This window comes from Ylistrum balloti, unplaced genomic scaffold (genome assembly GCF_031769215.1).
Source record: "Ylistrum balloti isolate Yb309-2 unplaced genomic scaffold, AGI_CSIRO_Ybal_v1 Utg371740, whole genome shotgun sequence".
In the NCBI taxonomy this organism is placed as follows: Eukaryota; Metazoa; Mollusca; class Bivalvia; order Pectinida; family Pectinidae; genus Ylistrum; species Ylistrum balloti.
This window is the reverse complement of record NW_026782874.1, coordinates 1-144179: the sequence shown is the minus strand read 5'-3', so window position 1 is coordinate 144179 and position 144179 is coordinate 1. Positions and strand designations below refer to the sequence as shown.

The window sequence follows — 144179 nt, the reverse complement described above, 5'->3', positions numbered from 1 at the left end:
ACATACTCGTAATATATATTGTAGGTAGAGTACGAGTTTGCATACTCGTAATATATATTGTAGGTAGAGTACGAGTCTGCATACTCGTAACATATATCGTAGGTAGAGTACGAGTTTGCATACTCCTAATATATATTGTAGGTAGAGTACGAGTTTGCATACTCCTAATATATATTGTAGGTAGAGTACGAGTCTGCATACTCGTAATATATATCGTAGGTAGAGTACGAGTTTGCATACTCGTAACATATATCGTAGGTAGAGTACGAGTTTGCATACTCCTAATATATATTGTAGGTAGAGTACGAGTTTGCATACTCCTAATATATATTGTAGGTAGAGTACGAGTCTGCATACTCGTAATATATATCGTAGGTAGAGTACGAGTTTGCATACTCGTAACATATATCGTAGGTAGAGTACGAGTTTGCATACTCGTAACATATATCGTAGGTAGAGTACGAGTTTGCATACTCGTAACATTTATCGCAGGGAGAGTACGAGTTTGCATACTCGTAACATTTATCGCAGGGAGAGTACGAGTTTGCATACTCGTAATATATATCGTAGGTAGAGTACGAGTTTGCATACTCGTAACATTTATCGTAGGTAGAGTACGAGTTTGCATACTCCTAATATATATTGTAGGTAGAGTACGAGTTTGCATACTCGTAATATATATCGTAGGGAGAGTACGAGTGCTGGGGACTGGCACCGAGGGACGAGTCGGCATACTCGTACTGTATATAATGGGAGTGCTTGGGGCTGTCACGGGCAGACTGGTCAGCAAACTTGTATCATAATACTGCAAGGAAGATGTGGGTACCGGGAGCTCCCACCGAAAGAAGAGTGGGCATACTCGTAATCAGTGTGGAGAGAGTACGAGAAATGTATCTTAGGCAGTCATCAACAAACGAGTCGGCATACTCGTACCATATAATGTAGAAAGATAGCAAGTACCAGGGCCCGTCGCCTTCAGACAAGTGTAATTAGTTCTGTTGAATGGACGAGCTCTTCCCATTGACGTTCATAAAACCCACGGATACCAATAGACATTTCCACAACAAAAACTAGGGTAGGCAAAAATACACGAAATATTGCAAAGTAGAAGTATACTTTGGCCAAGTAAAACAAAGCGCAGAATTCTTTTACACAAGAGATGAAATATATTACCCGCCCACTGTCCTACATCTATCCATTCATGTCCCTAGCCCTATGTCGTCTCAATGTCCCTAGCCCTATGTCGTCTCTATGTCCCTAGCCCTATGTCGTCTCAATGTCCCTAGCTCTATGTCGTCCCAATGTCCCTAGCACTATGTCGTCTCATGTCCCTAGCCTTATGTCGTCTCAATGTCCCTAGATCTATGTCGTCTCAATGTCCCTAGCACTATGTCGTCTCCATGTCCCTAGCCTTACGTCGTCTCAATGTCCCTAGCTCTACGTCGTATCAATGTCCCTAGCCCTATGTCGTCTCCATGTCCCTAGTTCTATGTCGTCTCAATGTCCCTAGCCCTATGTCGTCTCCATGTCCCTAGTCCTATGTCGCCTCCATGTCCCTTGCACTATGTCGTCTCCATGTCCCTAGCTCTATGTCGTCTCAATGTCCCTAGCCCTATGTCGTCTCCATGTCCCTAGTCCTATGTCGTCTCCATGTCCCTTGCACTATGACGTCTCCATGTTCCTTGCCCTATGTCGTCTCCATGTTCCTTGCCCTATGTCGTCTCAATGTCCCTAGCCCTATGTCGTCTCCATGTCCCTAGTCCTATGTCGTCTCCATGTTCCTTGCCCTATGTCGTCTCCATGTCCCTAGCTCTATGTCGTCTCCATGTCCCTAGTCCTATGTCGTCTCCATGTTCCTTGCTCTATGCCGTCTCCATATCCCTAGTCCTATGTCGTCTCCATGTTCCTTGCCCTATGTCGTCTCAATGTTCCTTGCCCTATGTCGTCTCCATGTTCCTTGCCCTATGTCGTCTCCATGTTCCTTGCACTATATCGTCTCCATGTTCCTTGCTCTATGTCGTCTTCATGTTCCTTTCACTATGTCGTCTCCATGTTCCTTGCCCTATGTCGTGTCCATGTCCCTAGATCTATGTCGTCTCCATGTCCCTAGCCCTATGTCGTCTCAATGTCCCTAGTTCTATGTCGTCTCCATGTGCCTGGCCCTATGTCGTCTTAATGTCCATTCCATCTATGCACCTATATCTACCCTCATACATTTCCTTTCCCTTCCCTAGCTATCCACGTCCACTTACACCCTTTGGCCGGATCACCAGCTCTCTAAATGACCAGTCTCTTCTTTGACTGGGAAGTTAAAACTTAAAACAGGTCATGTCATACGTTACCATTATATTATTAAAATCGGACACATAAAATACAGTTCTATGAAATAAACTGAAAAAACTAACTTTAAATCAAAGTTTAAGAATTTTTCTCGAATGTTTTAATACATCATGTACAGGACATTTTTGTAAATCAGAGAATAACTGTACTGCTTTGCTGACTCTAAATTAAGCGCCCATTCAAGATGAATTTATCAGCAAATTACGATATTCCATCAAACCTGTTTTCATACTGGTGAAATAGATATATTCTGATTCTGAAATAGCAAAATAACAAGTTCACGAATAAACTCGCAAAATAAAAAGCACACAAAATATTTTATTACAAGAATACAGCTGATAATGCACAACACCAATAAGTATGTGAGAAAATACTGCGTGCGATTGAAATAAGATTCTTTCGTTTACCTCACTGTAATATCATACAAGTTACAGCTGTTTGTTCGGTTTGTTTCAGGAGATCAATGAAAGGATATCATAAATTAATGTGCCGGGTTGGTTGATTTGGCAGAAAGTCGCGAACATTTACATCAGCCATATCGTGTCAATATGACATTGTATCTCATAGAAGGAGCGTTGATGTCGGGAATATTTCTGATATCAAACCGCTCGATTGGTATTAGTTATAGTATCCATTGTCCTTAAGGGAGTATGCTACATCATTGAGAGATGGGAGTTCTGACTTCAGAAAAAAATATAAAATGCATTATCTTTGCTGAATGAATGAACGAATGAATGAATGAATGAATGGATTAATGAATGAATGAATGAATGAATGAATGAATGAATGAATGAATGAATGAATGAATGAATGAATGAATGAATGAATCAATCAATCAATCAATCAATCAATGACAACAAATTCGATTACAGTACTGTATCAACGGATTATGAAATATTTCCATGGTTTGATTTGCTTGCATCTTTCAGCCTTACTGTTACCGTTGAATTATAAACAATTCGTCGTGGTTTAAATATATTAAAGTTATTTAGCCTTGCACGAAGCATTTTGAACAAAACAAAGGTCTTTGGATCTCTGTTGGATTTTGAATGATATTTAAAAGTAAATGCTTGTTTTATATTGAAAAAAAGGAATGAGATTAATTTTTTATCAATGTTTGAAAGTAAGAAAAGGTTTATTTCTTCAGTTATACATGTTGTTCTATTAGCAACTAATATATCTTTTTTTCCCACTTTGAACAGCTAACTCCCGGCTACGGTACAAATCCCGCACCATGATCGGGGCTACCGGAAGTCGACACATGTCCCAGCGCCGCCGCGCGTCCCTCGCTGCCTCAACTACCTCGCCGTCCATGTTTTCACCTTTAGAACAACTGTCAGAAAGGGACGAGAACTCTCCGGTACGTCCGCCAATGCGGCGCCGGGCCGTAGACACGTCCGATTACCGGACATGCGCAATACTGCAGACAAGACTGAAGGAAGTGAAACACTATCCAGAGTAAGTTGATATTTCATTAGTAACCTTGTTTTATATCGATGTTGTATATATATATATATATCTTTCAATCCTATCAATTACACAACCATTGTGTTCTTTCCAGGGATTTTATAGATTTGATGACAGTTTTCTAATATATATATATACATACAAGGTTTTAGGATAACGAGGTTTTGAACAAATTGGCCGACATGGAGTGTGGTTAGTGGTTATTCAAGGGATTTACGCTTTCAACGATGCTAACGACGAAACAGTGCATGGAGTTTTTTCTGATGGATTACATGTTCAAACCTTTGTTAACTTAAAACCTTGTCATAAATCAATGGCATACGCCGCTTCCAAATTCAAACGATTCCATCGTGTTTATCATAGATTTATTTGCTGTTTCTGACATATTTTCGAAAAATATATTACGTTTACATTTAAATCAACAATAAACAGTATGTAATGTGTGTGGTATCTTACCCACTGTGTTATCAAAAGAACAGTACAACGACGTCAAAGATTTCCGGGAAGCGACACCAATGGGAGTATTGTCCTCCGATTTTTCTCTTCTGAAATATTCAATGTCTTATAGAAATATCAGATATAAATTCACATTAAAATATACATGTATATATATTCCCAATCTGGTTTTTGACGACACCCGTTATATAGGTCTTATAGGTCTCACATGTGGCTAAACCGTGCTAAAACCTAACACGAAAACCTCGATCATCTTTCAGACCATGTAAAACAGTGATTGCACCAGATATTTATCCAGCTATCCTCAACATGTTGAATGTGAAATATAAATTTTGAAACACGAGAGCGTTAGCCTATCTATAAATACTTATAAAGGCAATTTTAAAAAATATTAACGAAATTTGATGTTAAGTTTTGGTTTCCTGTTTCTGTAGGTTAAGAATTAATTTGAAGACAATTGCATTTTGTCCACTCTTAAATTCATAATGTAGATAGTCTTACTATTTCTGTGACGTCACGCTCTGCCAAAATACGAAGTTTATTTTGCTTTCGTTCAATTGATATCGACATTTCTGATATTGTAGTATCTGTTAATTACATATCTCTTTAACATTAATATTTTACAAACTCTGATTTTTATATTGTTTACTTCTAATCACTCATATTTTTTACAATCCAAAAATGTAGACTTTTGATTTACTGCTATTGCGAAACAATATCGGTCTGGTTGAAACATGCGAGCGGCCTTAGGTGGAGAGAAAAGAAAATAGATTACCCTGACACTCACGTGGTCTGGCAGGTGGCCCCGTATGGCCTTTACTTTTTTGGTTTACTCTTGAAATAAAACCCTGTAATTGTATGTATATATATATATACATGTAGGTGAAAGGCGAGTGCGTTTCCACTGAGCCATCCTAGCAACATAATTATTTTCGTGCAATTCTGTCATCCAGTGCCACGTAAAATATACTGTGTATCTCTGTATGGTGCCTCCGTTCGTTTTCTTGTCGTCTTTGTCCAGTAAACAATTGTACGATTTTTTTTGTTGAACTACCTCACTCTATCATGATAGTTGTATATCATGAAACTGCTGATCAGTGAATGAACAGAACTAAGTCCGTTATTATCAGTGAAAATATGAAGATGTTAAGAGTTTTTTTTTCTGAATATTGTATATTGATGTGAATATGATTGCCTTACAAACCTACAAAACTAAGACATACCCTATCGATCGTGTTGGGTCTGGGTCTTCTTTAGCCTAGATTAGATGGTATCGTCCTGTACATCAGTCCTGTTTGCACTTAAAGCTTTGTCTACAAACCCCACATTTCGTCCTGTACAGCCCGACCTCACACCATGCCCTTTACACACTGACTTTGCACATAGCCTCTACACCTCGTCCTTTACAATCAAATTCTATCTGACGACCAGACACCTATTCATGTACAGTCTTCCTTTGTCTGCAGACTCGTCGTTTCGTCCTTTAAAGTCTGATTTTGTCAACATACCCGACACGTTGTTATTTACAGTCTGTTTTTGGCTACTGACCCGACACCTCACCCTTTACAATCATATGTTGTCAACAGACCCGACACCTCACCCTTTACAATCATATGTTGTTAACAGACCCGACACCTCATCCTTTACAATCATATGTTGTCAACAGACCCGACACCTCATCCTTTACAATCATATGTTGTCAACAGACCCGACACCTCATCCTTTACAATCATATGTTGACAACAGACCCGACACCTCATCCTTTACAATCATATTTTGACAACAGACTCGACACATCGTCCTTTACTGTCCGATTTTGACAACATATCCGACATCTCGTCCTTTACTGTCAACGATCTGACATCTCGTCCTTTACTGTCCGATTTTGACAACAGATCCGACATCTCGTCCTTTACAATCATATGTTGACAACAGACCCGACAACTCATCCTTTACAATCATATGTTGACAACAGACCCGACACATCATCCTTAACAATCATATGTTGACAACAGACCCGACACCTAATTCTTACAATCATATTTTGACAGCAGACTCGACACATCGTCCTTTACTGTCCGATTTTGACAACAGATCCGACATCTCGTCCTTTACAGTCCGATTTTGACAACAGATCCGACATCTCGTCCTTTACTGTCCGATTTTGACAACAGATCCGACATCTCGTCCTTAACAGTCCGATTCTGACAACAGATCCGACATCTCGTCCTTAACAGTCCGATTCTGACAACAGATCCGACATCTCGTCCTTTATAGTCCGATTTTGACAACAGATCCGACATCTTGTCCTTTACAGCTTGCCTATGTTTCAAGACCCCACACAATGACACGTGTACAGCCTTTCACACCCCATTCTGATTTTGTCTACAGACCTCACATCTAGGCCTTTATAGTTTGATTGTCTACAGACCTCACACGTCGCCTACAGACTCCTCGAATTGTCCTGTACAGTTTGGCTTTGTCTCGAAACCCCTTACCTTGTCCGGAACAGCTTTGCTTTGTCTACAGACCTCATACCACAATTGTAGCAGTCTGATATTTACTATAGACCCACCACAAACCGCGTACTTTACAATTTGACTTTTTGGTTTACATTCTCGTCCTGTACTGTGTGTCTTTGTCTACAGATCCCACACCTCGTCCTGTACTGTGTGACTTTGTCTAGTCCCCACACCTCGTATTCTAATGTGTGACTTTGTCTTGTCGAAACATCTCTTACTGTACTGTGTGATTTTGTCTAGTCCCAACACCTCGTCCTGTACTGTGTGTCTTTGTCTACAGATCCAACACCTCGTCCTGTACTGTGTGACTTTGTCTAGTCCCCACACCTCGTCCTGTACTGTGTGTCTTTGTCTACAGATCCCACATCTCGTACTGTACTTTGAGACTTTGTCTAGTCCCCACATTTCGTAATGTACAGTGTGACTTTGTCTTGTCCAAACATCTCGTCCTGTACTGCGTGTCTTTGTCTGCAGATCCCACACCTCGTCCTTAACTGTGTGACTTTGTCTAGTCCCCATACCTCATACTGTACTGTGTGACTTTGTATAGTCCTCACACCTCGTCCTGTACTGTGTGACTTTGTCTAGTCCCCAAAACTCGCACTGTACTATGTGACTTTGTCTAGTCCCCACATCTCGTCCTGTACTGTGTGACTTTGTATAGTCCCCAACTCTCGTACTGTACTGTGTGTCTTTGTCTACAGATACCACACCTCGTGCTGTACTGTGTGACTTTGTCTAGTCCCAACATCTCGTCCTGTACAGTGTGACGTTGTCTACAGCTCCCACATCTCGCACTGTACTGTGTGACTTTGTCTAGTCCCCACACCTCGTAATGTACTGTGTGACTTTGTCTACAGATCTCACACCTCGTCCTGTACTGTTTGACTTTGTTTAGTCTCCACATCTCATACTGTACTGTGTGACTTTGTATAGTCCTCACACCTCGTCCTGTACTGTGTGATTTTGTCCACAGACCCCACACCTCGTCCTGTACTGTGTGTCTTTGTCTACAGATCCCACACCTCGTGCTGTACTTTGAGACTTTGTCTAGTCCCCACATCTCGTCATGTACTGTGCGACTTTGTCTACAGCTCCCACATCTCGTATTATACCGTGTGACTTTGTCCACAGTCCCCACATCTCGCACTGTACTGTATGATTTTGTCTACAGTCCCCATGTCTCGTACTGTACTGTGTGATTTTGTCTACAGTCCCCACATCTCGTCCTGTACTGTGTGACTTTGTCTACAGTCCCCACATCTCGTCCTGTACTGTGTGATTTTGTCTACAGTCCCCACATCTCGTACTGTACTGTGTGATTTTGTCTACAGTCCCCACATCTCGTACTGTACTGTGTGACTTTGTCTACAGTCCCCACATCTCGTCCTGTACTGTGTGATTTTGTCTACAGTCCCCACATCTCGTACTGTACTGTGTGATTTTGTCTACAGTCCCCACATCTCGTCCTGTACTGTGTGATTTTGTCTACAGACCCCACATCTCATCCTGTACTGTGTGACTTTGTCTACAGTCCCCACATCTCGTCCTGTACTGTGTGATTTTGTGTACAGTGCCCACATCTCGTACTGTACTGTGTGAATTTGTCTACAGTCCCCACATCTCGTACTATAATGTGTGGTTTTGTCTACAGTCCCCATGTCTCGTACTGTACTGTGTGATTTTGTGCAGTCCCCACATCTCGTACTGTAATGTGTGACTTTGTTTACAGTCCCCACATCATGTCCTGTACTGTGTGACTTTGTCTACTCCCGACACCTCGTACTGTACTGTGTGACTTTGTCTACAAACCCCACACCTCGTACAGTACTGTGTGACTTTGTCTACAGACCCCACACCTCGTACTGTACTGTGTGACTTTGTCTACAGTCCCCACACCTCGTCCTGTACTTTGTGACTTTGTCTACAGTCCCCACATCTCGTCCTGCACTGTGTGATTTTGTGTACAGTCCCCACATCTCGTTCTGTAATGTGTGATTTTGTCTACAGTCCCCACATCTCGTCCTGTACTGTGTGACTTTGTTTATGTGTGATTTTGTCTACAGTCCCCACATCTCGTCCTGTACTGTGTGACTTTGTTTACAGTCCTCACATCTCGTACTGTACAGTGTGACTTTGTCTAGTCCCCACATCTCGTCCTGTACTGTGTGACTTTGTCTACAGTCCCCATGTCTCGTACTGTACTGTGTGAATTTGTCTACAGTGTGGTCTTTGTCTAGTCCCCACATCTCGTCATGTACTCTGCGACTTTGTCTAGTCCAAACATCTCGTCCTGTACTGTGTGACTTTGTCTACAGACCCCACACCTCGTCCTGTACTGTGTGACTTTGTCTACAGACCCCACACCTCGTGTACTGTACTGTGTTTGACTTTGTCTACAGTCCCCACACCTCGTCCTGTACTGTGTGACTTTGTCTACAGTCCCTTTGTCACACCTCGTCCTGTACTGTGTGACTTTGTCTACAGTCCCCACACCTCGTCCTGTACCTTTGTCTACAGTCCCACACGTCCTGTACTGTACTGTGTGACTGTGTGTCTTTGTCTACAGTCTACCCCACACCTCGTCCTGTACTGTGTGACTTTGTCTAGTCCCCAAAACTCTCACTGTACTATGTGACTTTGTCTACAGACCCCATGTCTCGTACTGTACTGTGTGATTTTGTCTACAGACCCCACACCTCGTCCTGTACTGTGTGACTTTGTCTACAGACCCCACACCTCGTCCTGTACTGTGTGACTTTATCTACAGACCCCACAACTCGTCCTGTACTGTGTGACTTTGTCTACAGACCCCACACCTCGTCCTGTACTGTGTGACTTTGTCTACAGACCCCACACCTCGTCCTGTACTGTGTGACTTTATCTACAGACCCCACATCTCTTCCTGTACTGTGTGACTTTGTCTACAGACCCTACACCTCGTCCTGTACAGTGTGACTTTGTCTACAGACCCCACACCTCGTCCTGTACTGTGTGACTTTGTCTACAGACCCCACATCTCGTCCTGTACTTCGTTACTTTGTCTACAGACCCCACACCTCGTCCTGTACTTTGTGACCCACACCTCGTCCTGTACTGTGTGACTTTGTCTAGTCCCCACACCTCGTCCTGTACTGTACTGTGTGACTTTGTCTACAGACCCCACATCTCGTACTGTACTGTGTGACTTTGTCTACAGACCCCACACCTCGTCCTGTACTGTGTGACTTTGTCTACAGACCCCACACCTCGTCCTGTACTGTGTGACTTTGTCTACAGACCCCACACCTCGTCCTGTACTGTGTGACTTTGTCTACAGACCCCACACCTCGTCCTGTACTGTGTGACTTTGTCTACAGACCCCACACCTCGTACTGTACTGTGTGACTTTGTCTACAGACCCCACACCTCGTCCTGTACTGTGTGACTTTGTCTACAGACCCCACACCTCGTACTGTATTGTGTGACTTTGTCTACAGACCCCACATCTCGTACTGTACTGTGTGACTTTGTCTAGTCCCCACACCTGGTCCTGTACTGTGTGACTTTGTCTATTCCCCACACCTCGTCCTGTTCTGTGTGACTTTGTGTGACTACTTGTGACTTTGTCTACAGTCCCCACACCTCGTACTGTACTGTGTGACTTTGTCTACAGACCCCACACCTCGAACTGTACTGTGTGACTTTATCTACAGACCCCACATCTCTCCATGTACTGTGTGACTTTGTTTACAGACCCCACACCTCGTCCTGTACAATGTGACTTTGTCTAGTCCCCACACCTCGTACTGTACTGTGTGACTTTGTCTACAGACCCCACACCTCGTCCTGTACTGTGTGACTTTGTCTACCGACCCCACACCTCGTCCTGTACTGTGTGACTTTGTCTACAGACCCCACACCTCGTCCTGTACTGAGTGACTTTGTCTACAGACCCCACACCTCGTCCTGTACTTTGTGACTTTGTCTAGTCCCCACACCTCGTACTGTACTGTGTGACTTTGTCTACAGACCCCACACCTCGTCCTGTACTGTGTGACTTTGTCTACAGACCCCACACCTCGTCCTGTACTGTGTGACTTTGTCTACAGACCCCACACCTCGTCCTGTACTGTGTGATTTTGTCTACAGACCCCACACCTCGTCCTGTACTGTGTGACTTTGTCTACAGACCCCACACCTCGTCCTGTACTGTGTGACTTTGTCTACAGACCACACACCTCCCCTTTGTCTAGTCCCCACACCTCGTATTGTACTTTGATACTTTGTCTAGTCCCCACATCTCGTACTGTACTTTGAGACTTTGTCTACAGACCCCACATCTCGTCATGTACTGTGCGACTTTGTCTACAGACCCCAGACCTCGTCCTGTACTGTGTGATTTTGTCTACAGACCCCAAACCTCGTCCTTAACTGTGTGACTTTGTCTAATCCCCAAACCTCGTCCTGTACTGTGTGACTTTGTCTAGTCCCCACACCTCGTCCTGTACTATGTGACTTTGTCTAGTCCCCACACCTCGTCCTGTACTGTGTGACTTTGTCTACAGACCCCACACCTCGTCCTGTACTGTGTGACTTTGTCTACAGACCCCACACCTCGTCCTGTACTGTGTGACTTTGTCTACAGACCCCACACCTCGTCCTGTACTGTGTGACTTTGTCTACAGACCCCACACCTCGTCCTGTACTGTGTGACTTTGTCTAGTCCCCACACCTCGTCCTGTACTGTGTGACTTTGTCTACAGACCCCACACCTCGTCCTGTACTGTGTGACTTTGTCTACTTTGTATACTTTGTCTACAGACCCCACACCTTCTGCTGTATTGTGTGACTTTGTCTACAGACCCCACATCCACGTCCAGTTCAGAGCGTGTTTGTGTAGAGACGCCCCTCGTCGTCCTGTTCTGTGTGACTTTGTCTACAGACCCCACACCTCGTCCTGTACTGTGTGACTTTGTCTACAGACCCCACACCTCGTCCTGTACTGTGTGACTTTGTCTACAGACCCCACACCTCGTCCTGTACTGTGTGACTTTGTCTACAGACCCCACACCTCGTCCTTAACTGTGTGACTTTGTCTAGTCCCCACACCTCGTCCTGTACTGTGTGACTTTGTCTACAGACCCCACACCTCGTCCTGTACTGTGTGACTTTGTCTAGTCCCCACACCTCGTCCTGTACTGTGTGACTTTGTCTACAGACCCCACACCTCGTCCTGTACTGTGTGACTTTGTCTACAGACCCACACCTCGTCCTGTACTGTGTGATTTTGTCCACAGACCCCACACCTCGTCCTGTACTGTGTCTAGTCCCACACCTCGTACTGTAGTCCCCACACCTCTGTGTGTGACTTTGTCTACCTCGTGTGTGACTTTGTCTACAGTCCCCACACCTCGTCCTGTACTGTGTGACTTTGTCTAGTCCCCACACCTCGTACTGTACTGTGTGACTTTGTCTACAGACCCCACACCTCGTCCTGTACTGTGTGACTTTGTCTAGTCCCCACACCTCGTCCTGTACTGTGTGACTTTGTCTACAGTCCCCACATCTCGTCCTGTACTGTGTGACTTTGTCTAGTCCCCACACCTCGTCCTGTACTGTGTGACTTTGTCTACAGACCCCACACCTCGTCCTGTACTGTGTGACTTTGTCTACAGACCCCACACCTCGTCCTGTACTTCAATACTTTGTCTAGTCCCCACACCTCGTACTGTACGTTGTGACTTTGTCTACAGACCCCACACCTCGTCCTGTACTGTGTGACTTTGTCTAGTCCCCACACCTGGTCCTGTACTGTGTGACTTTGTCTATTCCCCACACCACGTTATGTACTGTGTGACTTTGTCTAGTCCCCACACCTCGTCCTGTTCTGTGTGACTTTGTCCAGTCCCGACATCCCGTACTGTACTTCGTGACTTTGTGCAGTCCCCACACCTCGTCCTGTACTGTGTGACTTTGTCTTCAGACCCCACACCTCGTACTGTACTGTGTGACTTTGTCTACAGACCCCACACCTCGTCCTGTACTGTGTGACTTTGTCTACAGTCCCCACATCTCGTCCTGTACTGTGTGACTTTGTCTACAGACCCCACACCTCGTCCTGTACTGTGTGACTTTGTCTACAGACCCCACACCTCGTCCTGTACTGTGTGACTTTGTCTACAGACCCCACACCTCGTACTGTACTGTGTGACTTTGTCTACAGACCCCACACCTCGTCCTGTACTGAGTGACTTTGTCTACCGACCCCACACCTCGTCCTGTACTGTGTGACTTTGTCTAGTCCCCACACCTCGTACTGTACTGTGTGACTTTGTCTACAGACCCCACACCTCGTACTGTACTGTGTGACTTTGTCTACAGACACCTACTGTCCTGTGCGACTTTGTCTACAGACCCCAGACCTCGTCCTGTACTGTGTGATTTTGTCTACAGACCCCACACCTCGTCCTGTACTGTGTGACTTTGTCTACTGCGTACTGTGTGACTTTGTCTACAGACCCCACACCTCGTCCTGTACTGAGTGACTTTGTCTACCGACCCCACACCTCGTCCTGTACTGTGTGACTTTGTCTACAGACCCCACACCTCGTCCTGTACTGTGTGACTTTGTCTACAGACCCCACACCTCGTCCTGTACTGTGTGACTTTATCTACAGACCCCACATCTCTTCCTGTACTGTGTGACTTTGTCTACAGACCCTACACCTCGTCCTGTACAGTGTGACTAAGTAAACACCTCGTCCTGTACTGTGTGACTTTGTCTAGTCCCCACACCTCGTCCTGTACTGTGTGACTTTGTCTAGTCCCGACACCTCGTACTGTACTGTGTGACTTTGTCTACAGACCCCACACCTCGTACTGTACTGTGTGACTTTGTCTACAGACCCCACACCTCGTCCTGTACTGTGTGACTTTGTCTACAGACCCCACACCTCCTACTGTATTGTGTGACTTTGTCTACAGACCCCACACCTTCTACTGTATTGTGTGACTTTGTCTACAGACCCCACATCTCGTACTGTACTGTGTGACTTTGTCTAGTCCCCACACCTCGTCCTGTACTGTGTGACTTTGTCTACAGACCCCACACCTCGTCCTGTACTGTGTGACTTTGTCTACAGACCCCACACCTCGTCCTGTACTGTGTGACTTTGTCTAGTCCCCACACCTCGTCCTGTACTAGTCTAGTCCCCACACCTCGTACTGTACTTTGTGACTTTGTCTACAGACCCCACACCTCGTCCTGTACTTTGTGACTTTGTCTTCAGACCCCACACCTCGTACTGTACTGTGTGACTTTGTCTACAGACCCCACACCTCGTACTGTACTGTGTGACTTTGTCTAGTCCCCACACCTCGTCCTGTACTGTGTGACTTTGTCTACAGACCCCACACCTCGTCCTGTACTGTGTGACTTTGTCTACAGACCCCACACCTCGTCCTGTACTGTGTGACTTTGTCTAGTCCCCACACCTCGTCCTGTACTGTGTGACTTTGTCTACAGACCCCACACCTCGTCCTGTACTGTGTGACTTTGTCTAGTCCCCACACCTCGTCCTGTACTGTGTGACTTTGTCTACAGACCCACACCTCGTCCTGTACTGTGTGATTTTGTCCACACCACTGTGTGACTTTGTCTACAGTCCCCACATCGTCCTGTACTGTGTGACTTTGTATGTGTGACTTTGTCTACAGACCCCACACCTCGTCCTGTACTGTGTGACTTTGTCTACAGACCCCACACCTCGTCCTGTACTGTGTGACTTTGTCTAGTCCCCACACCTCGTCCTGTACTTTGTGACTTTGTCTAGTCCCCACACCTCGTCCTGTACTGTGTGACTTTGTTGTCCTGTACTTGTGACTGTCTAGTCTCGTCCTGTACTGTGTGACTTTGTCTAGACCCCACACCTCGTCCTGTACTGTGTGACTTTGTCTAGACCCCACACCTCGTCCTGTACCGTGTGTCTTTGTCTACAGATCCCCCACATCTCGTACTGTAATGTGTGACATTGTTTACAGTCCCCACATCATGTCCTGTACTGTGTGACTTTGTCTACAGACCCCACACCTCGTCCTTAACTGTGTGACTTTGTCTAGTCCCCACACCTCGTCCTGTACTTTGTGACTTTGTCTAGTCCCCACACCTCGTCCTGTACTGTGTGACTTTGTCTAGTCCCCATACCTCGTCCTGTATTTCGTTACTTTGTATAGTCTCCACACCTCGTCCTGTACTGTGTGACTTTGTCTACAGACCCCACACCTCGTACTGTACTGTGTGACTTTGTCTACAGACCCCACACCTCGTCCTGTACAATGTGACTTTGTCTAGTCCCACACCTCGTACTGTACTGTGTGACTTTGTCTACAGACCCCACACCTCGTCCTGTACTGAGTGACTTTGTCTACAAAACCCACACCTCGTCTTGTACTGTGTGACTTTGTCTACAGACCCCACACCTCGTACTGTACTGTGTGACTTTGTCTACAGACCCCACACCTCGTACTGTACTGTGTGACTTTGTCTACAGACCCCACACCTCGTCCTGTACTTTGTTACTTTGTCTACAGACCCCACACCTCGTCCTGTACTTCGTTACTTTGTCTACAGACCCCACACCTCGTCCTGTACCGTGTGGCTTTGTCTACAAACCCCACACCTCGTCCTGTACAACTTGATTTGTAAGGTCAAGTTCAAACTTGACATCGTTTTACTGATCAGTATTTAGTTATGACATCATGAATTAGGATGGATTGAGAACAAATATGATATAAGGTCTAGGTCAGTATTATGAGTAATTATATGATATAAGGTCAAGGTCAGTATTAGTATAAGATAAGTGACAGATAAACATCAGTAAAAAATTGGGGTAACATTTCAATGTCAAGTTATCAATTTATTAGCGAATAAAATTTTGTCAGAGAATTTATGTTCTTTGCAGATTAGGAGAGGAATAATTTTTACTGTTTTTGTTCAAAACAGCAATTTTGGCGTTTAAATGAAAATTTTCAGACCAGCATTTGCCCTCATGCCATGTAAAAGATCCCATTTGGCAAAGGACATTCGTTTTCATTGTCTTTACCAGCATATTTCATGTTGAGCTGTCTTAGACACTATACGGGAATGTGTTCAATTAGGTTTTCTTTAAAAAAAAAACTTTAACCCCAGTTCTAAAACATATTAAAAGTTTACTAAAGATTTCCAAGAAGAATGGCGACGGCTTTGAACTTTCGATTATGGGTCGCCAATTAATTTGAGAGAATATGTATGATGTTTTCTTCAAATTTTGCATATTTGTCAAAGTCTTGTTACTGTAGAGATAATTGATTTAAAGAAAACTATGCCAGAAAGTCTTATTTAAATCGCTTTCATTGTATTTAAATGATCTGGAAATGTTGCGATTTTAACAGCAGCTGTATTCACTTAATTATTTTAATAAGCCTGAGATAGGATGGTACAGAACGGTACATCAGTAAAATACATTAGCTAACTCGTTCTCTAGAACCATCAATTGTCCGTGAGAAATCGAAAACGGTACCCTAATGTTTACTTTCAAAGTTAAGAGTATGATGTAGTGGCTGCTGTGATTGTAGGTTTGTCTTCAAATAAACTTGCGTGAGATATTGCTAATGTTTGGCGAGACAGTTGAACTGTTTCTGTCGTGGGAAACCCGTGTTTATGTGGTCGAACCGTTCACTGTGACAAATGGCTGGTGGTTGGTTCAGTACAGTACATAACATACATTGTAAAATATAATGTTGGAGGTTTGCTTGGTAGGTTTCAAAGTTTAGACGCTTAACATCACTGACGAGTCCTGGAAGAAAGAAACAGCTTTGTGGTGCAGTTTAATTAATTCAATGGCTGTTTTCTATGTTATTCTAAATTTTTGGTAAAAGGTGTTATTCAGTTGTGTCGTTTGTAAAATTCCTGATACGGTTTGTTTAGTAGAGGATACCACGTGATATATAGCTCGGTACAGCACACATCGTGATATATAAGTAGTGGTTTGTTTGGTACATGGTACCACGTGATATATAGCTCGGTACAGCACACATCGTGATCTATAAGTAGTAGTATGCTGGGTCTGGATACCACGTGATATATAGCTCGGTACAGCACACACTGTGATATATAAGTAGTAGTATGCTGGGTACAGAATACCACGTGATACAGTTTTGTTAGTAAGTCCAGTTTACTGCGTCACGTGTTGCTGGTTATTTCTATGTACGGTAAACCACGTAACCGCTTTGATGACAATGTATTTATTGCTTTAGGTCAAGTCAAGGAAACCTGATTTTTTGTGACATTGATTGTGTGCTTATTTTAGTAGAAAGTCAGGTTTCGTTCCAAGGACAATTCAGTTTTTATTTTCTTTAGATAATCACCCTTGCATTCGCTTGATATGACTAATGCTGAGGTCGTGTAACGCCGTTGATGTCAAGGAAACAGAATCATATTTCCTTTGAATATCGTAAAAAACTAAACAATCACCCCAGAACGAAATAGAAGAAAAAGAAGATTATTCAACTGTCGTTCATTCGGTCCAATAGGAGGTATTTCTTTGTTTTTAGTTCGCCTGTCCGAATAACGAACGAGCTTTACCCGTTGCACGATGTCCTTCAAATGACTTCTTCTCAATAACCAAAACGTCGAGGGTGCTGATATTAGGCTTGAAGCATGCTCAATTAAAGGGCTACCAAATATCGTTCAAATTACTGATTTTGACCTACTTTCAATGTCACAGAAGAGACAACAATGTTGAAATTAAAAGAAAAAATTATCGATTACCTAGTACCTGTGAATTACGGTATGTATATGGTAGCATGGTTGGTTAATCGACTTAATGCTTATAAATGAGACTTAGGTGTCTTAGTCTTTTTTAAGCTAAAGAATATGTGATCAATGCAATGGTAATTCTTTACTAAAAGGATCCTTATAGGATAGTTATAGTAATAAAGGATTGATTGTTATCGTATATACATTACTCGGAATTCTTTGGATAACGCAATAAAATTTCCGAGAAATGGGATTACTAAATGTCTGGGACAAAGGAAAAAATGTAGTTTCTGCTGATAATCTTCCTGATGAATTATGAAAGAACATTTTATCTAAGATCCATATTCAGCATCCATTTTTACCTTCCGGTAAAGTCGAAGATCGAGACATGTTTAGGATGGGGAAAGATAACATTATTAGCAATATAGTGCTGTATTGGTTATAGCTCGCGTGCTGTATCTCGGGAAAGACTCGTTGTACGTGCATGCGCTGACATTCCTGTTCTGTCTGGAGTGGTATAACCTTGTCTAAGTGTTGAATTAATTTTAATTCTCTGACAAATTCTACACCAGACAATCGTTGTTAATACCGAGAGAAGGTCATATATTTGTGTTATAAGAACGGGTTAAGCAGCATTGCAGCTTCACACTTAGCGATATCTAAAGTGTTCTTGGAAGGTCAAAAGAGACTTCAATTTTCCGTTAGAGACCGAACCATGTACAGTGTTAAAATCACGTTTTATACATTTTGATTCACGACACACGATATAAAACTTTAAAGAACTTTACATTTTGGTACGACATTTGAACAGTCTTGCAATATATAACCTTACATATAGCTTGGGGTATTGTTAACGAAAATACTAAAAAGAAGGATAGGCGAGATAGAATAGCATTCACAAAGAAAAAAAAAACTCATAGATCTAGCTACGGATCCTCATGATATTAGTCTGTCGGAATCTTTTGAATATAGAATATTTTGGGGCGGGGTGGGGCGGGGTGGGGCGGGGTGGGGCGGGTTGGGGTGGGGTGGTTGAGGTTGGCCGTCTATATAGAATAGTTTTCTAAAAAATATATACAGAAATTTATATAGAATAGTTCTATAGAAATATATACAGGGGTTTATATAGAATAGTTCTCTAAAATACATACAGGAGTTTATATAGAATAGGTCTCTAAAAATACATACTGAAGTTTATATAGAATAGCTCTCTAAAATACATACAGGACTTCATATAGGATAGCTCTCTAAAAATACATACAGGAGTTTATATAGAATAGTTATCTAAAATACATACAGGAGTTTATATAGAATAGTTTTCTAAAATACATGCGCGTGTTTATATAGAATAGTTCTTAAAAAATATAACAGGAGTCTATATAGAATAGTCCTCTAAAAATATATACAGGAGTTTATATAGAATAGTTTTCTAAAATACATGCGCGTGTTTATATAGAATAGTTCTTAAAAAATATATACAGGAGTTTATATAGAATAGTCCTCTATATAGAATAGTCCTCTAAAAATATATACAGGAGTTTATATAGAATAGTTCTCTATAAAAATACTTACGTGTGGTATCCGGTAGTCGACGCATTCGTCTTAATGTTATGTTTATAATTACTATTAAATATGTTTTGTTTCATTGATTATTTCTTGACAGGATCTATAGATAACATTTTCACAACGATTTGACAAGTAGCCAATAATTTTGTTATCTGATTTGAATTTTATGATGAAAGGTTTTAGTTTAAATAAAAAATCTGCTGTTTAATATATAAAAGACCGATATCTTCTACGATGCATTTTATCGATACTTTTACATGTATGTCTTCCAATGGTTCTGACGATGGTGTGATACAAACAATCGGGTAACTTAATTATATAGAGTTCCTTAGATATCTCAAATCCTGCATTAGGATTCGAAGTCGGGACCCCTGGCTTACTAGTCTGACGCTCAACCGATCAAGCTAAAGAGTGGTAGTCTCGGCTTAATTCAACGTGTCATTCTAGTGGAGTACGCAGTAGCAGTACTATAAATAGCAGATTTTAAACTTCCGCGAGTTCCTGCGAGAACTGCAGGAATGAGGAGGCCCTCTCGTTTCTGACTGTTAACGGATCCAGAAGACAATGACCGGGAGTATACAAGTTAACCTATTATCACTCACAGAGGGGAAAAGGCCAGACATTTCATTCTTGTGTAAATCAGCTTATTACACATCCATAGAACTCCGAACGTCTTAGTCCACGAGAAAGCCAAATACCTCCCGATTTCTTTCTTATTGTATGAAAATTTGTCACCTGCTCCAAATTTAAAACTCCATAGGAGGCACGATATTAGAGGAATCAAATTTTAGATATAATAGATACCTTGGGAAACGTTCATTGGCTGATTTTGTGGCACTGTGATGTGATGTAATAACGGACATTGTAGCTAGAGCGTACAACTTGGTAATGTGTATCTTACAAAACTATAATTAAAACGTGGCGAGTTATTGATTTTGTTAGAAGTGTCCTGCAGTTCTAGCTCTACATAAAATGTATATATAACCTATTGTGTTACGTGTGTGGTATATAATGTATATCCCCTGTGTGCGTTGCTGCTGTTTCATCTACTCGCGTAACTTATCTAATTGAAACGAGAAAAGGTTTTATAACCAGTTTTAATTAACTGAATATTTGATTGCAATACTCATTATTTTTAAACATTTATATCTTCCAGTAGTCAATATTTATTTTAATTGAAGTATCATTTCTTTCATCCAAAATAATTTCATGTAGATGCGGCTTCGCTTGAAGTTTTAGATAATCTAGTTAAGAGTTTGATATGTATTCTTTTATTTTTTTTAAAACTTAGTGTGTGTTTATTTTCTTATTACTTCTTCTTTTCATTTATCTTTTTTCTTTGTTTTCCCCCTGGAACTCTTCAATGAACATAATATACCCAGTAACAGTGTTTGGATTTCATCAAAATAAATTGTACGAAATATTTTTTTGGTCTGATTTACCGCAAATACATTGTACATAAAATACTGTCAATTTTCGATTTCTATAAACAGCTTTGCAAATTTATACAAATCGTACACATCTTTGTTTACATATAGATATTTCAGATGGCGATTACTCTGCTTCCTTTTGATTTTATGACTTAAAATAAATGTACACACAATGTATTATTCAAAGATATGATACTGCAGATTTCAATATTTCCCTTTAGTCCGTGATGTTGCCATAGTGACTGTGTCCTTGGACACTTTACCCTAATTGCTCTGACCGCCATGTGGAGGGCCTCCCGTATGTCGCTTAGTGAGTTAGATACTGGCTACTCTAAGGAGTCTCCGCCTAAAAATGACATTTGCTGTTCATGGGACGATAAAACCGGTGAACAAACGCGAGCAAACAATCCATGGTATTGTTGTGATTTACATACTTGCCATATTTATTGGGTTCAGGTTGACCTTTATTAAGCAGCTGAACATTCGTTTAATGTGCTCATAAACTCACTATAATCTGATGAGACTATTTCGTGCTTAACGCCCGTTATTGTCAAGACCCGGATGTTACACTATTTATATATGTGTAATTACCGTACGAAACGATTGAGGATATGGTCTTGTCTAATTTGATGCAGGCAATTTGATTTCCCATGATTCCCTGCCAAATCCCGCGTGATCCCGCGATATTGCCTGAGATGTGTCGGTGTACATTGTCTGTACTGCACCCATGTGTAATATAATTCTAACACCGCTACACGAAACTGTTGGTCTGGAGGGGAGAGGCACTAACTTGTTTGGGACGTGTTACCATTGTAAAACCGATGTATATGTCCTAATTAATCTTCTTTCTAAAATATCTAAACCATTACAAACTTTCAACATAAAGAAATAGCTTCATCAGTTCGATATTAACATTTCTAAGGTCCATTTTAAACTTCAGAATGGACATTGGTCATATCGTACTGATCGTTTCCTTTAAAACAAGTAGATAATTTTTATTGTTTTCACACTTTACAAACCTTTAAGTATCATAGTATCATAAGCTCACAACAAAAGTTTCGAGAGATGCGGGTTGATGTAAATTATGGAAACATTATACGGTTGTCATAGTGATTTCGTCTGTTTTCTTGTGCTGAAGCTGAACCTGTTTCATGTTCGTCAGTTTGCTTGTTAGTTTCGTTGTTGTAACCTTGTTCTCATTTGAGAACGTGACATTACTTACTTAGATTGACCAAGATTTTCATGGCCATGAGGCAGACGACGCTTACTCTTCCGAAACATCTGGTCTTATTCTAGCACTTTTTCTTGATACTTCGTGCAAATCTTTCTTTTGTTCTTATTTAACATAATAGGTTTTAGGTTTCTGAGATCAAACCATTCATGATACACCTAGAAATAAGTCCATCCCTTTATTTTAAAAATCGATAGCATGTTTCTCCAACATATTTCCCCCGTTTTCTTATATTTAGCATTTTCCAATTTGGGTTCGAAACATGGTCTCAGAAATAGAGGTTGTTGTTTTGTAAACAGGATGCCTGTGATTAATCTTTAACTATACTGACTTCCTGTTCGGAACCTCTCTAGAACCTCACAGCCTGCTATCCTAGGTATAGCTCTCTTATCTATAAGCAGAATTATGACTTCTTTATAACCGCACCGAAATATTTGGATCGTTGTAAATATTGCCTAATATCATGCATATGCATGATAAAAAATCAATTTTATCGAGTTATTTTTGCAAGTGACATGACTGAATGCGACGGGTGAACACTCCTTGTTTCCTTGCATATGTCCTCGTGAAGGAATAAAAATGAATATAGCAAGATATTGGAAAATACATTTGTGTGTACAATGTATTAAGTGTAGACGACAATACATTTTTATCACATACATGTGCTTTGGTTTATTATCATGACAAGTTATCAAAAAGAATGAAATAACGGGTAAAAAATCCTACCGGGTGGTGGAATATTTCGCAATCATAAGATAGGCTATTTTTTAAGCCTTGTCAAATGACAGATGAAAACAAAAAATCGGAGATTTCGTTTCTTTCTTCCGACCATTTTGAATAAAAAAAACTCAAACCGTACAGTTAAGGTGGTGGCCCGCCTCTGAAATATATAGGTCATGGGGAAAATTTTGATTGAAATTCTAGAGCTTTGTCTCATTTCACATTAACACGGGTATGTAAATAGGCTATATATATCTAGTATTTATACTCTCTTTACAGTCATTAGGTAAGGTAAAAATCTAGCTCGTGTAGTAAATGTCATCGACCGAATAACCGATATTTCTTTTCCCGCGTTTAGTGTCAACCTTAAGCTTCTATATACAGTCTCTAGTTGTTATCCACATAACTTATTCTCCTCATTTTAACTATATATAGTCTCGTTACCATTGTCATTAACTATATATAGCATCTATGTCATTGTCCACATAACTATATATAGCCTCTAGTCATTGTCCAATATATATATATAGCCTAGTCATTGTCCACATAACTATATATAGCCTCGTTACCTGTCTATATACAGTCTCACCTAACTATATATAGTCTCTAGTCTCGTTACATACATATACATTGTCCACACAACTATATCCAGTCTCTAGTCATTGTCCACATAACTATATATAGCATCCATTCACTGTCCACATAACTATATATAACCTCTAGTCATTGTCCTCATAACTATATATAGCCTCTAGTCATTGTCCACATAACTATATATAGCCTTTAGTCATTGTCCACATAACTATATATAGCCTCTAGTCATTGTCCACATAACTATATATAGCCTCTAGTCATTGTCCACATAACTATATATAGCCTCTAGTCATTGTCCACATAACTATATACAGTCTCTAGTCATTGTCCACATAACTATATATAGTCTCCAGTCATAGTCCAGATAACTATATATAGCCTCTAGTCATTGTCCACATAACTATATATAGCGTCTAGTCATTGTCTACATAACTATATGTAGCCTCTAGTCATTGTCCACATAACTATATATAGCCTCTAGTCATTATCCACATAACTGTATATAGCCTCTAGTCATTGTCCACATAACTATATACAGTCTCTAGTCATTGTCCACATAACTATATATAGCCTCTAGTCATTGTCCACATAACTATATACAGTCTCTAGTCATTGTCCACATAACTGTTGATAGCCTCTAGTCATTGTCCACATAACTATATATAGCCTCTAGTCATTGTCCACATAACTATATGTAGCCTTTAGTCATTGTCTACATAACTATATATAGCCTCTAGTCATTGTCCACATAACTATATATAGCCTCTAGTCATTGTCCACATAACTATATATAGCCTCTAGTCATTGTCCACATAACTACATATACCCTCTAGTCATTATCCACATAACTATAGGTAGCCTCTAGTCTTGATCAACATAACTATAGGTAGCCTCTAGTCATTGTCCACATAACTATATATAGCCTCTAGTCATTGTCCACATAACTATATATAGCCTCTAGTCATTGTCCACATAACTAAAGATAGCCTCTAATCATTGTCCACATAACTATATGTAACCTCTAGTCATTGTCCACATAACTATATATAGCCTCTAGTCATTGTCCACATAACTATATGTAGCCTCTAGTCATTGTCCACATAACTATATATACCCTCTAGTCATTGTCCACATAACTATATATAGCCTCTAGTCATTGTCCACACAACTATATACAGTCTCTAGTCATTGTCCATATAACTATATATAGCATCCAGTCATTGTCCACATAACTATATATAGCCTCTAGTCATTGTCTTCATAACTATATATATCCTCTAGTCATTGTCCACATAACTATATATAGCCTCTAGTCATTGTCCACATAACTATATATAGCCTCAAGTCATTCTCCACAAAACTATAGATAGCCTCTATTCATTGTCCACACAACTATATACAGTCTCTAGTCATTGTCCACATAACTATATATAGCCTCTAGTCATTGTCCACATAACTATATATAGCCTCTAGTCATTGTCCACATAACTATATATAGCCTCTAGTCATTGTCCACATAACTATATATAGCCTCTAGTCATTGTCCACATAACTATATATAGCCTCTAGTCATTGTCCACATAACTATATATAGCCTCTAGTCATAGTCCACATAACTATATATAGCCTCTAGTCATAGTCCACATAACTACAGAAAGCCTCTAGTCATTGTCCACATAACTATATATAGCCTCTAGTCATTGTCCACATAACTATATATAGCCTCTAGTCATTGTCTACATAACTATATATAGCCTCTAGTCATTGTCCACATAACTATATATAGCCTCTAGTCATTGTCCACATAACTATATATAGCCTCTAGTCATTGTCCACATAACTATATATAGCCTCTATTCATTGTCCACATCAGTATATATAGCCTCTAGTCATTGTCCACATAACTATATATAGCCTCTAGTCATTGTCTAAATAACTATATATAGCCTCTAGTCATTGTCCACATAACTATATATAGTACTCTATCATTGTCCACATAACTATATATATATCTAGTCTCGTCCACATAACTGTATATATATACATTGTCCACATAACTATATATAGTCTCTAGTCATTGTCCATATATATAGCCTCTTAGTCATTGTCCATAACTATATATAGCCTCTAGTATACAGTCTCGTTACCTGTACTATAACTATATATACCTCTAGTCTACAGTCCACATAACTATATACAGTCTCGTTACATGTAACTATATATAGCCTCGTTACCTGTCCACATATATATATATAGCCTCGTTACCTGTAACTATATATAGCCTCTAGTCACCACATAACTATATATAGTCTCGTTACCTGTACTATATACAGTCTCGTTACCTGTACTATATACAGTCTCGGTACCTGTACTGTTAATAGTCTCGTTACCTGTACTATATACAGTCTCGTTACCTGTACTATATACAGTCTCGTTACCTGTACTATATACAGTCTCGTTACCTGTACTATATACAGTCTCGTTACCTGTACTATATACAGTCTCAACAGTTTAATTCATCACGTGAGGATTAGGTCTGCCTAAGAGTAGGCGGTCTTGCCATTGCTTGTACTGTACAATGTATGTTAAATTTTGTATAAAAGTGGTTTGAAAGTCAAGAAACTTGTAGGACACTTTCTGATGTAATATAACATGAAATATTCATATTTGATAAACATCAATCTGATCATTTGCCCTTGGATCTATTTAGTTGTTGTTCGCGTTGTCAATGACATCACATGATGTCACCTACTGCCCCTGGTATAATAGGACGCTGCTGTTCTTAAGATGTAGTTTGTATTAAAATGTTTTGTTAAAACCCGTAGTTATCAAATGCTAAGAAAACGATTGTTATTTGTGTTTTGTACATATAAATATATTAACACTGCAAAACAAACAAACAAGCAACATATTTACCTATACTTTATATATAACACAAGAAATGGATCAGCCTGTACTGATGTGGTTGTGTTCTTATGTAAGAAACTTTGCTTTAGTTAATCTGTATGCAATAGGACGGGCCTCCCGTACCTTCAGCTACTACAAGGATACTCCCTTTCAAATGACCCTGGCTATTCCTGGGGCGATAAATCCACACTCACTAATTGTACGTCCTAACTACCTGCATTTTTGACATATATAACAAGTGTTGGCAATCTGTATTGACCAATGAATATGGTATAGTAGAGAAATATTCCAGAATTATCTTACAAATTTCTTCAAGTCAGCAGTTCTGTCCTGCTAACAGATATATGCATATTGTTCAGTTCGAACGAACATGTATGTTTATGCTGTTTAATATGATTACTGATCAATCAAAAATCGTGTTTTAAATGATCGATGTCTTTACGAAAACCTTAATGATTATAGCACCTGTTAATTACCGTAACTAAACATAATTTTCTAAGGACCTTTTACATCGATATATATATATATTGGAGTTCCTCATCTGTTTATGTAGAATGATAAAGATGTATTTGTTAATACTAAATTACGATGCATTTCATAATTGGTTCAACCTATATCCCTTTCAGTTTAAAAAAAAACAATTAAGATATTCTCTATAATTTAAACATTGTTTGGAATTCTCCGTTCGTTTACCTACATCTTTTCATGGACCACGTTCTGGTTAAAAGAGCCCAGATAATTTGAGATGATAATTAAGTAATTTTAGCTATAAAACCCTGCCCCCATGCGATTGGTCAAACTGTTCCTAGAGGGGAACACTTCCTTGAACGTACATAGTACTAAGTTCCACTTGGTGGAGTTGAAACCATCAATAATCTATGGTGCGACGGTATACTCGTGGCCTTACCAATGACTCCGACAGAGCTTCCCAAAAATCGATTTCGCTGTTAGATGCTGCTGGTTTGAATTTCATCATGGCTGACAGACTACTCCAAGCGATGAACCGACACGGCGTTCTGAGTGTGATATTATCTCTCAACGTCGTTTGATACTGGTGTAAAACTGTACGGAGCATTATTATAACAAAACGTGTGTATGTGTGTGTTTAGAACTAGTCTGAAACTGTTCGTTGTGGTGGTGTAATATTTTGTACATAGACTGCTATTCCACTGGTTTGGAGTACGATGTCGTTTCGTTGCCGCAAGATCCATGTCGACGCGGTATAGGGCTTTTTCATAGAGAACTGTTTTGTGCGGAGTTTCCGTAGCGGACCGCCGTTGAAGAGTTTACGGCGTCAAACATCATGCTTTTTTTGTCAATTTTACTGATTTAGCTTCTTAACCAACCAGAACAGGTATGTGATCAATGTGTGTGTCTGTATTCCTATTGCAAGAATACCTTTTATTTTCGAAAATCCAGTTCCGTGTTCAAATCTGTTAGTATGCAGTGCGTTTCCGTTTTTAATTGTTAAAGTCTTATTTTTTTAATTATTTTTTTTCTTATCTGAAGAAATACAAAACGTTTCTAAATCATCGTTATACAATTTATCCGCATAACTATTCCGGAATCCATATTCCCATTCAACTTCGTACTAAATTGAAGTTTCTAGCGTTCTATTGGTCGTTTCAAATTCCGATATGTTTTTCATATTATTAAGTTCTAGAATTTTCAATTCTTGCGTGAGTTTAATTCAATTGCATGTACTAACGTCTGGAACCTGTTTTTTTTATTGATGTCGATCAAGCTTTAACGATCGATTTTGTTGATGTAAGTAAATGAAGATATTCATTTGATAACAAGTTGAACGTAAATGACTAAGAAGGTACGTACTTGCACGTCTACGTGCTAAACTGTTGCTAGGCATTCTGTGTGATATGTGTTTGCGTTTTCAATATTGGAATATGTTGGCTTATGGTTTTGCGTGACAGTCTCAAGTATCAAATGGAGTTGAAAGGAAAGCAAATATACTTTTCAACACCAAGATAAAGTTTGATGAATCTCTAGGCAATCATGATTTTAATTAATGTACAACTACATGAGAATGGAGGTTGATCGAACTAAAACGCCAGTAACTATGATATTTTACAAGGAAGAAGCCGGTCAGATACTTGACCATTAGATGTAAACTCTTTCTCCATTGTCGAAATTTGACGTTTTATATCTTTAACTTGTAGAAGAAAATACACAGCACTTTGATAAAAATTGATGTGAAAACCCTTGGTTATAAATTAATTAAAATGTTATTGATCTTGTATTTTTTCTTGTATTGTGCCATCAAATCGTTAAAAGCATTTGGCAGAAGATATAAACCGTTTCACGATTGATCTGAACAAATCTTAAACTATGGTTTCCGGTTATCGCCTCCCTGTCATGCATGGTAGTATGGCGTATTTTATAGGCTTTATTAGTAGCCAGAACTAAATGCATGGACTGCATCAAAACCTAGTATTGCAAATCATATTTGTATTTATAGTATAAACGTTACAGGAACGTTAAACACAAATCCTAGTCCATATTCGCACACCACCTGGTCTTACATATTAATAGTTAATTGTCAGATGGTTGGCTTACCCCGGTTTCTGTGGTAGACATATTGGAACACGCCAATCAAGGCTAAATACGTTGTATGTGGATATAAGTGGATTTGTAAATCAATAATGATTCTGATACGGCGTGTACTTGTTTTGTGTACGGGAGTATGCTTATGACCGCCTTGTTATTGAGTGTAGCTCTGTTAGTATAATTGGCTCACATAATACTGGAAATGTATCTGAGTATGATATAACCCCGTGTCGCTAGGAACTCCCAGGTTGTAGAGGCGTTTACGTATTTACAGTCGTATCATGTAAAGCGTTCTGTGGATTTCGATTTGAGAAGTGTCCATCTCCTTCCGGTTACAAGGATCAAATATATTTACTAAGCAGGTGGATTTATTTAACTGATTAACTAATTTTGAATTTGACATGGTCTTTGCATAGACAGATATTTTTTCCATAAAGAACCTGAAAAAATGAAGTTACATGTGTTGTCAGTTGAATTTTTACCTTTAACCATTGAAATGTAAAATATTCAACAAAAAATAGCTAAATTCAATACATTGATCGCTCTCACACACAGTATTGATGTCCCTCACGTGATCTGTTTTATTTCCATCTCGTTCAAGCAAATCACAGACTCGTGTCAAAATAACGTGACACACGCCTTATTTCAAAATTATCCTCGGGGGCTGAGGTTGGTAATGTAATACTAAGAGTCAGATTTATCTTACGCTTTGCTTTCTAGATGATGTTGACTTGGAATTTGGGCTCAGCCAACATCTGTGTTAATTGTAGCGGCTATTACATAAAATCTCACAAGGAGTAACACTCGCACGTCAGACATAATTTTCATATCAACCGATTCATCTGATGGATCAGTATTTCCGTCCCACAAAACAGTTATACCGAGCCTCGTAGCTGGTGCTATTCTCATGGTTTGCTGTGCAAACGACAGGTCACGTCTGGATCAAATGGGCACTGGCTACTGATAAAGTTCCCCGAAGGTTATTTGTGTATAGAGAAATATAAAGAAATCTAATGAAAGCTTGTGAAACACAGGTACTCTTGCAGAGAGACATTTTAGAAAGTTTCCTTCAACGATTCGTCGATTTTGCAAAAAGACAAAAAAAACAAACAAAAAAAAAAAAAAAAAACCAAAAACAAAAACAAAAAATGTCAAAATCTGGAAGTCTCTTTGTTGATTGTTCGAAAAATTTGTCTATTTTGATACAGTTTTCTATATCATCTTAGGAAAATGAGAACACAGACCATCCCATGTTCTATTGATTGTGTCCTTAGAAAAGACGTTTCAAAATTACTGCTTTAGAAAGCTTGCAACGGGCCGTCCACATACTGTTTTGCAAAGTAGTAAACAGCCTCTGCAAGGACATCTCGCCTCAATCAAATGAGAACTTTTTTTCGTAAGGGCTGACGTTGATCGATGTGCGATATAGGACTGATGTATGAAGAAAATACACTATTATATTAATGTATACGTATTTTCGATAACAAATATTCTGCATTGAGTTATTTAGTTTTACAAAAAATCACAGCCTACGTCTTGCATATTCAATAAATAAGTTGAACGTGGAAATAAACCACAACATGGTAACATGCGCCGCCATACAACATTGATTAATTTGATCAATGAAAAACAAAAAAAAGAAATAAATAAAAAAAAACCTTTGTTGACATACGTACGGATGAGAAATATGGCATCAAACGCTTAATTTCTACCTCATACATATAGACAAAACAAAGTTCCAATCAAAACGTCAAAACCCGAGGAGAGGTACAATAAACCAGGGATTCAAGTGGCATGATTATTAAAAATTGATATGTGATTAACGATTGAATGGCAGGGTGGTGTCAGGTAGTGATATATTACAACTGTTCGAGGCTCATCGTAATTATTCCCGAAAACAAGACACTCTTGCACGATCGACACATTTCAAACAAGCCATTAAAACAATCAATGTGAACCAAATTCTATGTGAGCATATTTTCAATTTCTGCTCTGTTTGAGCTCAACGAAACTATCATAATTGTTCATTAAATAGAGCAGATACAATTGCCAGTGCGCACGAATGTAACTTAATTATGCAACACGCTGAACTGCATCGCAGCAATGCTTGAAATGATGAAATATTGACAAATAAATTATGTAACATTGTTGTGAAAATTTTACATGTAGGATTTATAAACTAATTTCTGATATGTCCAAGAATACATTACTTTGACGAACTTTTTTCGCGCAGATTTGTGTAAATGTCTTTGTAAATAAGTCTGCTTTTAACATGAATTAACTTGTACCTGTTTTCCAGCTTATAATCTAGGTATGACTTTCGGTATTGTTAAATACATAAATTTAACGTGTGTTTATCAATAAATATGACCATCTATTGTAATATAAAATATTGCCAGACGGACATTTTCATCACCCCGAGAACATATGCTGTTTGAACTATCGTCCGAATCCTACTTCATGAACGTAAGTTTTGGGTCGGAGTTGTTCAAGATAGCCATTGTGGCGTCTCTGTTGTGTTTATATATATTACGGATCGGGTATATGCAAAATTCAGATCGATAAGCAACACATTTAAGCTTATACATGGTCAACACGTCTGACTAACGAAGCACATGTGGTAATTTCTTGTTGATTTGCATGGCAAAATCATCGAAAGGACTGCATAATAGTGGTATAATTACTCGCCAATGGGACGGAAAATTCTACTAACTTGGCATAATGTTTTCTCTGTGGACTCCAACGGCACGGAGACCGCCACAGAAGATCAATTTATACTCACATAATTTCTGCGTCACATAATCTCCCGGCTACTGCTTGTATCACTACTTGATAAAACCCTTTATGAGGAGCATGCTCACAAATTCCCCCATTGAAAAAAATATAGATGATAAGATACACAAACTTGTGTCGTTATATATTTATAAAATCATCTGTTATTAACGAAAAAAATATTGATTGGAAATAATATACATCCTATCATTTACAATGAAACTTTAGAAAGCATTGGCCTGTTGTGGGAGACAAGTTATTTTCCTTAAAAAAAGGATGTCTCCAGAATACAACAAAAACTAGCAAGAACGATAAATGTTTATTTGTAGTGGAACGATAATAACTGATTGGTAGCCATTTTTGTCTAGACATTCACTTGCATCATTTCCTGGACAGGAGAAAAGTTTTATTAATAACTTCCTTTCCAAACTTTATTGTTGGCTCGGCATGTTTCTAGGCTGTACAGCTGGACAATATGCTTCCTGCAAGTATACCAGAAACTGCATTGTAAGAACCTCAGATCCGTCATTACCTCAAATACCGCTCCGAGATCATTTGGTAGACGGCTGAAATTGTGATTGAGTCTTCTCTTCGGTAGTTATTTTAAAATATCAACAAGTTTTATATTCTAATCGGTCCTATTCTAGGTTTAAATACTCCCCAGGTTTCGGAGCAGCGGATGCGTTTCATGAAGCCCCGAAAACCCCTCTAGACGTGCCACTGTAGGTCACATATCGATTGATACCTGATCCAATATGACAGTGCGATGTACGACGAAAATCAAGTTATGTCCATACATTAACTAGATCATCGAGACATATGGACATAATGGACCAACAGCTGGAGATAACGACCCGATACTTACAGATGTAACGTAACCAGTTATGACATGGTCAAACGAGTACCACCATGTTTAGCGTGGTTACCACATCAGGTGATATAAAACAAAATGAGTTCCATCATCAGTCCTGAAAAACAATGCTCTCAGTTAATCATCTTGTAGCTACTCGTTGAAATATCCATGGATATATATTGCAATCAGCCAAGTGGAACTGTGTGTAAATTTGCATTACAAGCAATCACGTGGAACGTTGTGTTACTATTTTTACACTGTAAGCACTCACGTGGAAATGTTTGTAGATGTACATTGTAATCACTCATGGGGAAAAGTGGGGGATGACACATTGCATTTTAACATTGAAATCAATCGAGTAGAATTGTATACATTTCAGTCGTACGTTAAATTATCAGTAAATCTTACGGCGAACGTATGTATAACTGTATACACGTAATAGGTGATGGTGAACTGGTTATTAGGAAGTATACCTCTACCATGTGTCGTTCCTCTTGGTTGAAATGCAAATATATACGTCCCGGTTGCTCAATGCTTAGCAAGAGTTAAGCAGCGGTTAATAAAATATCTGAAATTGTTGCCCGAGAAAAATATGGACATACAAAGCAAGCTCGTAACTTGATCAAGATGACTTGTTTCAACAAATCTACTGTTGTGAAATGACGAAGAATGTTCTCAATATTGTTCAATTTATATTTGAAAATTTTCATTCACCACTCGTTAAATCTAACCAAGAGCATCTGAGGCCAGATGGTCAAACTGATATTGATTTAACATCGACAGAAATACATGAAAGGCTGACCTAGGTGCTCATGTACATATTTGACATGACATTGTGGAATACAGTATGACCATAGCTCTACCACCCTGGACAGGCGTGAGACGATCTCATCTACTGACTCACACATACGAGAGTGTGGTACAGTATGACCATGTCACCCTGGACAGGCGTGAGACGATCTCATCTACTGTCTCACACATACGAGAGTGTGGTACAGTATGACCATGTCACCCTGGACAGGCGTGAGACGATCTCATCTACTGACTCACACATACGAGAGTGTGGTACAGTATGACCATGTCACCCTGGACAGGCGTGGGACGATCTCATCTACTGACTCACACATACGAGAGTGTAGTACAGTATGACCATGTCACCCTGGACAGGCGTGGGACGATCTCATCTACTGACTCACACATACGAGAGTGTAGTACAGTATGACCATGTCACCCTGGACAGGCGTGAGACGATCTCATCTACTGACTCACACATACGAGAGTGTAGTACAGTATGACCATGTCACCCTGGACAGGCGTGAGACGATCTAATCTACTGACTCACACATACGAGAGTGTAGTACAGTATGACCATGTCACCCTGGACAGGCGTGGGACGATCTCATCTACTGACTCGCACATACGAGAGTGTAGTACAGTATGACCATGTCACCCTGGACAGGCGTGAGACGATCTCATCTACTGACTCACACATACGAGAGTGTGGTACAGTATGACCATGTCACCCTGGACAGGCGTGGGACGATCTCATCTACTGACTCACACATACGAGACGTATCCAGAACCCGATTTTCTGAGTATGTATGGTACCGTTATTGCTTTAAGTTGTTATGTCATGCGCATTACTAACCTCGTCATCTTGTGTCAAAATTGATTCCCCTGTCTTGCTGGTTTCTGCCATCAGGGAACCCTATAATCTGACGATCTTAGAACATCTCTCAAAATTGGTATCTACATTAACCCTAGTCGAAACTGTCTGATCCTATACCATCAGAAGCCCGGTAGGTGTCCGCGGGGACCGAAAGTTTTGATTTTATGTCAAAACATATCTACTTAGGTTTCCAGGAATAATTCTCTTATTCTACTTAGTTAAGCAAGCTTGCTGTAATTATTGTTTGCGTACAGCACAGTATAAGTACAATTAATTGCTTGAGATTGTTTTCTTTAAAAATTGTAAATAACTTCATACTTATTGAATATCGGTTAGTACGAATTAATTACAATACATCTTTATTTGCATTAAACATTCACTGAAAAAGCTCACGAAGCCAAATGATATTTAAGAAAGCACAAGAGGAAGTAATTTGGATTAAGGAATTTTATATCTGATACGACTAATTCACATTTATTCCGGCAGGGATTTCCCTCACACTCTAGGGAGAGATTTAACATAATTCTAAGTTGTGTGTGCCATGTCGTCTCGGCCTGAATGGAAAACGGCTGATCATTTTCGAATTTGACATTTCTCAAATAGTTATTGCTACTTTACAAGAACGAGATCGAAGAAATCTCTTTTGAACTGAAAGAATTTGATCAGCATATCCTCTTAGTACCTACCATTGTTAATCTCCATTTTTTGTAACAAAATGATTACTTCTTAGACTTTTTGTAATCTCTCTATCAGAAGAAAAAAATTTCTATCATCTTCTTTGTTACAATGATCTTTTAGAAACTTACAACAGTTGTTCAGTTTGGGTCTCAGTAGTCAAAACGTTGTTCAGAATGGATTTCGACATTGGGAACCTGTTTACAGTATTTGGGATATTTTGAAGGGACTTTTATAAATCTTCAGTGATGTACTAGGTATAACCTTGTGTGCCATTAAAGATGCTAGGAACGATTGTTAGCATAATTTCTCAAAAATTACAAACGAATCTTAATAAAGCTTTAGAACAATGGGGTTGTCTGTAGATAAACATTAATACCGCAATCGGAGATTGGTAAGACCTTCGTTTTCGTCACATGTGCTTTGGTAGGTGAAATATGTTGTTTTACCATATGTATTAGATCTCTAGAAATGTCAATGTAACTGAAAAACAAAGCTGTAGGATATTGCCCACCTTTTGTACTTAATGCAGGATAAAGATGATTGTCTTCGAGGTACGCACTGCTGCAAAAGGTGTCTGGTTTAGAGAGAACCCGGTTTATTGGTAATCACGGATCAACATTCTTTACAAGATGAAAGTAAACCTAGTATCAGAAACGGTCCCGGAATTCCAACACATTTACTGACCATCTGTGATTTGCGTGACACCATATAATCCATAGGATTATGATATAATATGATATAAATTAACAGAGTTATGGACCTTTGTTCATTTGAATGATTTCCGCAGTTTACTTGAATGAAGCAAAATCTATAAACGGTATATGATACAATTATCTTTTAGACAAATCCGAGAGAACAATCATATATAACTAACTTGGCAGTTGGGATATGCCTCGTAAAAATCTACCACTGTACACTCGAGGGAAACGGTTAATTTATGTACGTTGTGTAAATATATGACTAGTTTCCGTCTGTATCACGCTCTTTTGTTCCATTTGCTGTCATTGTTTAAGAAATATCAATATTTTTCATATTTTATCATGTAAAAATATCACATATTGGTATAGCAACGCAAGCGCTATGATCGAAATTGGCCATTGTCAGCAAAATAGCCAATGAATGTTTTTTCTGATATCCTTTTAAAGTAACGGCACGCGCATACCGACGTGTTTTATATGCACTCGACATGGGAGACTCACAAACATTGACAAGTGGTTCCAGATGGTTCGACTACTTCTAACGAATTCCTATCTTCATATAGAACGTGTCAGATTAATGACTTGTATAGCGTTGACTTGAATACTTTAAATAAAGATTATATAAAATGCACACACAGGTAACATGTAACCCTAAATATGAAATGAATGATGGGTACATTATTTACATAATGATTAATAAAACTCCAGCATGCGCTGTTGCTTTGTCCCAGAGGCGAACCTCATTGTTTTGGATACTTAATTATATTACAGGGACATGAACATCCATGACATATTTGTATCAGAGCTTTGAAAGTTTTAAAAATCTGACAATTTTTACTTTAAATATATTTAGTCTTCAGTGTTCAAAAAGGACAGTAAGGCGATGGCTTTTGATGTTAGATATTGCTCGATTAGACGATGTTTGAGGAGAAGGGGGAACTCTTTCCCAAAAATTCCATTGTAATTTACTCTTCCATTGGATATAATTGAAATCAGATACAGATAAACAAATTTTCCTCTCAAGCACTACATATGATACGAAGATTATGAGCGATGTCTCTGCAGCCATGTCGGTTGAGCTTTGCCCTACGTATCCTCATTTGAACCCTTTCTCTGGCAGTTTGTGTGTTGATCAGGAAGCTGAGAATCGAACTGGACCCGTATAAACTTAAGCTTTGACAGTTTAGGCTCCTGTAACTACTGACGAGACATAGAAAGACAAAACTGCTGTTTAGCTCATTATTTAACTATGCTGCATCCGATTCCAAATAAGTATTAATTGACCTGTGTTATTTGCTTGTTTTTTGTACAATCCATTAGAAAATATTTACTATGTCTACTTCTTAAATTTCACCACAATGAAAATAAAGACGTTTAGAAAGAAAGACGAGGGCTTCACAATTAATATATATATGTATTAAGCTCTCCTCATTTTCAAGCCAGAGCAAGTGGTTAGTTGTATATACGTAATTTCAGTCCAGACACAATACGGGTTTTTCCTATACATGACACTAGCTCGCGTTTCACTCCAGATTGTTATAAGCCTGCTGGTAACGGGATGTCAGCTCTTAGGCGATGTCGGGGAACCTGATCAATACTGATCTTTAAACATAGCAGGAAAACGCAGAGTATTCAAACATGGAAAAGACAACGCTGCTTAATCAAGCACGGCCAAAATGCAGCCAATATAGCGAGCTTACTGATTAAAGTCTATACAAGGCAAAACACAAACACAGCAGGGTGTGGTCTGGCACCACGTCAACAGATAGGCGTGGATTACATACTGATCATTGTCTGATCGGGGTGGGAGGTGAAAACACTCGAGAAATCAAGAATTGTAGTACAAACATTTTTTTTGTATTTAACATTAAATAAACAAATCCATTTGTGTATATGTAAAACAGAGACAGAAACTAAATATTTGTGTATTTAAAACATGGCATGTTGTTGCTAATCCCAAATTCTAAGGCTTTGCGCGTTCATGGTAACAAAAGTGTTATTGTTCAAAAGATTACACGTGAAGAGTACCTTATTTTGAAACAGTTATAGGAATCAGTTTAATGATATATTTGCGATGCTGTAGTAAGTCGACCAACTTTTCGGCTGTACTATAATCCTATGTTCTATAAGTGTGACAAGGTGGTAAACAGATTATAGACTAAAACGCACAAGATGGTAACAATGTACTCGAGTCATTTGGGGTACGCTTTGTTTAACACTCAGTCACAGACATTACCATCCTGAATAAAATCTCCCGACTGTTTCGTCCTTCTAGAATTCATTAGTGATGACAGGGACCTTAAGTGTGTAAACTTAAAAAGAGATGTAGGAATATCGAAACTTTTCGTTAAAATGTCAAATAGACTTGAATGAAATTATTTCTGTCTTGCAGAATTTCAAAAAAGTCAAGTGTATTTGTGGATTGTGAAGAATACCACTATTGAGTGAGCAAGTAAAAGTCTGTTTAAATATCGAACATTCTGAAACTTATTTCATTGGTCTAGACTGTAACATTGATCACTCATTCCATGTCATGGTAACTACGATATATTTGCATCTCGATCACTCTGAGGCTTTAAACATTAATGCAAACCTAAATCTGTATCACTCCGAGGCTTTACGTGTCACGTCAGAATAGTATTGTAATGACGTGTGCCGATCTTTGATAACTCTGCAACATTACAAATTGATGTTAGTGTAATCAATTTTACATTGTTAAGTTACTGTAAAACTATACATATTCCAGAGACTCAAATTTCTATTTTTCTGACATTGAATTTATTGAATAAAATGTACCCAAAACCTCTACTAATTCTTACATTATTTAGTAAACTGATTGATTCGAGAAAATATGAATTCCTGGATTAGAACATTCGAGAGACCAACGAATATAAATCTTCCGCTAAAATCAATGTCTTTACAGTATATGATTTTGAAACGAGGAGCCAAACACAAATATTTGTGTTGTGCTTGTCGAAACATTGCGACCATTTTTCTGCTGAGGAAATCTTTTTAGTATCCTTACATAAAACCAGCTACTGATTACTAAATGCTAACATAGTAATTCTATTTAACACGCTTAAGTAGGGTCTTTTACTTAAACGGCATATAAATCGACACGTCCAAACATATATTTATACCGGGAGAGTGTAACGCAGCTTTCAAGTCACGTCAAATAACCACGGCATTTTTCAGTTACATATGAAGCTGGCGGTACAACTATTTACTGTAGTATTTAAACATGGAACAGATTATTCAGCGAAGCATAACACAAATCAAAATCATTGTAATGCCTTTTTGTATCTAGATAGGTAAAGATATGTCTATCTAGATAATATGGCATTATAGAAGATCGATTTGTCACAAGATAGGTATTTTGTGATTTTCAAGGACATTTTAAATTAGGGCCAATCAAGAAATGTAAAGGAAAACAAAAAAATGTAAATTTAGAGCAGGAATGAAATTTCTTACAAGAGGAGGATCAAACGCAGAAGAAATTCCGCGATTCAGACTTCTGTTTTGAATTTCGAATTGAGGACTTTTATTTTAAAAGTATGGACAGTCGGAAGGAAAATTGAGTTAGTTACAGGGAATTATGGGAATATATTGAGATATAATAGCATTGTCGTGCAGCTGACTTATGGAATTTGTGACATGGCCTTGTAAACGCTGAAAAGTTTTATTAATGGGAATTTTAAAGATTGGAAACTACCAACACTGATTCATAAAACATCAGTTTCAATCAGTAATCATTCGAAGAGAAACATTCACAGCTGAATGATATCCCCAAACTACAGTTAACAACAGTTAACAACAGCGGGCAATGAGATAATTAGGAGTATCATCTGCCAATCTCTCTGTGAAACACGGAATCAACCGAGATTATATCAACTTCCGATATGAAACGACACGTCATGGTACCGTCAGCGAAGCGTCATGATATGCGTTGAGGAGGCCAAGGAATGTGTTCCGCCATTGTTGGCTAAGGATCGAGTGCGGTAACTGTGATCACCCATTATTACACAACCGCCACGCTTAACAGAGCCAATCGATGAACACAAAGTAATATCGGCAAAAGGTGTAGAAAGAAACCAATAAACGAGATTTAACACCGCAATCCAACCATAGTTCCACACAGTCCTGTCGTTTCACAGCCTGTACGCCATTTTTTGCTAAGCACTTCAACGATTTCTATTTTGATTTGAAGCTTGTTGTTATCACTCTCTTCAAATTGTGCTTTAGTATTTTGGCTCACCAATTCCGCAGATCACTGGTAGAATGTAACGCAAATGCGAAATGTTCGACTATTGTTCAAGTTGACCGTGCGTTGAACAGTTTTTGCTACAATCAGAACTTCCGGTGGGGTGATTACAGTATCCGGTTCCTCGCGATGCACGCTAACTGCCATGATGTTGACCGATATTTGTAAATAATGCATACATCCCCGAGAAGAGTCATTACTCTCTTGTAGATGTTTCATTCTAAGAGAAGCATTATGCAAATAAGTAGCAAACGAATCATGCGCAGAAACCTTAAAACAATCCTTAAATTTGGATGTTTTCCGTATACGTCATGTTTCACTGATTTTTTTTTGTATGAAATTACGACCTCCACGATATGGAATGAATTCTTTCTGATATATGTATTTAGGTTTTTTCCCCTTTTTCGTTGGCACGAGGGACTGGAAACAATGGGGAAAGGCAATTCACAGTGAAAAAAGTGGTTTGTGTCCTGTGGGGAGTGGTTTGTGTCCTGTGGGGAGTGGAGGGGGGTATTTATTAACTACATATGATGACTGGTTTTCCTACCCAAGACACATGGAAAGAAGCCTAATATGTACTGTGGAAACAGTCGCGAACATTGTGTGGTTTTCGTCCTATGGACTTTTGTATCGTTGTGGAAAGTCAATACACAGTGTACTGGGAACAGTACAAATGAGATAATGGGTAAATATGGTCTACACTGGGTTGATCCCGTTATTGAAAACCATGCAGTTCCTATACTACAAGACGGGAAACATTGCAAGTCACGCTCAGGACGAAATCATTCTAAATTATACATCATCCACAATGGTGTCGCATAAAATACAGATCAATACGCGCACAGCCACTCCACCGCTTTTGATTAATGTCCTTCCGCTGTTTGGAACTCATTCGTTCCAAGGTCTGACTCGTGTCACTCAGTCTGGTCAGTTACGGCCACACATTATACATGTAATATGGTCACACTGGGTATTTCGGGAGCGGCGAGTTCAGATATACCCAGTAGAAATTACTGGAAAGAATATCGATTTTTGTACCTTATTGTACATACTTTTATGATTCATGGAAGAAATGACTCAATATATATGATAGCTGGTATATAGATTATCACACGCTCTGTTTCTCTTTACTTTGTACACACCCTAATATACATATATATATATATTGTATATTGCACAATATACAAAGATGATACATCACACGTGCACTCAATCCCCTATTTTATACTCGGGTCTGAAAACACTTTATTTATTACATATATGAACATTATCCGATATGTTAAAGACTAAATATAACAAGGGGCATATCAATATCATATCGAAGATATATATGTTCACCAAATATTATTTATAAGGGTGTATGTAATTCTGAGACGGGATTTTCGGGCTCAAACTCAAAGATTTTTGCCCTGGAATTTGTGTTTAAAAATCTGTTATTTTTCCCCAACATTTTCCATTTTCTTTGACCAAACCCTTTCATCCTATTTTTTTAAAATTGGACTGCTGTGATGTAATTGTAACGTCTACCTTTTTATAGCTGGCCATGTATTACCCATGGGAATATCTTTAGGAATTTCGGTATCTTGAATAAACAAAGCACGAGTTTGTGTCTGTACCATGCCCGTTTCAAACAAAAAAGTGCTCGGAATACAGTCTTGTTCATTATTCAGTAATTATACATATAACAAACCAAATATCAACCAAAACAAATGTATAACGCATATGTATGATTATCTAGAAAAGTTGTCTTATTATTAAACAGGATTGGTACACATTCCATTTATAGTTTGGTGTTATTCTAGCAGGGAAGCAGCCATTTTCAATATGAGTTTGCTGAAAACGGTATTCTGATATGTTAATTGGTTTGATACGAAACCCATACAACTGTGTATTGTAGTGTGCTGTGAGAGAGCCGCTGTTAGCCAACAGCTATCACTCAACACGAGTCATTCCTCGGTATGTAAATTATTGATGAGTGGATATCCTCAGAGGTCCACTGAGTATTGTTATGTGGCACATATTGCATGCATATAAGAGTATTGATAAGGATATGCTGGAGTTGGGGACGGCATGCAGCATATAGCCACGTAAAACTTTACAACGAATCGTAACGCTTCACTGATATATACTGTAACCGCTATCTTGTCGCTTTAAGCGCTGAAAAAAAAAATTATAGCGTGGATTGTCATTGTCAAGATAAACTACTACGTAAAAATTGAGTCGTGAAAAATTAAGTACGTTTAAGTATCTTTACTTTCTATAGGGGATAGCAATTTCAAGGGGGGGGGGGGCATTTTATTGCTATTTCCTGGGATGATAAAACGACTAGATAAGAAAATAATGTACTGTTTACTATTAATTAAATAATAGACACTAGTCCATTTCGTTGTTTATCTCCGAGGATGTTGATGTGTTGATAATCTTGTGATATATTTTCAATAAAGTTTGACCCAAGGATGATTAGAACATCCGACACAAGATGGTACAATATAAAACAAGTATTTTACAATACAAAACACTAGATATAGAATATGAATCACACCATCAATCAAAAGATATTGAATATAAAACACAACAATTCAAACAAATGTTGGGAGTTGTAAGAATATTGCAACGTTTTGCACGTCTTAATCGAACTGTGAAATGTCACCAGTGTTTCCGAACCATTGAATTTAATTACAAAAAGAACACATATTTCATTTTAGACTCAATGGCATTCCATTGCAATTTTTTTTTTTTATCACCGACAAGTATTTCTCTTCTTCAGAACTATTAGCTTTAGGTCTGGAACATACATTGATCTTTTCTTTATTTATTTCATAAATGTTGTGAAAATGGCAAGTAAGATGATAGGATAGATTAAAGAATACTTATATATATATTTATAAAAAAAAATGAAATAAAGTTTAAGAAGAAAGTATATTACAACAGATATGTCATAGTTTGTTCTTTCTCTTTATATTCTATGACATTTTCCAAGGCAGAAATGGATATCTTCATTGCAGTTTGAAAGAAAATAAATTTGATTTGTCTTGTTTTCTTTGGTCATTTTTATGTCTAGCTACATGTATATATCATGTTCTAGGCGTGAAGGGTTTGATGATAAATGATCTTCGTCATGGTTAGTGTGAACGTTTGACATGTCATCGTGACCTAAATAACTATCATAATATGATGTTAATAATGATAAAGTTATATAAGGTCTTGTCGTGAAATAGCGTTCGATATATTATCTACGATTTTATTTTACCATCAAGATTTCCGAATATGAAAACCATTAAATAACAAATGTTACTTCATGCCGTGTTTTAAAATGGCAGTCGTCTTCCACCGCCAAGACATGTTGTATAACTCACACGTGTGTTCAAAGACTATGAAATGCTTTATCTACATAGCAGGACGAAAACAATCATTTATCAGGATCTTGATTCATTCACAAATATCTGCGGATAAAAAAAGGTTTTACAAAACGACGCTAAATGGATGTAGATGGACAACGCTATTTCATTGACTGGCCGAAATAAGGACGTTTCCACTTGGCTCTAAAATATCTTGGAGAGGTGCAACTTTAAGTGCCGACCTGTAACTAAAAACAGCACCGACAGGGGGCGCACATTGGACAGGCAGATAGAACTCGAACCCTCAACAAAAACCCTCAGCTCACTGTAATCAATAAAGACATCTGCGGCTGACCTCGACTGATTCCGCACTTTTCATATCGAAGTAGTTACAGAATCAGCCGAAATGTGATGAGTACGATCTAGAGAAGAACTTGTTAAACACAGCATTTGAAAAATTGTAAATCCATTTTAATCAATAAACAACAGGTTAGTGTCGAGAGGCGTACTGCTGTTTGCAAATTATAATGTCCTAAACTGAAATCCCTTTTGGCCGTCTTTGAGCTTTCCGTTAAAATGTCATTTCACAAATTCACATGCTCGAGGGCGAAGCATAGTGCAGCAGAGTTTCCTCACAAACCACCGAAGAAGCATAAAACATTTTCACTTTGTGATTAAAATATGGGTAAAGTGCAGAACACAATCTGTTTCAGCTACTAGCTGGTGGTAATGTTTGTACGGACTGTTGTTTCTGTTTTATTTCTGGTATGTATTATCTGAGATATGTATGAAGCGTACACATTACGATCTATTTTTGTGACTTCTGATCGATTGAACCTGTTGAGCATTTTTTCCTTTTAAGGATACGATACAAAACGTGACTGATATGATATTATGTACCACGTGCGTGATGTGTGATGTGTGTGTGTGTAATGTCATTGATCTTATTGATTTTTAGCAAGGAATAGAGATAAGGGAAGACTGAAATAGACACCGGCTCTGCCATATACTTCGCACAGTACAAACACAAGCAGTTGCTTGCAAACCATCAGCTGCCAAAACACCATACCCTATATCTTGTTGGGGGTGGGAGAGGAGGGGGCATGTTGTTGAGTCTTGCAGAAACATTGACAATCAAAATGAAATGTAAAATGCATTTTTCAAATTATTTATGTTGTTTGATTTAACCGTTTTGCATGAAATGTTTTTAAGCGAATGGAATTCTACGCAAATAATTCCCTTTATTATCCTTACCTTCATTTAACCATCGATAACTTTTAGCGTAAATTATTTTGGTTGTGGTCTAATTAGATACTCCTTGTGTATCATCCCCTCCTCCACTCCCTGACTTCTTCTCTGTCCACCATTCCTCTGCCTTCTTCTCCGTCCTCCCCTCCCTGCTTTCTTCACCGTCCTCCCTTCCCTGCCTTCTTCTCCGTCTTCCCTTCCTGCCTTCTTCTTCGTCATCCCCACCCTGCCTTCTTCTCCGCCCCTCCCCCACCCCCCAACTCCCTGCCTTCTTCTCCGTCCTCCCCTCCCTGCCTTGTTCTCCGTCCTCCCATCCCTGCTTTATTCACTGCCTTCCATTCCCTGCCTTCTTCTCCGTGCTCCCCTCTCTGCTTTCTTCTCCGTGCTCCCCTCTCTGCCTTCTTCTCCGTGCTCCCCTCTCTGCCTTCTTCTCCGTCCTCCCCTCTCTGCTTTCTTCTCCGTGCTCCCCTCTCTGCCTTCTTCTCCGTCCTCCCCTCTCTGCTTTCTTCTCCGTCCTCCCCTCTCTGCCTTCTTCTCCGTCCTCCCCTCTCTGCCTTCTTCTCCGTCCTCCCCTCTCTGCTTTCTTCTCCTTGCTCCCCTCTCTGGCTTCTTCTCCGTCCTCCCCTCTCTGCCTTCTTCTCCGTCCTCCCCTCTCTGCTTTCTTCTCCGTGCTCCCCTCTCTGGCTTCTTCTCCGTCCTCCCCTCTCTGCTTTCTTCTCCGTCCTCCCCTCCCTTTTTACGAATCCTTAAATGTTTTTTTATGAAACAAATATAAAAGCATGCGTGTTCTAAAAAAGGTTCAGACAAGTTCAATCGAACAAAATATGTTTTGAAATTTTTGTGGAAAATCGCTGCCTAAGCATAGCCATTGTCAAAAGTTTTCCGTTAACCTGAATAATCCGACCACAATGTACGTTTCAATAGTTCATTACGTGTAAACCAATCACGTTGTTTTCATCGCTTGAGCACCGTTCCCTGACACTCTGCAGTGTCAGAAGTGCCGTGGGTATGGGAACGATGTTGGGTTTGATTACTAGGGTGGTATATCGATCACTTCAACCAATCAAAGCGTGTTCTATTTTGATTAGAACATTTCAAACAACTAGCGAGTATTTACATTTGCAATTATTGCCGGTAAAAAAGATAAACACCAAGATTACGTACGCAAATCAATATAATGTTTCCGTATTTTTTCACAGATTTATTTGTCAAATATTAAGAAATAGATATTCACCTAATACGGTTACATAATTATCGACAATTTTGCCTTTGGGTACTTCATTGTAAATAAGAATCAGCCATTTTGAAAGCCAAATTGCACGAATGTAAACAAATCCTTATATCTCTCATAGCCATGGAGACTGTGCTCACAAAGCTTTTTTTAGGTTGTTTTTTTATCTAACGCCTTTATTATCCCTGGGTGTTTATGCGTGCCAATACACTAACTCTCATTAGGGCGCCATGTGGCTAAAGTTCATCGGTAAACCAACAAAGGGCTGCAGCATTGATAATCACTCCCTGGTTGAGGCAAATAATCAATGATTCTCGGTATTATATGAACAAAAAGGTGACAAACACTTGCTATATTCTATCAAGGAAAAACTGTTATCCTGATATGTGTATCGGTTTTACTTGTCACTATGAACCACATATCTCGTCGCAAGCTGTATCAATTGAACAGATGTAGATATTTTATTAAAGCTACACATTTAATTGTTTGGAGTCGTTCTCGGTTAAAAACTGTGTTATGATATATCGGCAAATATGATGTTTACAAGTGTTATTAATTTGAAATCAAATTAAGACTTGTTTGTTTGTTTTTGTTTTCTTGTTTTGTTTTACACCGTTCAGGAAGTTATATGAATATCATTCATTCTTCAATCAATCAAAAAGTGAAATGTAATCATTTCATATACATGTTTATGTTTCCTTTTCTTATTTACTTTCTCCTGATTTCCTGTACAATTATGTTCATCCCTATTGAATATAGAAAGTTATTCAACTTCAACAGAAACAAAATGTAAATATGTTGTGAACCTATGTTGATTGTTTTCCGATAATCAAGTACGTGTTACTTGATCGATGGTTAATTTTCTCTCCTGTATGAATCTGGAATTGGTCATATAGAGAACGTATGTACATAATAGTTTTATTTCATAGATATCAGATTTAATTTTGTCATAGTGTACATAATCAGAAATATAATGGTGAAGCTATAACGCGGATACAGTGAAAAGGCGATAGAGCAAAAATTGTTCCGTTGTCAGCAAACCATAAGTGTTTTTATACATTTCTCTGTGAGTGCAAAAAATAGTCTTCAAAAAATGCATTGTTGGGAAAAATTGTTTTGAAGTAGGTGTCATGGTTTGATACATCTATATAAAAAAACATGTTTTGGTTCCAGATCCGTCAAAATTACTGCCATCTTACAAAACGGCCACATCAGCGGTTTTCTCTGCAGACACAGCAGAACAAGGTCGATACGGGTTTCGCATGGACCTTACATATACAATAGAAACAAAGGGAGATAGAGTCACAGCTACTATAAATAGTCGCAGTGTTTGTGTGGGAACGATGAAATTTAAAACTGAATGAATGAATGAATGAATGAATGAATGAACAGTTACCAGAATAGATATAGGGAAATGTCATAAGGTTTTGTGTTCGTATTTAAAAGTTCTTTTCGAAAAATGTACAGTATTTCTGAAATCAACTGCATTTTCCCTGCAAGGTTTGCTTGTGTTATACACCAATTTTTGCTGTTGATGTGATTTTTGAGGTCGTCTGTGTATCGCAAAATAACGCAAAGATACCTACTCGCAAAAGTAAACAATTATACGGTTTCACAAAATGAGAGCACTCTTAATCTAAGATAAAATAACACGAGCTCAACAGCTGGTCTGAGTGTACCTACAGACATGAACATCTTCAGACCAATAGCATAACACCTGTGTGTAGATCGGTTATATATATCAACATCTGGCTCGTTTGTTATGGAAAAGTTGATAGAATTAACGAACAATTACACGATTAAATGAAGGAACTATTGGTACAGTGTATTTTAATGTATCGTCGCTGTCAATATTACATAGTCTTTCTGAATGATATTTTTGCACCGTTGAGTTGTATAACAGGACAATACCTATTTACGTATAGAGGTTATATTCATTAAACGTGTTCTCGTTTCCCACGAGATCTCGTGCACAGATTCCTTGTCGCCATGTTTGTTGCATGTCCGAAATAAGCGACATCTCCGAGGACTTTGAGATAGGTCATATGTCACTATCGATTCGATGTCAGCAGGCGATAACACCAAGTCTTTGTTGAGTTCTAAACAGTTTTAATGTACCGTTCGTCGCCATTTGGGCCATTATACGAAAGGAATTAATTAACAAATTACACGGGAGATTTGAAACCACCTTGTATTGGATATTTTCAATGGGAGGATGGTACCACTAGACTTCGAGATCAGAATGGAATGTCTTGAAAAGTCGACGTGAATGTCTCACGTTCACAACAATGAAGAAAAATGAGAAATCAGTGCCCGGTTTTGGAAGCCTTTTATTTCTGAATTTTACCATCTATTACGATGTATGGTTCAGTAGAATATCGATCTTGAATAAAGAAGACATTTTACCAGGTGTGACTTTAAACCGTTGAAACTGAAATTAAACACGTTTAAATCTACTTTGTTATTTCCATGTATAGGAAAATGCTTGTAATCATCTTTTTGTTTACAGCTAATGGATTTTAATGCTTGCATCAATTCCACAGTAAAATGTTCTTTTCCCATTAGTTTGATTTAAAGTTTCTCTTAATTTTTTTCCAGAATGGCGAACTTTCAGGTGAACGGTAACCAGGACGACGATTACAATGGCCCTTATGACGGTTCGTTACGTCACTGTGCCAAAAAGGCAGCGAATCTTAGTCTTCCGGGAGCAAGTGGCAGCACCACGCGGTCACTTTTCATCTTCAGTGAGGAAAATTTCATCCGCAAGTATGCAAAGATTATCATCGAATGGGGATATCCTTTTTAAAAAAGAAATATCAAACTCTTTTATAATTTGTGATTATTGAGTCGGTGCTGCCAAATTCGGTATGAAATAGCACTACAGTGTATATATATTACTTATATTTCTTTCTTCCAGGTACATCATACTCTAGAACACCAAACCATAGTTATGTAAATCACTCGATATAGAACAGTAAATGCTAGTGAAGATTTTATTTTCAGATTTCTACGTTAAAAACTGTGATCAATACAATCCTAACGTAGATGAATATTGAATCTGTCGTTGCTGTCGGTAACTTAAGCGTTTTTATTTTCCATTTTGTTTTTTCTTAAACATATTAACATGTCCCCTGTTTTCAATTTTTGTATAAAGACCAATAACAGTTTCAGAGGTAGTACCCTCTCAGTTTAATGCTTTTATCTTAAGCATACTACATTATCATTTCAGTGGTAATCAGTGCCTATAAAATGAGACAGTAAATACACAGTACGAGATAAGTTTGAATGGAATGAAAAATCAATACCTATCTCAAGTTTAGATATTTCTGGAAATCTGATTTATATTGTCACATTCTGCATTGTAGAAAGTTTTATAAATAAGTAGTCCATCTGGAGAGCATAAAAACGAATCTAGCCTCGTGTCAATAAAACTGTACATGAGGTGCAAAATCTCTTTAACGAGTGAAAAGATGCAGGGAGATCCATCAAAGATACGACATTAATGAGGTTAAATTTTCCAGTATAATCATCTCCTCCTTAGTTTTCATCATTAGATCATTCAGATGCCGAGCATTTCTTAGCCAAGGTTTGCATAAAATTCTGCTCTTCAAGTGTCGTCAGACCCTCCTCCTACTTCCGAATTAGAATTATGTCTTTAAGTGTCGTCCTATTGTTGACCTCTTCTGATTGTCCTCTGTATTGTTCTCGTTCTCGTTCCTATACACAACCTCGTTCTGGTTTATTTTCCTTATTCAATACACAGCCACTTCTTTCTGGTTCCCTTCTTTATACAATCACCTCGTCTTGGTTCACTTTACTTGTTTTATATCACTACCTCAATATGGTTCCCTCCGTTATTTCACGACTCCGTTCCTGATCCCTATATCACGACCTTGTTCTCCTTTCCCTTTATATGACAACCTCGCTCTGGTTACTTTCTCCTTGCAGTGTCAAAATAATTTTTTTGTCTTTTTTATTTTTATTTTTATCGACTCCGAACTGATTCCCTCTGTATATGGTGATCCCAGTATGATACCGTTCTCTATACCACGATTCCGAACTGATTCCCTCAGTATATAGTGATCCCAGTATGATACCGTTCTCTATACCACGATTCCGAACTGATTCCCTCTGTTTATGGCGATCCCAGTATGATACCGTTCTCTATACCACGACTCCGAACTGATTCCCTCTGTATATGGTGATCCCAGTTTGATACCGTTCTCTATACCACGACTCCGAACTGATTTATTGCTTTTATCACCACCTCTTTCCTTCTCATGAATTGTAATTCAACCGTTAATGATATTGTTTATCAACCGGACAAGTGTACTGGTGCCTTTTTTTGTGAAGCCCAATATGAACGAGTAATCGTGTAGAAATACGGGCTTAACGGGAAAGTCCATTTATTCTGATTCTTCTGCCAAGATTAATGAAGCTATAGCGATGATTTCTAGCTAACTATATCCGAACCCGACTCCCCACTCAATAGCCTCGTTTTCAGTGTTTAGGCATCGAATATATTACAAATTACGGTAATGATATCGTCATCATTACCGGTAACGTGTTTCCCGATTATTTTCCGCTATTTATGACGACCTAAATCTGGTGGCCTCATTCTTATCACAGATTCGTTCTGGTTTCTTGACGTTTGTCCTATATCATAATATCGTGCTAATAACATCCAAACTGTCACCGAGGTATTCACAGAAATCCCTCTATATGTCTACCTCGTTCTGGATTCCTAGTGTTATGGCCTCGTTCTGATTCATTCGTTTGTACACAACTTTCGATTACCTTCCCTGTGGCCTCGTTCTGGTCGTCTCCTCTCCATGTTTATACCAGTCTGAAATCCTCTTTTCATTTGTATCCTACGATTGTTTCCGATGCTGTATATCGGTCGTAGTTTCGAACCGATTCCCCGTTTATGAAAACCGTATACTAGCAATAAATCTAATAATGATTGGAAGCTCAACTGAAGTTTCCGTTTTGTATTGGATCGTACCAACAGGATTACTTAAGATATGTCGATGATTTCTGTTGATGCTGAAACGTAATTTGTGTATCTACATGTTTTTTTTTTCATCTGCCCTTTTCAAGTGTTAGTGTGATTGTTAAGAGCGTGAAAATCTCTTCCGCAACATAATACGTAACCGATAAACGTCTTGTTGAATTTAATGATTCAATGTAGTGAATTTCGGATACAATAAAGAATTCCAGCGCAATTCTATGATTGATATTCCTATCGTTTCCATTACATTAAGAGGAAAAATACGTTACCCATAGGTAGTGACTTATCAGATCAAACATGAATTAGTCTGTCAGCGAAAAAGTCACAGAAATACTTTTATGGTAAATCTGCAATAGGATACCATGTTAATTTATATAGCAAATACTTTGTCAGCCTGTTCCTACACTACCAGTAGGGTTACACAAACTCTATCTGACAACGAACGGAAGCCCGCATGTAGAAATAAATACGATTGGTGAATTCAGTTACACGTGAATCGTACGTTTGATGGCGCTGTCTTGTAAAATACGACCTGCAGAGTTTATCTAATAAAGGAAATACACGAATGTCGAGAATCGATAACGCGTCTTGCCTTTCGTGTAGGGAATGATGGCGATGGCATGTGAAGTTTTGCTCTCTAGAGACAGATATTGCGGTTAAGTTTGAACCTATCATGGAATAAGTGAATGGAAGATTCGTGCCTGAATTTTTGAGAATATTCGACAATATCAATAAAATGAATATGTACGTCAATAAACTCGGTATGTATGGAAAATATCACTAGACAACCAGTAAAATTGTTCTACAAAAAATACATCGATTTTATTTGTCACGTTTTCTATATTTACAGTTTGTTATGAACTGAAAATATAAACCCCTTTTGGTTTCTCACAGCTATGGAACTTTATCCTTTGATAAAACCAGTGTAGCAAGCGCGAACCGAAGAAACGCGCATTAATTTATCACCGCGTCACAGCTATACGTCAGTTTCAATATCCTGTCGCGGTTTGTTGGATTGAATAGTTCACGGAAACATAACATATATGAAAAGAATGGGTTTCTTTTGAGTTACTGAAACAATATAAATATGATATGTTTTGTGTTCTGATTTGTAAACAATATCACGATGTGATTATTTTGTATTTGGAAGTCTTCTGTTTACTGCTTGACTCCTGAGTTCACAGGACGTTTTTACATCACATGATAGCCGTTCAGAAGTCTGTCGCATAAAAAGAATGTTCCTTTTAGCCTTTTAAAGTATACTAAATCTTCATTATAGAAACAACTACACAATATAAGGATTCAGGTTTAACAATAACTTTCAGGTGGTTTTATTAATGAACAAATTTCATTATAAAATCGATATTTGTACATGTAATGGACGGCGAAAGGAGAACCAATATATTTTACCGAGTTATGGAATTAGTGCCTCTCAGGCAAGTCGTTGAAAAGGCCGGGACAGTGTGTGGTGTAGCTCACTGGCTGGCATATATTGTAACTGTACTTATTCACTTTCCGTTAAGACGTAAATGGATTTGATGCCAAAAATGTAAAATTGCTTTCTTGAATCCAACCATGTTTGATAACTCAGAAATTATCGGAATTCTTTACTAAATGAAAGAATGTATGATATTATGAAAGATCCAATGCACCATTATGTTTAAACCGAACTTGAAAAATAACTGATGTTACGGTGAATCATGGCCGCATTGGTCCAGGCATATTCCGTGTTATAGTGGTATCTCTCTGCGTTAACGCTACGCAGATGTTCGCAAACATCACTAACTGATATACCCTTTTCAGTGATGGTTAGTCTCGAGGGTTTCTTACGTAAAATCCTTTATATTTTCAATATGGAAAAGAACACCACACCTTGTTAAGGAGTGACTTACTAACAATTAATGTAAGTTAACATGTAATTTTAATGAAAGGATTGTTTCCCCTCATCAGGCTAACGATGGATGTCGTGTTGTACTTTATTCACTGTACAAACACTGCAGCCAAGCCAAAGTAATCCAGTCACCTCATGTCCAATTGACCAACGTCATTTTAAGTCAATGCTTTGGGGAACAACTATATATTTTTATTACCTGAAGTATCCTAATAATCTCACTGTTTCATTAACATTGTAAATTTAAGCATAAAACTTGGATTTCTGGAATTAACAGCCCTCGTTTGTAAAAAAATTGCAATGGGTTAAGCGATGACAAACACTGCTTATTATTATTATTTTTGTGCAAAGTACGTCCCGGCGGCCTGAGATATTTACAGTTTGTTATTAGTAAATATATTCCTCTACACACACGTTGGTCCTGGTTTTAAGACACTGACATAGAGTTGGTAGGAATCTACCAAATCAGTTTTTAATAAAATATGTTTCATTTTCCACACAGGAAGCAATACTTCTCTGATCGATGTGTTATTGTTTACACACTCCACTGAAGATTTCCAAACACGCTACATATCAAAGTTTCGATTTCTACTGAGCTGGCATTGTTCTGATTGTGTATTTATAGAATTCTATGTACATATACATCTTAATCTAGAATGACGTAAAAGTGCTGTCGGATATTTCATCAGCCACCGCACCTTGTGCAATATTGAATATACAAATGCGTTTGATTGAAAGTGTGAAAAAATTCCATAATTCAATATTCAGGATCTTGGAAACAGAAAAAAAGTGAACGTATCAATAGAGAGAAATAAGATCTGAACGAAGAAATAAGGAAGTATATTGAAAATAGATGATAAGAAGAAAAATGCTGATATGCATTTTGAGTGATACTGTTACGTTGGCTTTTTATTGATTTCATCATATGCCTTTGTGTTTCAAAATTAATGGTTAGGCGTTTACACAGAACACATGAATGGTACAGAACGTGTGTACAATGTTCAGCATTACATACAAAATAGTCATGGGAATCTTTATTTTTCATTTGATTTCGTGGATAAATGAAATTTTCAAGCACTGACAAAATGCGAAAGAGCTTAAATTCTTGACATTTTCTGTCAACAAACATGTAAAATTTCGTGGACATATGTGGTTAAAGAGCACCCACGAAATGAAACTGAAAATAAAATTTCTTTTTATTGTGGTTATTTTCTTGATTATAGTAAACATAATACACACGTTCCCTCCTTCATGGTCTCTTTAATGTAACTAAGGACTAAAGGAAATCCAAAAGTCTTTCACACAATCGATACATGCACGTGCAGTGTAGAGTAGCAAAAGCGCAAGAAATTCGTGTATCGTGTAATGATCATCTTCCCGATAAAGTGCCTTATCAATAACAACTGACAGTTTGGATATTTGTATCCTACGGTGCCAAGCTCGGGTTGTTGTATTTGTGGAGGGGTAATATTTCAGCGATGTGTTTTTTCAGCGATACGAAGTACACCGAAATTTTACTTTCATAATTATAACCCTATACCATTAAGTCAACGAAATTATTTGAATTATTGTGAAGCCATTATCCAGGGTATAGATATAAACATTAATGTTTTAATAGTTTTAGATAGCATTCAGTTGTCTTTTTTTTATTGTAATTGACGTCGAGAAAAAATACCAAAGTTCATCGTTTGTTAACTTCTTTGATTTCGAACTTTAAAAAGACAAACTCACAAAACCTCGAATCAAAATAACACACAACAATCAATCGGTTTAGAACTATTTTGCATGTAAATGATAAGAGCGGGTGCAGTACGGGTAATAGATTTACATAAGCAACATCTTCATTCATTACTTTGTAACTTTCTGTCTTTGATCAGCTTCATGTATTCACTTTCAGAAATAACATTGATTTCTGTATTTGGAGTTTTTTGGGCAATCTTCCCAAAAGAATATGGCATATGAACAAGTGAAGATTAACATGGATTTTCTATCACCATTTCCGCCATCATCATCAACCATCACCTCTTTCGTTACTACGACCAAGCGTAAAAACTACAGCTGTTAACAGGAGAGAGCTTAACTGTTCGTCCATATGCAGCTTTTGTTGGAATCGATACGGTCGCTCCTTGGAGAGATTAGTCGAGACCAACGCACACACACAAAAAAAGAAAATGATGAGAAGAAATCAGACATACAGCTATTCGGAGAAACTGGTGACAAAGTCGATAACTACAGTAATTCAAATCTGACATTGGGATAACTTCACGTAATAAATCACCCTACAAGTGTTTTGCATTTTCCTTTTTATATTCGAATCTGATTTGAAATGAAATTTTCAATGTTTACCTTTTCCTATCTGGAATACGCAACGACAAGCAGTTCTCTCTGCAATCCTTCTCACTTGTCATAGTTACATAACATTCAATATGTTAAATCTGTTGTTGTTTTTACGTGATTATTTAAGTTCTTTTCCAAACAAAAATGGATAAATGTTTGTAAAACGTATGTTCTTTATGATAGAAAATGTTTTTTTTTCTTTTTTCGAAATCTATAGTTTTTCACCTTCAATATCCAATAGATCTGTCACGAAGTCGTTCATTGTCAGCACACGGTTCCATGAAGAACAAGGGCCAGGTACGATTTTTTATGCTGTCGCTTGGCCTTGAGAAACTGGATATAGGTCTTAACATGCCTACAAAGCACATTCGGCTAAAAAAATAATATGACGGAAAACCAAACGAAAAAAAAAGAGGATCGCTGAATGCAATAACGCAGACGACTAGGTGCCATAGCATGTGACCGCAGCATCACCACGCATCTTCTGATTGCTGTCTGTAAGGATTCAAATGTCGAGCCAATCTCGATGTCATCCATGCACACAAATGGCGGTGTTCCATGAATAATTTGCCCGTGTCTGTTGGTCTTGGTTCTTGTACCCCCTGTCGTCATTGCCGCATGCTGTATAACTAAATGCTGCTAGGCAATGCAAGATGATCTTATCAAGCCTGTGGTCCACCATGCCTACCGTTCACAGGGGAGTTCGCCAACCAGTGTTATGCAATAGTTAAACGATTTGTGTCTATGGAATCGCGTCCAAACTCGATAATGCAGATACTCATGTGATGATCAGAATTGAATAGCCGTCTGACGCCTCGTGTAAAATGCATTAAGTCAGTATGGAATTACTTTACAAGTTCGCCTTGGTATATTGGTGTACATGACTTGCAGTTATAATTCAAGGTATACTAATCAAATGCACATATAAAATATAGGACATTCAGAAAAAAAAACATCCAGTCAACATCTAATCTTATTGGACCAATGCATCGTGCAATTGAACGTAAGCGTTTTCTGTCTATGAGAATAAAAATACGATTACGTCAATAGCAGTGCGGGGGACTTAAGGAGGTATAAGGGAATCAAAAACATTCTGGATAGTGATCGTTATCTGTTAGCCATTTACTAAATTGTGAAATAATCTAAAGCACATAAACGGTCAGTTAAATATGCAACAATAATTTATAGATATCTATTAATAGCGGGCATAGCACGCCCTGAAGATAACAAGCGCGAGGAAAAAAGTGAAAATTTTCACACATTCTTTCTGTCATGAATTTGAGACACGGAAGTGGAATTCCCAGTAATGCTTTGCGCCAATTGCGGTTAGCAACATGGCGGACATAGCAACAAATAATCTCACTCACCAAAACGTTCATCGTGTGTGCAAGCAAGAATAATGTTGTTGAACGAGACTATGGCGATTAGTATCTTACTCGACAAAACATACAGGAATTGTCTGAAATGAAAAACAATGCACCATGAACTGGTTAGGAATGCAATAATATGTAGATACAATATACAAGGAATGATGAGTTCCTTAAACCTTAAGTTAAATGAATATTGTCACCAAACACTTTGTCAGGTTTGTTTACCACAATGAAATACACAACTACATTTTATTTTGTTTGCTACTACGCTCGCTCCAAATGGCTTTGTCATAATTCATATTATGTAGAGTGTTTCTAAATGATTGCTGTCTTTTCTCTTTTATCGTCTCTTGTTAAAGTCGCGTTGATTTTATACTCCGTCAAAATGATGTATTTTTTGTAAACTAAATTTAAGATAAGAATATAACATGTGGAGAGTGTAGTATTAAATCACTCCTCGACATTGGGTAATGATGATGAAAGAGTGAGATAACCACCATATTGCATGTTACATGTCTGCACATGCGCCCATTATTCAACTTCCGGTTTAATTCCGTAGATGCAGGTGGAGGCGAAACACCCTCATTGGCAAATAATGACAATTTTCACAGTCGATCGATACACAGGTCGGTCAAGGTCATCAACCCTTTCATGATAAAACACACACTTGAACAACATAATTCAATTTGAGTTAAACATGCCACCAAAACATTCGTTAGATTGTCATGCTGATGCGTATAAAACGTTCCCCCGCTTGAGCACTGCTTGTGTAATTGTTACACCAGGTTTATGTTGTGTGAGATGTGTAACACCAACACTCAGCGTGAGGTGTTCACTTATCGCAGGTACTGATGAAGTTTTAACTGTGCGCGTCCTTTATTATCTACGGAATTAAAACGTATTCCATCAACGTTAAGATGATGGCCACGTTTCAGCTTTTATTTCATTTGTTGTCATAAAAAAGAGGGACGTTCGAATTTTTAGCTGATTTATTTTTTCTGTCATATAAAAGGGAGACGATATTTCATTGACATCGGAAAAATAAGACGTGGTGTCGATTTCTGAGGCATTTCTGACAATTTTTCAAAATGACTTTATATCTTAGATATATCTTCCACCTATTTCAGACATTATCCACAATGATAAGTATATATATATATATGTAACAGAGGTCATTATATTCGATTCCTAGCTGAAATAAATAATGACCTCTGTTACATTTATGATATAAATAAGTTGTAGTACACAACAAGTTCAGCATTATTCTAGGTAATTTTCCACATAAGAATTATACTGAGTAATTGTGGTGTAAAAATAGGAGACAATTATTTAGGGTAGTCAGACCAATCATGTAACTATTGTAATCTGTTATTTAACCTTCTGTATTTTTCGTTTAGGTCTTGTTGTATTAGGGTGTGATGCTTTGAACTTTAATGAAACCACTTTAGACAATATCATAGATACGGCATTTGCATTTGATTTTTTCTTTATCTCCTTTCAATTTATATTACATTTTCACCTAACGAGAAGTATATATTTGTAACAAAAAACACCCTAGCATTTAGAAGATAACCAGAGGTAAGACTTTCTTAGATGGTGTTGTATGAATCTCTACAAATAACACTTCATTTATTCATAGCGTTATGACTCCATTACCGATACAATGTAAGTTGTGAATATGCACATACATTGACCGTCAAACAGGCACACCAGACAGTCTGGATATCGGCTGGGGTGCCCAAGGGCATTGTAAGATGCAAACAGTGTTCTTTCTCGTACGTTCGAAACTACACTTATTAATTTCGTTAGACGAAACATACATCACAAATCTATTAGCCCACCATTAATGCGAACAGGCGGTAACGGCGAATGTCGTAAGGCGACGTGACTTTGACGTCACCCGCAAAGTCATGGCACTTGTGTAACTCTTTAGAAATAACCGTGTTTGCAGATGTGTTTACAGACTCTGCTGCCCTCACATGTATTTTCCATTAGTCTGTCATTATATAGTATTTTACTTCAGTGACAATGAATATATACAATCGTTTCTTTCTGGACATTTGGCAATTCCTGTATGTATGTATGTATCTAGTATTTGTAGGAACGTGGTATCCCAGTTATAAGAATAAAATATGATACTGGTCATAAATATATAACTCTGACTGCGATCTGTGAGATCGTATTTTAATTAGATTGATATCAAATGTATATGTATATCATATGTATACAATGTCTGATTTGTCTATTCACAAATAAATTGAGCCATATTTTGCCATTTTAAGCAATAATGGGTTTGACATACATTCATAAAACATGACAAAATTACGCCATGCATGTATAGAATATACAATAATCCATGGCAGAAAATGGGTCATAAAAACATTTCAGTCAAATAGGGTAAATCTTTACACGGGGGGAGGGGCTGAATAAACCGGAACAGTGATAGATTTATCTTCTTGTCTTGGAAAGCTCAGCCATGTAGACTTCCTGTGATTTATTTATGTATTTTTTGTTTAGTTCCAATATATTTCCAGCAAGAAAGGTAAAATGTTGTGAATTTTAAACAAGGTATCCACACGTAGTTAATGTATGCCGGTATTTAATGTGTTACGTGCATGTGTATGTCTCGTCAGAGAAACGTTCATTTGCGAGAGATATAATAATGACACGGACAATATGTTTGAAGGATTTTTTTCATAGACTGAAATGATAAGTCTACATTCCACTGATGAATAATTTGTACACCTGATTCAATCATCGACATGAAAGTTACCAGTTCATGAGAATTTTTTTCAATCATCGATCTTCTTGTTTATCGGTTATCCGTGCTGTTTCTAGGAAGTGGCCATGCATTTGAGTTCAATATTGTGTTAAACAAAAACGTTCACGTGTATGTTTCAATCCGATGTGTACCATATATTTTTCGAATGAATATTGCTCTTGTTTATTTCCAAACTTCATAACAAATATTTGTTATTTGTCCTGTGCATTGAAAATCTGCAATGGATAGCCATAGCAAGCCTTTCTCTTTTTCTCCCTCTCTCCTTGTCTCTCTCTTTCTGATATTTTTTGTCAGTGTGATTTTTTCAAAGAAACGTACACCGATGCTTTTTCACCGATCATAATAATAACTTATATATTGCGAATATAATGTATTTCATCAAAATTGTATTACATTACAATCCTTGACTCTTCATCACGCCATTCGAGTACATGGTCCTCCTGACAATCATCGCCAACTGCATCGTACTCGCCTTGGAAGAACATCTTCCAGACGACGACAGAACGCCCCTAGCTTTACAGCTGGTACGTATACAAGTGTACTTGATGACGAAGAGCGCCATGTGTCAGAGCGCACTCGCGCCTTTTGAAAATCCGTTTTTTTTTTTAATAAATACAAAAGTGAATGTCGTAATTATGTGTCTCGTTGTTTATAGCAATAACAGTAATATTAGTTTTCAGAATTAATCGTACAATATATAACAAATGAGAAGTGGGAAATTGAATGTTGAGTAATTTTCTAAACCTTTTTTCTATTATATTTTAGGAAGCGACTGAGATGTACTTCCTTGGGATATTTTGTGTAGAAGCGCTGTTGAAAATAGTTGCTTTGGGATTTTGTTTACATCGTGGGTCGTATCTACGAAACGTCTGGAACATCATGGATTTCGTAGTCGTAGTTACAGGGTAAGTAAAATGCACGGATACCTCGCGCTATAGAAATAGCATGAAAGTCGTTTCCAAAAGTTACAGTGTAGCGTGTGCTTATACATGTATGTGGTTAGAATATTAGTGCCCGATTTAAACTATCCGTGACAAGATTTTAAATGTCACTCTATGAAGATATGTTATTTACGGTAAAGACAGTAAAAGGATTGAACTCTTTTGTGTTGGAGGGAAGAAAATTTAGAACAATGGCGCCGGAATCAAATCTGCTAACCGCAGACATGGAAATCAAACGGTTTATGCTGAGTCTGAAGTTCATGATCAATATGATATTTTGCTGTCTAAGCAATTTTGACCCGGGCTGAAGATACATCGCTTGCGGAATGTAATGACATTTTGATGTGTTCTCATAAACACTACAAATATTAAATTTCAATAGGATAGACATGTCAACAGTGATAAATAGGCCTAATTGCAATAATAAAAGGCATTGGATAATTATATTGTCTACCTGTACCACAAGTCCAGTGTGTCCATCTGTCACAGGTACTGCAGCATTTTGTTCCCGAGAGAGCGATCTTTCCTACCTTCGTCCGCCATGTTCGCGAAAGGAGTTGTGTTCGAAATTATTATGATACCTCCTTTGGCTTTATAACACAAATTCGTATTTTATTTAGATTTCAACTGAAATCACAGTTTTAGGGATGTAATTAAAGTTTTGAAGATTTTCACTTGTGATGCTAATTAAATAAATATTCCTTCAATATGTGTTAGAAGCGAGCCGTGAGAAGCAACCATTTATACTAACACAAGATTGAACAAAGCCCGCTGCAGAATGTCATTATAACAATTATACATTATCTAGTGCAACAATAAAAGAGAATGAGTGCTTGTGAAAATAGATTTTATTGGAAAAAAGTAAGGGTCCGAAATGATTAAGAAACAAGGGCCAAACTGAGCTGGGGCCGAAACTGGATTGACTAAGGACGAAACTACAAGTGGGTTAGAACAACCTGTATTCCATTTAAGCTGGATAGTGCTCCCTTCCCTTTTGGTGCATGATTTCAGAAGATGTAACATGTATAAATTTTATGTACATGTATTTGCACCCAGTGACATCTTCATGTATTAAGTAATGCATATTCCCGTTTTATCTCACGGTCCATCTTGGGTGTATTAATTTATCTATATAATTCACATGTGAAAAATGTATACATGAATAAAACACCGTATAATGAGTAATGATGCAGTGATTCAGACCTGGCCAACAGGTTGAGCTCTGCATTTTATCTTGTGTCCCTTGTCAGCTTCTAAATTACCACCGACATGGTTACCTTTCCTTCAAACCATTTATATTTAAAACAGAATTTAATCAAAATGATCATATATGCTTCTTGTCTACTAGAGTACTGATATATTTTGATATTCATACCAGGTTATTAGACTACTGTAATATTACACCGTCATCTCAGGGGGCTGGAAGTATCTTGAGGGTCTTGCGTCCCCTAAAACTTGTGACGGGCATCGAGAGTAAGTTTTTTTTGTGTAAATAAATACGTGGGAAGCAGTGAAATGGTGTAGATTGCTCTCTGGATGGTTTCCCTGATTAGTCCCATTCCCTGTTCACAAACCTGTAGAATTACCCTGGGGCATTTGCTGGGCGCTTTCAGGTAAAATGGTTTGTAATAAAGATGATTGTAGTAATGAATGCACTTATTTAGTAGAAATAGATAGGGACGTATATATATGTCTATTATAAATACGTCCCTGACATAGATGCCTGGAGATGAAGCAGCTAGAAATTAGAATGGCTTGACTGGTACAGAGGGTAGTGTTGTAGTGTGACTGGGTCAGGTAAACCACTGACCAATGCTGTTGGTTAGAATGTCTGCCAATAATTTGAACGTCCAAAGTTCATAACCCTATTTGGCTCCATTGTTATTTTTACTGTCCTGTTATGTACATATTCTATGTTCAGAGTTTATGAAATGATATGATAATCTCGATCTCTAGATTTTGTTTTATTAATTTCCTAATTTAATTAAATGAATATTAATTATTAATGCAAGTACATGCAGGTAAAATGTTCTTAAATTAAAAATAAAGGTTATGATTTAAATTCACACCCAGCCAATTATCTGCTAGAAGTTTCATACCTAGTCATTACTTCATCATTTATATAGAACATATAACTGCTGACTGAAAATGTCCAAAAATTAGAAAATGATGTAACTGAACAAGTAGTAAAAGTGATCTTTTGATGTTTCTGGTAAATGATAAAGGATTTTGATGTTCACATTTGTCATGCATGCTTTAATTATGATAAAGGTTCAGAACCTAACCATTATCATCATATTTTAGTATTTAAAGCAATGCAATGCATTTCGTTTCAAAAAGTCATCCTTTCATTTTCCAACAATATTTCCCTGCATTATGCATTCCTGTAGAGATGAATTCCATTTTAGGAACAATTTGCCCTCGTTAAGTAAAGGGATCCTTTGCAGTTGAAAAGTGCTAGTTTTTTTTTATTTAAGAGGAAAAGAAATCCATTCCAGTACATGTGTTCATCGAAGTGATCTTTGTTTCAGAAAGAAATCATTTAAAGTGACTTCTGAATTTAAATTTCTCTAGTATTATTGTGGATTCCAATTAACTTCTGCATGAAATCATAATTTGGGCAAGAAAATCAAGACGAAAAAGTTTTGGATAGATAGATTCCGTTAAAAAAGATGTTTGTTCAGTATTTATCCTGTAAAAAGCCCAAGGAGCATATACAAAATATGACATCTTGAATTCAGTAGATGAGCTCATTACAGGACATGGAAATACCAACTTTGGATAATTCTGCAAAACAACCATAGACTTTGGTGAGTCCATGACCAGACATGGGCTTATTTACAGAAGAATGTGTTAAATTAATTTCATAAAAAAATGAAAAATAGATCAATACCTACAAATACAAAATTTATGAAAAAGTTATTTACTTTGAAACTCAAGCTATGATTTTTTTTTGGTGCCGAATTGTGATTGATGCCTCTAGTGTAGATCTCTGCCGCTTCAAACCTTAGTGCTTCAATGGTGTGGATTTCTCTTTATTTTTTGCAGGTTTATCACAATTTATGCCTCAAACTCTCAGTTTGACTTGAGAACTTTGAGAGCAGTAAGAGTTTTACGGCCTCTCAAGTTAGTTTCCGGAATACCAAGTACGTATAACACAATATTATACACTTGTTGACCATCGTTGTGGTCAACTCCACATTGATTTCTTGCCAGAGACCACATATATGAAGGCAAAAGATTAGTTGGTTGAGCATTCCAACAAAATATTATTCATTTGTGTATTCATTTCCAGGAAGTTATTTCATTAAATCTTTTAAATATGCACAAGAATGCTGCAACTATTTTATCATTTGTAAATTTAGGAGCTTTTGATGAAAGAAGACATTTAGACAGCAATGAAAACGCTTGAAACTTTAAAAGTAACAAAACAAAAATATTAAGTACTATTACGAGGAGATATTGACCGATTGAAAATGAGAAAGGATTTTTGAATGCTTATGGCAAGAAATGTTGAAGAAATATGGAGTTTCAACGGGTAGCAGCACTGTGTAAAACTATGTACTAATATGGGAGGGATATTGAGGACAACAGGGAAGGAATGATGGCTTGTTAATATGAATAAATATTAAGTAAAAATAAGAAAGAAAGGAATAATGGAAGTAGATCTGAAATATTTTTAATTGTATTGTGAAGGAAGAACGCTATATTGATTTCTTCTTATTTTATCTCTTGATGTAAGGTTTTACAAGACATAATGGCAGTTGTGAATTTTACTTTGTGCAAGAAAATGTTTTGGTGCTATAGCGGTATCATGTCAATATCACATGAATGTTTTTATAAGTTTATAAGTTTATAAGATTGAAGTGCTTAGACCAGATACTAATTGTATTTAGTGAATCACAAATGTGCGATATTGTAAAAAAAATTGCTCCTTTGTAAGCTGATGGTTTGATCATTTTACTTTTCATTTGATCTGATTTTGGATTTGATGACTAGTATCGTGTGAAATGTTCCGAAATTTTCTATTTTTTCCTTCCCCTTGCAGGTCTTCAGGTAGTGTTAAAGTCCATCATCCGAGCAATGGCACCCCTACTACAGGTGTGTCTGCTGGTGCTGTTCGCGATCACCATCTTTGCCATTGTAGGGTTAGAGTTTTACGTTGGTGTTTTCCATCGTGCCTGCTTCCGTGTTAACTCTTCCCCCAGTAATAGTGAAGGTGAGTTACCACAAAAGTTACTTCCTCTTGCCCCTAACACTCAGTTCCCATGGAAACTATGTAACTAATTATATATTCATCAGCTACCACTTGTATTCAAAGTAAACCACTCACTACAAATTGTTGACTTCTAGACACTTTATAACTACAGAAAATTGTTGAATTCTAGAAACCATTTATCACTACAGCAAATTGTTGACTTCTAGACACTTTATAACTACGGAAAATTGTTGAATTCTAGAAACCATTTATCACTACAGCAAATTGTTGACTTCTAGACACTTTATAACTACAGAAAATTGTTGAATTCTAGAAACCATTTATCACTACAGCAAATTGAACACTTCTAGAAACCATTTATAATTGTCAAATATTTGGCACCATCAAACATAATCTTTGCTACTTCAATTTTACCAATATGTTACACATTACTAGCCATAATAATCTTGAATTCTTGTCATGAAAATTCAATACAATTAACAAAGACCTTTAATCTTTTTCAGACGACATTGTGATAGGAGATGAAGCAAACATTCGACCCTGTTATGACAAATCAGGAGCTGCCATAAACTTTGAGGGATTTAGGTGTCAAGAACATGTGTCTGTTTGTCGAAGTTTCTGGAAGGGACCAAACTATGGAATAACTAGTTTTGACAACATAGGTTATGCCATGTTAACAGTGTTTCAATGTGTTACAATGGAAGGCTGGTCGACAGTCTTGTATTATGTAAGTATCATGGTCTCGCTTCTCTGGATTTATACTGTTAAGTTATGGACATTTTCCACACTCCTGTTTTAGGATCTGTGAGGTTGTGTTTTGGGACTTATGGTTCCATTTTGGGACATATAGGTCTTTTTTGGGATTTACATTTCTGTGATGGGACTTAAAAGGTCTTAGTGATGGAAAAGTCTGGTTAAGTGGGAACAGACATGAAGTTCTGTAATGGGACTTTTTTGTTTGGTGGGACTTTTGTTTAGTGAGGGTGCAGGATGCTGGCGGTAAGTTGTCGGTGTTGTGCATGTTACATGTATCAAACATGTTATATAAAAGTATCAAAGTACGATATTTTTTATTGATTGAATATCTGTTGTAGATCATGATCACCAAAATGTTTAAATACTATGGTGACAGTTATGGTGATACATTTACATCATTACATCAGCTGCAAATCACAAAATGTTTTGGTAAACAGTGTGTGTATTGGATATCATCAAAATGTTTCAACATCAGCGTATCAGATCAGTGTAATGTTTCAGCGTCAGTTGATCAGATCACAAAAATGTGTTAATATCAGTATGATGGAGATCAGCTAAGTTCAATGTCGGTATATCGGATCACCAGAAACCTTTCAACATTAACACACATATATCAGATCACTAAAATAATTCAACATTAGTACAATTTCTGTATTGAATCAACAAGATATCTGAAAACAAATTGGTATATCAGATCATCAGAATGTTTCAACATTAGTTTATCTGATATGAATATTTTGATAGTAGATCACCAAAATATTTAACACTTTATATCAGATGTACTTGGAAAATATCACTGACATTATTTTTTTTTTTTTATTTCTTTGCTTTATACTTTCGGGCTTACTGATCCCTTTTGATGTGTCTAACATGAAATTGTTTGAAAACATGTACAAACATTTATACTCACTTATTTAATGAATCAAACAGAAGCTGCGTGTTTTACTGAAAATATGACAACGCTACTTAAAATAACTTCATACCCTTATCAGATATATGAGCAAGCTGTTGTTAAGTGACTTTGGAATGTCAGCTGCCAAGATATGGAGTTCCACTGGGATAACGACATCAGAGCATATCTAATTCTACCTATATATAGACCGAGGCTCCGAACAACTTAATGTTTGTTGTATGTAATTCAGTGGATAGGTGATCGTAGAACTAATGGTGACATTGTGAACAATACCCTTTACTGAGATTTCGAGACTTTTCACTCTTCTGTTTAAATACAATTAAAATGCAGGAAAACAAATACAAACACACACTCATGCACACAAAAACATAAACATTCCAAATGAAGAGATACTGCTTCATTTTGAATAATATACAGATTTTTTTGAAATTCTGGTTTAATTTGACAATCTGATTATTTTTCTTAAGGAAGAAAGTTCTGAAATTTGCTTCGAAGACTTTGGGTATGCTAGCTCGCTTTTCTAACATACAATAACTCTATCTACAGATGATTTGATGCTCAAAACATATTAGAAGATTTAATCATACTCTATCTGTGTTTAAATTAAAACTGGATAACATTAGTGCATGTACATATTTTTAGGTTAGATTAATAGGTATACATTGACAAACATGCTGATTTTTTTCTGCTTTAGATAAACAGTATGAATTTAGGATGATAATGATGTCTTATGTTTATTCATTCATATGTAACTTGCAGATCAACTGTTAATTTGGGAAGTCTTAATTGTACAATAAGTGGGGATACCTCAGTGATACAATTGGACTGTAACTGCTAACTCTGTCTTTCACGTTAGCCATGTCTCATAAATTTTCCATAATACTTTGGAGCAGACTTATTTATCACCAGGCTGTAGGTATTGACTAGATTGCAAAACCATGTATCTGTTTGCAGATTGTGATACTCAATTTTCCCAAGGCAAAGACCATTCACATTTGAGGTCATGAATATTCATATTACAATAGATGTATATGCCGAGACATCAAAGTTAGACAGTGCTCAGCACCAACCATTCACATTTGAGCTCATGAATATTCATTGAGCTTCCTTTATGCCAAGGCAGCTGAGAACTATATGTACTATGAATTTTTGATGAGATAGGCCCCTTCATTTCCTTCTGTTCCCTGTGCTGTGTCAGGTTCATAATGTACGCATACAGTCATTTCCGTTGCTGGTGTAATGCTATGACTGTTTGACACGCATCACTTGGTGCAGTGGAAACGCAGCAAAGTCTGTTACGTTAAACATATATTATGTGTATAATTGACAGAAGCAGCTTTCATGTTAAAATATCCATCTAAATAAATTTCAAATGATTTAAATGTAGATGTATACCTGTTTCAGAACCTGTAAGATATAAGCTCAGATCAAAGAATGGAGCAGCACTGTTGACACTCATCTCTGCTGTTCATCACTGTACTTTTGTAAAGAAGATATTTTCATTGCACTTGTACTGTGAAAAGAAAACTTCAAACTAAATAGTCTGATTCTACTGTATAATGTAGGCACAAATATATTTGAAGTGTCTTATTAGGTTAGATGCTTTGAATTTTGTAATGAAAGGTACGTGTTAGAATTCTGTATATTTCGTAAGAACTTGGCGCTTCAGTTCCTTGATACATGTATGCTAATTAAAGGTATCTTAAGATGTTTTTCCCATCAATGAACTGGATTTATGGTAATATGCCCATTCATGTCTGTAACATTTCAGTAACAGCGCTAAGAAATGTGAAGTCATTGTCCAGAAATAAGCCCACTATTGATTCAAAATGGATGTCTTGCCATTCATGACATAACACCAGATAAATACATTGATATGAATTAATGGACTAAAGGATTTTGGTTCTGTGAAATGTTGGACTAGAAATGTTGTTTGGACCTCTTTTATCTACTCCTAGTTTGCACGTCGTTATGATTTTGGTATGAATGAACACAAACAAATCAATGAAGAAATGAAAAGTAGATAGGAATTTCTTCCTTAAATTTCAAAATCTCAAAAAACAACTTTTTGATGGTCAGAAATGAAGTTCAAGTAACGTTTAGGAAATCAGTCTCCAATGATTGAAAGTCAGAGAAAACAGACTTTAAATACAGGAACTTTAAAAGTTGAAATTCTGAGAAATGAAATCGACAGTTTTTGTTAGACAATATCAACAGAATTATTTTATACTATATTTCACATGAAAGATGTTAATTTACATATATAAACATCTTCTCCTAAAGATCAATACCAGAGATTGAAATATATGCATATTTCAAATGTTCTATAATGTTATTCAGGATTTTCTCTTGATCATTCTGGATCTTGAGGAAATTTTCTGGTTAAATGCTTTTCGTAGACTACTTTCAGTTTCACAAACAAAACAAGGCACTCTACAATTACATATATGCATTTAACTGATTTTTAGCAGAAACAATTAATTATGGAATATTAATATCTGATACTAAGGTAGTCATTTATAATGATAAGATATATAGTGTTTTGTCTATTTAGAAATGAATTTTGGAATCAGTAATTTGATCTTCTTATTATAAAGTACTCTTAAAATATATATCAAGTCATAAAAGTCTTTTAAGATAAAAACTTAACACTAATGCTGAATATGTGTGTTTGGTATGCATATTCTTTATTTCATACTTAGTTTAATTCATTTTGTCTACAATAAGCTGTGATAATTGTGTAAACCAACCAATCAGAATGCGTTTCTGTAAAATTGCTTGGAAAATAACACTGTATAAGTTCCTTCAATTAAGCTAACCTATTTCTCTAGGTTATTTAGTCTTTTAGTTATGTAGGACTTTATTTACAAGTTTACCGGTAAACATAACACATCTTTCATAAAAGCAGACTTGACTCATAAAACAAATAAATATATTGATATAGCATGTTTATCTACTGCAAAGTCAATTTTGTAAAAAAAAAATTGTGCCTGTATTATTGGTAACCAGTCTGGTAATGCCAACCTGTGAAAATTGTGTGAGGAACTATCAAGTTAATATATTGAGTGGTGTTTTACGTGATTGTTGACACAATTTTTATTGTACACTACAATATGGACTTGTGACAAGGTGACCATCAATAGAATCGACCTTCCTAAGATCAATAATCTCAAAGCTTTATTAACAATAGAGAGCTTACTATGATGGTCTAGTATGACAGACCAATCAAGGACGGCATTGATCGCGCTAATCTTGTCAGTCCATTATCACTAACTGGACATAAACATAACCAACCAGTCAGATGTAAAACAAAATTAATATCCATCTGGAATGTGTAATTTATTGGTTTTATTCAGCTTCTGTATCTACATATTCAGATGAGGAAGCATTTAATTAGTTTTTCTTGAATAAAGAGGCACAGATGTTCGATGACTGCATAGAGTCTACGTACATACATATACTTTTTCACCATGCTCATACTCTTATGTTTACCAAGTCAAGTAATTTTTTTCAAATCAGTGTAGAACTAAAAAAAAACATATTTTGTATAAAAGATATATGTAGTATGTTGAAGCATATCAATAATGATGTGTTAATTGTCAAATTTCAGTAATTCAACTTAATTAACCAAAACCAAGCACAACCTGTATTTCTCCCTATCTATCTGGGATATCAACAATTTGTCATCTATATATTCTCTTTGTTCTGATTTCAATACATCATTATTGTTGTTTACCATATTTATCCTACTGATAAGCTCAGTTGGTAATTTTACTGAAAAACAACACATAGGCAGGGATTATCTCCAGACATGAACTCTTTTTCAGATAAGTATGGTAGCAAAATATTTTCCAAAAGTCAGAGGTTATAATATAAATGCAAGAATAGTGGTTTGAAATACTGAAAATTTAAAACCAGTTACATGAAGCCATCCTTGAAGTTTATGTTTTGCATTGAACAACTCATCCATGGAGAATTTGGGTCAGTGGGAAGGGAAAATATTTTGTTATTGGAGGGGAAAAAACTAATTGTGAAATTTGTGTTCTGTTTGGCCCAGCTAATCTCATACCATGTGGGCATTCATGTCTTACAGACATTTTCTAGTTACTTCTGATTTTGGGAGAAAGTCTAGTGCATATGTAAGAAGTTGAGTCATCAAACTGCACATCGAATTGAAAAAGATCAGAAAAAGGTAATTTATATTGGGCAAGCATCGAAATAAAAGGAAAGAGAACTAGAACTTCCTCCCCTGTTGGAACTCTTCAGTACATGATGGGTCCAACCTTGCCGCAAAGGCTGTGATTCATTCCCTATAGATCTTCTACACAGCCTGATGACAGGTTTCCAATATCCCTAGGTATTGTCCTCTAAAGTACAAACGGATGTATATCCATATTCATCATCAACGATTTATTTCTTCTTTTTTTTCTGTCAAATGGACGGCAGCTGTCACAGTTAATGAAAGATTTGACCTAATTCTGGCTCCAATGTAATTGAATTGATTAAGTGTACTGAGTATATATACATGTACATCCTATTAATTGATATTTCAGTTTATGTAATAGAATCAGACATACTAATCATTGCTTAAAATTGAAACAGCTAGGAACTGGAAAAGATTCATATTGATCATGCCAAGTAGCAATATAGTTTAATTGATGAGAGCTTTTTGTGTTGAATTATCAGGTTGTGGGTTGGAGTCCACATCAGGTTGTTTCGTAATTTTCGTGTCCAGTTACAATTTAGTCTCATCTTTCCTTCCTGTTATTATATATGTTTGGGATCATTTATACTACAGTTTATAGGGTACAACGAGTACTAGGTGACACATGAGCTGCTGACTAATCATTATATTGATTAACAGTTCTTCACTCACAGGTTGTTTACATCTGTATCTTCTTGTACATTGACCCTATCCGATTGGCGTACAGTGACCCTATATTCCGTCTGACATCATTACACGATAACTAGAATTTAAGGACCTGACAACATGTTTTTAGACCGTCAAATGTTTAGTTTATTTCTTCATCAATACTGGGTTTACACACACTCAATGTCTGCATCTAAGTTCCTCTACTAACATTGGTATATACAGGTTTATTTGTAAACTGTCCAATTTGACTAACAAATCTAATTCATCTTGAACTATTGTCAGTAAAATATGTTTTTTTTTTTTTTAAATGTATTTGAGTTTCATTTGTGTTCACCATTATAGAATAATTAATTTTCAGGATGATGAATAAGTGTTTGTTCAATACTTACAAATTAGGCAATAGCCCATGTCTGGTAATAAGCCCACCCATATTTTAGGCTGTTCAGTAGAATTACCAACAAATACTATTTCATTGTCCTGTAATAAGCCCACCTCCTTACTTTGTGTCAGAGATGATGTGCTTGATTGCCCATCCCCCACCCTCGCCTTGGCTAATTACAGGATAATCATTGATATTCTTTGAGAGACATAGGATCTGATCTGGTTCAGATATGCTTGTAGAACACTATATCACCAAGTATGCCTGTAAAATGTTCTATATTGTGCATACAATGCTGATTTTTATATCTGGTAAAAAATTCTTGAATGTTTGAAAAACAGATAAAACAAATTAGGATCTGAACTATATTTATGAAGCAGTTAGCCTTCTGGTTCAGTATAAACCCGCTAACATTTAATGCAGCTTCAGATAAAATGCCTAATATCATAGGCAAATAACCCTGGTGTGGCCCTGTAGACTTCTTATAGGATAAATTATAAAGTGAATATTAAGCTATGTTTGTTTGTAGAAGTCTAGATATATCAAAAATAGTTCTTCCACTTTTGTTTAGCAAAACCCTTGAATATCAAGCTACCTTCACTCAAACAAAGTCCTTTAAAATCCTAAAGTAAGCTTCATTCAGCTGCAATATCTCAGGTGGTTAGTGTTGGCCTGATAACCAGGTGAAAATCCCAGGTACGTGGTTCGACTCTTCCAACCAGTAGTGGTTTGTGTTTCTCTGAGAAAGGAATCAGTCTGTGCTGACATGGTTGTGTCTTTGGGTAAGACATTTTACCCTAATTGCTCCTGATGGCATGCAAAGTGCCTCTCGTATGTTGTTCAGTTCTGGTAGGTTATCCAGTTCTGGTAGGTTGTTCAGTTCTGGTAGGTTGTCCAGTTCAGGTAGGTTGTCCAGTTCTGGTAGGTTGTTCAGTTCAGTTCTGGTAGGTTGTCCAGTTCAGTTCTGGTAGGTTGTCCAGTTCTGGTATGTTGTTCAGTTCTGGTATGTTGTTCAGTTCTGGTAGGTTGTTCAGTTCAGGTAGGTTGTCCAGTTCTGGTAGGTTGTTCAGTTCTGGTATGTTGTTCAGTTCTGGTAGGTTGTCCAGTTCTGGTAGGTTGTTCAGTTCTGGTAGGTTGTTCAGTTCTGGTAGGTTGTTCAGTTCTGGTAGGTTGTTCAGTTCTGGTAGGTTGTTCAGTTCTGGTAGGTTGTCCAGTTCTGGTAGGTTGTTCAGTTCTGGTATGTTGTTCAATTCTGGTATGTTGTTCAGTTCAGTTCTGGTAGGTTGTTCAGTTCTGGTAGGTTGTTCAGTTCAGTTCTGGTAGGTTGTTCAGTTCTGGTAGGTTGTTCAGTTCTTGTATGTTGTTCAGTTCAGGTAGGTTGTTCAGTTCTGGTAGGTTGTCCAGTTCTGGTAGGTTGTTCAGTTCTGGTATGTTGTTCAGTTCTGGTAGGTTGTTCAGTAAGGTAGGCACCACCTATTTTAATGAGAACTGCCTCGAAATGACCCTGGCTGTTCACACGGTGATAAACAAACAATTTGGTCAAAATTTTGAAACAACCAATAATAAAAGCCAACCCCATTCATTTCAACCTTGAAAATCAATCGACTTTCATTAGCCTGAAAATCCAAGCCGTCATCATTCAGCGTTACCTTCAAAACCAAGCAACTTTGAAAAGTGTACTATATCATCTTTGTTCCATATAACTTTGAGTATCAGGCAACAATGATAGGTACATTGAGTGTAGAATACCTAGTTAACTGGATTGTTGTTCCAGACACCAGTGGACTGTGAGACATGGAGAATACCGAGACATAGGCTAGGATGTCTCCTTAAATATTTGACTGTTTTAGACAACTTGATTATCAGATAATAAATACTCATGAATAGATAACAGATTTATTCCTAATTTTGTGTAGATTTTGTATGCAAAAGACACAAAAATGTTTATTCTAAATAATATTTAATTATAATAGATTTGTTATACGATAGCATTAAATATGGTTTTGTCACTCAGTCTGAAGACTGTTTCTTTAGCTCAGTTGGTTATGAGTGGTGGATTATCGTAGCAGAGGCCCTGGTGCGATTCTTATTCATGCATTTGGCAGCAATGTGTTTTCGCCTGTCCTTCACAGATTTAAGTTGTGTCCATGGTTTAAATTCAAGAAACCTTAAAAGAAATAGGAAAATAACAGAGGGAGGTGTGTAAGGAAAGTGGGTCAATGTGACTGGTCCATATGTTAAAGTAATACATAAACAGCCTTGCAAAGGTTAAGGATTCTATTTTAAGTTGTCACTTATTTTCTGTGCTTCATCTGTTTTGTTTGACCTTTAATCCATGTCTTCTTTCAGACCGTCAGTTAATATTCTGACCTAATGCCTTTAGGTCAACAATAAAAATACTCAATATTTTACATATGATGAGTTACTGTAAAAGGTGTTATTTTTGAGGGTTTTTATTTTTCATTATCTTGAAGACGGAATGGAATTGTTAAAGAAAGACGATACATGAAGAAAAATTTGGTACATTTCATAACTTCTAAAAGTTCACTCCATGGAAATAATGATTTACAGTATAATATGGTATTATGGTCATCAAAAATTGATAGATGTTTTTAATTCACTATAAAAATGTATACATGATATATGTATGTGATATTGTTATTTTTTTTATCTTACAGACAAATGATGCCTTTGGGCCATTTTTCAATTGGATCTATTTCTATCCCCTCATCATCCTAGGATCATTTTTCATGCTCAATTTAGTTTTAGGAGTACTCAGTGGGTAAGTATAATGATTGTGTGTCTGTCTTTATCTTTTCTTCTGTCTGTCCATCCTTCAAGTGAATGGTATTATTCATTAAAAAATATTCACCACATTTTTATATTCACATACATAGAAAGGACATATTCCATGTTCCAAGAGAGCAGATTTGGCCAAAAAAAGAATTAGTGTTTTGTGTAAAATATAGGATTATTTTATTATTTAATTTTTTTTTATATGGTTTATATACTGTAGGAGGGAGATCTTGACTTAAATAGTGTTTCTTTGAAAACCTGCCTTAAAAAGTTTCAGGTAGACACAAAATATAAGAGAATGTAGCATTATGGAAAACAGAAAATATTTTTTGTTTTGCCCTTTCAACTTTGGTAAAATTTCAAGGCTTCACAAGGATGTTGATATTTTTCAAGCATGATTTCCCAAAATACAATAAATAATTTGTTTATTTTCTTTTTATTGTGCATTTTGATTGCATAAAAAAAAAAACGAATTAAGAAAAACAAGAAAATGCTGACAAGTGTAATTCATAGTCAAAATCAATGAAAAGAGGTCTAAACATGAATAACAGACAGATTTACGAACAACATAGAAAAGTAGAGGGACAATAGAACCAGGAGTTCTGGGCCGGTAATGGTCTTCTGCTTTATCTACGTCAGTTTCCATGTAAATCTTGAACAATCCAAAAGTTATGTCATGTTTACAGTGTATATGAGACCAAGATTAGCAGTGACAAAACCATCAGGCATATTAAGGGCATTGGAAACATCTGACTATGAGGAAATTGAATATTTTGTAATGAGGTCACAATGGCGGCCATAAAACTCAATTGTTGAGGTTGATGATGAAGAATTTATTGGCAATAAGTCCGTCCCTGGTAATATTAGTCCACCCACACTTTAGCTCCTGCAAATGTAATATCGTTGTCCATACCAGTATACCATTCGACCTGGTGTCAGATGTGAAATGTTAACCTGAAGGTAAATACAAGAAAAATATAAAACAATGTTATCTCCCCTTTCATGGCACATTGATCCCAGCATTTGAAATTTCCTTGTTTTCAATGTCGCCAACCTATATTCATATATCTGGTCATATCCTTTGAAATCAAAGGCAAAAGGATGTTTTAACAGGTCAGCGACAAAGAAATATCTTGTGTATAAAGATTGTGTAATGTTTTAACATTATTTTGACCATAGCAGATCCAAAAATTTATTTCAATTATTTAAATGGTAATCAAAAGTAAACAAATATCATGTGATTCTAGCATCACAATCCAAGTAGGTAATGAAAGTCCAATTCAGGTTGACCTGACTCAATCAGGTGAGTTGGTAAATGGCTGACACACAGACATGGATATCTGAAAAAAAGCAAACAAAGCTTTTAATCCTGAATGTTTTAGATAAATGTTTATTGCTGAAAATTTCATGTAAACATTTTGAGCTTAGATGATTTTCATTGCCAATAATTTGTCGTAAATGCGTACATGTATATGAAAATAATTGTGCCTTGTACAATCATTAAGAGTGTAAACCTGTGTAGTGCTGTGTTATGTAATTGACTACACTGTAAATATTACCAAACTGCATTGTGTATATAGTCCTTTCTATCTCTTTGTTTTAACACACTAAAATCATATAATTTCAAAATCAATATTTTAAGGAAAAAATCCAATTTTTTAATTGCCAACATCAGAAGGCTCACTGTAACAATGTCCTACATTACAACTAGGTTTTCCCTGTACCTGCTAAACCTGTACGTGAATATTGATCTTAAGTCCTAGCTGTGGTTGTGCTCTTCAGTTGTCTTTATTACCCAATCTATAGGAAGGTTGTATACCATACACATACACATGGCCAGATACAACAATTTTCCCATTGATTTCAGCAAGCATTGTTCATGTTTGCTTTTTGTTTTAGATGTTCTGTGTTTTTCAGTTTGCTGAAGCTTACAGATATGTATGGTACATCAGACAGCTTTAAAAACTAGCCAATCAGGAAATCAGAATTTTTTGGAAACTGTCCAAATCTGGAAATTCTACCTCATTTTCATTGCATTAAAAAATCCCCCAAAAACACAATCTTAACAGTTTCCTTGCCCAATTTTACCCCATCTTCAATCAAGGAAAAGAAATACCTTTGATCCTGAATTTTTCACTGAAGATTTTGTTATGTATCATTATGCAACCAAATTAGTTGAACTTGCTTTAGGAGTTGATAAATTTAAACATGGTTGCCATTTATCACAAATTTTTTAAAAGATTATTGGAATACAACAAAGATAACTTTGTATTAGGTTGGCAGTTTAGAAGGCAGACATTTGATGTTGGCGGGTATCCATGGTGACAGTCTAGACACTCGTATTGATAATGTCTGTAGGAAATAGTCTCATTCTTTTACACAAGATGGTACTGAGCAGTGATCAAAGGTAGTTGGTGCACTATATTTTGTTGACGATATCATCCAAATATATTGATTTTTTTCTGTGCTTATTTATATTGATATATTGAGGACTGTTGAGGAATTCAGTAGTCTCTGGTCTAATTAAGGTCAGACTTGGCAACGTTTTATCAAACACAATCAAAAGCCAAATTTCATGTAGGTCAAACTGACAAACTCCAGCTAAGTCACATGACTACAGTGGGGCAATCTCAAGGTAATCTGGTTACATATAGGGAAAACTCAAGGTCACATAGCTGCCGTAGGTCAAACTCTAGGCGATCATGTTAAAGTAAGTTCAATTCAAATTAAATTCACATGGCTAAAGTAGGTCAATGTCAAGGTCATCTGCATAGTCACAATAGGTCACAATCTTTTGTAAAAATATACAGTATACTTATCTTAGTTCTGTTAACATCTCATCCTACATTTGAGAATCGGGTTGTTTACCCGATATGTTGCAAATTTTAATCTTTGAAATAATTAAAAATACAAGTTAGTATATCCCTTCAGGTTCAAATACAAGTTAGTATATCCCTTCAGGTTCAAATACAAGTTAGTATATCCCTTCAGGTTCAAATACAAGTTAGTATATCCCTTCAGGTTCAAATACAAGTTAGTATATCCCTTCAGGTTCAAATAAGTTGAACCAGGTTGTTTCAAGTTTTAATCAATTAGGTTCTAGGACTAAACTTTAATTTGGGTTTAACTTTTCTTCTTTTCAGTGAATTTGCCAAAGAAAGAGAGAGAGTTGAAAACCGCCGTGCTTTCTTCAAATTACGCAGACATCAACAAATACAGCGGGAGCTAGAAGGATATTTAAATTGGATATTGAAAGCAGGTAAAGAGTCCATTTTGCATTAGGTGTGAGTATGCTAAAACAATAGTGTCGACCTGGCGCCTCGCTTTCCCCCGTCATGTTGTCTTTTAACATTGCCATGGTTGTACAGGTGATATAAAAACTGATTTTTTCTTGAAAATTAAAGTTGAAAAAGAATTTAAAGAATAGGCTGATGAAATAAAATATTGAAATGAAGTATTATGTATTGTTACAAACAAGAATTTAATAAACAAGGCCTATCTCAAAACCGGTTAAAAAATTTTTCCTTCTTTTCTTTCGGGGATAAATTTCAGGATAGTGCAGTCTTTTTTCAACAATGAGGATATTCAATATTTCAACATTCAAAACATTTGTAGAAATCATTTTAGCTCTTGAATTTCCAATGCTTTGTTCATTTAACACCAATTAGTCGATAGTAATGCAAAAATTGAAAAGGAGGGAACATGTGAATTAGTTTGTTGAAATTAGAATCATGTTACTGAACGTTGGCAGCGTTTGCTTCAGCTGCTGGAAAGTCAATAATCATTAAAATTGTGTTATATGCTGGTACTTTTAATACATGACAATGGATTACTGAAGCAGAGTTAGTATTGGAATTTTGTTCCTGAAATCAAACATTCATTTGTATCAGGCAATATTTAAAATCCAATTAAGTCTCAAAGTCTATTTGTTTTGTAGAGTTGATAAATCACATCTGTTCATGGACCTAAATGACAAACTACAATCTTCCTCTAATTTGAAATTCTCCCAGAGAATCATGGGCTATTTTTAGGTTCAATTCCAAATTGAGTCAAATAAATTGCTTTTGAATAAGTGCCATTGATTACATCAAACTGATCTCTCTATGTTCTCTGCAAAATGTTGCTTAAAAGAATACATTTAATTGAAATATTTTCAAAATGTTTCGACTCCAGATTTTTAAGAGAGTTTGCATAAAAGAATTAAGTCTTTTTCCAAATGATGCATAATATGTAATAATTAAACATACATTGTTTATTTTGTACTTTTGATAAACATCTTTTAATTATTTCATTCTTGTCTCATATTGCTAACACAGAGGAGGGTATGTTAAATTTATGTGTGATATTACAACTCTTGACAGAGGATGAATGATACTGAAGAACACGTTCTCAGTAAAAATGTCTGTTGGGCAGTCCATTTAGAAAATTGTTGATGCATGCTATAAGTCTTATGGGTAATCAGTACTTGATGATCAATCTCTTGTCTTCCTTTCTTAAACATACATCTTTATCTAGATGTAATTTTTGTTTGATGCAAGCTTATATCAAAACCTACAACATATATGTATGTACATGGGATAAATGGGACACAAAAACAGACATTTTCACTGAAAAAAAGGAATGTATAGATTTTTTTTCTTGTTGTCGATTTTGTGTTTTATATTTATTTAAATGACTTGTCACAAAACACTTTTGATGGCTGATATGGGAAAAAGATGTCTTTTTTTTTTATTTATTGATGGTTTGAACTGATAACTATCTGAGACTAATGTAGGTTTAGACATAAGGGTATCTCTGTATAAAATTACATTTATTTGTAGAGTTAAAAATAACAATGATGACTTCAAAATATCTATGTAATGGCTTTGTATTGCTGTTAATCAGTAGGTCACTAACACATAAAACCATGGTAGTGTTATATGAAGCAGTGTTGTTTGCTGAAACTATGATTACTGGTAATGAGAGTTTAATTCCTTCGAGAAATTCCTCATCCATGCTTTTTGAATCAACAGCTTTTGTTGTATACATACATATAAATATCTGAAAATAACAGACTTGTTTTCCTAGCAGATGAGTTTCACTTTTTGCATGTGTGATAACTACCGTTTGCTACTAAGCTTGAGCTTTTACAGTGCAGGATATCAGGGGACACAACTCAGGCAAAATTAATTCTTGTAGAAAGTGACACAGCTTTTAGGTTATTTGTTTGCCTGCTCTTTGTGCATGCATGTTACACACACACATATTTATCAATACGTTGGTAAATTTTTCTGTATACTAAACAAATCACTCATTTATATTGTTGAATCTTTTTGTATTTTTTAGAAATTGCAGACATTTAACCGTGAATCATTAGATTAATTTAGAAACATTGTGTCAAGTTTAGCATGTAATATTCTGATTCTGTCTCTACCTATTATGAGATATATTTTATCCTATCACACAAGATATTTTTCTTGAAAATTGGATTGTTCATTGTCCAAGAAAGTGATTTTAATATTTTTATCAAAAATAAAGGGGAAAAAATCCTAATTCCATTGAATGGCCCTGATCTAATGTTCGATACAGACTAAAATTTCCACGATTTACTCTTTAAGTATTATAACTGTACATATATATACAACCTATATATGAATAACTATAAGCATATTACCTTATCTTCACATAGTTTAATCAAATGTTTTGTAACGTTGGTTCTTAGACAAGATGATTGAGGACTTGATGTCTGTTGTGTCCTTTTATCATGGCTGATCATGATGTAGATATGTCATATATCTAAAGTATACTGCTTGCTACTGTATTTCAGGGATATGTTGGAATTAATGCAGTATTAAAATTTCTTCACTGTGTTTAAAGATGTCAGTTTTATGTTTTATATTATTTATTCTCCAGTTTGTTTTGTTTCGTTTTTTGAAAAGGCATTGATTATTGACAAGATTAAGTTCTGAAAAAAAGGCAATGTATGCAGTGAAGAATTTGTCCTTTCTAACATTTTGTCAGAAAGATCTTTTTCTGTTTCTGGTAAATATATTCACTTCAGAGAGTTTGTTAAAGGCAAAAAGGATCACAATTATTTACAGGTCAGTAAATTTAAAATTCAAACTGCCTTGCAGCTCTAAACAATTACAAGTTAATTTGATCAAAAGGAAAACAGTTTAGCCAACTAGATCTACAAACATGGTCATATATAGGGAATACTTTTACCTACAGGTATATATATACCAAATACTTATCTATTAAAATCTTGCAGAGGAAGTAATACTTAATGAAGAAAGAACAACAGATGAAGATAAACTTAGAATTATAGAAGGTATGTATATCATATTAGAGAATTATAGAAGGTATGTATATCATATTAGAGAATTATAGAAGGTGTGTATATCATATTAAGAGAATTATAGAAGGTATGTATATCATATTAGAGAATTATAGAAGGTATGTATATCATATTAGAGAATTATAGAAGGTATGTATATCATATTAGAGAATTATAGAAGTATGTATATCATATTAGAGAATTATAGAAGTATGTATATCATATTAGAGAATTATAGAAGGTATGTATATCATATTAGAGAATTGTAGAAGGTGTGTATATCATATTAGAGAATTGTAGAAGGTATGTATATCATATTAGAGAATTGTAGAAGGTATGTATATCATATTAGAGAATTATAGAAGGTATGTATATAATAGAGAATTATAGAAGGTGTGTATATTAGAGAATTGTAGAAGGTATATTTATTAAATTATCATATAACTAGCCTGTTATCAATGTAATTACACCATTGCATCTATAAAACGGGTGTTATATGATCTATGGGATCTGTAACTGTGATTTACTTCATGGCTTCATGATGTCAAATGCATTGTGATGTCACCAAAGAAAGCGTTTTAAAATGAGATTATTGCCAATTTACACTTTGTATGATAGCATCTATTTATTAAAATTTTGTTCTCACAAATGTTTGCAAAAGTATTTAAGTTGTGTGATAAACAGAATCTTACATTTGCTTCCATTTCATCCAAGATTTATGAAACTTGTCACAGATTTATAATTCAATCTCACCAGAGGTTTGGTAAAATGAAGACCATATTAATATATACAAAATTTTAAAGGATTCCATTGAAAAGTTGATTTGTCAGAAGTTACAATAGTGAAGTGATATGTTTACTTACAGCAAGAAGACAGGCAGCAGTGAGAAAAGTGAAACAGATCAAGGAAGGACGAGACACTAGCGATGAAAATAATGAAGACAATGACGATGATTTATTGTCAGAAATAAATATACATTGTAAGTATAAAGTTTATCTGATATAATAAGCATTTGTAGAAGATGGCTTTTTCTCACTACCCAGTGCTAGGTATTTCCTGTTTTATCTATCTTGGATTATGCTCACTATTGCTCTCTGCACCCCTGGAACATTTATTGACAAACTTGAAAGAACAAACGAAGTAATTTAATTGATCTTTAGCTTGTGTTAGGTGAAAATAACTGAGAAATCACTGACTGATATGTTCCTTTGAAGATTACATTTTATATTCTATGATGACAATGGATCAACCTTGGTGTTTTACTACCCATATGTAATATAAAAGATCATATTAAATTTGCTCCATTTACAAAATTTTCCATCCTTATCCGTAGTCTTTGTCAAGTGATTAGCAAACACACTCCAAAATGCTATGGTGAGATGTAAACTCCAAAACTGGAGCCTACTATATAAAATGAAACAGATTACAAAGCTCTGGAAAGTGTGACATCACAGAAGGATTTATCTAAATTAAGCGTTTATCAATACAATTTTTTACAGGTGATACCTAAAAATATATCTATATAGATAAAGGTGAAAATTATGGGTAAATGAGGAAAGATATATTTGTGTATTTTTGGTATCTATCGAGGAGTATACATACTGAAGTATGAATTATTGTCATCTAGGGATATTCATGGAAATTATTATGTATTGTTAATGATCAGGAGGACTGGCGATAATTATCATGAATTATTCATTACTCAGCCAGTCTGTTATAGTGAAAAGTGTAAAACTTGGAGATGAAGTGGGAGGTCATCACTGGAATAATATTGTAGAATATGTTATTATGAAATTCAAGGTTGTTGTCACTGTATAATGGAAAGATTCTAATTTTTTGGAGAATTGAACAGAGGTATTTTGGCTGATATCAGAAAAAGATATGCTTATGATGTTGTTTTATTTCCTGTAGCTAATTCCTTAGGAGGGAGAACTTTAGCTAGCAGAAGAGCATCAGGAGGTCGATTTTCATCATTTTGGCGTGCAGAAAAAAGATTCAGGTAGATTGATGCTTAATAATGGAAAAATTGAATTGATAGGCGGAGATATCTGCATTTAACTTGTGAATGAAAATGTTGATAATACAAAAGACAATTCTTTGTCCTGTAATTAACCCCCGCCCTTGCCATAGCATTACTCTGCCTACAGGTCCTTGCTTTAGATTTTAGTGTACATGCATTTCCCCGTCTCCTTTTTTGGTTAATGATCACCATATTTTGTTATTTAGTTGAACATGTCAGTTAAAAAACAGATTGTATTTTTTTGTTATGTTTTAAAATCACAGTAAAAAGTCCTTCCTGCTAATCACAATTTTAATGACACAAATGAAATCTTCTTATTGAAAATTCATGAATCAAGGTTTTTAACTTTTTAAATAAAATTTCTATTTCAGAATTTCAACACGTCACTTAGTTAAGAGCCAGCCTTTTTACTGGTCAGTTATCGTACTAGTATTCCTCAATACAGTATGTACAGCTTCAGAACATTATGGCCAGGCTGAATGGCACACCCTATTTTTATGTAAGTTTCAAACCTTACGAAGCAGCATTAAATTTTTTATCTTAAAGACTTTTTATCATCCAACAAATCTTTATCCTTTTATAATAATTAAGTCAGTTTGTTGAACTTTCTTGTAGATTATTTATCAATTTTTATTTTCTGTACATAATCTGTGAAATTCAAGATTTTCTTTTGTCTTTTACTTCAAAGATTTTAAAAATATCATAAAAAAAACATGTATTCAAGCATAGAATAATCTGAATCTTAAAATTGGTTTATTTCCTGTTACAGATGTGACAGAGTTTGTATTCCTAGCTTTCTTCCTGATGGAGATGATTCTGAAAATGTATGGTCTAGGCATCCGGATATATCTCCAGTCCTCATTCAATATATTTGATTGTGTTGTAAGTATATCAATACTGTCAACATTTGTTTGCCAGACATTATTTGTGTGTTCAGAAACTGTGTGCTGAGCTTGAATTAATTTTTACCATATGTTTACATTGAAAAGTGGGCAAACTGTTTTTTCCTTTAAAAAAAACCAAACAAACAAAAGAAATCCAGAAATATCCACTGGTCTAAGGGGAGATAATTCTTATTCTTACATATATTTCGATAATTTTGTAGATTTTGATTGTTTTAAAAAGTCCTGTTGAATTGAAAGTTATTTTTAGCAAGTTATAAAGACCTGCAGTACACTGTTTTAATGGGAGATAAATGACCGAAGTTTTTTTCAGGTTTGAAACTGAAATGTTTGTAAGATTAGGACAGAACATAAGACTCTTTTCTATATGGGTATGTAGGATAGGGATATTCCACCCGAGGGGTCACAAAATGTGGTAAAACCTGACCTACATACCCATATAGAAAAGAGTTTTTTTCTCTCATTTCTAATCTCATATTATCAAATATTTGCATTCACCTCGCGGTAGCCATCACTGGACGCCGCCATTTTTCAGATTTCTATTTTTTTCCTTGGGCCATATGCATAAAAAAAAATGCTGAAATAGATTCTCCATTCCCGAATTTAACAAACTATGTTTGCGGTCGAAAACATAATATGGACTTTGAATGTAAACATCCAACGTCAGTGTTTAACTGTTTTTTCTTCAAGCGGGCTGGGTCAAATACCCTGTCAAATATATCACCCAGAGACATGCGTACGCGTTCAAATATAGTGCCTTAAAACACACAATAAAACAATGCTTTTCTTTTTAATATTTACTATTGCTCAATGTATAATATATCTTAAACACTTTTTACATCTTTGAACATGTTGGTCAAGTTATTAATACTACTTCACTGTCAATAGTAATCTTACAAATCTTACACATTTATGAATGGAATTCTTGCTTTGCTTGTGAGATGACGTCACTTACGTCACTTGTGACTCCGACAGGAGGAAAGTTAGTCACTGTCACTTTCAATCACACGTGGACGACGGCGGAAAGGCTGAGTCCCAGGGTTGGTGATATTTATAAAACAGTTTTGTTAATACAAGCCTGCAAACAATGACTCCAATCGACTATGCGTGTTTGTGGATGAAGCGGATGACGAGGACATAGTCGATGAGTGCGCGGGAAAAAACTATGAATTACTCCGCGCGCGAGGCTTTATTACACAGGCGCCTGTGTAATAAACGTCTATCATGACCATGTTTATTGCCCTGGACAGGCCTATCTGACACAGGTGGAAATGAGAGAATAAAAGATACGCATATTTTGCAAACAGAATTCTTCGCAGATATCTTCTGATTTACAAAGTAATATTATTGTTCCTTGTTGCAATCTTATATTTTGACAAATATTATACAACTGCTATAAAAGGCTAAATCTGTTAACAGGTCATCGTGGGAAGCATCTTTGAAGTGATCTGGTCCGAGTACAAAGATGGCGCCTCCTTTGGTATAAGTACCCTCAGAGCTTTAAGACTTCTAAGAATATTCAAAGTTACCAGGTTTGTTGTTTGATATCACATTTTAAGTTCTGGATAGTTCTGGTAGATATGTTTAAAATTTTTTGTATTATGAAGAAATTCCCTTCTATTTTGATACAAATCCAAATAATTTCATTTTAAAGCACAGCCCAATGGGATATTAGAAAAATACATTTCGTTTTATGTGTTGAATTGAAGAGACTATTACCGAATCCAAGAGTTTGCAGAATTATCATTTCATAGTTTAAACAAAGATATGTCTGAATTGACTACATAACATGCATTAGATACAATCAAGCTTTCCAAGGTGAATATTATTGGAAAATTTAGCACTTGTTAAATGCTGGAAAGTAGTGGTGATGTATTTGAGTAGTATGATTTTGTTATGAAATAAAAAATGCATTTTGTCTCTTAAAAATTGATGGAGAGTTGATAATAAAGGATACAACTGTTTTAATAATAATAAAGATTTTGAAATAATTTTTCCTATAGATATACAAGTTCAAGAATTACCAAAATCAATAGAGCATTGTTTTAATCAATTCTTGGTGTTAGTTCAGATTTAATCTTACATTTTGACTGAAGCTTATTATTTCTCTGAAGAATGGAAACAAATCGATTTTTACTTTGTTCATATAAAGCTACAATATTCTTGATTTTCATTGACAGTAACTATATAACAGAAGATTGTTAAACATCATACCTATGTAAAACTTGTTGTACAGGTACTGGGCATCCCTGCGGAACCTGGTGGTGTCCTTGTTAAGCAGTATGCGATCCATCGTCAGTCTCTTGTTCCTTCTCTTCCTCTTCATCCTCATTTTTGCCCTCCTCGGGATGCAGTTGTTTGGAGGAGAGTAAGTACTGTACATCAGATATTGCTATGGTGAAGTTTAATCTGTCTGAAATAGGTCCTTAAAGCTATGTTAACTGCTAAATAGCAGTTTTCCCCTTCTGAATTTTCCATATAGTTATATAATTCATCCCCATCCTCATTTATTTCCCCACGTAATGAGTTAGTTATTACAAATATTGTAATACCTTAGTGGAAATACAAAAGTAAATAGTTTTTTGTATTATGTTATTATTGAGATTAATGATTAAAATCTTAGACATGGTACAAAAAAAAATCAAAATGGAAAATGTTTTATGTAACTCACAAATTGACTTGTTTAGTAATAAAGCCATATCAGAATAGATATATATATATTGTATTTCAGAATGAATTTTGAAGATGGTCGACCAGCTAGTCACTTTGATACCTTTCCAAGAGCTTTACTCACTGTATTCCAGGTAAGTTTAACTAATGAATGATGAATATGTCAATGTCGCTGGATTTATATAAAACATTGTCAATAGATTGTGGCATATTAAGCTCAGTCTTGGTAATAAGCCCACTCTTAGTTATTGCTGTTCAGTAAATATGACAATGAATACTATTTGATTGTCCTTTGATCAGCTCACACCGTGCCTTTTGAGGTACTGAATTGTCTCCTCACAGACTACAGTGTAAATGAGTTTGATATTTGTTATATATAAAGCTTTTGTATTGTGTAGATCCTGACTGGTGAGGATTGGAATGAGGTCATGTACAGTGGTATCCGTGCTGGCGGTGGTATCGAAGGTCATGGAATGATCTACTCATTATACTTCATCATTCTGGTTGTGTTTGGTAACTGTATCCTTTTGAAAACAGCATTCACATATAACTGTTGGCATTATAAGGATTATTTGACAATAAGACACCATGAGTATACTACAGTTTCCAACTGATCAACCACAGAATGATTAAGAAATACCTAACAGTAATACACTCTCATTATAATACACAGGGACAAAGTGTTTCGTTTTTTGCACCTGTTGATTTGAATCTTTGAACTTAAACTCTGAGGAGTCCTTGAGTAAAAATTGTAGGGTTTGGAAACAAAATTGATCATTTAGGAAACCTTATTTATAATTGGTTGTCATGGGCTCACTGTCCAATAATAGTTTAAAACGTGCATGCACAAGACTCCTGAGGCCCATGTTCAAGTTGTGTAAGATTTACATGCACCTATCATCATATGAAATGACTGTCCTTAACTCTAATCAGACACACTGCTTAATGTATTCTTGGCTATTGCTGTTGACAACTTGGCCAACGCTCAGGAGCTGACTGCTGCAGAGGAAGAGGAGGATGGACAGAAGATTGCGGTAAGAACATTAACAAACATCAATTGTTTTTTTCTAGGATAATGAATTGAAATGTTATGATAAGATTCATGTTAAAAGAAGTAGTTAAATGAAAATTTATGAATTTCTTTTTAGTAAGCTTTTTAGTAATATTTAGATTATCACACCCAGTCAACAACTTTTTTTCACTTAAATAGAACAATCATTAAATTTGATTGTTTTTTTGTTTATCAGTAATTGTTCGTTTTGCTATTAGATGGTTTTCTGTTGCTGCCCTCACTCAGTATTTCACTTTACTTGTCTTCCTTAAGGGAGGTGTCTATAGAAACATCCTTGGTTTCCATGGTTACATCTTACAAGTTTTTACAATGTATTATGATTTTTTTGTAGATTGAAAATTTTCTGTGATATTTTGTCAAATCATGCTTTTCACATGCTGCAATTTCAATTTCATTAAATCCCTGTAGCTAAGTTTAATTTTCCATGTGTTTGCACCCCTTCTTGAATTACAGCGGCAAAATGAACTGAAAAAGGAATTGGAAGGAAAGTTCACAGATCAGGTTATCTCCCTTGGCTTTAGCTTTTATATCTCTATTTCACCTCAAACTCACATTCTTGTCTTTGAAACTAGATCGTGGTTATGGCATTAAACTTTGATCACCCTTGCATTTTAGTGATGCAAAATTGGGGGCCAGCTGGAACATTCATTTGGTAAATAAAGTCTTTAAAGGAACGTAATAAAAAAGAGAAGAAAGTAAAAAAATTCTTGAAAAATATTATTATTTTAGGTAAATCTGAACAAAACTGATCAAGTACTTAGTAACAGATCTTTGTTTGTTGATGATAATCTATACTTGTCTTTTTCTGACATCAGCCAAATTTGTTTCAACAAATATTTAAATTTGATCTGTCATAGCTTTTCCCTGTTTATAGGAATGTGGAATTGTGATCTGATAGATTGAACCAATGTAGTGATAAAACTAAAAAATATCAGTCTAGATATAGTTTTGATTTTAAAAGCAAAGTTTTAATATTAAGGTAAAGTAAAGAGCTTACTTTAATGTAGAGGAAATTTATACTTTGTGAAACTTTTCTGGTTTTGATTCTAACTGTATGGTTTTACCAGGCTAATATTTCATAGTAGTTACAGTCAGGGCTAGTCTCATGGGGATAAAATTTTATGCATGTCTGTTAATAGGTACATTTATCAATTTGTGCTTTCTTTAAAGACCACAAATAAAGAAAAATTAAATCCCCTTTGATGTGTACAGTGTATATGATAAGATTATAGAATCAGTCTCTAGCTTAAATTTGGCGAAGAAATTATAGAAGAATTCAAGAGATAAAATATGTTCCAGATGGCCACCTGATTTTAAAACAGTTTCTCATTGGTGAAGGTATAATTTGTCACGTTAGGTAAACAAGATATTCTCATGTAACAGAACCTCTGGTATTTGAGAAATTTATCGTTTTATCTGGTTGTAAGAGAAGTAAATGATTAATGTATTTTAAGATTTTGATTTGGTGGAAGTATTGATGACAAAAATTCTGTATCCAAGACATTGACTTTTACAGGATTAATAAAGTTTTACCCTGCTTTAGAGTGTATGATACTGGAAGTCATTACGAATGTATTCTCAAACGTTTTAAAAAACTGCCACCTTTAAATAGAAGAACTTTAAAAAATGGTTTTATATCTTCCTTTCCTTGAGATTTTCTTTATCCAAAAAAAAAAAAGGAAATAAAACAAAAATTTTGGTAATGAAAAAACGTAGGAGAAAAAAAGGTATTTTGCAAAATATGAAATAAAAAAAAATAAATGACATTTGGGTTTTCCTTGTTCTGTTTTTTGTTTTCATCTAAATGATTTCAAGAAATATCTTAATCCATTTGGATAACAAGGAAATTGCACTACCAAGAAATCATTGTTGTAAATAATTTGTATGTCAAGGAAATATAACAGAAAAGTGTTTTTAACATATTAAACAATTATGGAAGTTTTTGAGAACAGGAATATATATCATAATTCATATATCTTATTTTTAAATTTTGAAACAGAAAGGTCATATAGATAAATTGTGTTGTATGTTTTACCTGAAAAATTATACCTGTAAGATCAAAAGTGGTCTGTAATTGACGAGGGAAATTGACTGCTGACTCAGATATCAAAACTACAGATAAACAATCTGAAGCGTATTTTCACTTTTATATTAAGTGGATATCTCAATGTGTTAAGACCAGCATGGACATTCAGTTTCAGTTTGGTTGAAGTAATTCAGTATTTTTTTTAACTCCGTTTTCTTTACCACTATCATAAGATATTGTAATTGCTGGATTGTCTATAAATAGGTACAGTGAAACCTGTCTTGTCCTATCCCCTGACTAGTCATACACGTTCTAATTCAGGGGGGGCAATTTTTAAACCTACTTTTTCAAAACTTTGTTACCTTTTTTCAGAATTTTGGCATAATGTGAACTCTATTTGTGTTCTACACAAAGGACTGCAATATAAACTGAATTAGTCTTTTTGACTTTTAAAGTCAATTCTCCTATTTGCTACTCTGACATAATTATGTCCCTTTATCTTCTGACCTCTTGTCTAATCTGACCAATGGATTCTAAAGGTGCCAGATTAAGCAGGTTTCACTCTACTAACAAGAACAATTGTTTGAAAGGCATGAATATGCATTTATATATTTTTATAAATACAACATCTACGTTTTATTGCCCTTGCAAATTATATTCTCTTGCATATTCTACAAGAACAATAATGGTGATCTATCATGTGAAGTGCAATCCCACTTTGTAACAACCTTTTTCTCAAAATTAAATTTTCTCTCATTCATAAAGAAACCTAGGCATGTATTAATTAATCCTTGCTTCATACATTAACACTGAATCCTTGTCTTTAAAAACAGCAGCACCAGTTAACAATTCAGGCCCATGGGGTCTCTTGTCATCAATTTAAGTGACCCCAGAGCCCACAAAAGTCTCATGATATTGTTCATTTCTTGTTTTAAAATTAGGGGAGGATCTCAAAATTGCTTTCTTTTGCTTCATTCATGAATATCTGTTTACTGTGCAATAAAGCTGCAAGTCTTTTTATACCATTTAACAGCTACGTGTTTTGTTCAAGCTTTGTCATTGATAATTTATATTTACTATAAGTGGGCGGAAAATTTAGCAGTTTGTTTCCGTCCTACTTTCATTATTAGATTCTATTTAGGACTTTATTAACGTCATCCGAATTTAAATGGATCTTTCTCGTACACATGCTCTTATCAGTGGATTTTGTGCTGAAATTCTCAGTAGAACCTTCATTCAATGTTTATTTTTACAGTTCTCAAGGTCAGTAGATGATGTGATAGATTTCATCTTTGAAATTTACATAGATTGTACATTTCATGACTATCTGTAGCCATGTGTGTTTGCATAAGATCTATACATGTATCTTGTTACGTTCAGTACCATAACCTCCTCTGTATTGATTGTATGATACATAAATCAAACACAAGCTGAAAAGTGTTTATATTTATTATCTATAATCTAGGTAGCTATCGCGTGGTTGGTAGCATACTTCATAACTTAATCTGTCATTGACTTAATATATAACATCATTGACTTTTAATGTTTTAATGATACATAATACAATAGAATAGGCTTAAAACCAAACATTGATTTTTTGATTGCATATATATCTTCAAACATCTTTTAATTCCATAAGTCCCCTGCTTACAAATGTTTTTTTCTTTTCTTTTCTTTATATTTTTTAATTAGTAATCTATCAAATTAAAAATGGATTTATTTGACAGAAAATTTTATGAATTATCAGTTCTGTAATTACATAAATCCTACAGAATCTGTAACATGTTTCTACCAAGTATTTTGAGGATTTGCTGAAGTTTGATTTGCATTTATTTAAAAGAAATATATTTGTCAGGAAAAATTGAAAAAAAAATCCATTAGAAATTACAGTTGGTGTATAAGGGAAAGAGATTTTGCTGATTGAGTGTTTGTGTATTTTACAGCGCATGCTGGAGGAACAAAATCGTGAAGCCCTAGCTCTGACAGAAACAGGCCTCCCTCCACAAGTCAATATATGTCCACCATCCCCTGCAAACAATGAGGACCCAAAAACAGGAAACTTTCCGTAGTAAGTTATCATTTTCTCATTTTTGCTCTCTGTGTTAGATACTTGAGAACAAGATATAAGTCCATAAAGTATATTTCTTAATTTAAAAAAAAAAGTGGCCCTGATAATTTAGAATGTCTTAGCACCTTGGACTTCAAGAGAAAAGAGAGCAAGTCATATCCATTTTTCTTCGATATCTGATTGAAAAGGATAGTAAAATTACAATGGGAAAAAAGGACCATTACAGGTGTACAACATTAAATGTACCAACTGGAAAATTGTCAACAACGATTATACAATATTCGATTATTAAGAATTATAAACAAGTGTAATAAATTTTAGAAATAAAATATATTTCTGAATTCTTGGTAAATGATGAGCTACGTTTTGTAAACAACAGATTTTTATTCCTTTCACTTATAAAAAATGAAAAAAAAAAAATGAAAAAAAAATACTGATCTGTAAAGACTTATTTTATTCAAGTAAACACTGAGTAATCAACAAAGTGATTGGTTTATGAAAATTTTTGGTAATTTTGGAAATGTATATTTCTTGTTGTAATGTTTTAACACAGGACTGTGAAAGAACAGATCAGATCTTGTTAAATCTTAACTTGTATATTTTAAGCACTATGATTCTAGATTGCGAAATCTTTTTCAACATATTTTTCTAAATTGCACTTGGTCTAAGTCTTTCTGGTATAATCACTCACACTCCTATTGAATTACCCTTCCTACTTTCGATGCATGAATTTTTGTTAAGAAACATACCATGTAAGTCAACAAAAATGTGCGAGTCTTAGTACTCATATGTTTAATTGTCATTTCTTTTCTTAAATGAATTAAGGAAATATTTTATCGATCCAAATATTTCATTACAATTCTATACAGATATTTTTCTGTACTCAATTTTGTTTTTATATTATTATTAAATATAGCTAAGTAATTTGGGAATTATGTCCTCAAGTTTGGGTGATTGAAAGAAAAAAATAAACAAGTAAGGATGCTAAATATTTTAACAAATTTTTTGCCATCAAAGGTCAGATAGTCCAAAGTCAAAGGAACAGGATCATAGGTCAGTTTGTCTGAAGTAACAAGGTCAGGTGTCAGAGGTCAAGTAGTAAAAAGTTAAGGTAACCAGGTCAGATGACGGGTAGTCAAAGTAATAGGGTCAAAGTTAGTAAGCAAAAATCAAAGTAACATGATCAGCATGACAGATATCTTAATCCAATTTAATAGCTCTTTTGGTAGATTTGTTTCTAGGTGTTTTTCTTTGAGTTGGAAAAGGTCTTGTGGAATCTTTAACAGGCATTTCATGGTTTGTGGAAAACCTTTCACTATTCCATTTAGTTTTGGTCAAAAGGAATGTAGGTGATTAATCACATTTACTTTTTGATATACTCAGGTATTCAGTCTTTCTTTTGTACTATTGAACACTTGAAATAATTGACATTACTATATTTCATAACATCATTTTGTTCAATTTATTAGTCCCACAAAAGCTATTTTGCATAATGTTCCTACTTGTTCCTTGAATTTTCATGTTTTTTGACTTTAATATCTGTGTGAAATCACTGCTGACTTTGACCTCTGTGTAATGCCACTAATGTGACCTTGAACTTTGTGTTTTGCCACCAATATGACCTTGAACTTTGTGTATCACCACTGTTATGACCTTGAAATCTGTGTACTGCCTCTGTTATGACCCTGACCTTGTATGTATCCTGCTATTGGTTTTCTATTTATATACCTTTACACTCTGTCTTTGAATCACCAAATTTCTAATGCTGGAGATTTTATCCATATTGTTTCAAACAAAACAAAAAATCTTTAAATTGGAGTATTTTTCTTGTAATCATAACAAAAAGATATAAAATTTCCAGCTTCATCCAAGTAAAAATCAGAAAAGTTTGTCATCAAAACTTTGAAAATCTATTTATTACCAAATACGCTTGCAACTTTTGACTGACAGAACTTAACTCATCTTTTCTTTCTCTCTATGGAATGAGCTCCTTATAATGAGAACTATATATCAAGAATTATACCATCAAACTTTTCTGAACTATTTCCAATTTTTTGTTTCAGTGAAACATTAATCTCAAAATTACCTTTTTATTTTCAAATGAGGATTTTATTGGTTGAACTTCATGAATTAGCACTCATTTCAAAATTAGTTTCTTGAAATGAAAACAAAAGAAAGATACTTTTATGAGAGTTAAAAATGGTTTCAGGAGTGAAAAAAATTACCTGACTAAACTGGAATATTAGACATTTGAATAGAAATAATTCTTGACAAAATATTGATTATTTTGAAAAAGAAAATATCAGAACTTTGCATTTTGAGGGTTGACCAAAAAAATCTTGTAGGGAAAAATATAAAGTATTTTGTGTGTCTCGCAGAAAAGCTTTTTTAGAAAAGATTTTTTTTGTTTGAAAAATCATTGTTTAAAAGCAAAGTGATTTATTACAAAAAAGGATACAAACAAAACAGATTGTGTAGAGATTGATGTTTCACTGTGATATTAATGTTGTATGTAGTGTTTGTAGTTAAAGCCCTGTGTGTTCCTCCACTGTTACATTTTACCATTCTAGATAAACATTGCACTTACAGTATATGTTTCAGTAACTCCGGCAGTCAGATGGACAGAAACCTCAGCCAAAATAATCTCAAGAATAACCGAGACAAAAATTTAGCCCTGGAAATGGACAACAAAGCTAACATCAATGCTGATCTGGACAACATTACCTTGTCTGATTCAGGTAATTGTCTCCGAATAAAGAAATAGGACTAGATTTGGAAAATAGATATACAGTAATATTTATATGACAAAAGACAGGTTTATAAAGAAAAAGAGAAATGTTGAAATGTTTTATTATTACAGATGAGTAATTATTTATAAAGAATTTTAACATTTTTGTTGCTTATTCAACTATCTCAGAAATGGAAGAATAAATTTATCAGATCAGTAGAAGCAAGTTTGGTGTAAACCTCCAGTCAGTGGCCTACAAATCTGCAGAAGGAATTCATATTTACATATATTACTTTTGACTGAAGAATAATTTATGTTATTTATTAGACTGTATATAGACATTTTGGGTGAAAATGATAAGAATTAAATTATTAAGGAATTTAGTATGCATGGTACATATTTATTTAGGTATTACTCTGTTATATTGTTGAATAGGTAAAGAGAAAATATTACAATGTGTTTTTTTTTCTAAAAAATATTTTCTAGCTCGGAAAAAGAAAGAAATGGACTTGAAAAAAGGAGGTACATAGTTATCCCCCTTTCAGAGTGATAGGGGATTTTTTCTTTCCTATCTTCTATGCTACTGGATTGGGAAACACATTTTTAAGTAGCTGTGCTTTTCTCTATTATTTTGACATAGGACAGTGCTGTATGGAAATTGTTCTGTAATCTGGATACTGTTCTGTTTCACATTATTGCCGGAGACTGTTCTGTTTCACATTATTGCCGGAGACTGTTCTGTTTCACATTATTGCCGGAGACTGTTCTGTTTCACATTATTGCTGTGTATGCACTATAATTTGTATGATTAACTAGTTTTCATTATAATTCAAGTCTATGGTCATTGAATGATGGAATCTCTCTTTTTCTTCCATTGTTTCTTTCAGAAGATTTAAAATAAAATAACCAGGTTCCCATCAATTTAGCTCTTTATACATTCAAAAGTAAATTTAAGAAAACTACTCAAATTGTTTCAAGAATATTGCTTTTGAAGATTATCAGAGTAATTCAGTTTGTAATTTAGAAGTTGACCTACAAACTAGTGCCATTGATGCTAACAACAATATATCTATATACTTACATATATGTAGGCAAGACTAGAACTGTAAACAATGTTTTACTGCACTACTAAACAAGCCATATATTAACTTTTCGTTTTAGGTTTCATACACCATACTGTATTTATTCATTAATTAACCCAAACAAATTAACCATTCATCTCTGACTAAAAATTAGGTAAATGGCTTAACAGGGGAAACAAAAAACAAAAACAAAAAAAACACAGAAAAAGGAAGAAGAAGAAATGCTTATTACAGAAAATAAAATGAAAATTGATGGTTAATGTATTTTAACCGAAGAGCAATTGATGAAGTTTGGCTTATTATGACACATGGGCTTAGTAACGGATAAATACAGTGTAATATGTACATGTAGAAAATTCACATGAAATAGATGTGAAGGTTAGTAGAAAATATTGGGCACTATTTCACTGAGAACAGAGATTACTATATATTTAATAAGTGAGACACAGAGACTGATACATATTTAATCAGTGAGACACAGAGACTGATACATATTTAATCAGTGAGACACAAAGACTGATACATATTTAATCAGTGAGACACAGAGACTAATACATATTTAATCAGTGAGACACAGAGACTGATACATATTTAATTAGTGAGACATAGAGACTGATACATATTTAATTAGTGAGACACAGAGACTGATACATATTTAATCAGTGAGACACAGAGACTAATACATATTTAATCAGTGAGACACAGAGACTGATACATATTTAATTAGTGAGACATAGAGACTAATACATATTTAATTAGTGAGACACAGAGACTAATACATATTTAATCAGTGAGACACAGAGACTAATACATATTTAATCAGTGAGACACAGAGACTAATACATATTTAATTAGTGAGACACAGAGACTAATACATATTTAATCAGTGAGACACAGAGACTAATACATATTTAATTAGTGAGACACAGAGACTAATACATATTTAATTAGTGAGACACAGAGACTGATACATATTTAATCAGTGAGACACAGAGACTGATACATATTTAATCAGTGAGACACAGAGACTGATACATATTTAATTAGTGAGACACAGAGACTGATACATATTTAATCAGTGAGACACAGAGACTGATACATATTTAATCAGTGAGACACAGAGACTGATACATATTTAATTAGTGAGACATAGAGACTAATACATATTTAATTAGTGAGACACAGAGACTAATACATATTTAATTAGTGAGACACAGAGACTGATACATATTTAATTAGTGAGACTAATCAGTGAGACACAGAGACTGATACATATTTAAGTAGTGAGACACAGAGACTGATACATATTTAATTAGTGAGACACAGAGACTGATACATATTTAATTAGTGAGACACAGAGACTGATACATATTTAATCAGTGAGACACAGAGACTGATACATATTTAATTAGTGAGACACAGAGACTGATACATATTTAATTAGTGAGACACAGAGACTGATACATATTTAATTAGTGAGACACAGAGACTGATACATATTTAATTAGTGACACAGAGACTGATACATATTTAATCAGTGAGACAGAGACTGATACATATTTAATCAGTGAGACACAGAGACTAATACATATTTAATCAGTGAGACACAGAGACTGATACATATTTAATCAGTGATAATACATATTTAATTAGTGAGACACAAAGACTGATACATATTTAATTAGTGAGACACAGAGACTGATACATATTTAATCAGTGAGACACAGAGACTGATACATATTTAATCAGTGAGACACAGAGACTAATACATATTTAATTAGTGAGACACAAAGACTGATACATATTTAATTAGTGAGACACAGAGACTGATACATATTTAATCAGTGAGACACAGAGACTGATACATATTTAATCAGTGAGACACAGAGACTAATACATATTTAATCAGTGAGACACAGAGACTAATACATATTTAATTAGTGAGACACAGAGACTAATACATATTTAATTAGTGAGACACAGAGACTGATACATATTTAATCAGTGAGACACAGAGACTGATACATATTTAATTAGTGAGACACAGAGACTGATACATATTTAATCAGTGAGACACAGAGACTGATACATATTTAATCAGTGAGACACAGAGACTAATACATATTTAATTAGTGAGACACAGAGACTAATACATATTTAATTAGTGAGACACAGAGACTAATACATATTTAATTAGTGAGACACAGAGACTGATACATATTTAAGTAGTGAGACACAGAGACTGATCAGTGAGACACAGAGACATACATATTTAATTAGTGAGACACATAGACTGATACATATTTAATTAGTGAGACATAGAGACTGATACATATTTAATCAGTGAGACACAGAGACTTATACATATTTAATCAGTGAGACACAGAGACTGATACATATTTAAGTAGTGAGACACAGAAACTAATACATATTTAATCAGTGAGACACAGAGACTAATACATATTTAATCAGTGAGACACAGAGACTGATACATATTTAATCAGTGAGACACAGAGACTAATACATATTTAATCAGTGAGACACAGAGACACAGAGACACAGAGACTGATACATATTTAATTAGTGAGACATAGAGAGACTGATACATATTTAATCAGTGAGACACAGAGACTGATACATATTTAATCAGTGAGACACAGAGACTGATACATATTTAATTAGTGAGACACAGAGACTAATACATATTTAATAAGTGAGACACAGAGACTAATACATATTTAATAAGTGAGACAAATAGACTAATACATATTTAATTAGTGAGACACAGAGACTGATACATATTTAATCAGTGAGACACAGAGACTGATACATATTATTTATGACACAGATTAGTGAGACACAGAGACTAATACATATTTAATCAGTGAGACACAGAGACTGATACATATTTAATCAGTGAGACACAGAGACTGATACATATTTAATCAGTGAGACACAGAGACTAATATACATATTTAATCAGTGAGACACAGAGACTGATACATATTTAATCAGTGAGACACAGAGACTGATACATATTTAATTAGTGAGACACAGAGACTGATACATATTTAATCAGTGAGACACAGAGACTAATACATATTTAATTAGTGAGACACAGAGACTGATACATATTTAATCAGTGAGACACAGAGACTGATACATATTTAATCAGTGAGACACAGAGACTAATACATATTTAATTAGTGAGACACAGAGACTAATACATATTTAATTAGTGAGACACAGAGACTAATACATATTTAATTAGTGAGACACAGAGACTAATACATATTTAATCAGTGAGACACAGAGACTGATACATATTTAATTAGTGAGACACAGAGACTGATACATATTTAATCAGTGAGACACAGAGACTGATACATATTTAATCAGTGAGACACAGAGACTGATACATATTTAATTAGTGAGACACAGAGACTGATACATATTTAATTAGTGAGACACAGAGACTGATACATATTTAATCAGTGAGACACAGAGACTGATACATATTTAATCAGTGAGACACAGAGACTGATACATATTTAATCAGTGAGACACAGAGACTGATACATATTTAATCAGTGAGACACAGAGACTGATACATATTTAATCAGTGAGACACAGAGACTGATACATATTTAATCAGTGAGACACAGAGACTGATACATATTTAATAAGTGAGACACAGAGACTGATACATATTTAATCAGTGAGACACAGAGACTGATACATATTTAATCAGTGAGACACAGAGACTGATACATATTTAATTAGTGAGACACAGAGACTGATACATATTTAATCAGTGAGACACAGAGACTGATACATATTTAATCAGTGAGACACAGAGACTGATACATATTTAATTAGTGAGACACAGAGACTGATACATATTTAATCAGTGAGACACAGAGACTGATACATATTTAATCAGTGAGACACAGAGACTGATACATATTTAATCAGTGAGACACAGAGACTGATACATATTTAATTAGTGAGACACAGAGACTGATACATATTTAATCAGTGAGACACAGAGACTGATACATATTTAATCAGTGAGACACAGAGACTGATACATATTTAATCAGTGAGACACAGAGACTAATACATATTTAATTAGTGAGACACAGAGACTAATACATATTTAATCAGTGAGACACAGAGACTGATACATATTTAATTAGTGAGACACAGAGACTAATTTTTCAAACTTTTATGATTATAATTTATACTTTTTTTTTTGGTGCATGAATTTGATTGAATTACATAAGAATGAAAATATATATGCTGTGGAAGTAGACATTCTGTCTCATGAATTTTACTTGGAACTCGGAATCAACAATATCTAATTATTGATTTTCAATCTTCTTCTGCATATTTGATAAACTGATAAAGTTGTGATTTTTTTTGTAGAAATATTAACAAAACAATTTTGACAATACTAGATTTAATGAGTTGATCTTTCAAACTATAAATTGTTTTCTGTAACTATTGTTTAGATCAGGAGTACAATATACTTATGTAATGCACCTAGATTTCCTTGTATTAAACATTAGCAAACTTTGTATTTGTTTTGTAACATGTATGATGGGTTTGTGTTTAGCTGTATATACATAATGATGATATATATATCTATAGAGGGTTGCCTTCAATTTTTCCTGTTCTTATATTTCTTATAATTTTATACAAGAACATTATAGAAAATATTTTTTCAGCTATTTTCTGCTACTAAAATGCATTCTGTTAAACTTTTTTTTAATGAATGACAGTTTTAATAATTATCATACCTAGTATTATTAATCAAATAATTTGAGACCCTGTCAATAGGTTTCCTTTTCTTTGGTATGTTATTTTTTCTGTTTCTAGTTTTTAAAAGACTTTTCCAATAGCATCTTCACAACAAAACATCAGTTATATCCAAATGAGAATATATCTTCTGATATATTTAACATTTTAAATGTTTTTTCTCTGCTTGATAATTTTTCAGAAAAGAATATTTTGAATATTGAACTCTCCTATTTGATTATCATTTATCAAGAGTTTAAAAAAAATTTCTTAACAACTATCTATAAAAAAAAAAAGATTTTTACAATGATCAGGAAATGTGAAGAGTATCGTGGTAAAATATATGTAATTCTTTTTGGTTTTTTTAGATGATCAACAATATGTAATATAGTGTAAGAATAAACATATTTGTATGTATTTTGTAGGAAGTAACGATAGTAGTGTAGATGTCCCAGACCCCGCTACAGGACAGCAGGAAGAAAATTCTAACAGTGGACCAAAACCAATGCTTCCTTATAGTTCCATGTTCATCTTTGGTCCAACAAATCCGTGAGTATAGTAGAGTTTTCATGTTCATCTTTGGTCCAACAAATCTGTGAGTATAGTAGATTTTTCATGTTCATCTTTCGTCCTACAAATCCGTGAGTATAGTAGATTTTTCATGTTCATCTTTGGTCCTACAAATCCGTGAGTATAGTAGATTTTTCATGTTCATCTTTGGTCCAACAAATCCGTGAGTATAGAAGAGTTTTCATGTTCATCTTTGGTCCAACAAATCCGTGAGTATAGTAGAGTTTTCATGTTCATCTTTGGTCCAACAAATCCGTGAGTGTAGAAGAGTTTTCATGTTCATCTTTGGTCCAACAAATCCGTGAGTATAGTAGATTTTTCATGTTCATCTTTGGTCCAACAAATCTGTGAGTATAGTAGATTTTTCATGTTCATCTTTGGTCCAACAAATCCGTGAGTATAGTAGATTTTTCATGTTCATCTTTGGTCCAACAAATCCGTGAGTATAGTAGTTTTCATGTTCATCTTTGGTCCAACAAATCCGTGAGTATAGTAAAGTTTTTGTTAGAAATAAGATTGGTGTCAAACCAGCAAAATACAAGTCACAACATGTTTACATAAAATAAGTGATAGGTCAGAAAAATTGTTGGATAAGGTCATATAAATTAAAGGCGAAGGTCAAACATAGATCAAATCTCATGTAGGTGAAGGTCAGATAAATAATTAGGTAAATGTCTGATGAGCTGCAGGTGAAAGTCATGTATACTGAAGTTGTAAGTCATATAAATGATATGTGAAGGTCAATTAGATTGTAGGTGAAGGTCATACATAGGCTAATGTTTCTTGTAGGTGAAAGTCAGAATAATATAGGTAACTTGGTCAAAAGCTAACATATTGTAAGAGAAAGTCCGATAAATTCCAGTTGAAGGTTGAAATAAATGTGGAAGATGGTCACGACTAATTAAAGGTTAATGTAAGAAAAAATTGTAGATGAAAATTTGGAAGGTTTACTGAAATTTTTACATTTGTTTAGTTAAAGTCAAATGAATTTAAGTGAAACCTAAAACAAACCTGATAATTTGAGTGTTTGGATGATATGTAAAGGGCCGTTACATCAGAGTTCAATTTTCTACTTTCAATATTAATATTCTTTATGATATTTTGTTTTCAGAATTCGTCGATTCTGTCATTTTGTTGTGAACCTGCGTTACTTTGATCTGTTCATTATGATTGTGATAAGCGCCAGTAGTATTGCCTTGGCTACGGAGGACCCGGTGAGAGAAAAGTCGACCCACAACAGTATCCTGGAGTACTTTGACTATGTCTTTACAGCAGTGTTCACTATAGAGATGATACTAAAGGTGGGCTTTATCACTATACTGTAAAGTTGGTAATATTAGTGGGCATTTAATTTCGCTATTCCCAGTCGCTAGAATAAACAACCTAGAAAATATTTGTACCACAAATGGAAATCTCAGAAAGTGCATGTAACATCATTGTACACATAAATACCAATTTAAAGACTTATGTTTCTGTTCACAGCTAAGTTGTAATTTTATCCATGTGATTGAGTCACAACCCTGAACTGGAACAAATTTGAAACATAAACCCCTCAAAAGTAAATCACTATATAGCATACATATTCTTGATAGCGTTAGATATGGAAACTGCAGTTTTCTTGTCAGTATATTTAAATACATATAGGTCAGGGCTCTCGATCTGCCAGATTTGGGGTCGATATTCAGCCCCATTCCCAATGCAAAATAGTATCTTTTTTTCCCAATTTAGACCCCAAGTTTTCCCAATTCCATGGAAAACACCATTATTTTTCCCAATTCTAAGGGCCCCGGGCCCAAAATAGGGTGTGAGAGCCCAGTAGGTGTACAATTAATTTTAAGTTTTAATCAGGTCAATATTTGTGTCTATATTTTTAAATTAGTTTTTTAATCTGTCTATCATATCAATGTAATAGTACAACTGATATATGTTGGTCAGATAAGAGAGGAGTTCAGAATACAGTTTTGGCTGTTTTTTGCTAGGAAAAACTATATTATTAAGTCAAATAAAAGAGCTTCTGAATTCGGGATTCAGATTAATCAGTATGTCAGTGCACATTCATAATGTGTTTTTTGCTGATATGTGTAGAAAATTGAATTAAGTTTAACCTGTCTTAAGTAACAAATACATATTAATAAAACAATTGGTTTTTGGTTGCGATGTAATACTATTAATAGTTCTATATTTCTGTATAAAGGCCACCAGTGTGTGTAAACCTTTTTTCTCTACTCCCTTGAGTGGCCTCTATTAACTGGCACTGTACATAATTTAGTTAGTCGAGAAAACCACAGAATGTTTAGTGGTGGCATAAAACAATTTTTGGACATATTAGCCTTCAAGCTAGCAGCTAACAAAGACTTGAAGTCTATATTTTATTAAATGCAATTCAATTTAGTGAAAACTCTGAAGTAAGTTTTTTTTTACATAGGTGATAGATCTTGGAGTGATTCTACATCCTGGATCATATTGCCGAGACTTATGGAACATTTTGGATGCTGCTGTGGTCATCTGTGCCCTCGTTGCCTTCAAATTCTCGTACGTATCAATGTTACTTGTCATGTATGCATACTTAACAGTTTATATGTAGCAGTTAGACATTGTCAATTAGAGGTCAAAATTACAAAACAGTGTTGGTAAATATGTTCAGGTTATATCCGCGTATCAACTAATGCTTAAAATACATTTCCTTCTTCATCAAGTCTTTCTCAGTTTTCGGAGTAGTTTAGCAGACCTACAATAGTGTGTTTCCTATTGTACCTGTAAGCTGGTAAAATAATATTGCCCATTCAGCTTTGTATTACTTTCACATCTTAAGACATCATTTTGACACTCAATGTTTTTATGTAATCATAAATGTATTAAAAAGGAGCGAGACGTTTTTACACCAATATAGTGGTCTTATCACATACCCAATAACAGGAATTTGTATTTTTTTTCAAAAAAAAGAAAAAAGAAAAAAGTTATGGGGAGGTATTGAGTTTTTCCTGTGGTGTATTAATTGTTTTGCTGTGATAGCTGTGATAGACATCAATTGTTTAATTTTCCAACAATTGATTTACATTCTTACAGGTCTCTTACATGAAAATCATTTCTCTTTATAAACAGAATATATTTCATTATTTCAGAAACTTTATTATGACTATTTTTTTAATACAGTAATTTTATTGATGTTCCTGTTGGTTGGTTGTCTTTTCTGTTGTGGTCTTTTTTTCTTACATGATATACAGTACAACTACTGTCACCTGGTGGAGGTCTCGTTTGTTTATCTATTTACGTGCTTGTGGAATCGGATAATTCAAAATCAGTTTATTTTTTATCTATTTTTCATAAAGATTGTGAAGTTAAATTTAGCTGATTAATGAGGTGTGTTTAAGATGCAATATGTATAACATCAATCATTCCTAAACAAGAAAATATGTAATTTTTTTAATATTAAGGGACTATAAATAATCTATATATAGTAACAATAATCTATACTATATAAGTTCAAAGTGCCATGTAAATACATGTTTATAGGTAAAGATGTTCGAAACCATACAGTAAGATAATGAAAGGTTCAATGAATTATTTTGTAATGAATTTTTTTTTCATTTTTTTTGGGGGGGGATAAAATGCTCTCAGTGTTGTGTACCTATTATCAAGGTGATATTGAATTTATAGAAAACATTAAACACGGTATTAAATTGTAATATTTGATTAAGTGATATTTGAAAAAAAATGTAATATCTTTAGAGTGCAGGAAAACAAATTGAAATCTTTTATTCAAAGATAATTTTTTAAATTTGCCCAAGAAAATTTCAGTATATATCCCTAATTTAGCTTGCGCTTTACTTGGCTTTCTTTTCTTGTCCTAAAAGTACCATCTCCAAGTTTTAAAACAATTCTTTTTGTTTTATTTAGCCTTTTTCCATCGTGAATATTTTTGATCTATTAAATGTGTTATGTTGCATTAATTCCTTGTTATACATGTGTATCAATAATGCTGTGTACGAAATTACATTCCTCTTGTCCCTCTGCGTTAATTTCTTTGGTATTTAATTAGTAGCGATTTGTGAAAATTTCTAGAATTTTTCTCGTCTATATCAGTTATTCTTATACAATAATAATACCTATCATTGAACCTGTTGCATTTTCTTGTTTAATGTAAAAGCAACTTGATCACTGCAACAGATTTTACTTACCAACATTAGCAACAAAGACATCCCTTATTAACATAATTTATTTACAAATTTGTTCTGTTGAAAACAATATCTTTTGAATTATATTGTGTTTGGAAATTCACCAGCTGGTGAAAAATGCTTTTACAAGCATATAGTTTTTACATTTTCATTTCCACATAGTTACTTACAACTTGGTACTTACTGATTTTACAATTTAGTGCAATAACTCTAATATGTTTAGCTCCTTGTCTCCATAGCAACAACTATCTTTATTAGCATAATGTGTTTACCATCTTGTCTCCATAGCAACAGCTACCTTTATTCACATATGATTATCATTCTGTTTCCAAAGAAACATCTACCTTTATTAACATAATGTGTTTACCTTTCCATTTCCATAGCAACAGCTACCTTTATTAACATAATGTATTTACCATCTACTCTCCATAGCAACAGCTACCTTTATTAACATAATGTGTTTACCATTCCGTCTCCATAGTAACGCCGCTAGGTAAGTCTGTAGAGATGTTACCAGCTCCCAATTACAGTGTCAATTTGGCCACAAACCTTTCCTTAATTTTTAACACAAGGTCATCTGACTGGCTCATGCTAGCCTGTTCAGCACTTCTTTTTTTATTATTTATTGCATTGGTTTTTTTTTATTATTTTTTTTTTTTTGAAAAAAAAAATCTTTTAAACTGATGAAAAATTTCTTTTAGAAAAAAAATTTTTTTTTGTTAATATGATATTAGATCAAAAACTCAACTCTTTGATAAAGAATGTATTTTGACTCAATTATTGCATCTCTTAAATTCATTTTTGTCCTTGATGTTTACATTTAGGTTTCAGAATTGTTGCACTGAAATCACTTTCATGATCAAATTAAATAAATTTATTTAAGAATCAAATAATTAAAAAATACATATGCATATACTTGCCATATCATGTCAAATCTATGAACTTGAATGCTTAAAAATTCAAAATATTCCCCCTTTTTAGCATAATAGGGTTTAGGGGTAGCCAGTAGGCCTCATTCATTACACAGCAAAACTGTTTTATTATTAAAATAGTGTAACCATTTGATGCACATTTAGTAAGAAATATTTTGAGCCATAAGTTCTTAAAATACTAATTTTTTTGTCAGAATTTAATTATGTATGAAGACAAAATATTTCAAAATGTAAAAAATGTTAGATATATAGAAATATCTAGGAAATCTTGAATACCGGTAATTGTGATTCTGAAAACTATTTTGCATAAACTGGTAATTACTTGAAATATGTCCTTGAAAAGAAATATGGAGAAAAGGCAAGAGGAAGTCATATGTTTCTATTTCTTTAGAAATAAATTAATTAATTAATTAAATGAATTAAAATCTGAGAAAAAAAGGTTTTATTTTCCGTTTTTATATATTTTTTTTATTCCATATTTATTAGCATGATATTTGCAGTCAGTCTATTTTCCTTTTCACCTTTCCACAATTCCATCCTGATTTGTGCTTTTTAATTCTTTTCCATGCAAAAATGTTCACAACATTTTTTAACCAGCGTTGACCTTGTACACTCTTTCTGTCTTTTTTTTCCATTTTTATCTTCTTTACAGCCAAGCACTTGTTTTTTACTACAATAAATGTAGTTTATTTTGTAGTATTTTTTAACTTTCTGTCACCATATCTAAAATGATCTATATATATTATGGGTCAGGAAATCTGAACATGATAATCAACAAGTTGAAAATAATGAAAAAATGAATTAGAACACTGTATAATGATGATGACTTCTGTAATATAGATTATGTTTGTACCATTTGTGACCACTGTAGGTCTCTATATTATTGTAAAGTTGTGTTTTGGGTGTATAAAATTTGTATGAGGGAAAGTTGTAAAGAAAGACAGATGACAAATCTAAAACCATACATTTTAAGTTAAGTAACAGCATCAAAAACTGTGAAAAAACTGAAATTGTGAAAATAAACAAAATATTTATAGATTTTCTAAGAAGAACTTACATTTTTGATAAAGAATAATACTTTGCTAACAATTAAATGAAAGAAAATACTTTAAATTATATGAATGAAAACTATTATGTTTGTATATTTGCACTAAATATGAACCTAGCATATGCGCATCAATAAACAAACTTTGTCAACATATTCTGTAAACGTATAGCTGTAAATTTATATTGTTGTAGTATGTACAAAATTAGCCTTAAGATGGATAGTTCATTAAAATATTTTTACAGAAGTAAGCTTTGCATCGTGTATGACATAATTAAAACTGAATTGACCCTGTGTTTCAAAATTTCACTATATATACTGGTATATGAAACTTTGAGCCAGTATATTAAAGGGATGACTGAAACATATTTTTTGCCATGGAAATTTATGCCTCATCTAAACACACAAAAATCATCACTTTCAATTTACATGTACAGGTGTATCGAAAATAATCAGTGAAAGATTGAAAAAATCTAAGTTGTCATCATTTTATACTGATTAGGAAGGAGAAATTAAAATCCAATACTTATATCAAAATTTATCACCATTAATGTTATAATTGAAATATATTGTTTAAGCATCCATGTGGTACATGAAGTAATATTCACCAATATTAAATGTAATATTTCATTTCAAACACTTATCTTGACCCATTTTATATACAGTGAGTCCTCAGATCCCCACAGCTGTTGCTTTATTGCTGTCCTGCATCACTCTGTCTGTATGCTGGTAGAATGAAATCTCACTTTCTGGGCACTTAACATTGAACAAGTGGTGTTATCCATGTAGTTTCATTTTGATACATCAGTAAAGTCATTCACACCTGTAACAAATAATCCATTTTGTGTTAAATGATTTTGAAGATAAATTGACAAAACAAAAATGAAGTGATTTATTTGTAAATAATATAATATTGTTAAGAAAATAATATAATGTATTTAAATTCATGTAAAATAAAAAAAAGTTTCTATGAGGAAGTATAAATTCTGATGACTTAAAAAGCCTTTCTTGTTTTGAACGTAGATTTTATTCCAAAACTTGAAGATGTTAGGAAATCAAATACTTTATTTTCAACATTTAGAATCTTGAAATAAGCTGTGTAACTGTTGTTCTACATGTAGATCAAGTTTAAGATATATACAAAGATAGAAAATCTAAAAACAAAGTAATAAGCCATTGTTTGTAAACCCCCCCCCCCAAAAAAAAAAAAAAAACAAATACAAATTACCTATATGATGGTCAGTTTGAAACATATTTTGCAAAGTCCATTTCAGACATTCAGCCAAAGTCGAGTAAATTACACAAATACGCTTATCTTTTTTTTCACATTTGAAATATATTTTTTTCATGTTCTCTCTTCATGGCAAGATTTGCACCACATCAAATTAAATACAAAAGTCCATATTTGTAATACTTGTAAGTGTTTGTTTCAAACTTCTCTGGGCATTTTTTTTGTTTTTGTATTATTTTTGCCGATGCCAATGATAAAAAGTTAGGGACTGTTAAACCTTACATACTTAATGTCACTGATTTTGCTCTCTGTTTACTTTAATTAATTTGATTGTTGTGTATTTTAATTGGAGTATGGTCTAGACATCTCTTATCTACTACCAATTTGTCCTGACTTAGTTCTCAAACACTTGAACCATGACTATAAAGTGTGTCTGTGTATGACTCCCCAAATCCGAACCTTAAATATCAGGGTCGTAATTGGATCTCAAGGGTGAAATTATTTCCTAATTTTAATAATGAAACTCGAAGCATGTGTAACATTTCAAACATTAGTTCCTGATTGGCTTAGACATCCAAATTAAAATTAGAAATTATGTGATTATCTAGTTTTGTCTTTTCATAAATTAGAGTTACCTGCTCTTGTTAACTGATATTAATAGTCACATTATTTTGCAATTGAAATCTACATTGTTTTCTCACAAATGGCCTGAGAATGATGAGTAAATACAGGTTATCTGTTATGCTTAACACAAGAATAATAGCAGCATAATTTCAAGTATTGCTAAATATGACATAAATAGTTGCACATAAACAATTCATAATATAAAAAACACACATAAGATACATTCTGGAAAGAATTTTGCTTGAAAATTCAAACATTAATTTGATTCTTTAACTATTATATTTAAAAATGATTTATTGTGACCTATTTCAATAAATTTCACTTTCGTAATATTTATCAAAGTTGATCAAACTCGAAGGTTATGTTTGAATTATAAATCTGATACACATTTTTCAGTAGATTTTATGTTTTGCATGAAGTTCATCTTTTCACGTCATGCGTTAGGTTGAACACGTATTCAAATTTTTCATTCAAATTTTCTTCTTTTCACTTATTTGTTAGGATGAACACATTCAAATTTTTCATACAAACCATACAAACTTAATGATTTTGTACATTATATAATATATTATTTGAAATAATTAATTTCAATTTTAAGCTTTATGCACTAAACTGAGTAAACAGAATGAAGCAGCCCTAAGCAAGGATGTGTAATTAATATTTCACACAGTTGAAAATAAAGCATGATAATTTTTTAAACAAAAATCTAAACTTAATATCCTTTTAATATCAACATGTATTTTTATAAGCAATTAATGTAAATAAAGATGTGTGAAGTTTGCTTCTTCAAATTAATTTAAATGATATTGTTGGACAAATAATTGTAGAAAATTGTACTGAACTATATTTTCTCATTGTAATCCTCATATCATTTCTTCTTTCATTATAAGCAATGGGTAATTGGTTACATATATTCTCTGCATGACAATTTTTCTCTAAAGATAGACTTTTTCTACACTTTAATTCTCACCACATTGATTAGACTATTCCATGAAATGTTTACTATAGAAAGAAAGCATTAATACCATTAATTAGCACAAGCACCTGTAGTTTTAACATTGGACAGTTAGACACCGACACAAATCTGACATCCAAATATTTGCCTATTTTCTTTGAAGTCTTCATAAATATTTAGTTAATAGTACATATTACATATGTATTTCTTTCTAATTAAAGACATTGATGTAGCATGTGTTACTGGAATTTATTATCGGGCATTACTGTTAAACTCAGACAGAAAGATTTGTTGATAGTCTTAAATCGAGGAGATAACAGTAAGTTACTACTTTGCTTTTAAGTGAGTTTAACAGATGTCTGGTTTCAGCATATACATTTGTATAACAAACAATGTTTTTTTTGTATGACCACGTATTTATGGAGTGATAAGTTGTCAATCTACCTTACTCAAAAGTCTCTGAGCAATGAAATCCTGACGTTTGGAACAAGGTTATTGTCAGTGGTAATAATGCAATGTGATTGCCTGCTATGATATATATAATATTTCATTGCACACTAGATGAAGAATAGTATCAAATAATTTCAGTGTGGGAGGTAATTTTCATGACAGAAAATGTGGTTTTGAAAATCTAAGGGAAGTGTGGGAGAGACCATAAAAAAATAGATGTCTGTTCATAAGATTTGGTTGGATAAAAATAGAAAAAGTTTGACCATTAATAAGATTGTGAGGGAACTTGACCAGCATTATATGAATATATTTGTTACACTTTTTTTATATGTTGTTGGATTTTAGGATACTTGATGAATGTTGATTTGTACGTCTTTTAGAATTAACAGTATTTGTTATTTAGTGTACTGAGATAGCTAACAATAAATTGTAAACAATTATAGCATGCATATATAGGAGAATATGATAGTTTTACGAAATGTAAGAACAATAATAAAATGTAAATGATAATATGTCAGTGAAAGCAGGCAGTAATTACAGACAATGATAGCATTGGTACTTGTCACAACAAATGGTTCTTATTCACAGGGATTCAAGAAGTTTTTGTTCAAAATCAATGCAACTTCAAGTATGTTCTGTCAACAGAATTGACCTTTTCACATTTACCAAGTTCTGTTGGACCAGAATTTAAATATCAGATACTTATTTTTTTTATGTTAACCTCTCATATCTTTTATAAAGAATTAAGAACATCTCTTAAATCTGTGACATTTTCAATCTTCATCTGTTTTCTATTCTATTCTGTTTGTCCAATGCTGTCATAATTTGTAATTTTATTTAGGTCTGAAAACTTTAAATCACTGCTGTTTTGATATCTTCACTGTCATTTTGACATCATAGAATCAATATCTTCTGTAATTTACGTATATATTTTGTGTTATTTTTGTGATAAAATTTGGACATGATGTGCCACTGTATCTCAATACACTTAACATACAATACTATAATACACAAACATTTTTTTTCATTACATTGACTCACTTAAATGCATGACAAATGTTATCAGGTATTTAGCAATGATTAAGCATGATTTAGCATCATTCAATGTACAAGGATCACAGTTTCCTGTAACTTTGGTTATTAAACCTTAGTGCTGAATTAGATGATTCATCAACACAGTATTGACGGGAATTACTGTATTAAAGATAAACAGAAAATGTGGAAGTCATAAAAAAAAGTATAATAGAACATATTTATTTGAAATCATGCTGCGGTTTGTATGTTAAAGTGTTGAGTCCTTGAAATATATCATATAATCTGTCAGTAGGGATTGATATTCAATGTCTTATTTTTCATCCAAGTAGTTATTTGATATATGTTAGATCATTATGAGGTTTATGAGTAAGCTTAATTGTCTGTTTGGTGGTATTATCATTAGTGTAAACGTCTTAAAATCTTTTTCTTTTGTAATAAGTTTCTTTCCATGGTGGTCTGTTACAAAGAAATGTTTTTTTTTTTTTTTTAAATTCTGCCCCCGTATGTTTTCAGCCATGTATAAAGTATATTGCTGTATTTCTTGTTGAAATCACATACAATTACCATACAGGATTGAATGAGTTCTTGTATCAATTTAGAATAGATCTGAGGTTTTACTTTTAAAACCTGATTTTTATGATATAATATTTACTTAAACTTGACTTTGTCCCACCTTTTTATTAATTCATTTTTCCAGATGTGATGCTTTCCATAGTTGAATGTAATCCATCTTTTTTTACATTATGTAATACTTACCCTAACTTTAGTGCCCCACTTATTTTTGTCCTCCCCTGTTCTCTATATCCAGTTCTTATCATTTCTTCCTGTGCTTTTGAGTCTGAAGTGAAATAGAATAACTACAAAAAGATAATGTTAATGATGAAATTGACAATCCATTTATACATCTTTTCTGAAAAGTACATAATATTTATTCCTAATGTTTGGTTGTACTTGAAACCATCAAAATATCAGTTTGGATGATTGCCATTCATGATTGAAATTTTTTTAGTAAAATGTGTAGACTTCCTAATCATACATCATTTGATAATTTGATAGTTTGAAATTCTGACTGTTCCTACCAAATAAAGGTTATCCTAATTTGAATTGAAATAACCTTTGTGAGCTTGTCACATTATTAAAATATTCAGATAATCTACCCAGGATTCCATAGAGGCTATGATCATCGACTGATCATTTGAGAAATTGTGAGATCATTGATGATATGGCATGATTCACAGATCTAGTACTAATGTTGAAATAAGTTATATCTGTATTTATTGTTTATTTCAATTGTTCAAATTTCCCTAGTTTCACAAAAATTTTAAAGCAAAAATGGTATATTTTTGACAGAAACCATAAAACAAAATATCATTTTCTGTAACAATTTAGTTTTCAAAGGTATTTTTTTAGCAATTTTCATTTAATCTTTGAATTCAGCAAAACACTGAAAACTTAAGAGACAAGAGTCTTGACAGTATACAGGTGTATTAGTTGTGATATATATGTTGTACAAAAATTGTACAAAAGATGCAAATCAAAGTACCTTTGATGCAGAACAGTCAAATAAGGAGTCCAACTGCATCATACATCTCTTTCATCCTTCTAGGATTTGGCAGTGATGCAAAGGCACTTAATGTTGAAATCGAGGCGGAGAATGAGTAAAACTAAAACTGGTAGAAGAAAATGTCAAAATCTAGATACAGAGATACTCTAGTCACAATCTCTTTCCATTGTAAAGGAGTTAAATACTGGTTGACAATATGCTCAAGAGTGGATCAGTCAGAAATTGTCTTATCAATTACTGGTTTAGTGGTAACTTAGAACTTTTAAGGATCTGTTAGAAATATTTTACATTTTTGTAGTTTGTAAGCTGACATTACTTAAAAGTTAATCCTTATGACATGTGTTCACTTCTTTAAAAGATGGCCTTAAAGAATTCAGATTTAGAAAAAATTTACCAGTTCTTGCAACTGTAAATATTAAATAATTATCTTTTCCAGTTGGTGGTTTTAGAGTTGATTGAAATACTTGATATCTAAAACACAGTCTTTATATAATTCACCTTTTTTAAATTTCTTGATGGATATATTCCAATTCTTATTTACTCAAATTTTTATACTGGAATGCTTAGAAAATTTCCCCAGTTTTCATTTTGCTAGGATCTAGGTCAAGGTCATCAGAGCTATTTATAAATATAGATTTTTGTTACACTGTTCACACAAAGGTTGATTCTGAAAATACTTTCACTTTCAAGATTGTATGGTCAATATTACCATTTATACTTTTAGAAATCTTTTTCCATCTTTTGTCATCACTTTTGTTTTGAATGGATCTCGTTCAAACATCACACAAAGATTGACAAACAGACTTTGACATCCTTGCAACAGCCAGGGTCATATGAAGACAGTGACCAAGTGGAACTTTGAACAAGCTCAGATTTCATGCTGGTAGAATCAGGGTGAAAATGGTCTCTTTAGAGTTATCTTTGTATTCTCTTTGTCATCTTACTGTTGTGAGTGAGAGGGATTTGGTATTACTTTAGACATCTCTTACAAATAACAAATACATTACCTGAAGGGCTGATATACTCACAATGACAAGTTCCAGTAAAGAGGATTTTAGCTTGAGACAAAAGTTCCCATCCCGAATATTGCTTGATTTCTGTAGTAATCAATTTTAGAATACTGAATCTATTCTCTAGATTTTTCCACTTTAAATATGTTGTTTTACCACATTTGAATTAATCTTTTTTCCATGTCTTTTTAGTTACACCATACAAGTTTCCTTGTTTTTTAATAGCTAGTATTATTTCTTGACTTTATTTCCTGAACAGCTTATCTCAACTGTTCACAACCTGTTTAATTTTATACAACTCCATTCTTTCTTGCTCTTCATAATTCTTTTGCACACATTTCACCTTTTTACATGGTTCATATGCTACCTTACACATTATTTTTCGTGATGTTTACTTGTTAGAGTTGTCTACCTTTGATTTCAAAATTGTCAAATGTAATAGATAAACATTACAGTAGATTTATCAGTGAGTATGTTCTTGTACAAATGTACAGGTACATATAACAAATATATCAGTCAATTAAATTTCATACATTAATGATCTATTTGGTTGCTAGAGTAAGGTAGCGTACACCCTTAAGTCAGTCTGATTATTTCCCTTAGCAATTTTACCTTACACTTTTTTGCTCCAACCCTCCTTTCTGATTTCTATCTCTTTATGCTTAGTCTCTTGCTTGTTATCATGAAGATCTGAAGTTTTCTGATGATTTGTTGGAAAAGTAGTATCTTATGTTCTTTTCACAGTGACGGTGCGAGTAAAAACCTGAATACCATCAAATCTCTGAGGGTGCTTCGAGTGCTTCGTCCTCTTAAAACTATCAACAGAGTACCAAAACTTAAGGTACGTATCAAACACACTGACTTAGATAAATGGAGTCTTGAATCGGACAAATCAGTTCACGCCAAGAACTGAAAATGATTGAAATTTATTTCTTGTCAAAGTTTTGCATATGTTTTAAAAAGTATGTATAGAGTGGAATTAATGTGATTTTTTTTCTTTTCTTTTCCCCAGGCGGTATTTGACTGTGTAGTGAATTCCTTGAAGAATGTTTCAAACATCCTCATCGTGTACATGTTGTTCCAGTTCATCTTTGCTGTTATAGCTGTTCAGCTGTTCAAGGGAAAATTCTTCTTCTGTACTGATGAGTCGAAGGAAACTAAGAAAGAATGCCAGTATGTGTTCTAAAAAACATCTCCAGTAACTTCAAGTGAAATGATATCTGATCAATATCATATTTAGGTTTTATCCTAGAAAACAGAAGTCTTTAGTCAGATCTATTGAAATTGAAACCCGTTTACATTTTGTACTTTCCAGAGGCCAATATTTCTCTTATGAGGAAGGAGCTGACTCCCCAGTAGTGAAAGATAGGAAGTGGCAACGGCAGGATTTCCACTACGACAACATAGTGTTTGCCATGCTAACATTGTTTACGGTCACCACTGGAGAGGGCTGGCCTGAGTATGTGATAAAAAGACAAGATTAGATGGTTTCCTCTAGAATGTCACGCATATTTCATGAGTATTACAGAATATTTTCTTTGATACAAGTTTAATTTATCAGATATTGAAACAAAAACTTTTATGATTTGATATGGGGAAAAAAGCTAACAGTTGATTCAAACACAAAACAGACTTGTATGGAAAAATATGTGGGAAATATTTTTGTAGTTTTTGACTTGAGATGATTATGACATTCTGATTGAAGCTAAATATAGTGTTATACCATTTTATGCTAATCTCTGCTAAAAATTACTGACATATCTGTAATCAGGTGTGAAATTTAATGAAAACTTGTAGTTGACTTATAATCAATTTGATAGTAATCAGTTTCATTCAAAATCATCATTACCAACTGAAATAAATGAAAACATAAGACTGAAGAAATATTTTATTTCTGAAAATATTGATTTTGGAAAATGCTGTTTTCTATGTTTCAGCGTGCTCAAGAACTCCATGGACTCGACAGTAGAGGATAGGGGGCCAAAACCTGGATATCGAATGGAGATGGCCATCTTCTATGTGTTTTTCTTTGTTGTCTTTCCATTCTTCTTTGTGAACATATTTGTGGCCTTAATCATTATAACATTCCAAGAGCAGGGAGAAAGTGACCTAGGAGACCAGGATCTGGACAAAAATCAGGTAGTTATCTCCCTTTGTTTGAAATGTTAGTTGTTCTTTTTCACTCTGTGGTTCAAATTTTCATTGTTCTATCAAAAGTTCAAAGCAAAATAGATATTCTTTTTAAGAAAGCCATATAATGGCTTCTAGTTCTTTCTATCAATTTTATTTGCTAGATATCTATTTTTCGCAGTTCTGTTTCATTCACTGAAATAGCAATGCTACAATTTTTTCATCACAAAATAAAAAAGTGCGCAGTAAGATATTTCTGAAATAATTCTTTACATAGGGACAAAAAAGCAATTTCGTAGCATCATGTTTGTTCATGTAATTACTAAAATTGTACTATGTCTATCTCAAGGATGTATATCATGTCGTGATGCCATTTTTCATTTCAGAAACAGTGCATAGACTACGCAATAAATGCACGCCCAACCAGTCGCTATATGCCACAGAAGGGGACGGCCAAGTATCGAGTCTGGCGCCTGGTCGTCTCCCAAAAATTTGAATATTTTGTCATGACATTAATTACACTAAATACGATAGTATTAATGATGAAGGTAAGTGTTAATCTCTATTGAATGGCCATTCTTATACCATGAAATATATTTAAGTATGGTGAAAGTTATATAATTAATATGTTAACGAAGAAAGACTGGATGGTAATGTTAGTTCCATTTTGTTGTTCACATTTCTATTACAAGTATTGTTTATTTGAACCTGTCGGATAGAAATTTATTTTCAAAACATAATCACAAATATAGGTTCATATCTTGATTTCATCATGACTTATTTCTTGAAAAAATTGTCAAATTTGCTTTGTTTCATTTTGTAATTTTGCTTTATCAAATTACATCGGGGAAATGTGTGTCCGGAACAAAAAAGATATGAACTGATTATGATGAAATGACATGCTGGTATTTTGATGGAGATTGAAATGAAAAAGGTTTCAGCTGTATACATAAATTGACCAAATGTATATGGACAGAAAGATATTCATGTCAACAGGACAACAGTCTAGGCAGTTTGAGTTCAGGTGCTTTTATTTGTGATGTATGTTTCAAAATTTGCCTTTTGCAGTACATTTAAATTAGTTACAGATTTTACGAAAAGGAAGATAGTCAGAATGAGATTACAGTTTGAGTAATACAGTGAGTGCTAGGAAATTCTCTTTAGTAGCTAACTGAATGATATGGAAAAAAATTGAGGATTTTTTTTTCTATCACTTCTGGCAGGTTTATCACCTCCAATTCTGTATTGCACCGATTAAAACAAGGTTATATTTTATATTTTGTTGCTATGAAAACGTTTTATTTTGTTACCTTGACAAAATCTTCTCTCCTTACCATCCAGTATAATCTGCAGCCAGAAGACTACAAGAAGATCTTGAAATACCTTAATAGTGGTTTTACGGTTATGTTCACCATAGAGTGTACTCTCAAGCTAATAGGGTTTGGCAGGGTAAGGTCATAGGTCGTAGGTCATGGGGTATTCATTTATTTTGTGTACTTTTCATATCCATCACCAACTTGTAACAAGGGTTTGTTTGAAAATTCATTTAAAGATTTACATATGTTTTTCAATTGATTATCTCTTTGAGATTTGAATTTGGTTTTTTTAATTCTTTTCTTTTTCTTTTTTTTTGTTTAAATTGTTATAAAAGTATGTGCTTTTTCTTGGTGTTTTGATACTGTATTTTGACAGAATGTTTATAAAAAAGAAAATAATAGAAATTTGTTTATCCCAACATTGGATGTCATAAATGACACGTTTTGTATATGAAGAGGAATGAATTTTCATTACCCTGGTATGAATAGAAACGTAGACTTTCACTGAATCTTTGGATCTGGGTATTTCTAGTGTATGATAATCACCAAGTAACTTTTCACCAATGTCAAGGTCACATTGCCTGATAACCGATTTTTCGAAAAAGTGATGTTTATATTTATACTTGTATAAAAATTACAAAGATATGTTGATACATTATCATTTTGTAAATAGATCGTTTACAAAAACTGAAATGTAGCCAGGATAATTTTCATACAAGTATATTTTCAGTCATGCTATTTTGCCTATTATTCACAAAATATAGAATTATGGTTACCATGACATTGGTTGCTAGGTGATGTGGAGACTTGGGCCTGCCTTGTTGCACGATATTAGATCTTATAAAAATGTAGCACAACTTATTGCATTGTCCAAATACATACCTAATACTGAATGATGACTTACAAAAGGAGATGACTTTAGATTGTTTAATCTGATAAAGATATACATGTATGTGCGTAGTATTTCTAATTAAAGTTCTCTCCTTTTGGTTTTCTATTTGAAATCGGCACCCCTCGATGAATATTTGTTTTCTGAATTAAAGCATTTCTTTTCTTAAAATTAACCCTTCTTTTACAAATACATATCCAATAGCAAGCTGATTTCAGATAGAATGATGTGTGATATGGAAGATGGTTTTAATCTCTGCTTGTTTTCTAACCTGCTTAATTTTCAGTTCACTAACCAAAGCCAATTTGATGGTACACAGGGCAACGATGTTGATTTAACAGCGGCTTCAACTCAATACGAAAGGGTTCTAATTTCAATAAATATCGTATTCACGGTTCTATTCACCATCGAGTGTGTCCTCAAGATACTAGCGTTTGGAATAAAGGTTTGCGGAAAACAGTCTGTTAAACTCGTCAACCTCCTTTGTTTTTCAGTCGTTAATTTAATTACTATATGTCACTGACATACACCCTTAACCACAAAACCTGGGTATTCTGTTTTTATACTGCCCGTACTTTCCATATTTGGCTTCGAAAGTACAAAAATCATATCTGCTTCAAAATTAGAATGATTTCCATTCTGTTACCTCCCTTGATCACTAAAGTAATGACATCATTGTTTAGAAAACAGACTACCCGGGGCTGTTATCCACCCATGGGTGTTGTCCCAGTGCGATTTTGTGCAGTGCCGCTGAGTGGATATGCCTTCATCTTTAATTTACGTGTCAGCCATCAGTGTCATACATTCTATATCACCAACTCACAGCCACACATTCATTTCTGTTTTTATATGTGTATATATTTATATAAAGTTCTAATTTGATTGGTTAAATCAGTGGTTGTTTGGTAATTAATTTGGTGGTTTTAAGTTGATTGATATGAAGAAATTTTGTGGAAATAGGATATTCCTCAACAATTATTTATTTGCATGCTCTTATTTAACTTCACCAATACCTATTTCCACCCATGTACCATTTAGACTGTAGAAACTTAGTCCAGCTGATGTAAGATTGCCTCGTTAGTGCTAAACCCCAATAATGTTGTCTCTTTTTATACATATTTGTAGTAGTTACTTTTGATAAATATTTGAATAAAACAAAATATAAAGGATGTCTATTTGACTAAAATCCAGAAACGGAATATGGTTTCCTGTATTAGTTCCAATTCTAAGATACGAGTCCATCTTTCGAAAATATCAGAAATTTGAACTTCTCAAAAATATGATTTATATTCTTTAAACCAATATTGATAATAAATTCAATAATCATTAATATTTTTAAATACAAATTTGTTTTTGTAGTTATAGTTACATCACATTTTTGTCAGCTTTTTCTTTTTTTTTTTTTTAAATTTGCCTGATTCCTTTGCCAGATACACATGTTTGAAATCAGATGAAAATGATCTATCTGTCAGTGAATTGTATGAATTTCTAATTATAAATCGACTGAAGATTTTCACAGAAATTGTGTAATAAGAAAACGATATATTCAATACTTAATCAAAGTTCCTGTAATAAGGTTGGGATCATTACATGTAGTACATAATAGACACTAATATGGTTGTATATACGATGTCCATGAATGATTAACATCACTGCTTTTGTCTCTCCGTAACTGAATGTTGCTTTCTGCTTTAATAGTCCTGTCCATGTTTATGTGTTCAAATAATTTGTAAAAGATGTGAAAGAAATTTATATGACATTTATGTCACAATGTCTGTCCAGTTTCTGTTGGTAGATATCTTTTCTATAATATTGTTTTTCGTATCCTTTTTTTTTACTGTCCAAGCAAAATGATGTTATTTTGCTACTGGTTATGAATTAAGAATTTTATCAAGTCTTTATGGTCTCTGTACTTGAATCCAGAATCTTCAACATCATAAATTGTTACTGTCTTTCGTTTTTTACACAAATTGAACATTCACACTTATTCATAATCAAAAAGTGTTTTTTTTTTCTACACAAAAAACAAAAATTGAATTGTGCTGGAAAAATAAAAAAATTTTACAGTATACGAAGATTTCTATAAAATGTGACATCAATCACTTTGAAAAAAGATCTGATAATAAATGTACAAGACTATATTTGGAGGACGACTTAGAATGAATTATTCACTAATATTAAAGACAGTAAAACAATGTAGAACCCCCCTCTAACTTTTTACCCTGATATAATGTTGATTGACTATCAACTTAATAGCTTTTCATACTTTTTCCTATTACGTATGATTTCAAACTTTGGTTGAGTTGAAGAGCAAACAAAACAGTTTTCATTTTCAAGAGTCAATGTGTGTATCTGAGGTATATATAACTTGTCAAATATTTCTTTACTTTTGGAGAAGTGAAGCTATAGACTCAGTCTTCTTTGAAACATTAAGATAAATCTTTAAAAATTTGGATGAATGATTTTGTACAAAAAGGTTTAATGATTGTGAAATTGAAAATGTAATGATGCTGTTTGTTTGACATTTTTCAGTCAATTAATCAGTTGCATGATTTTGTAAATATTTGTGTGTTTTCCCTGTATTTAAATGACTTATTGTTAATGCTGTTCTTTGTTGGCGTTTTGACTAACGATACCATGTTATTGTTTTATGTAGTGGTGTTGACACATAGATTCATCACATCCATTTTTCTGTGTTCATTACATAGATCTTTCCTAATAAATTGACCACCCATGATAATTGACTCTGATCAATCTATTTGAACCTTTATTGGAAAGTTTATTATTAAGGTTATCTATGGTATTGAGATTCTTCATTTTTATATTAAAAATATTAAAGCTTGTTTATTTTTAAACGATATTCACTTATTTGATATTCTACTCAGGAAATATCAGTGTTCGTGATTTTGACATTCAAACCAAGTGAAAAGCACATCTCAATAAAGAAGTGATATTTCAAGTAAAGAATCCAAAGAATGCATGTATAGCTATACATTCTCTTGCCAACGGTTTTCTTGTGTAGCACAGAAGAACTTCAACATGGAGTAGCATTATAACAGTCAGCCTTTGTTCATGTCATCTTTCTTTCAATGCACATAGCTAGATTATCATTAAATCTTTCAACCTTTTCAACAAAGATAACCTTAATTAAAATCAGGTGTCTTATTACACTTTGTACTGAATACCTCTTTGCTTTATGTAACAAGATACAAAATGAAAAGAGATATGATTTTGGCTAGATGGCAACAAGTAGAAAATGCAGTTGGAAATTTGTTTATCTGAAAGTGTTGTGGAGGCTTTGTGTAACACAGAACTACCATGATATTTGAGTTTCACAACAATACATCAAATCGCAAAGTATTTTCACTATTGTCAGTTTTTAGATACAAAACCAAATACATTAAATTTTCATTATTAGTAAATTACTTTGTAGAAGTGATATTTGCATGAATGAAGTACTTGGGAGTTATATATAGTTGCACAATCTTGCATTTATTTCCTGTTATTGTCATCGTTTTGAAATCCTATATGTCGTCATTTCACCCATTTGGTATTGGTTGATAAATCCATATATGTATATAGATTCGCATTTCATTTGTCTTTTGTTTGAAATTCACTGTTTTATTATAAAGAAAGCATATGATATATATATATCTTATATATTTGCACCATGTGTTTTAAAGATGAAGGCATATCCACTCCAGTTATCCCCCCTTGTTTTCGCTTCAGTGTGGCTGATTATATCCAGTGACGGTTATTTACCAAACGTTACATTTTATTATTATATTATACATGCGCTACATTCCCTCTCAACATGTCCTTAGTTAACCTCGTTTTAGTCAACCGTCTTATTTTGTACATTTCAAGAAGTTTTTGATTTATATGGATTCCGTATTACAGTCATCCTATTATTCTATTGACTATGTACACTTATGTATGATATTGTTAACAATTTAAGCATGCAACTTTATGTTATGATACCATGATGTGCCCCATCAGGTTGGCTGCTGTAGTCTTTTCTTTGCTTTTTGTTCCATCAGAGTTGGGTTACGAATTCCAGGACGCTTTCCAGTAAGATGGTTCGGAACTATCACTGCATTAATTAATATTGAATGATCTACAAATTGGAAATATCTACAAAATGTAAAAAAATATTTGTTAGCATCAAATGTATCTAGAGTTATAAAACAGAAGCAATTTATTTTTGTTTTTCTGAAATTTATGTTTATACACGTAAATTGTTAACTTTCGAAGGAAGGTGTAATTTATTGAAAAAAAAAAAATTTGAAGCTTGAAAGTGCATAGGTGTCATGAAATAAAGACGACATTTCATGACATTAATCTTGCTATTTCTTTGAATATGAAATGAGATAAAGATTTATTTTATTTTCAAAACGTCATTGTGTTTTGAATGGACAATGCATCGATAATGAAGACAATGTAAGCTTACCCTTTAATATCCAGTATGTTAAAATGGATCTGTTTTTAGAACAGTGGTTTTCACCACATGTACAGTAACTGGGTCTATAGTTATGGTAAATGTTTGAGACAACTTGCTATTTTCACAGCTTTTCCTCTGGTTGTTGTCACCTAAATAAATTCTGTTAACCTCCAATACTGTTTTCAGGTCAACATCACAAAAGCAAAGGTGTATGGACGTTGATACTTCTACAGTCGTAGAAAGTTAACATGGACAATGAAACAAGATGAAATTTTCAACTGATTCCATCTCAATTTCAGTTCCATTTTCTGTTTTAACTTTTAAAAATGACTCCACATATCCTTCTCTCTAGGAAACTGAATGATTGAAATTGTTTTAGTATTAGTAGAATGTATATTGCATGTCTTGTGCATGATCATCAAAACCAGTATCTATGTATATATAGGATTAGTCAGTGAAATCTGTAATATATATAAATGTTGTAATTTTACAGGATATCAAAAAAAATTAGGATCAGTAATTAAATAATTCTTTGGAAAGGTTAAGTAGATATTTGGAAATAAGAGTTTGTGATTTTCCTAAAGGTCATGTACTGTTAATAAATATTACACAAAGTAATATGCTTTCTTTTAAAAAAATCGTGATGTCATGAAATATGTTTGAATGTCCAAGTCCATATGGATATCTTTACCAGCTTGATAAGGTTTAATTTAACCTTTCACAAGAGATATGAATAGTGGTCATGCGTATGTCATAGTCTATTTATGCATAACTTACACTCGATAGTTAAAGTCTGGAACACTGGCACGTTATTTTAGAATCTGGACACCTGTATCACCCATATACAATTTTTCACAATGAATAGATACATAAATAAGTAGATATATTATCGATTAGATAATAAATTGTTTATTGTTCATGCACATTTCTATTTATATATAAATGATGAATACCTAAAATGTAGTTACTATTTCCATATATGGTAATATGTTAATTAGTTACAGTACGAGCAACAAAATCCACCAATGACCACAACTTCCATAAATTTGCATAACGTCTAACAGATTGGCCTGCAACTACAATTTTGTTCGCTATGTTTCACGTGTCCTCCAACTCTTCTCGTCTTTTGTGATGCTGACTTGACTGAAAATGACTGTTTCCTCTCACAGTTGTTTTATGTGGTATTTCTATTGAAATGTGTATGATAATTAATTTGATTTGCTATAAATAGATATTTTCAAAAGATCAATGATGTATTAATGATTCTTTAAAAACATTAGATGGTTAAATGCTTTATCATATATCAATACAAACGGCTAGAGAAGCACTTCATCACTACATGTGTATATTGTTTACATTATAACAACTTTGATGATTCTAACAATAGTGATTTTGAAACCTCATAATGTCATTTAAATTTGTAATATTTACTCCATTAGATAAAACAATGCATATTTTATATTTTAATGAGATGTAAGCTAACTTCCACCACTTTTATACAATTATCTACAAAGTTAAATATTACAGTTATATACTCGATGTCTATCATTGATTTATCGTTCATAATATTAATTTGATATACATGTATGTGATAATGATATGAAGTACGAATATCTGTGATGTCCGTGTTTGTAATTGTGTGATTTATCAGAAACCATGTACTGAACTATCTCCTCCAAGTAACTAACTCGGTATTGATTTCATTGTTTGTCAAATTCTACAGAACTACTTTCGAGATCCTTGGAATGTCTTTGACTTTGTGACAGTTATCGGCAGTATCATAGACGTCCTTGTCAGTGAATTTGGGGTAAGTGTCTTCATAAGCATTTTTTTTTTTTTATTAGATAAAATTAAAATATGATACCTAGAACACTAAATGTGAGTGGGTACTTATATGGTGCGACAATTTTAATGTTTTAACATTAAAATCTTTAAAAGAAAAACCCTTTTCACTTACTTTGTAAATGGTAATACATAATTTGTGTATATGGAGGTTTGATTATAACAGGTACCTTACAAATGTATCAGAAAGGAAGTATTTTTTTTTTTGTAATAATCCAAAAATACCAGCAGAATGTGTTGATAAAGAAATCTGAAAAAAATGTACTTTCATTTCATTTTTGGTAGAAATGTCACTTGAGAGATTGTTAATGAAATTTCTGAAAACAGCATAATTTTAAACTTATATACATATCAATGTCATTGATTATTGTGATATGAGAATATTACAAATGTAGCATTTCTGAATGGTATTGTTATTTTAAAACACACTAATGATTTGAAAGTATCATATTCTGTAAGATATGTTCCTTTAAGACATGTCCTATTTGATATATATGTGATGTATAAACAAATGTTCGGATTATAAGATTGATTTGCTTGTGTGTATATTAGTGATATCTAGCTCTGTGGGTACTTACTACTAGTCAGATGGTAGCATCACAGGTACTCTGTAATAATGGACAGTAAGTAGGGGTACACAATAAAACTAGGGCTTTATCTTGTCTATCCAATTTTGATGTGTAGAGTATGATTCTGTACATTTTTTTCACTTGTAATATAACTCTCATGGGCTCCTAGGGTAAACTGTACACAGTATTAACTCTCATGTTCGTGAAATGTTTCTATTCCTACGCCCAGTTTACTACAATAATATAAGCTTACATCCGGGCCAACAAGAGTGATTAGTATAAGTTGACATAACTTGTTTCACAATTGTTGTAAAGTAAATAAAGTTTATATTTTAATATAAACAGTTGATGGTGTCCAGCACTGATTAACAGTAAAAGACACACAAAGAACGTCAACTGAGCTGATTTTATCAAAGTTTGTCATTATAAATTTGTAGTACTAGTAGATCTGACTTGCTTTGAACTATTCATTGAAACCTTTGATACAGATATTAGATTTTGGTCCTTAACCAAATAGTGAATAAAAACATAGGGTATCAGAAAGGGCACAAGGTAAGATGAAAAAAATTGAAGACATGTTGAGTGTTTATTTCGTAAACCAGGGTAATCAAGTGCTATTTTCTGAGTTGGAAGCGATTAACACAGAGGTTAGTAAAGCACATTTAAATACCCGTCAGTAGATACATGTTCAGTAACCGTATAGTAAATCTTGACTGTATAAGCACATTCTACAAATCTACAATAAATCAGAAATATGTATCAAAGTTAAATAAAATAAAGCAATACTTTTAAATGTTTGACAGCGTTCAGTGATCAGTTTTCCTCTTTAGCTACAGAAAAATTGCTGATATAGATGTTTATGTAATAATGTGAAAAGAGTTTTAAAATAAGAAAAAGTAAGCTTTGAGCAAAATTGTAGATTTTTTGAAAATGTGGATTCTGTACAAGTTAACAGTGATTTGAAATAGTGTTTTACCATTCTATATTGGAGGTGATAAAGTCAGAGGTTTGTAAGCACATGATCCTGTCATAATCATTTATTATATAGATCAACAAGCACCTGTTCATAACACAATGTGTTAATACAAAATTAAAAGCACATTTCCTACAAAATTTAGAAAAAAAACCTTTAGTATATATAATCACTTCTTGCTAATATACCCTGATGTTGTAATCTCAAAAGCACTCGTCGTTAAATGTTAACTGGAAGATAGCATAAAAGCACTCGTCATTAAATGTTTACTGGAAGATAGCGTAAAAGCACTCGTTAAATGTTTACTGGAAGATAGCGTAAAAGCACTCGTCGTTAAATGTTTACTGGAAGATAGCGTAAAAGCACTCGTTAAATGTTTACTGGAAGATAGCATAAAAGCACTCGTCATTAAATGTTTACTGGAAGATAGCGTAAAAGCACTCGTTAAATGTTTACTGGAAGATAGCATAAAAGCACTCGTCATTAAATGTTTACTGGAAGATAGCATAAAAGCACTCGTTAAATGTTTACTGGAAGATAGTATAAAGTTTGTGTGATTTACCATAAAAAAAACCCATTAGTGAGGGCACATGTAATAAACTGTTAGCAGCATTTTCCTGTAAAGCACATGTGTGTTAATATCAACATTTAGTAGTAGCATTCTATTAAATGCACTTGTAAATAGATTATTTACGGTAAATAACAAGTGTATTTGATCACCGTAAATTAAAGGCTTAGATGCCTGGTGTATTAATGACTTTCCTATTATTCTGACTTGGAGAATATAATGGCGCAGTTTAACGCCCCAACACCTACTGGCTCTGAAAATGAGGTTTGTTTCCAAGTACTACAATATTAATTCTGTGTAGATCTGGCACCGTGTATCTACCGCAAACCACGTGGCAGCTTTCATCCAGTATTCACTGTTCTCAAGATTTTTTTTGTCAATTTTTCTTGTTAATAACTTCACGTATGTTTTAAGAGTTACGTATTTGGTGGTGCTTACGCTTTTGTACATCTTTCTTGTAATTTTGAACTTTGTGAAAAAAATTGTAAATAAGATTTTTAAAGCTTATTAATGAGTTATTGTATTGAAATTTGAAATGTTTCACTGATTTCGTCATACACAAAATGCACTCGGAACAAACGTGTCATTCACAATTCTTTTGAAAGCAATAATACTAATTATTTATTTTTGTTTATATATAAACCTTATCACATATCTAAAACTCATTAATTTATGAAAATATTTGTATGAAAATGAAGGAATGAACATTTAATGAAATGATAACTGCCAGTTATACTCATTGCATTGGATGGAAGCTACTCACTGATCTAGATCCGTAGATAACTATGGAATGACATTTTTGCTATGTATAGATCCTGTGAGGAGCCCATATGATGATTTATCTATATCCTGTCCGAATCTGGTATATGTTTAGACGGATTCAACATAACAAACTAGTAGATTTACATTTTTGTTGAACTCACATCAAAACAGTATTGCAAACGGTCTCTGTTGTTAAACAGTGGTAATTTTGGTGAATTTGATTTATAACCGCACTCAAACCCGTGTTTTCATTTGAAAATGTGGCATTACTTACTCTGATTTGACCAAGATGAGTCACCCATGAATCAGAATAGTGAACAGTGGTCTTACCTTCCTTGTGCTAATTTCAGGCTCTCTGTGAATATTTTTTCTGTTTGTTTTCTTGGTTTTGAGTTTGAATTTACTTAGTTTTTTGATTAAAGAATAGAGAAAACAATCTTTTTGGTATCAGGACAAGAATATTTTATTTTGAGGCATGATGAAACTGTATCAAAATGAATCTATTGAAAGAAAAAAGATGAAGTTTTCATTTCTAAGTTAATTTATATTTTATTAGATTTGACCCATATTTTTTCAACCAAAATTTTTAAATATTTAACCCAGTCGAAATGCAAGCATCCATGTTCTGATTTTTGCACGTAACTCTTGATAAATTACTTGTAATACCCAGAGATAAAAAACCAATAAGGTTATTAAAACCGGAAGATAAACATCTTCTTTTCTGTGATCATGAATCCGTCTATAGTTATATAGAGATAATATTGGACATTTGAGCTGGTTCGGACAGGATGATTTGTTGATAAGCCCAGCATATTATAAACGTAGTCTTTGCTCTGTACAACTTACAGGTTATACTATATAATATATATATATAATATACCATATACAAACTAATGGAAATGAATGTACTGATACATTCTTTCGACTCTGAAAATCAATGAAATTAATTCAAATACAAAATTGTGGGCTTACAAATCTTGTTGGGCTTTTTACAGGATGATTTATTTCAATAAATGCCAAAATTGACTCAACATGCATTAATTTTGCCTTTCAATCTGAATGTATAAAGTCACATTTTCCTTCATACACTTTGATTTCTATTCACTAGACTGCATGAGTATGATAAGTTCTCTTTTGATTAGGAACTGACATCTTAGTTTCGTATTCTGTTGATTTTATTTGTTTGATCTGATCTATACATAGACATCAAAAAACCATTATCTCTGTGTAAGGAAATCTGGCTTTGTAAATCAGATAGTGGAATTTTAAAATTCTTGAAAACCTTATAATTAGGTTTTATACAATCATTATCATGGTCAAAATAAACGTGCTTTTTGTTATATAGTTTGCGTCAGTTTTGGCAAAGCAGAAGGAAAAAGTGAAAACAAGAAGTAAAACGTGTTTACCAGATAACTGGAGTTTTATAGTTTCGTGCAGGACTATGACATGTTTTTGGCAGACATCTAGCTTTGTATTTTGGATGATTTTGATTACAACGAAAATAACTTATGTTATACATTTATGTTTGGGTGATCTGCCCAACAAACAAAAATATATGGGTATTTCCCACTTAAATTTTGTCAGAACTATGTACAGGTAGGAGACTAGCACTGATTTGCATAAAGCTTATGAACCCTATCCTGCTTTCGCTATCCTGATTTCATTAATTTTCACTGATATGTATTGTAGTTTGACACATACTGTTAGCTGAATGAATACGTCCCTGCGTTATTGTTTACGATCACCTTTTTCATTTCCAGCATTCCTACTTCCAACACCTAATTGATGCATGACATAGACAGTGTTAACTACAAACACACTTAGTTTGTAGATCTTTTTCAAAATTGTGTGTGTTTTTGAAGAAGAGGAACGGCAAACATACTCATTTTGTTACACGGCAACGAGCCACTATAAAAGTACACTGACTTAAAAAAACAAAACAATAATCGGTCAAACAAAGTTCTTTTTTCCAATAGGTAGATCAAATGGATTGTCTGTTGAAATGGTTGTCATTGTGGTACTACTGGTTGAATTCTATAAATGCGGTAGAATTATCAAACATCGTCAAAATAATGTTTATTTTTAATATAATATTTTTTTTCTCCAAAAAATATCACTGTTTTCTTTTTATTGTTGTCAGTAAATTATTTTAACTCAAAAGTAACTGCTGCTGTATGTAACAAAGAAACTTCTTAACTTCAAGTTTTCTATCATATTCCTACTTAAAATCTCAAAAGGTTGTGTGCTGCCTTACCAGAACTTTTCTGAATAATCTTATCACTTTGAAGAAAACCCAGTTCAGAAAATAACTATTTATATTTTTGTTTTATATTTTCTTTTTCTTTTTATCATGGATGTATATTTTTCATGTTTTCCATCTTTCAAGTTTGGGAGACATAGATTAAATAGCTGTAAGGTTTTAAGTCACAAATTGTATCTTGAAGATGTGTTTTGCCGAAGTCCATCTTTCCCAAAAAACACATATAGCAGTTGCCTTAGCTTTCTTTGTGACAAAATTATTTTTCTCATTTCTTGGCATGATGCATTTAATAATTACATTTGTATCTAGACATTTTTTCCCATACAACGCATCTAGTTTAAACATTTAGCTTTGCAAGAAACTAGGCCATTTTTCCTTTATTCGATGTTTGAATTTCCACCTTTAGATGTACATATTTAATATTTGAACTTAACTTTTTACTTTCTTATTGTTTATAAAAGAACTATTGAAAAAAAATTTGAATATATTGGGAATTAACTTGTCGAAGCATCCCTTATATGTGTGTATAAGTACTGCAAGAATGTTATGGTTGACCGCATATATAACATTAAATGTCATCATTATGACAATGTGTTATTAATACATATTCAAATTGTAGTTAACCCTCAATATTCTTGCTGTGAATACAACATATCTGTTCCTTTGTTTATCACCACATCCTTCATCAGTTGACATCATTTTCATCATTTTTACTGCATTTTGATGTTTATATAAATTAAAGTCACGTTGCCTTCAATCTTATTACAAACTCATAACAAAACCTTCGCGAACTTCATATTCCATTTTCAAATCATTTTATTTTAAACTGAATATATCAACTGAAATAGGGGGAAGGGGGATGTTATTATTCACAACAATATTCTGACATTGCCTGAAATGTTTGTTGTGGTTTTGTTTTGTAGTTGTAATAAAGATAAGGCCATTCACATGAATTAAATTATAATCTGTTTGTTTTAAGATTTGTTAAATATTTGTTGATGTCATGTCTGGTACATACTTTAACATGTATCCGTTCGTTGTCGTATGTACCAAAATAAAAACTGGATACTGAAAAATACAGCCATAACTCATTTTCTTTTTCAAGAGCTATGTAAACAAACAAAAGAAAGAAAAAACAAAGAAAAAACAGATTTGAAGATTTCGTTTTGCCCTCTGTCAAAAAATAACTTTTGCCCGTCAAAGTGTTAAATGTTTAAAGAGAATCTGAGCATAATTTTAGGGATGAGTTTAAAAAGTTGTCCAGTTTTTATGCCTGTGTTTTTATTCCCGTGCGATATATATGTGTTCCGTGCCGTTGTATCCCTGGCTATGTTCACAGATGATGCTGTATCGAATTTGAAGGATCATACCATTGTCACACATCATTATTAAATATTCTTGTGGAGTTGATACACAAAGAAATTTTTTCAGAGTAACCAAATGAAAATGTGAAAATTGTTTTTTTTTTATATATGCAGTAAGATTTCTTTTCCAATGAAATCATTATGCTAATTGCATTTGCAAGTTAAATCATCTGCGACACATCTATGTTTATGCATATGATAGTGCTGATGTCTGTTTCAATCTGTATTAACCAAAGACTGTATACTTTTATGTGTTATAACATTGTACTCCTGCTTTACCTTTGAATAAGTATATTCCTTTCATTTCTCTCCCCGGCTTTTGTTAACTTCCTCTCTCTGTTTCTTAGCCCTCTTCAAACATAACAAGGCTTTGTTTCCCACGTTCAGAATGTTCTGATATCCATCAAAACAAAAGTAAAGAAAAGATGAGAAAATAATGTTGTTATTTTGAATTGAAAAGAAAAAACAACATTTTATTGAATATTTTCTCTGATGGACCTGGAGTAATACCAAGTGTAAGATCCATTTTAATTGTAAAACTTTCAAATTTCAGCAAAACTTTCATATAATACTACGTGATGTTGTGTAAACATATGTCGTTTTTGGCAAAACTTTCCCCAAAATATATTTACAATATGACAACTATGTTCTAACAATACCTTTCGTCCATGTTTATCAGTCTATATTTTCCACATATATTTCTCGCATTGTCAATATGATATACCCACTAAGATCATCTTCTGACTTTATTTCAACCCGCTTATTACCAACTTATTCGCTTGCCGCTACATCTTCCCTCAATAGGTACTGGTCTCTTGCAACTGTCCATTCTTAATAATCTTAAATGAAATCCATAGCTGTCATTTAATGATTGGACCATTTCATTTACAGTGATGTTTGCATCAACACTGATTTTTGATAATATTTAGTTGAAACTAGAAAACTTGAACAAACAACTGTTTTGATGAAATTGACATTGAAAAAGGAACTTTTGTCTTTACTGATGAACATTCCTTTCTCAGTTGAAATCTTAAATGTGATGCAAGCATTATTCATAAAATGCAATTTTCTTTCAGTTTTCATGAAGCGGTCAAACAACTAATCCAATGTTGATTTCGAGTTATGAAGAAATATGTGATGAATATAGTATTGATTTAAGACTGTCCCTTTTCAAGTAATATACTCTCTGTGATTACATAATCTTGTTTAAAGTAATGGTGTTTATTTCCTGTCAGGATCATCAATCATTTCACAATCTTTGATTTCATGGACATTCACATATATACAAATATCTAAAAAATTGGGCAGTACATCAATCACTATTTTATTCAAAACTGATCAACAACGTTCAACTTTGATGAAAAACTTTGATTGAAAATGAATGTTGGTATGATTGAACATTTATTCTGTTTTGAATATAAAGTGATTGGTAACCCAGAGTGATCAGTATTTTCGAAAGGGTTGTAGAATATGCAGTACATTTTATTAAAGCGTTTCGTTTATTTTTGTTCTAGGAGTCGTATGTAGGATTCAACGTGGGAGTTTTCAGGCTGTTCCGAGCGGCCCGGTTGATCAAGTTACTGAGACAAGGATATACTATTCGTCTCCTCTTGTGGACTTTTCTTCAGTCTTTCAAGGTAACTAGCCAGTTTCCAGCTCATTCACTGAGTTGTGCCTTGCTTTTTCATATGTGGATTTACCAAGATTTAAATAGGGGGTGCCCTCGATGAAGTAGAAGAAGCCTTCTCTTCCAGAACATCTGGTCTTATTCTCTTTGTACATTTCCAGGAGTCTCCATGTAAATATTTCATTTGTTCATATTTTGCTTTAATTGTATTGAATTTGAGCTTGGATTATGATAATGTTGACATGTTGGTATTTTTGTTGCTGTTTTTCATGATGTAATTTTTGGCAAAGTTTTATGTGTTTTTGTAATTGTTATATTATCATGGTTTTCCTGTGATGTTTTAATGATAAAAGTCATCTTATATAATGACATTATTCAGTTCAATTATTTATTTCTTCTATTGTGAAGCATGCATGGACAGTGATTCAAAATATGAACTAGAACATGCTAAATATAAAAAGTTTAACTGATTACTGATTACTGAAATTATACCAGGCCAAAACAATATCACATTAAGAATAAAGGCAGGTAGGGTGATATTTAAAATGAATGAAAATGAATGGTTTTTTGCTTGAAATGTTGGAGCAAATATGGCACTGTTACAGTTAATTTTTGAAGATTGGGTATGAAGTTGTTGGCCAATCAGCTGACATTGAGGACAAATCAGCCAATAAAAATCCTCTAAAAACAATGAAGTCTGTATCAGAAAATGGGGCACTTAAACAGGGATAAATTACCCTTAAATCTATGAAATATAACTGAAAATTGTGTTGCAGCAAAACATCAGTTATGTCCATTGGTTGTATTTAATGGGACCTACTAGTATATAATGATGCACTTTGAAACTGTGTTGATTTTAGTGTAACAGTGTTGATTTTAGTGTAACAGTGTTGATTTTAGTTTTTAACAGTGTTGATTTTAGTGTAACAGTGTTGATTTTAGTGTAACAGTGTTGATTTTAGTGTAACAGTGTTGATTTTAGTGTAACAGTGTTGATTTTAGTGTAACAGTATTGATTTTAGTGTAACAGCGTTGATTTTAGTGTAACAGGGTTGATTTTAGTGTAACAGTGTTGATTATAGTGTAACAGTGTTGATTTTAGTGTAACAGCGTTGATTTTGGTGTAACAGTGTTGGTTTTGGTGTAACAGCGTTGGTTTTAGTGTAACAGTGTTGGTTTTAGTGTAACAGTGTTGGTTGTAGTGTAACAGTGTTGATTTTAGTGTAACAGTGTTGATTTTCGTGTAACAGTGTTGATTTTAGTGTAACAGGGTTGATTTTAGTGTAACAGTGTTGATTATAGTTTAACAGTGTTGATTTGAGTGTAACAGTGTTGATTATAGTTTAACAGCGTTGTTTAACAGTTGATTTTAGTGTAACAGTGTTGATTTTAGTGTAACAGCGTTGATTTTAGTGTAACAGTTGATTTTAGTGTAACAGCATTGATTTTAGTGTAACAGTGTTGATTTTAGTGTAACAGGGTTGATTTTAGTGTAACAGCATTGATTTTAGTGTAACAGTGTTGGTTTTAGTGTAACAGTGTTGGTTTTAGTGTAACAGTGTTGGTTGTAGTGTAACAGTGTTGATTTTAGTGTAACAGTGTTGATTTTAGTGTAACAGTGTTGATTTTAGTGTAACAGTGTTGATTTTAGTGTAACAGTGTTGATTTTAGTGTAACAGTGTTGATTATAGTTTAACAGTGTTGATTTTAGTGTAACAGCGTTGATTATAGTGTAACAGTGTTGATTATAGTTTAACAGCGTTGTGTAACAGTGTTGGTTGTAGTGTAACAGTGTTGATTTTAGTGTAACAGCATTGATTTTAGTGTAACAGCGTTGATTTTAGTGTAACAGCGTTGATTTTAGTGTAACAGTGTTGATTATAGTGTAACAGTGTTGATTTTAGTGTAACAGTGTTGATTTTGGTGTAACAGTGTTGGTTTTGGTGTAACAGTGTTGATTTTAGTGTAACAGTGTTGGTTTTAGTGTAACAGCGTTGATTTGAGTGTAACAGCGTTGATTTTAGTGTAACAGTGTTGATTTTCGTGTAACAGGGTTGATTTTAGTGTAACAGTGTTGATTTTAGTTTAACAGCGTTGATTTTCGTGTAACAGTGTTGATTTTAGTTTAACAGTGTTGATTTCCGGGTAACAGGGTTGATTTTAGTGTAACTATTGATTTTAGTGTAACAGTGTTGGTTTTAGTTTAACAGCGTTGATTTTCGTGTAACAGTGTTGATTTTTGTGTTATACCGTTTATTTTAGTGTAACAGCGTTGGTGCTTTTTTTTCCATTTCAGGCATTGCCTTATGTTTGTCTTCTCATCCTGATGCTGTTCTTTATTTATGCCATAATAGGAATGCAGGTAAGTAATAGATAATGTGTTTAGATTTCACCAATGTTAATGTCCCAATAAACAAATGGCGAACGTCCTTGAGGTAAAGCTTTCATGGAACATTTTAATCTGTACCCCAAAATCTTGAACTCATTTTATCAATACAGCATTCTTACGTCATACAATTGAGAAAAAAAAAATTGTTGCTGATTTAGAAACTACTACAATACTAAAAATTATTCTATAAGGACAGTGAATACATTAGACATTTAACACTACTCTGTTTGAAGATTGTGTATGTATGATACCTTAGATATGTCAACTTGTATGTACTTTAGTATTGCCTAAAAATCCTGTTACTTACCAATCTTTTAAGTAATTAATTAATCATAAGATTATATCATTAAAAGTCCTCTCCAGGTATAAGATATAATCCTAACTACTGAAGTGAGGATATAAACAAGTTCATACATACCAGGGTTTAATCAAACAAGGACTTACATCATTATCATTTGTTTTTGTCCTTTCAGGTGTTTGGTAACATCAAGTTAGATTCCAAGACGTCTATTACCAGACATAATAATTTCCGTAATTTTGCTCAAGGCCTCATGTTATTGTTCAGGTAAATTCTGTCATTTCCAGTCCTGCTTTTTTCAGTATTTTGATGGGCCATGTTTAAACATGCAATCCATGGTGTTCAAAGTATTGGCTGTGACCTATTATTTTCAATACCTGTGAAAGACTATGATAGAATGGATGTTTTTGAATGTGAAATTGGACCACATATACTTTACATCAACATGCTTGAAAACCAATTGAAAGCTTGTAAGCATGGCTTGATTGATTATGACAAAGTATAAAATACTGACAAGTATACAGTCAGTGCTGGATGTTACGCAAAGCCATTCAAATAGTGAAGAAATGAAAATACGCTAAGTGAAGCTGAAAGTATTTGATAATTATTTAAACTGTTTTGTGCTTTCCCTGTAACATACTCGGAATACTGATACAAATTTACTTAACTTTCTTTTCTGTTTTAGGTGTGCCACTGGAGAAAGTTGGCAGCAAATAATGCTATCATGTTTGAGTGGTAAAACATGTGATCCGGAGTCGGGCAATAAAAAGAAAACATGTGGCCTGGACTTTGCATACATCTACTTCGTATCATTCATTTTCTTTTGTTCTTTTCTTGTGAGTAAAAAAGTTATTGTTGAATCTTTCTTGTTTTTACACCAACTGCATTTGCAAATAACAGCAAAAACAGCATGTAGGAAATATCAACTTGGTAAAACAAAAGTGATTCTCAATTTGAAGTTTAACGGTTAACATTCAGATGATGACTTAATTTTTATATCTAAGTGTTTTAACATTATCCAGGAAATTTACCTGTCAAGACTTTCCTTTGCTATGAGATATATATGCTGAAAAGTTTTGAAAAATGAAATCCATTTTCCAACGAACTTTGCAGCAGAGATATTCATCCTTTGTAACTACTGATATACAGACAAAAATCTTAAGTAAGATTTCATACATTGTTTTAAGATAACAAATTTTGGTTGATAATTTCATCACAATCACTGTTGATTTCCCCATTCACAGATGTTGAATTTGTTTGTTGCTGTCATCATGGACAACTTTGACTATCTGACAAGAGATAGTTCTATATTAGGGCCACATCATTTGGATGAGTATTCGCGGGTGTGGGCGGATTATGATCCCGCAGCCACGTATGTATCACTTACAATATACACTTCTGTTTTTTTTCTCAGTTACATGTTAAAAAATTGATGACTGAATCAATTGCATACATTTTATTTTTAAATATATCACAATTTTTTGTGGTTTTATTTGAAGTTTTACAATTATGTTTGCACCAAAAAACGACTCACTTTTAAATAGTGAGTAAATTAATACTTGAAAACCTTTGAAAATTTCACAACGAATTTGTCTCTCAGGATGCTGAAAATCTTGTGTATGTGATAAAAATGACATTTTGAAATACATACGTCGGTGTTTTCCCTACATGGTTTAAACAATGATAAAGTTAATTAACTTTTTCATAATTTTGTTACATTTAAACCACCAAAATTTTTAACACAGCGAACATTTCGTGTTTTTCAAGAGTTGTAAACTGTTTCTTATAAACTTGGAATCCCTGCTTTGTTGTTCTTACCTTCTGAATCAACCAAATCAAGGATGAATCAACTGAAAACGCTGAACAACTGGAACTGAAGATTGAAAAGTGAACATCCTCTACATAACGATTATGCCACAAATGATACTAGTGTAAAAACTGATATGATTTCCATTGAACAGAGTTTTTAACAGATTCTGGTACCAAATAGCTGGTGGTTTTCACGACTCTCAGTTAATTAATGATACTTTAAGGAACAAAAATTTGGTGATTTGGACATGAAAGGGCATCTTACACCTGCCTCATTATTTCATGGATTATGTCATTGTACTGCGAATTAGCGTAGATACTGTCTCGTAAAAATAACCAGCTATACGGTATGTTGTATAAAGAAAATCATATGAGAGTTATATTCCATTTCATATGTGGCATAATTGGTAGTGCATCTATCAATGTTTTCCTTGTTTCAACAGAGGTAGAATACACTATACGGACATGTATGAGATGTTGAAGAACATGGAACCGCCAGTCGGGTTCGGTAAAAAATGTCCAAACAAGTTTGCATATCGGAAGCTCATACGAATGAATATGCCAGTTGCCCAGGACGGAAAAGTCAATTTTACGACGACATTATTTGCCCTAATAAGGGAATCTCTTGGGATAAAAATGGCTCCAGGTAAACGGCAATAGGAAACACAGATAAAAACTATACGATTGTCATAATAAAGAGAAAAAAAAGTCTCTAATCCAACAATATGTCAGGAGAATTCCAACCATCTTCATGTCACTTGAAGCAAAATCTTCAGTGATCATTAGGAAATTTTCGTTCTCCTTACAATTGCAAAAAAAAAAAAGATGAGCTTTGTCATCTTGGTCAAATTAAGTGCAATTTTAAAAATCATCTCCTTTTAATCTCAGATATTCCTGAATCAAGAACATGGGTGGATAAAGGGGTCAAAATATTTTATTTCGGTTTAAGAAAACACTGAAATGCTAAAATAAAATTTTCATTTGTAAAAAATTACTAAAATACATCAATAAAATTAACTTAAGTCAGTATTTTGACATATTATTTAGTTAGGGAGTCAAATCACAGGTTTTGTTAATTGATGAAACTTAAGTTTCTAATATCATAAATGTAAAATGTCATCCTTGGGACAGAAAAAATAACATTTTTCACTTTAGAGTGTCATTTTGGGTACCTGTGGTAATTTATTTTTAAATGTGAATACATATGGAAGATTTTAACTCTTGATAAAGTTCTGGTATTAGGATTCTACAAACGACAGAAAAGAAAGGCACCTTTCAATTCTGTGTCTGTTATTGAATACTCCACTTATGGATAGTAGGAATGATTTTGTATTTTGGTTTTTGAATTTGTGTTGTTCACTTTTGCATAATTATTTAAAGATAACAACAGTTGAAGGCAACTGAGCACTGTTTTATTTGCACACCTGTTGCACTGTGATTTTTCAGTGGAGGAAATGGACAAGAAGGACGAAGAGATGCGAGACATTATACGAAGGTTATGGCCAGTCCAAGCTCGTAAAATGGTCAATCGCCTCGTGCCGAGCAACAATGGTATGTGTACCTATCACTTGATATCCTACATAATTGAGAATGCTGATAGTTTAGTGTGGGCAGGAAGATGACAATTTGTGCTTTATATGTACTGTGTATTGTACAAAAGGCAAATGAATGGCATCACTCATTATAAATTTAGGTTTAGATATGTACCAAATCATGATTAAAACTGCCAAGTAAGAAGCCAAAAGTGTGAGATTCAAGCATTGAAGTTGTGAGTCACACTTATTATATGTTTAAATATGTAACATAACTTCATATCTCAATCAGTGTAAATCAGGGTAAATTTTGGATGAGAGATAATTTAAATCAATGACATGTATATTTGTGTGTTCTGAAGCGCACACACTGTTTATGAAGTTATAGAAAAACAATAAGTGTATATAGACTTTGTGTGTACAAACGTGTCATGAAAAATACTACCAGCGGTTCTACCAATGTACAGATATTTCTGTTGACAAACAGACCTTATAGTGAAAAGGAGAATTAATGTTTATGGGGTTTAAAATCACTTCTAAGGAATGGGTTTGGTACCTTGTTTTTTCTCTGTCCAAAAGTCTGAAATGATTAACGTAACAAAACTAATAGATTGTTTAATGTGTCACTTTTATGAAATACAGAATAAGGATCCTGTGAAACATCACTATTTTATTTTCCTGTCTTTCTACAGAACTAACCTATGGAAAGCTAACAGTGGGGAAAATATACGTAGGCCTTTTGATACTAGATAATTGGAGGGCCTACAAAGCGAGCCAGACCAAATTTAACAATATGAAATTGGTAAGTAGGAATATATATCTACTTTGGTATTTTTTACTTTATTACCTAATTATTAAAGTAAATCCTGGTTTTGAGGTGGTTGGTATTTTGTTTATCAGCCAGTTCCATGTTCTTTGTGGGAATATCTAAGATAAATTGACCAGGTGTACTTACATTTATCTTGATGGAGAACCTAAGTATGGAGGTCATTGGTATTAAGGATGTTGGAGGTAAATTTGGAATGTTTGTGATAATTTTATTTATATTGTTAAGGTAATATAAAACCAAAGTTTATGTAATTCAGTTTTATGACTGATTCCCCGTGACAGATTTGGGAAAACAGTGTTCAAAGCAGAATTGAACTTGAATGTGAAAATATTCAATTATAAATGGAAACTATCACGACTTATTTTAAGGTGTCTTTCTCCTCCTATATCATTGATGACATCGTGATCTTGATTCTATTTGTCACAGACGTTATCTTTACAGTCTTTACACAATGATCTACATTAGATTTATTTTCTGCGTACATTTTATTGGAGTAGAATGGGATAGTGTGAGAAAATGTAACAATGTTTATTTTGTATCAGTTCAACAGAAGAGTAATCAAATAGTTTCCAGCATGATTATTCAACTGCTGGATCTAAAATGTGTGCTTCAAAATTTCTAAAACCTAAGAAGTTAGAGCTAATCCACTTGAGTGTATTTGTGAAATCCTCAAGTTTACGAAACCCCTAAAGACCACACACTGTTACACCTATCATACAATGCAACATATATTTTATGTATCAGTCAATGGGAAAACGCTATTTCTTCTGTACCCAGGCCGACTTTTTGAGATTTGAATGTGACTTGCCTAGAAGTCGAATGAATATGATACTGTTTTGAAAAAAGGGTCTGATTTTTCTAGGCGATCATATCGAGATTGAAGTGAAATGTTTCTAGATCACTATCTAGATATTTTGGAGTGATCACTTTGTTGAAGTTTGAGTTTGACATTTATGTGCTTGCAGGAGGATAGTAAGGAAGAGGTTAGTACCAGTCGTCTCCGGCGAAGTCTTCGCTGTGGCAACCACACAGCCAAACTTGACCCAAAAACTGCTGAAACTACTTGCTAATGACTGCACTCTTTTACACCTGTCTAGCATGACTTCACTGCACACATGGTTTTGAGTAGCCCCCTTTCGTACTATTAACACAGGGAGTTACTTACGTGCATATCAATATAATATATACAATATAAAAGGATTTTCGATGAAAAAAAATTAGAATATTAGCAAACATTTCCGCTTTTGTTTGCCAAGTTTCACTAAGTCAACACTTGCCAGCTCTATCAGTTTTCATAAAACTATAAGATTAAAAACTATTGCATATTACAATACTTTGACTTCATTGAAAGACTACTGCTCGTATGATATATTTCAATGTGTAACTATTCCTATTGGTCCCTAGTCACAATCTCTGATGCCCATATTGATATGCATGTTATTAATTTGTATCATACTCATCAGTGCTACTTTCCTTCAATCTCTGTTCGTTCATTGCTATATTCCACATTGTTGTTAGCGATCTTTTGAACAAATTAGACAACTTTTAACACTGTGAAGCAGAAAAAGAAAAAAAATCTGTAAAGCACAATTTTTACGATGTGAAAAATGTGAAGTCTTATTCCACAACACCTAATATGTCTAATTGGTTCATACGCAGTCCAATCAGTTTTGTTGTGGCAATATCTTTTTAAGACTTACCTATATGATCGTAGACTCAAACATGTCATGCTAGATATTTCATATATGTTCTTAAAATTAATAAGCAATCCCAACAGGTCTTAATATCTATTCAAAGAATGACCAAAACAATTCATAACATATATTTGTTATTTGCAAAAAATGACAATTACTTTAATAATAGGACATTTGTAATATGTACAGTCATCCATTCATATACTTGTTGATATGAAAATGTATTACATATTACAACATTGATATTGATATATAGGCCTATCAGTAGTTTTAGACCGATAGCAATCGTTCTGAAAGTGAAGTTAGCCTCAATCATTCCTATTTAGTATTTTAAATATAGTAACGGGAATATCCTATTAGGCGTTTCCTAGTCTTCTTGGTCATCGATCTAGATTGTCCTCAACTTTGATATACTATACATAAATGGGACCAGTCTCTCAATGATTCAATATGTTTATGCTACAATCATTCCTTCGACGATATACATTTTGATGTTTTAACAAGGCATTAGCTTGTTGTCTCTCCGTACGAGAATTTCATTAGCATGCGATGGTCTTTCATGTCCTGAAATATTATTTTGCTTCTTTTTAATGTTACGTAATTGTTGTTTAATGCTCTTTATCTTCTGTGTCCGCCTTAAATCTGTGGGCTGAAAATGACTAAAATCAGAAATTTTAATTCAAAAGTGGAAATATTTAAGTAAGATGATGTGACAACTTTTTGAAACTTTATTCAGTCCACAGGTTTTTTTTTTTTTTGTATAAGGGAAATTTTCCAGTGCTCAATGTTTCTAGTTGCAATCCAACATCAGTAACTATTGATTTACAAAATATAAACTGTGCAATTGAAAGAGTATATTTGAATCAAAAGTACAAAAATTCTATAATTATTTTGTAAGTTACAGAATGTTGAACAAGAATGGTGAAATTTCCAAGTACCTATTTTCTGTACTGTATCTACAGAGAGTTTTTCTCCTCTTAATGTCTTCTTCTCTCTTTCTCTCTCTATCTCTAGCGAAGATCTTTTCCCGATAGTTCTTTCTTGTTTGTTTCTCTTAACTCATAATTTGAATTTCTTATCATTCCCTTTGAAACATCCACTCATCAACTGTTATCAGTAGATTTTAACTCGGTGTGGATGTTTGGGTTGTAACTTTCAGAGTGCACTTAACCAATCTACATTTGGTGTGGGTGATTTACGAATGCTTACTCTAACATTACATAGTGACATGCTGATCGACCAATATATATTGCATAAAATGGTTTTGACATGGGGTTGGAATGTTAACTTTTCGCTCACTAATGATTAAAAACACTAACAACGGGTCAAAGTTTACGGCTAATTGTCGCGCCGCCGAGACAATTCAACTGGACCAATGAAAACAAATGGAAGGTATCTATTTTTAATTTGCGTCATTTTAATTGTTTTATTGACCTCCATGCATTTTATTCTTTCACGTGGGGTAACATAATATTTAAACTTTTATGCATTACAAGGACTTGACACGCATGGGGTTAATGTTTTTAATTCTTCATACTTATAATCAATTTTAAAAAGTTAAAACAAACAAAAGGATCAACAAGTACGGTTTTTTTTATGTTTTTATGATTTTCATTTAATTGATTCCAAATACACTTTGACTGTAGATCAAAAACCATGTTATTTCTTAAAAATATTAGACTAGGATTTGAAATTTCTTTCATGAAAAATGGCTTTCTTTATTTGTAGGATTTTATTTGACAAAATCCTGTTCTATTTGAATAGATTTGAATATTTCAGTTGTACACAAAATTTAATTTTGATGAGGCTATGTAGGACACAACATTTTTGACACATCCTGAAAAAACTATAAGTGATAGACAATTACTATGCGCAAATGTGAGAAAACTTGATGATGAATGTCCAAGGAAAAATATAGGAGGTAGTTACAATGCTTATTGATCAATAAATAAAATCAGCACCAATTTGAAATCACGACACGCGGGAAAGTAGACGCAGATCGAGGCCTATCTCTGTTCTCCTTCCTCTTTTGTCATTTCCTGTGGCTGTCTCCGCATCTTTGTGCTTCTTGGTGGAGTAATGTACCCCAGACGTTGTGTACCGGAATTAGTCACTATACGGCGACCTACGGTATCTGTATCTGCTTCTTTCATTATTATCAGTAGCTAGACCAAGCCCGCGCCTCACACTCTCCGTTAATGTATGTCCCTCGTTTTCCAGCGTCACCCGTGCTTTTTCCAGAGACTGATGGGGGTGCTGAGGACGCCGTCCGCTCGCTCAAGCCAGAGTCTAGACCAGGACACAGACCATTCAGGAGATGATGACATGGACGGAGGTCACAGGTAATTACAGGGGTCTGAGGTCAAGGTTCATTGATGTTGGCCGACTCATCAGGTGTGGTCTTGACTGCAGCAAAGGGGTTACTACTACTGCTACTACTACTGCTACTACTTCAACTACAGCTAAATGTGATCTCAGGTGACATAATTACTGTGCTTTAATTTCCTCAGTTTGGTGTTCAAAGAAATTAAACATTTAAGTTGACAAGCCTATAAGAAACGTTTCTTGCTTTTTTTGCACTGTTACGATTTTGATAATATCGTCCAATTGTTTGGTATTACCCGGGGGGTATTTCTAAAATTACGGAATTTGATTATAAAACTGTTATATCCAGTCAAACCAATTGGCTTGTCACAAGTAATTCATTAAATTTTCTAACAAATTTATATCTTTATGTAAAATTATTTTCTTGGAAAATGAATAAACAAGCACAAATATTACTGTAGTGCTTCTGAACCAAACTGAAATTAATGTACATTTATTTTAGTCCTAGCATGCTGTAGTTCCAGTAGATCACAAATTTTGAGATTTTTCATAATTCTTTTTCTTCATAAAAATATGGTTATATTACACTGCATGACAGCCCCACATACATTCAATCTAAAAGTGCTTACACTCGTAAGGCACTCAGCTCAACAAAGAGAATCAGAATGTGACATTTTACGTCTTTACGTTTTAAATAAATCCACACTCCGTATAGCCCCAGTATTTGGATATTCTAGACCTATCCCTGAGTTTAACACATTTCCCAGGCATGACCCTGTGACCATCACTTTATTCACTTTCTTTTTTCAAAATCATCTATTTGTTTCTAAGAAGCAATATTAATTTTAAATATGCATTGCTGGAGAAAATAATCTGGTATATTTCTGTGTGTAGAGTGATTGAAATTGAAGGTTGGTTGCAGAATAGTGCTGCTCTCTTTATTCGTCTTTCTACTTAGATGTCGAGCTGTCTCAGAAAATTGCATTTACCTCATACTAAAAATAAACGAATAAATGTATTTTAAAAGGAAAATATTTTAGCACCCTTTTCCTTTTTATACATTAATGATATGTTTGTAATGTCTACGTCAATAAATTTGCTTTACAAACGATAAGCAATATAAAAAAATATCGTTGATCTTATACAATACACAACACACTGACAACAATTTTTTTTTATTTATTTCACACATTCAAAATTGAATAGATTTTTAGTGTATTTAATATTGATGATCACTAATACATTCTTCTCTCTACCTTTCCATCTTCATGCATGACTAAATCTTTTTTCTATTCTTCCTTTTTTTTCTATCTCTTTATCTCATCAAATTCTTCCAGATTTCTGTCTTTCCTTCAGCGTATATAAACACAGAACTTTTTTCAATAACAGTAGGATTTTTGTTAAGTGTTAGAATACATTAGTTTATTTTCTATAAAAGGCAAGAATAGTAAAAACAAAATATTTAAAACATGCAATACATTGTATTTTAACATCATTAAAAATTCCATTTCACAACGAACTGGTTTGTATTTTTGAATGAATATTATGCACTCTATGGTACCTGGTAATGTATGTTTGCTGTCATTTGGATAGATATCGGGGATGTTATCGGAGATTCTGACCTCTCATGACTTTATCTGTTAGTTATTGATAGGTCAAGGTTCTTCTGTAGGAGTTCAAATACAGTATTTTATGTATC

At 34.3% G+C, this 144179-nt stretch overlaps 2 protein-coding genes across 2 annotated transcripts; one reads left to right on the top strand and one right to left on the bottom strand.

The window, feature by feature from the left end:
* Window positions 1-44304: 44304 nt before the first annotated feature.
* Window positions 44305-47451, bottom strand: LOC132563462 (octapeptide-repeat protein T2-like). The gene is made up of 2 exons (XM_060228221.1): window positions 47439-47451; window positions 44305-44834 (listed from the first exon to the last, which is right to left on the bottom strand). Exons 1-2 carry the CDS (start codon window positions 47449-47451, stop codon window positions 44305-44307), a joined length of 543 nt encoding a protein of 180 aa, XP_060084204.1.
* Window positions 47452-47919: 468 nt separating this feature from the next.
* On the top strand, window positions 47920-142497 carry LOC132563482 (voltage-dependent calcium channel type A subunit alpha-1-like; the record flags this gene model as incomplete). Its single annotated transcript, XM_060228241.1, has 41 exons — window positions 47920-48113; window positions 59130-59235; window positions 59477-59616; window positions 62701-62798; window positions 63701-63871; window positions 64375-64598; window positions 73471-73574; window positions 76732-76847; window positions 79839-79898; window positions 80770-80887; window positions 81835-81903; window positions 82296-82423; window positions 82694-82806; window positions 84246-84358; window positions 85063-85194; window positions 85558-85630; window positions 85895-86015; window positions 86430-86530; window positions 87022-87069; window positions 90538-90659; window positions 93264-93400; window positions 99698-99821; window positions 100954-101143; window positions 102268-102374; window positions 113608-113704; window positions 113876-114036; window positions 114179-114322; window positions 114801-115002; window positions 115380-115541; window positions 116335-116442; window positions 117485-117643; window positions 123363-123446; window positions 131492-131614; window positions 133901-133966; window positions 134467-134558; window positions 134977-135127; window positions 135536-135663; window positions 136544-136746; window positions 137547-137651; window positions 138325-138434; window positions 142376-142497. Coding segments are annotated over exons 1-41 (5126 nt in total), but the record flags the coding sequence as incomplete, so codon positions are not given.
* Between the last annotated feature and the right edge of the window lie 1682 nt (window positions 142498-144179).